We start from the raw sequence: 144,179 nt of genomic DNA, 5'->3' as shown, positions 1-144,179 counted from the left end.
GCCCAGAATCCCTGAGGCATGGGAGGGGGTTGAATCAAACGCTGCATGGATCGATGTGGCCGACAGGGAAGGCCAGGCTGAGGCTGGTGAAGCTAAGGTCACCGGGGACATAAGGGGAGTAGACGAGCCTCTGGGCAATATTGTAGCCGAGGCTGGCACAGGGGAAGCAAGAGTAAATGTTGGCCCCATGGGCGTAGAAGCCGTGGCTTGTGAGACGGGTGGGGCGGGGGCATTTACAAGCGGTATCGCAGGATACACTTGTTGCGGAGCTTAAGGAGACGGGGGACGCACATCCAATAAGCCTTCGATTTCATCCTCTGGCTCAGTCCGAGCCGGGTAACTTTTATCCACCTCTAACCTAAACTGCCTGTCTATACATTCAACGTCTTTCTCAGTTTGTTCCCTATCATAGTGTAATGACCGACTTTTTCGGCCCTCTTTGGAGGGAGGGTGATGGAAGATGACTCCAGCCTATTACCCTTATAGTACAGGGATTAGGACTATAAACAAGACTTATCCATGAGGCACAGTAGTGCATTTTCGTACCCTTTTCTTTAGGTCAGGGCTTATAAACGTAAGTTAAGGGATAGATTTATTAGTATTAGTGATGATCCGTCCTTTTGCAAGAGTGTTAGTATACCTTCTATGGAGTTATGCTTATTTCGGGCCTTGTAGGCCTTAAACGGGACAGACTCCATTTTGCCCTCTGCCCGGTAGCTTGAGAGGCTTTCTAGGTCAAGTGTAATGTTTAAGTTTCGAGGTGTTGTTCGCTTGGAGAGAAGCGGCTCAGGCTGGCCCTTATCGAAAGACTGTATTTTTCTCCACTCCGAAGACACAACTTCAGGCCGGCCGGCTGGGATCGTGTCCTTGGTACGGGGAGGTACAAGAATTTGGTGGGCGGCAGGTTACTGGCCGTAACTTTCCACGAAGGGACAGGCTTCGATATTAGCGAAAGTGTTAGGCAATGAGTCAGTCAGTCCGTAGGCGGCAGCTAGCCGTTAGCATCTATGCCATTAATTATTTCCAGGCAGACAGTCGCCATTTTGAAGTCCGAGGAAGATCATGAAACTGAGACTCTCTGAGAAAGACTGAAGGAGAAGGAGAAGTAGCGCAGAGCGAACAGAGACAGAGAGAGAGAGACAGCAGCTAATAACGAGAGAGGTTCCAGTGACTTGGAGGGAAGCAGAGGAGATCGAGCATAGCGGTGCAGACGTGTACTCGTGACTGCTAAGGTGTGATTCCGAGACGAGCCAAGACACAGACGAGAAGGGAACCTAGATGACTGCCGAGCCCAGACTTCACGTTAACAAGGTGACCTCCGCCCTTTCCCTTATAGAGTGCACATTCTAACCTTTTACTTTTCTTTGCAGAATATATTTTATCATATAGTAGTGTGTTTATAATTATTGTAATAAATATACCCCAGTTCTTAGTGAACCGACATGTGCCTTGTATTCTTGTTCAATCAGGGTAACCTGGTCTTCTAGTCAGACATTGTTTGCATGAACGTATGCGAATCCCGATCAGGTAAGAAATGACTGAGCAATGAAGGAGAGAGGGAACGTTTGATGCCAAGAGCAGAAGGTACATATTTCAATTTGGAAAGCCGTACTAATTTCTATTATCGTAGTTTTATCCTGAGTAGACAATGAGAGATTTCTTCCATAGGTGTTCATAGGAAAGTGATCGTCGTTGGTATGCGGCGTTAATGAGAGCACCGGGGGGATACGGTGTGGAGATCCGCCGGATTGTGGATCGTGTGTAAGTGAATGAGAGCACCGGGGGGATACGGTGTGGAGGTCCGCCGGATTGTGGACCGGATAAGTAAATGAGAGCACTGGGACTGCAGGCCCGTGTGTAGGCACGCTGGATTGCGTGTCGAGTGAGCACTGAGAGAGATCTGTGTGTAAGGGTACATAATCAGATCTGCCCCAGGGTAGATTAGTCTGGGCCTAAGTGGCCGCGAGACTAGCTGGTATGAATAGGATATTGTAGAAAACTTATGCATGTTTATTGCTATTTTCCCCCATCCTTAGGTACGAGATGTACATACCTATATCCATACCCATTGTAAATATGTTCTAAGGAGTGAGGTGATTACGTTCAGATTGGGTTAGAGGGGCTCCTAGGAGCTGATTCCATCTTGTCCGAAAATCCGGTCGGTACATCTGGTGTCACGAACTGTTTACAAAGCCTGTGTGCGCTGTATTGTTTTGATCTTGTTGGTTTGCGCTCGGCTCGTACATATTTTCTTTGTTAATAATTGTGTATATATTTTTTGTGTGTCAAAATGTTTTCGAAAAAATCGAAATCCACTTTCAAATTGCCTGTTGAAATTCTCGGCTGGGAATCAACGCCTTACGAGGCCCTGGCCCGTGAGTGGGCCGATTCTACTGGTTTGAGTGAGAATTGGACTTCTTGTTTGGAGCAGGCGGAGCCCGCTGATGTGGTTTCTTGCTTGCAAAAAGCTCCAGTAGTGAAGTGTGATGAGCTTCCTATTTTAGGACGCAGAGGTTGGATTGTGCTAACTGCATACAGAATGCTTCATGAGAAGTTTGTTAAGTTGCAGAAGCGGTTTGTGAATATGGAAGAAAAGTTTGTTGAAGTGCAGAATGCGCATACTCTTTTGCGATGTCAGAATAAATTGCTTGCCGACAAACTTGAGACTTATCAAACTATAGCCGAAAGGGCTGCAGTGCGCATTGCGAAATATAAATACAGACACCGTCGTGGTCGTGTGTCTACACGGAAAGTGCGTCTGGTCGTGGCGAAAGCCGGACTGGATTGGAACCCCGACGAGTGGTATCTGGGATTCGAATGATTCTGGCTCCTCGGCTGAGGAAGGTGACAAGCGCGAGTCTTCTCGCTCCGGACGTGATTGTAAATCTGCTTCTTGTGACAAAGACCGTTATTATATATGGGGTAACCCGAAAAGAGTCCTAGGACCTGGGTATCGTTTGTTTTCAGGTGTCAAAAAAACACAAAAACTTTTAAAACGTTAAAACAAACCTGTTTGTGTGTGTATATTGGACACCTGTGTATTTTTGGGCTATTGTGTTTTTGTGTTTTTTCACGTTAGGAATTAATTTCGCAGATGAAAAATAACTGAGCTGAATATTTTTGTAGTAATTGTGTGTGGAATTCTATGTCTAGGACCACCATATCTGCAACTCTTGTGACAAAGACGACATTTCTAGCGACCGTGGTCGCTCTTCCCGTTCTGATGACGTATCTCGCCCTGATTGTTCTTCTAAATCTAAGGACCGGGCTTCCTCGGAGGCTCCTCCGGAGGTTTCTGCTCACCCGGTGTTTCGACGCAAATTACAACAGGCTCCTGGTATGCCGAATGGTATTCATTTGGATAGTATTGAAGATTTTACTCAACAGGAGGATAGTGACATTTTACAACGATTTCGACAACGGCCCGGTGAAACTTTGCTTACATGGATGGTGCGCCTTTATGAACTGGGTGCTGCTGGTATCATGCTTGATGCTGGTGATTGTTTGCGATTTTGCTCTTTGAGTTCCGATTCTACTGTACAAGATCATTTTCGTAATTATAATGGTGCTGGCCAAATTAGTTTGCTCCAACTTGCGAATGATGGCTGTAACCATAAATACCCTACTGAGTCTGATTGGCCTGTCAATGATAAGCCGTGGTATACTTTGCGCGATGCGTCACAGCGTTTGAAAGAGGAAGTGATGAAGACTGCGATTTTTCTCAGTACTTCTGACAGATTGTTGGATGGTCTTTTAACATCTTCTGTCCGCAATCACATTATCTGTTCTTCCCCTGTTGCTTATAAGCAGGTTATGATGACTTTGTTGATCAATCAAACTGGCAATCCTTTGTCTATGGTGCTTGAATCTGTTCGTCAGCTTGGCGAGTTGGGGGAATGGTTTAAACCTGAGAGACAATCTCGACCTGAGGGTCGTACCGTTGGGGATTATAAATTCTCTAGACGTGATATGTTTCTTGCACTATTGGCTGATGGTGTGAAAAGGGAGGACATTGACGGCGAACCTAATAATCGCTTATGGGAGATGTTTCGTAAGCGTGGTTTAGATCGGAAGGAGGGTGCCCGTCGTGTGCGTAAGAATGATTGTGACCGTGGTTCCGATGACAGTGGTGATGAGAGGCGTCGTGTGGATGCTGATCGCCGTGATGACCGGCGTTATGAACGTGATGTTTCCCCCCGTCGTGAGAACATAAGGGTGAGAGAGGGGGACAGAGACAGGGGGAGAGATGATCGTGTTTCCAATAGACACAGAGATGAAAGAGGTTATTTCCCTGAGTTGAGGAAAAGGGGGGATCGTCACAAGCTTTCTGATCGCAATTCACAATACTTTGAGAATGACAAAAATCCATTTCGTAATAGAGATGGATACGAGCAGGACATTCTGATTCCCAAAAAAGTTGAGAGCACTTATCCTGATTTATCTTGGTTGACAGACCACGGTAAAAATGACTAGGAAATAGGTCACGCTCCGGTACGCAGGTGGGCTCACAGAGACAACAGACCCTATGTAGATATTGAAATTTTTTGGAAATATCGTAATATCCAAAGGGCCCAAGCATTGGTAGATACTGGAGCGGAGGCCACTTTAATTCATGGTAAATCAAAGAAATTTAAAGGACAATTTTTCACGATTACTGGTTTAGGTGGAAAAGAGACCCCGCAGTGCAAACTACACTTGAGATGAAAATTGGTAGGATTCCCAGTAAAGAATATTCTGTGTTGGTTGTACCGCTTTTGGAGTATATAATTGGAATTGATATTTTGAAAGGAATGACTTTGCATTTGGATGATGGTTGTTATCAATTTGGAACCAAGCATTACATTTCGTCCAGACCCGTACGGGTTGGCCGTTTACGGATGCCCCCCATTAAAATTCCCCAAGCTACGAAAGTGGTTTCTCAGAAACAATACCGTATTCCAGGTGGTCATGAAGAAATTAGTGCCACAATTCAGGATTTGGTTGACGCAGGAGTTATAACTCCTGTTACTTCTGCTTGGAATAATCCCGTTTGGCCTGTGCGCAAGAGTGATAATTCTTGGCGCATGACTGTTGATTATCGAGAGTTGAACAAACACACACCTCGTTTGGCTGTTGCAGTACCAGACATTGTTACTTTAATTCAGAGAATTCAGAAGCATCCAGGTACATGGTATGCGTCCATTGATATTGCTAATGCTTTCTTTTCAATTCCGATTGCCCCCGAGGAACAATTCAGTTTTACATGGAATGGACGTCAAATGACGTTTAGAAGTCTTCCTCAAGGTTATGTACATAGTCCTACGATCTGTCACCGGCTGGTGGCGGAACATTTGTCCGAAGTGACTGTACATCCACAAATCCAGGTGTGTCATTATATTGATGACATTTTGATTCAAGGTGAGACGCAAGATCAGGTCCAATCCCATTTAGATCAGATTCTTGACTGTTTACGTGCAAAAGGTTGGGAAATTAATCCTGAGTTACAAGGTCCATCCCAAAATGTTAAGTTTTTAGGCATTAATTGGCATGAAGGTCACAGAGAAGTGATCCCACAGGTGAAACGGAAAATTTTAGACTTTGCAGTTCCGAGGAATAGAAAAGAAGCTCAGAGTTTCATTGGCTTGGCGTCAACATATTCCCCATTTGAGTCAGATTTTGGCTCCCTTATATCGAGTCACTCGTAAAAAGAATGCGTTTGAATGGGGTGAACCACAACAGAATGCTTTTAATTTGGCGAAAGAAGCGATTCAGTACGCCTTGGATCTGTGGCCTGTGGGCGAGGGTGATGTGGATTTGAATGTGTCTGTGGAAGGTCTGTATGCCAATTGGAGTTTATGGCAAAAGCAGGGCAGACAAAAAGTGCCATTAGGTTTTTGGACTAAAAAGTTACCTGAGGCTGGTGAGTGTTATACACCTTTTGAGAAACAGTTGCTTGCATGTTATTGGGCTCTGGTGGATACTGAGCAATTGACCTTAGGTCATGCTGTGATTTTGAGACCTGAAATTCCTATCATGCAGTGGGTTTTGAGTTCGCCGAAATCCCATCGAATTGGACATGCTCAAGAGGCGAGCGTGATTAAATGGAAATGGTACATTCAGGACAGGGCACGTGTGGGTCCGAAAGGTGTGGCAGTGTTACATGAGCGAGTGGCGCAGGCGCCATCGAATGAGACTGGAAGTGATTGCTCCGTACCTGTAGTGCAGGAATCTCCTGTCAAGTGGGGTAAGCCATTTGATGATTTGTCCGCGGAGGACAAAAAACATGTGTGGTTTACGGATGGTTCAGCGAGGTTCATTGGTGAGAAACGACATTGGAAAGCAGTGTCCTATAACCCGATCACGCAGAAATTACTGAGTACAACTGGTGACGGAAAGAGTAGTCAATATGCTGAATTGTATGCAGTTTACCAAGTTTTGAAACAGGAACTACCTGGCACATGTCATATTTTCACTTATTCCTGGTCCACTGCTAATGGACTAGCGGTATGGTTACCAACTTGGCATTCTCATAATTGGGAATTGCATTCAAAAGAACTGTGGGGAAAAGAACTATGGCAAGAAATTTGGGAAATGCTCCCACAGAGTACTGTGACAATCTTTCATGTGGATGCTCACACCCCGATAGATTCCCTTGACAAATTCTTTCATAACATTGCAGATGAAAAGTCTAAAATTGCTGAGGCAGTGGTGGACATGCAAGATTCTGATTTGGCGGGATTGGCGAAATGGGCCCACCAGAAAGCAGGACATTTTGGAGAGAGAGCCACTAGCAGGTGGGCTGCCGATCGAGGAATTCATATTCCTTTAAATTACATTAAAGATGTCATTCTGCACTGTCCCATCTGTCAGCATTCTAGAAAGAGAAAAGTGCCTCATATTGTTAAAGTCCATTTACATCGAGGAAAATTGCCCGCTCAAATTTGGCAAATTGATTATATTGGCCCGCTCCCTATGAGCAAAAATTGTCAGTATGTTTGTACAGCTGTTGATACCTATAGTGGCCTATTGGTTGCTTTCCCTTGCAAACAAGCTACCCAAATCAATACCATTAAAACATTGAAATTACTCATATTATATTATGGTGTTCCATTTCAAATTCAATCTGATAATGCATCCCATTTCCGTGGAAGATTGGTGCAGGAATTCTGTGTGGAGAATAACATTGAATGGGTGTTTCACATTCCATATTATCCGCAGGCCTCGGGCCTCATTGAAAGAATGAATGGTTTGCTATAGGAACAACTACGAAAGTTAACTGACGAACACTATAAGAACTGGAGGGACTTTTTACTCCAAGCATTGCTGATTCTGAATAATCGTCCCTTGTTGCATGCTGAATCTCCTTTGATGCGTTTATTTCCTCCAAATGTTGATGCAAAGCCCAACACCATTGCTAATACTGTTATGTATTGGGAAATTACCCCCGGAGCTTTGGCTCCATGCAGAGCAACCCCAGGTTCCGCAGGCTTGGACCTGCATGCTATGAATGATGCTGTCCTAAAAGGCAGAGACCGAATAATTGTTGAAACAGGCGTTGGTGTCTGTATACCAGCTGGAAGTTTTGGACTGATTGCCCCTAGATCGGGCCTTGCCTTAAAAGGTGTTCAAGTACTCGGAGGAGTGATTGACAGTGATTATCAGAGAGAGATTAAGGTTCTCCTGCTGAATAGCAGTGAGATTGATTTATCGATTCAGAAATCTGACCGTGTTGCTCAGTTGCTAATTATGCCTGTTTTCAGTGGTGAGATTAAGAAAGGCGTTGCCCCGACTTTGCTAACAATACGAGGCCAAAAAGGCTTCGGGTCTTCCGATAATCCGGGAGCAAAAATATGGGTGCAATCGCCTAAACATCCCCCTGAACAAGCTGAAGTCATTGCGACCGGTCATGATAATACCATTTTGGTAATGAGACCAGGGAAAGATAGCTGGGAAGCTGTCCCGGCTGACAAATGTTATTTACGAGAATGATTAATGCATGTGTTTGATTTTCTTTCAGATCATTCTCTGGACTGCTGCTGCAGGATGTGCCGGCGTTGGACTCCTTTTGGTCTGCTACGCCGGGAGAGGAGAGAACCCACAGACTTCGGTTTATTGGAGAACCCGAGTTCCGCGTTCCTTCGCTGCGTGGGATTCCTCATCGAACTTTTGAATCACTCTTGCTAAGAGGGTTACTAACTCTCCGCACTTTTGCCTTACTCCCATGCGTTCTATGACTGACATCTTAGCGACCTGCTTGGTTGCCGTCCCTGCCTCCACTGAAACGTTGCGGCACATGTTCAATATATCGAGTGCCCGACCCAATATTATTGTGGGCGATTTCGCAGCCCATGAATTTTGCCCTTTGTGTACTATTCTTTCAGACTCCATTCCCCCGATTCATTCCCAAATTACTACCTACAATATCACGCAGGGTGATTTATGCTTTATTTTGACCTGTGATCCCAAAGCAATTACTGAATGTGTCAAACTGAAGTTAAATGCTGCCACTTCTTTTTCAGCTCATCAACGTTTGCTGTGCTTACAAAGACTTCCGAAATCATGTGTTTCTGTTAAAAATAATATGACATGCAAACGTATATTAGTTGCTCCTAGCCATTACCGTGCAATGTTGCTGCCCTCTGGTTGGTTACTTTCCTGTGGGAATTCCTCCTGGCCCTATATTCCTGCAAATATTTCTGGAGGTCCGTGTGCCATCACCAGACTGAGCTTATTAATGTTTTCTTCACATCCCAATTCCCATTCCCACGTGGTCCGTAATTCTATGACGTTACATGAGGACTGTGATTCTTCCCTTCATCTTTATTCTAAATCTGAATATCTCAGTTTAGCGTTTTCTATTATTGGTGTCCCGGCGTTGGCAGTTTACAACACCAAATCGATTGGAAAAATGGCCTGCTGGATGGTCAAATCGATTAACCAAACGTCTACCGTTTTATCTGACATGTTATTAGATGCCCAGGGTGAACGTAGAGCAATTCTGCAAAATCGCGCAGCAATCGACTACCTCCTGTTAAAACATGGACATGACTGTTCTGACTTTGAAGGTCTTTGCTGCTTCAACCTGTCTGACCACTCTAAATCGATCCAAGCCCATATTGACAAACTTCACGACTTGACTGCAGAAGTTAGACAACATATTGATCAGGGCTGGTTTGACTGGCTCTTTAATTGGTTACCTGACTTACATTCTCTACAACAGATTTTAGGGGGTATTATGATTTCTATTTGTATTTTAGTAGCCATTTGCTGCTTTATTCAGTGCATTCCTTCTCTGCTCCAATACTGTAGATTTGGCAAGAGAAATAGATCAGTTAATTTTGTTTCTTATTATTATTCTTCCACTGATGTTAGTTCCATATAGAACATGGTTAATAGACTGGAGTCAAGGGTGAAGTGTAATGACCGACTTTTTCGGCCCTCTTTGGAGGGAGGGTGATGGAAGATGACTCCAGTCTATTACCCTTATAGTACAGGGATTAGGACTATAAACAAGACTTATCCATGAGGCACAGTAGTGCATTTTTGTACCCTTTTCTTTAGGTCAGGGCTTATAAACTTAAGTTAGGGGATAGATTTATTAGTATTAGTGATGATCCGTCCTTTTGCAAGAGTGTTAGTATACCTTCTATGGAGTTATGCTTATTTCGGGCCTTGTAGGCCTTAAACGGGACAGACTCCATTTTGCCCTCTGCCCGGTAGCTTGAGAGGCTTTCTAGGTCAAGTGTAATGTTTTAGTTTCGAGGTGTTGTTCGCTTGGAGAGAACCGGCTCAGGCTGGCCCTTATCGAAAGACTGTATTTTTCTCCACTCCGAAGACACAACTTCAGGCCGGCCGGCTAGGAACGTGTCCTTGGTACGGGGAGGTACTAGAATTTGGTGGGCGGCAGGTTACTGGCCGTAACTTTCCACGAAGGGACAGGCTTCGATATTAGCGAAAGTGTTAGGCAATGAGTCAGTCAGTCCGTAGGCGGCAGCTAGCCGTTAGCATCTATGCCATTAATTATTTCCAGGCAGACAGTCGCCATTTTAAAGTCCGAGGAAGATCATGAAACTGAGACTCTCTGAGAAAGACTGAAGGAGAAGGAGAAGTAGCGCAGAGCGAACAGAGACAGAGAGAGAGAGACAGCAGCTAATAACGAGAGAGGTTCCAGTGACTTGGAGGGAAGCAGAGGAGATTGAGCATAGCGGTGCAGACGTGTACTCGTGACTGCTAAGGTGTGATTCCGAGACGAGCCAAGACACAGACGAGAAGGGAACCTAGATGACTGCCGAGCCCCGACTTCACGTTAACAAGGTGACCTCCGCCATTTCCCTTATAGAGTGCACATTCTAACCTTTTACTTTTCTTTGCAGAATATATTTTATCGTATAGTAGTGTGTTTATAATTATTGTAATAAAAATACCCCAGTTCTTAGTGAACCGACATGTGCCTTGTATTCTTGTTCAATCAGGGTAACCTGGTCTTCTAGTCAGACATTGTTTGCATGAACGGATGCAAATCCCGATCAGGTAAGAAATGACTGAGCAATGAGGGAGAGAGGGAACGTTTGATGCCAAGAGCAGAAGGTACATATTTCAATTTGGAAAGCCGTACTAATTTCTATTATCGTAGTTTTATCCTGAGTAGACAATGAGAGATTTCTTCCATAGGTGTTCATAGGAAAGTGATCGTCGTTGATATGCGGCGTTAATGAGAGCACCGGGGGGATACGGTGTGGAGATCCGCCGGATTGTGGATCGTGTGTAAGTGAATGAGAGCACCGGGGGGATACGGTGTGGAGGTCCGCCGGATTGTGGACCGGATAAGTAAATGAGAGCACTGGGACTGCAGGCCCGTGTGTAGGCACGCCGGATTGCGTGTCGAGTGAGCACTGAGAGAGATCAGTGTGTAAGGGTACATAATCAGATCTTCCCCAGGGTGGATTAGTCTGGGCCAAAGTGACCGCGAGACTAGCTGGTATGAATAGGATATTGTAGAAAACTTATGCATGTTTATTGCTATTTTCCCCCATCCTTAGGTACGAGATGTACATACCTATATCCATACCCATTGTAAATATGTTCTAAGGAGGGAGGTGATTACGTTCCGATTGGGTTAGAGGGGCTCCTAGGAGCTGATTCCATCTTGTCCGAAAATCCGGTCGGTACACATAGGCTACAGCCTTCTGGGTTATGGTCTGACCATTTTTCACTTTAAGTAATTTTTCCTCCCTTATGCGACAACGCTTTGCATCTTTCTGCACAGCTTTAAAGAATCGAACATTGCCTGCCGGCTTTTTTTGGCAAATAATCGATCCTGTAAATACTGAATCTTTTTCTCATCGAATGATCCGGGTATCGGCCATTCCAATTCCACATTGTCCTTTGTATACTTGTGCCATAAATTACTAAACAGAATAGGCATAAGGCCATGTTTTACATACATATCAAAATTTGGGCTGCCCTCTGGCGGGGCAAGCTGGCTTTCGTCTAACCGTCCGCTCTTCCGGCGGCAACAACATCCATAGCACATTTTACTAAAACACGACATTTTGTTTGTCGACAATACACCCTTCTCACACACTTCCAAACATGGCCATGTTCAGTCAAATTCAATCTCTCCTCTGACAGGATTTGTCCCTCAACGAAAAACACGCGAACAGAACATACAATATTTTTTATAGCGACATGTCTTTTCTAAAACCATAGAACGGAGCCCGTCGACTCCCGTTCGTGGAGAACTTGTATATTTCCGACTACCAGACCAACAGGTACCAAAACAGACAGTGCTAAGACTGTTAGAATAGATGACAAATTGTCTATGGAGGAGCAGGTCAAGACAGTGGCCGGTGCCTGTTTCAGCACAATGAGGATGCTTAGGAAGGTCTTCCCATGGGCCCCTCTGTCAGCAAGAACAACCCTTACCCAGTCACTCCTGGTGAGCCGGTTGAATTTTGGCAACTTGTTGCAGGTGGAGGTAAGGGAGGATCTTCTATCAAGGCTCCAGGTGGTGCAGAATACAGCAGCCCGTCTAGCCCTCAACAAACCGGCACAGACCCCTTCTGCCCCCTTGTTGAACCAGTTACACTGGCTCCTGATTAACAAGCAAGCCATCTTTAAGATGCTCTGTGTGGTCTTTAGATCACTAGAAGGGAGTTGGCCTGCTTACTTCATAAATAAACTCAGCTGGTATCAGCTTGCTCGACAATTAAGATCTGGCAATGCTAACTTGCTGTGTACCGAGAGAATACACACGGTTAGGATGGGTGGTAGGGCCTTTTCCTATCTGGCAGCCAGCCACTGGAACAAACTGCCACAGAACATTAGAGCTTGTAATGAGTTAACCACTTTCAAGAAACTTCTAAAGACATGGCTATTTTAGATGCACTTGCTCATTAAGTATAGTTTCCTCGAAGCGCCGAAAGATCCCTATGGGGATGATTCACTTGTGCTCTACAAATCCACAAGTAAAGTAAAGTACCAAGAGGCCATCAGACAGGAATTAACTACAGACCGGCCTAGAGACCATCCCATAGTCTCCCTGGATCACCCTCAGGCTTTTCTGACTAAGCCCGCTGCCTTAGTGCCGCTTTAGATATCTCCAGAAGGCTACCCATTGCAACCTTGGCCTTTCTTCGAGAACAGTCCGGCCAGGTGCTCACCACCCGTGCCACACCAAGGCGTCTGATTGAAAACCTCTGTTATTCACCAAACAAGTCCGTAGAGCATCTGCCCGTTTAGCCTCAATGCCACTCAGTCAGACCTCCAAAGTTCTCCGTGGCACACCGACCACCAACCAAATACAGTTAACTGTTTCAAAAACGCCGCTCAACAGCGCAATCCAAAGACAACAAGTTAATACACTCATTTTTCCTTTAAACACCAAGGACGCTGTGGTTGAATTTCAAAATACTATGTCCCACATTTTAAACTGGATGAACTGCAGTCATCTGAAACTTAACCCTGGCAAGACCGAATTGGTCTTGCCGGGATGGAGTGCGCTTAGTTGGAACCCCAGCTTTTGGCCTTCCAGTATGGGAGCCCCTCCACTCAAGTCTTCCTCGGTCAAGAGTCTGGGTATACACATCAGCGAGGACCTTTCTCTCAAAAAACAAGTAGGAGCAGTTGTTTCAGCTAGTTTTTTCCAGCTGAAGAAAATCAAGAAAATCGCCAGCTTCTTTTCCCCAGCTGCCCTCACTCAGATTGTCATCTCCCTGGTTCTGTCCAGACTAGATTTTTCCAACAGTCTTTATTTTGGCATTCAAGCTGGAGAGCTAAAACGCCTTCAGCTGGTTCAGAATCAGGCTGCTAGACTCCTCCTGAACCTCTCTAAGAGGCAGTCTGTTAGATCCGGCCTGAAACAGCTACACTGGCTGCCCGTGGAGCAGCGTGTGGCTTTTAAAACAGGGTGTATTTTATTTAAATCTCTGCATGACTCTGGCCCCCTTTTCATTAGAGACATGTTTAAGCAATACATTCCCTCCCGCAACCTCCGCTCTACCCACAAATCCCTTCTGACTGTCCCACCTTATAAGAGGAAACGTCTTGGAGGCAGCTGTTTTGACCATCTTGCAGCTGGTTTTTGGAATTCCCTTCCCCTTCATCTGAAACTGAATGACAACATCCTCAGTTTTAGACACTCCCTGAAAACCTGGCTTTTCACTCAGGCGCATTGCTGAGCTGCTCCCCCTTTTCTGTGACCTTTGCGTTCGTTCCTTTCTACAGCGCCATGAAGCCCCCGGGCGTACGAGCGCTTACAAATACTAACTAACATTAACATTAACATTAACATAACATTAACCTGGTGCACACAGGTATGATTGCATATTCTCCACTGCCCACTCCTGACGACCAACTCAGTCAGCTCCTGGGTTTCGCCCGTAGGACTCCGGCGAGGGGTCACTAGCAGCTGGGGCTCACTGATCGCGAAAGAGGACTTCAGCCAGAATCATTAGTCAGTCCACCCCCATCGACCAGAGTACCCCTTCGTGAGTCCTTTCTCATCCGTATTACGGGACGGACGACCCCAAACGCAGAGCCGCACCAGAGTCGCCAACTGATGTATTACAAAATAATCTATGGAGATATACCTACCAATAGCCCCTCGCTATCATCTTACCAATAATCAGCTGGTAGTTAAGAAAAGTCAATCGTTTATTAACACAAAATACTCTATAAAGGAGCCCCTCCAACGTCACCCAGCCAATGTGTGGAGAAGACTGCCGATTCACACTCAATACAGGGCATATATACTTTCACGTTACATGAGATCACCGTACATGGAAAATCACTGGTAGGCACAGTAGGTAAAAGGAAAGACCTTATATGGCACACAAAGCTCATTTGGAAGTCTGCTTCTGCTACTATTGGGGAGGGTCAGGAGGGGTGACTCCCTTTCGTCTCGGTGCCTGGGAGCACAGGTACGGCGCCTCTAGGAATGCGCTTATCACCTCTGAGACCAGATGCGACCTTGGGTCCCAGAACAAGAAAGGATAATATGCATTCAGCTGTCTGGGTAACTCAACTACCAGGGTTTACTCGGTTGCTGGAAGGGTTGCACGTGACCACCGTTCGAGTCTAATGTGTATGTAGACAAAATGGAGTCTGTTTGGTTCATAGTCTGCATATAAAAGGAATACAACATAAGAGACGAGCAAAGGTAGTTCCTGCATTGACATAACTAATTAGGATATTTTCTGATAAACATGAGAATATAGATACATCGTGCTAACACAGAAAGTAAATATAAATGCATGAAATCAATTTTATCCCTCAAGAGCTCACATTGACCCATGTGTTAACTGATCTCCCCTAAGTCAGCGTTCATGGCTTGTAAGAGTGACCTCCTCCAAAGGCAATGAGGTTGTTGCCCCCTAGGTGTATCTTTAAGAAATTGACGGGAACTCCCCCTAGGGACAATCTCTGTTCGAATCTGTTCATGTGGCTGCTCCATCTCATTCCGGGGAAACCCATCCAAACAAACTGCGTTTGTGAAAATCCCTGCATCCAATTCCGGCGGGCAGCCCACTGTGCCACCCTAGTGACGAATAAGTGCCCGATCACCCATACTTGGTATCCTGGTGAAATAAAGGACACCATTTTTACAGTCTACTTTTTAATGTTCATTGTATTCACGCATGATTTGTCATTAGTGCACTCAAGTCAATGCGCACCATATTTACTATATACAAAATTCCCTTCAAGGGTGGATGTAACACTTGTAGCAACAAGACTCCCAACGTCCCACCTTTTTTATACACTCTGGTTCCATGCCTGCCTTAAACGCAGCTGTGGCCTCCCTGATCCTCATGGAGTGACTGAAGTATTTATTGTCAGGATAGGCAAGACCCAACCGTGCCAGGCAAACCCTCATTATGCATTCTATCTGAAATGTGGTCTGGGGTCCCTGGTCAGTGTTAAATTCAAGAAGCAGCCAGGGATGTTGGGGCGCAGCACCATATACTTGGGCACCTGGGCAGTATCTCTGATCGCCTAGCTGCCTTAGTACCACAATGGCCCCCTGCCCTGTCTGATCCGTTTTGGACTTTCTGATATGAATCAGCAAGGTACCATCCAAGATGACATCATGTCTGCTTAAGGAGTCGCCAGACCTATCTGTCTTGGACCTGGCCACCAGCTCGCATATTCGGAAAGCCCCAAAGAACGCCAGACAGAATGCTGTCGAGAAGAGTCTGGCCTCAAACTGCGAATAGGTGACCTGCTCAATTACATCCAACATGCCCTGGAGTGTGAGGAGGTCAATGGGCGACCTGCTGTCTGGAACCCGGACCTCCTCCCTGGACCAACCTTTGAGGGCTGCCTGATGAGAAAAGTCTTGGTAGGGTCCAAACCTCCCGTTAGTTAGGCATCAAGGTTTATTGCTGCCAAATAACCGCACACCCAGGAATGGCTCCTCCCCTGTTCCTTTTCCCACACTACAAATGCCTGCAATCAGTGTCCCAAATGAAGGCGCAACATGGCCCTGATACTATGAAACTTTCAAAAAAGTGGTCAAGTGGGCTCTGTATTTCTTCATAGTTCCTGGTGCCAGAGAGCGTTCTACCATTATTCTCAATTGCTGCTCCATTGCAGAATGCACCAGAGGTGTGCCGGGAAGTGGGTCATCTCTACTCTCGCTCGCGGCCAGGCCTCTCTGAAACGGAGCCACGGAAAACGAGAGAGAGCGCCAGCGGCCACAATCTTGACCCCCTCATTATGCCTCGCCCTAAACTCGACATTGCAGTGCAAGCAGGCCCTGACTAACTCTCTTAGCAAGCCCAGCACCAATGGGCACCTGGCTGTCTCCCCATTGATTGCGTGCACTACTGCCATGTTATCAGACCAGAAAAGGACCTTTCGGGCCTATAGCGCTTCGGGCCATAAATGCAGCACAATTACAATGTGGAAAAGTTCTTGGACAGTGATGAATGCCGTGATGTTACACTTGCGCCAGGCATTGGGCCTTTTCTGTGCACACCATTCAGTACCCATTATTGCGCCAAAGCCCTCTCTGCCTGATGGGTCTGTTAAGAGGTAGAGCTCTGCACTGTCCGCCCAGGGTGCCCACCAGAAGACAGTGCCATTGAATAGCACAAGGAACTTATGCGCAATTGCCAAATCCTATTTCAAACCTTTCCCCTTCCAGACTAGGTGATGCTTCTTGCTTACCTTTGCTGTTGCCCTTGCTAGCCTTCTGGTGAACACCCTACCTGCAGGGATCACTCTAGCTGCAAAGTTCAGCTTTCCTAATAGGCACACTTGCTGCAGCTGTGGGCAAACTTACAAGCTTTGCCCCAACAACAGGACCCAGTGTTGTACAACCTACACATTCCTGAGATTAATCTTTTTCCCCCTTGCTTTTGTCCACCTCACTGACCTCCTCAAAAGGGCTGCTTAAAAGGGGCTTGCCCTGTCTGCTTCTGTCCCTTAAAATTGTCCTGCCCCTTCTGGCTCTTGCTCACCCCTTCTTTTTGCTCAGGGGTGACCTTCCCCATGTTCTCAACACAGAGCTGAATTTCCTTCTGGGCCCATATAAGCCCAGACATCCTCTTCCAAAAATCCTGGTCGTAATTGTACCAACCGATCCCACCGGTCTTCTCCGCCTCATTGGTTATGATGCAAGAGTACTGGAGTAGCACCTCCCCTGCTCTGGGTATTGTCCATGATTACAGCTGCTAAGATGGAGAATGCCTCCCCTCAATTTCCAATGTTTTTTTTCCAGCCATGACATGTATTTCACCTTCTTATTGTCCTCCTTACCCTCCATTTTCCTGGTATCGACCCCGTCTACCCCATGTATCAATAGTGTGAATATATCTATGAACTCCCATTTCCAAATCCCCTCCTTTGCCTCTAACGGCACCTACGAAGCAAAGGAGCACTGTCCAGACCATGGATGCCACTGTGATAAGTGGCAGGGGCACTGCTGCCACCGCTTTATCTGTTTTTGCCGGTTCAATAGGGGTTGTGGGAGTGCTGACCTCCTGAGGGGCAGCTGGAGAGGACTCAACTCTGGGGGGACCACAGGGCCGGGCGCCGGTGCAGGAGAATTATGAGGTGCGGAAGGCACAGGCTGCTGTCCCTTGGAACCTGGGGGGGTGCTACATGACGCTGCGCCGCTGAGGACCAGTGCGACTGTTGCCCCTGCCCCAGACCCTGGCTAGACCCTGTGCTCCCAGCATTGGCAGCTATCTCCGGAGCACTCTGTGCACTCTCGCCGCTGGCCTGATCTCCCCAAGCTTGGACAAAGGATGGCGGTCCAGCTCGAACCAGCATGGGGAGCCTGGGCGGGGGTCCAACATGGCTATCTAAACGAGCTTGATAGTTCGCCATCAGGCTCAATATAGTGTCCAGAACCTTAACCCACATCTCAATGTTCGCACCACCAACAGCCGGAGTACCCGGTGTGCTCGCCGCTGCTGCCACGGGTCCTGTTTCTTCAATATTGGTCATTGCCCTGACCTTCGGTGCAGCAGGGTCTGCAGGGATTTCCTTATGAGTGTGTCAGTGAACCCTTTTGGGCCTGCCTGGTCCTACTTCCACTCGGCCTGCATGGAATCCACTTGGTAAGTCTGCCACCACCCCAGAATCCTCCTGCCCTCGGGAGTTGAGTATTTCTTTAGCCCAATCGACTTCTTTGGCTTTTGCCAACACCATAAAGTTCGCCCACACCGCCTCCTGCGACGTGATGGGTTGGGACTCATCCACACAGCTGATTTGAGAAAACAGGAGACTCCAGACTGTCTAGCCGAATGGCCTCTACGGCGGTCCTAAAGGAAGGGGAGGATAAAAAATCATAAGTAGAAGCTCCCCCCATTTCCAGCTTATGCTGCCCCTTGCTCTGTCGCACAGTCCTGTGTCCCTCTGCCCTGGTGCGTGTCCAGCCCGAGTTCGCCCCTGTACTTACTTTGTTCTGCTTGTATCTTGACCCCCTGTCCTAGTGAACGATCTCCAAGGGGGGAAAAGGAGGTGGTTCTAGACTTATTTCTGGTGGGTGTGTGCAAACCAGGTTCTCCGTTTGCCGTCCTACTCGTCTTCGCTTTCTGTAATTAAAATTCACTTATTAGCAAATCACGGGAACACCTGGATTTGACATGTAACCTTTAGGTTGAGTGTCAGGTAACTGAACCATTATGCCACAGATTCCCAGATACTTTGTTCCTTCCATGTTTCCCCATCCTTGAGGCGCCTCACCCAGTGCCGTACCATGCCACCGTAATGCTTTCCCTGCCTCACCTGATAAACCCAATCCTGTGGTCCAAACCTGGTTCCCCGCTCAAAGGCTGCACAAGGTCAGCAGCCCTGGCCGAACAACCATAGCCCCTTACCTTTCAACCTTAGGATTGCTTGCTGGCCCTAGAGAATATGTCCGATCGATTCAAGAGACCCAATTGCTGAACTTGTCACGAGTCCAAAAAAGGTGGCCTGTAAGAATATACATATGTTAGCTCATGAGCTTCACGTTCTACAAGTCATGCCTTTATGGCAACCCTGCCGAAGCCTCATCCCCCGTGACCCCTGATCTGTAGGACAAGGGGAACCGGCACAACGCCCCTAATAGCCAGCTGACCGCTGACCCATATCTCCACGTGCGAGGTGGCCGCCATTTTGTCCCCTGTGCTTCACCTGCACCTATTTGCCAAATAATGCATATCCGTGACAGTCGGCCTTTGGATCACGGTTGCCTATGTGAGTCCCACGCTGCCACTTAACCACATCGATGCTTAAGAGTTTCCCCTGCTGTGCTGGACAGCAACGAAAACGGGTGTGGTCATGACGAGCTCAGCTCGTCATGAGCACAGGAGCACTGTGCTGCATGACAAGCTCAGCTCGTCATGAGCATGGAAGGGGTTAACCATCAAATGCTTGCCACGTGGGAGGCAGCCTCCATTTGTCTTGTGGCCGTCTGCAGACTGCACCCCTTAGTAAGGTAGTTATTTGTGGCGCCCAACTATCACCCTTTAAGCACGCTACCCTCCCCCCCTCAGCGAGTACTCATCCAAACTGTGGACAGCCAGTTCTGCGCTATTTCCCACAGTTGTAAGCCGATATATCCACCGGAAACACTGCCCGTTCTGCACCTCATGCACACTCGCCATAAGTACCCCGGTTCGAATCCACACTCTCATAACTGATCATCGTATAATCCTTTCGTACCCACAACGATGAATCATTTAAAATCCCGGTGGCAGGAGATAACGCGTTAACATATCCGAGTGCTCCAAACCTTGAAGTAAACCGTAGTATAAACTCACGAGGTGTGTTCAGCCTTGAGGGAGAGCCGTCCTGTCCCGGGAATGCTCGAACTTGCCCCGCTGCTCTTCTCACTGGCCACACCGTAAATGCTTAAACTACATCTTACATGTGAAATGAAACACACATGCTAATTAGTCATCAGCATGTGTTACAAGTCTGAACACCATGTACCAAAACACTGTAAAAACGATTCAGTTTGGAGGGAGTGCCAAAACACTTCAAATATACCTTTGCAAAACACCTTTCCCAAGGTGTTACAATCAGCTAACTCTGGAAGTAAGTCAAATTAATAGTTAATATCCTGTGTTTCTCCAGAGGAGAGGTATTTGGAAAAACAGCCTCTAGTCACCCACATTTTTCAGCAAGCCAATAAGGTAACACCCTTATTTTGTGGACGCTTGCCCATCACTAAATTAACCATAAGAAGACTGATAGTTACATCACCAGTTCCAGCAGGTTGCACAGCACTGCCAGGTGGTCCCACCTGGAAGTTGCACGAGATGAACTGTATACCAGCTTTATATACGCGTATCAAAGACGTATGTAATACACGAAGGTCTGCAATTGCAACATTCAAATAACGTGGGTGTGGGGTGTACCAAAACGAGCCATGTGGCCCCCATCTACCGATAGTGGACCTAAGTGGACTGGCGTTATTGGGTGAGGAAGGGCGCCATTAAACCAAATCTGGTGTTGCCAAGCGGTTAGCGGAGCTTCAAGCGCCCTATATTGCTGATAAGCCTGAGGAAGGGTGTGGCAGTATATTCATGAAACAAATCATCTGTTCCATCCACCGCCGGAAAGGTGACCCAAGAATAAAACACCTCGAAGTGGTAAGCTGGATTTTCCTCTACAACCAATATAAGCTCGGCACCTGCGTCAGGCTCTCTGTTTTGAGCCAAATATGCCTTGAGTGGGGCATGACTATGATGCAGAACATCAACCACAACAATAAAAAACAAAAAACAACAACCTAAAGTGTGGCAGTGCAATGACGGGTCATAAATAGAAAAAAACATTTAAAACTTCAAACTTCAAAGAACCTAAAAAAACATCAACATAGGAGGTTACACCGTCACAGCTGTCTCTGGAAACAGAAGTGAGGGTTTTGTGGACAAGCACAAGCACTATTTAAGCGTCTTGCAGATAACAGCCAGACCAAACGTTGATGGCGCCATGTTGCAGGGATTCTTTACATACACAGAACTATGCGCAGGAAAACAGGACCTCAGTGTATAGGGGTGTACCAACCTACCACATTAGTACCCAAATTCCCAAAACCGACTAGCCGGGGGGCTTTTGCTAAATCACTTGGGGGGGCGTGCTTACCTCCATTAAACTGCTGTCGGGACCCCTGCTGGCTGCCCTGTTGCCGCAAAACCTGTTTGTTGCCCTGTTCTCCCTCCCGCCGCCGCAGCATACCATCTAGCGGCCGCCGGGTGGAGGGAGAAGACTACACTGCCCATGATCCTTTGCGGCCGCTGCTGCTTATCCTGCGCCCGGAGGCGCATTAAAGAACCGTGAGCCCTGGTGGAGCGGGGGCTTTTGCTAAATAACTTGGGGGGTGTGTTTACCTCCATTAAACTGCTGTCGGGACCCCTGCTGGCTGCCCTGTTGCCGCGAAACCTGTTTGTTTCCCTTTTCTCCCTCCCGCCGCCACAGCATACCATCTAGCGGCCGCTGGGTGGAGGGAGAAGACTACACTGCCCGAGATCCTTTGCGGCCGCTGCCGCTAATCCTGTGCCCGGAGGCGCATTAAAGAACCATGAGCCCCCGCATCGCGGGTAGCCGCGGGCTATGCCCGGGCAAAAGGCGGGCCCTCTACGGCCCTCAGAGGCCGGAGGAGGACGGGACGGGCCAACTCCCTTGACCCTTCTACTTCACTGAGGTAATGAGTCTCTGACCCCTTCCTACACACTTGTTCCGAAAACTTTCAAGTATCCACAATTGTCTTGTTGTCCTGCAATATTCTAACATTAGTAAACCCCATCATGACTCGTAAGGGGATTACCAAGAAACCTATCAGCCAAAGAGGCTCACGTCCTGGATCACAAGATCATGGTAGGTCTCCTCCGCCCACCGCTAACACGAATGAATCTTGCCAGATTACAGATAGCACACCCACCAAGCAATCTCCCGAACTAACGAATGGCACAGCACAAAACCTCTCGCTATTGGACGAGTTAAATTCTTTTTGCAAAACTAGGTATGCCACTGTAGAAGTTAGAAATGAAATCATAAGTCCCCCACCTCGCCCCGCAAAAAGAGCCAGTATATCAACTCCAATCGCTAGCCCACTGGAATACCCTTCATTACTCAAAAAAGCAAATACCCAAAATATAGTACTTCCCCAGCTCTCATCCAGTAAAAGGAAGTGGGATGGGGTTAATCCCATAGGGAATCAACCCAAGCTACAAAAACTGTGCTCTAGCCCTCCATTGACTGTAATTAATCCCCCCCTACATTCGGAGGAAAAATTAGACCAACCAGTACCTCCTTTCAACTTGATTTTCCTGTCTCAGATTGAACAACTGGTTAGATCAATCATTTCTCCGCTGATTGAAAAAATTACCACTCTAGAGGATAGGCTGCTGGGAATAGAGAAAATTATCAAGGCCAAATTACCTCCCATTGAAAACATCGTAACACCTAACTGTTCCCACCCATTTGGTACAACCGAAGTGCAAATGCCACCTGCAAAAAACAGTAATGATCAAACTCATCCTCCAGTTTCTAACTCATCATCCCCTATTGCCCCTAAAGTCCACTCCAAACCTGGTCTATCACAATACACTACTACTAGAGTGGCGCCTATAAAACAACTCTTATACAGCTACCCCCGAAGGCTGCACCTTTCGTATGTGTCCTTGCGGGAGTTCCAGCACTCAAACACGGGACATCTGGGACCTACACAACTTTTATCCAAGCACGGCATTCATCCATCGACTAAGACCAAAGGCAGAGACAATTTACTCGAGGGGTAGAAGCTTCTGCGCATTGAGTGGCAGTGGCCTTTCCGCCTTCAATCACCCCGTAACAATGCATATTGGCCACAAGTATGGAATACTAAGAATTGGCACAAGGACCTAAGGAACTTACTCCCATAGTTTGGACAAATGTTTTTATTTTTCTTATTTTTTATTTTGTAGATACCCTGTGTTTCTGTATGTAAGTTTTTATGATTGTTTTTAACTGTACGCTTTCATGATTTCTCACGGAACCTCCTGAGGCACAGCCGGGGGCAGACTGAATTTAGCGCAACTCTTGTTTTTAAAATTGTAATTTGGTGTTTTTAAACTGCACTCACCTTCCTTTCCTGACACACGAGTACAGTGTGCAGGCACCTCTCACATAGCGAAACGAGCGCTAAAAAAGGGCGAAATCGCCGACACACTTCTCCCCCCATTATCCTCGTTGGGACAGGGACACGCCCACTTTGAGGCCACGCCCACTGTATCCGCCCCCTCACTATATACATGTGTATTTACCGGAAGCGCAGCGGACGAGCGCAGCGGGCGCGAGGAAAGCGCGCCAAAGGCGCGCTTTAGGCAAGCTCGTCTGCGTTCGTCCGCGATCATGACGCGACCGGGCCGGTTCCCCTGCCCGACTCACCAGCACTACCCCCACAATCTGTTCTCGCACCATGCTGCTCTCCTTGAGACCCCCTCCCTGCCCAACCTGCCTCTGGTCTATCCCTGGCGCCCTGAGCCACGTTTACGTATGTAAACCTTGCCAGTTCTCCTTACCTTCTCTGGACTCTACACTTAGTCCTGCCCACGCTCGGAGCTCTGTCTCCACTCATGGTGCCTGCCCTTCTTTCACCCTCAGAGCTGCACTCATTAACTGCAGGTCTCTGAACAAACATGCTATCGACATCTGGCAGTCCCTCCGGGACAACAACTGGGATCTGCTGTTTTTAACCGAAACCTGGTTCAATGAGACCACGAACCCCATCATTAAACCTTACCTTACCGGATGGCTACAGTATCGCTTGCGCCAATAGACCAAACGGTAAACAGGGGGGTGGCGTTGCCTTAATCCATAAATCCAAATGGACGGCTTCCTTCCCTCCATATGACCCTATCGACTGCATAGAGGGTCTGCCTATTAGTATTCAAATTTCCCCTTCCACTTCCTGCTCTGGAATACTTATTTACCGCCCTCCCCATTCCAACCTCTCTTACCTGCCGGCTTTGACGGATTACATCATCCAGCTTAGCACTCGCTATGCCAACTTTACTGCTTTAGGAGATTTCAACCTTCATGTAAACGATGAATCATGCCCGCACAGCAATAATTTCATTTTTACGCTGGCGACCTGCAATTTAGAGCAAAAAATAGCTTCTCCCACACATAAAGCGGGACATACCCTAGACCTGATTTGTTCCAACCTATCCAGTATTCTGGCAGCCTCTCCCATCCCGGTTATCTGGTCAGATCACTTTCTCATCCCTTTTGAGATCGGTATCTTCCGTTCTATCAGACCCACTATCGCCCCCAAAGCATTAGGCAGAAACTGGAGTCGCATCACCCTCGAAACGCTCCAGGAATACCAAAATAACTTTCAACCTTCCCCGTCATCTGATCCTGATAGTGGTATTGACCATTTTGATGCCTGGATTGGCCAAGCCCTAGAGGCCATGGCCCCTCTCAAACCCATCAAAACCTACAGGGCCACACCATCAGCACCCTGGTACTCCGATGAGCTTCGCCAGAAAAAGGCCTCTTGTAAATCTCTTGAACGTTCCTGGAGGCAGAACTACTCCCTCGACAGTAAAATCACCTGTAAGACAGCCCTCAAAGAATACCGCAGAATGATTGAGGATCATAAAAGGGACTTCCTGGCTTCTAAAATTAAACATACCAGTAATGGCGCCAGGGAGATTTTCAACATAGTCAGATCCTTCACAGGACCCCAGCGCACTGACTCGAGCTCAACCTGCCTCTCAGTCTCTGTGCGATAAACTTTCACAATTCTTTGAGGATAAAATTAAGGCTATTTACTCCTCCTTTCCCATCACCACCAGTGAAGGGTTGGTAGAGGAATCTACTACTTACCCGCCTCAGTCACCCACATTGTTAGAATTCGTAGACATCTCTGAGGCCGACACAATGGTAGAATTACTCAACTGTAAATCAGGGTCCCCTAAGGACCTGTTGCCTGCCAAACAATATAAAAAACTGGCACCCCTGCTTAACCCATACCTCAACCAAATCTGGAACGAATCCTTGAGAACAGGCAGTTTTCCTGCTAAATGGAAGCATGCTTCCCTGGTCCCCATCCTTAAGAAACCTGATCTTGACCCGGATAACCCCAGAAACTACAGGCCTATCTCTCTCCTGCCTGCCCCAGCTAAGATCCTGGAAAAACGGGTGCACTCCCAGCTTGCCAATTACATCGAAACCCATGGGCTCCTGCATGACTCTCAGCACGGCTTTCGGTCGGGCCACAGCACGGAGTCGGCCCTTGTCGAAATGGCTGACTCGGTGAGATGGACGCTGGACCGAGGGTCGAGGGCGGTGTTAGTGCTGCTGGATCTTTCAGCAGCATTCGACACCGTCTCTCATAAGATCTTGCTGAGAAGGCTGGGAGACCTGGGTATTGGCGGAACTGTGTTGAGATGGCTCTCTTCTTACCTGGGTGACCGTACTCAGCCGGTATACACCCCTCCCTTCGCCTCTACCGCTAGACCACTTGAATGGGGAGTTCCACAGGGCTCATCCCTGAGCCCGCTCTTGTTCAATGTCTACTTTACCCCCTTGGCTAAACTGATTGCGCAAACTGGGATTAAATCCACCTCCTACGCTGACGATATTCAGTTACTCTTTACCGCTGATACCCCCACTGCTTCTGCTTTCGACCCACTGAAATCCTGTCTAAGAGACATCTCCAGCTGGATGGACTCCAACTCCCTCCGACTTAATGCTGGAAAGACAGAGATTCTGTTTTTTAATTCATCATCCCCTCTTGATTCTAATTTATGGTGGCCAGATGATCTAAGCCATGCCCCCACGCCTAAAGACTCGGTGAGAGATCTGGGAGTGCGCTGGGATTCATCTCAGTTTTAACGGCCAGGTTCAGACAGTAGCAGCATCCTGTTTTGCTAAGATCAAGACAATCAAACGGCTCATCAACTACCTGCCGATGGACTGCCGTAAGACTGTGGTACAAGCTCTGATAATATCTCATCTTGATTACGCCAACGCACTTTATCTCGGCATCACAGCAGGCCTATGTCACAAACTACAGACTGTCCAGAATGCTGCTGCTCGGCTGGTGGAGAGAATTCCTGCCAGACATCACATTTCCCCTCACCTCCGTGAACTTCACTGGCTCCCAATTGCCAAGAGATGTTTTTTTAAGGCCATGACCCTGGCTTTTTCGTGCCTCCAAGGGTGAAAGGCTCGGCCCATCTGAAAAGTACTCTAAGACCGTATTATGTCAACTCCAAAACATTACGCTCAAACTCCCTACTTCTGCTGGAAACCCCAAGATTCAAACGTACTCGCGCCGGAGGGAAAACATTCGAGGTCTGCGCCACTCGGTGTTGGAATAACCTCCCGGTCGCTTTACGTGCCTGCCAAACTGAATCAGCATTCCGAAAGTCTTTAAAGACTCATCTTTCCCCACATAATGCCCCCCTGGTTCCTTGCCTCTCAGTTGAGTTATGATTTATCAGTGCCGGGACGCCCCGTTGGGGCAGCTGTTGCGCTTTACAAAACACACAAATAAATAAATAAAATAATAAATGATTTTAAACTCAAATTGAATAAAGCTAAGAATTGAATAATTCACTAGCTATAGTGCCTAATTCGTTCTCCTTCAATATCACAAAGCTACAAATGATAAGACAACCCAGAACACAACACACCCGACTCTCTCGGGTATCACGGGAGGAAGACATACTCTTTCGCTCACTCATTCATACTTGTCCACAATAACAATATGCAGTCACTGAATTAGTTCAAAATGTTTATTTTAACTATTGTGCTCTACAATACAGTATACAAGCCACTACCAGCAACAAAATGCATAAACTCAGCACAGTAATCATTGTTAGAATTCCATAGGATACAAAGGGAGAAGTCATTATATAAAGACGGTGGAAAAAAGGGCAATTAGGCCTAACCACCCTACCCTTGACTAGAAGAAGTTTATTTTATATAAAAGAAGATATCTGGGCTTTAAGCGTAGACCCCATACCTTAAAGCCTCAATGTAAGATTTACATCTAAGGACAGTGGAGCTCTTCTCCGTGGAACGGCTTTCTCCAAGTGTGTTAAAACAACATGCAGCCCAGTAATATCAAAGCATGAGTCTTCAGTATTGCAGCTGTGTAAAGCAGGTTATGTCTAGGTACTAGGGACTGACCAGAACAGAATAACTAGGGGCACTGTTAATCAACCTTGCACATCATGTTCAGACTAAACTCCAGGAAAGGCAGAGAACACGAAAAGGCAACCCGTTCTCATGTGAAGGGCACAAACACAGTCTTGCAAAAACAAACTCATTTAGTAACGTGCGCAAAGGCAGCATCAGGGCAGCAAAGCTCATGCTAAATCTGCAATGTCGACAATGTCCCTAAGGGTTCCATTATATCTATTGCAGAAGACACAATGTTGCCCAGTGAATACATTCTAGTTGATAGTGTGGCCTTACCATCGTCAACCACTGTCAACGCCTTTTCTAGGTTAACTCTATCAATCTCAAGCAGTCTCTCAGCAGCCTCCTGTTGAGTGATTTTCCATAGCTCATTATAAATAGCATACAAGAAGTGCTTGTGACGTAGCTTCTAGGGAACTGACAAATCATCCCTAAGATCCATGTCATCTGAGAGAAGAGATAAGTGTTGTTTCTTTCGGGACAGTATTGAGGTCTTTACCCACTCTAGGCATAACTTCCAAACAATGTAAAATGTCACCACCCATGTGTTCTGATTATACATTAATATTATATATCTTCATTCAATTTCATTATAAAATCATAAAAGCACATCATTTACAGTACATATAATAAATACATTTTCAATTAGTAATGAGGAAAAGGAAGAGAAGTGACAAATTCCACATCTAATGCTCTCTGGAGTTATACTATTAAGTACATTTTGTTTAGCACCTTCCCTTGTCGTTCTATTTACTAATATGAATGCTCTATTAATTGATAAAGTGACATGTACTTTAAATGGCTATGAGCCAGACATAGTAGGTTAAAAATAAACAATAATAACAATTTATTTCTATTGTCATAAGTACACGAAGTATCAGTTTAACCCTAAAAGTAACACATGATTGGTTACGTAGTAACTTTCTAAAATCATTTCATAAACTTTAAACTTTTGCGCGTGGGTTAATTTAACCCCTCCCATGCTCATGACGAGCTCAGCTACGTCTCATGAGCTACGGTTGCCGGGTGCTCATGAGAAGCTGAGCTCGTCATAACGGCTCCAACGCTCGCACGCGGGACTAATTCCCCCGCTGTGCTGAGCGTTCTAAAGGAACGGGTGTGGCCGTGACGAGCTCAGCTCGTCATGAGCACACAGCCATCGTGGCTCATGACGAACTCAGCTCGTCATTAGCTCCGGGGTGCTGTGCGCGCCCGCCCCCCAGCACAGCGGGGGAATTACCCCTGCGGCTAAGGGGTTAAAAGGACATTAAAAAAATCATAAAATACCCGGGTGTGATCCTTTTGTGTTTCACAGTGCCATCCCATTCAAATCCCATGAGCCTATTTGTGTTTGTTTGATATTCTTAAATGCTCTTCAACGTGTTACCCATGCGTGGACCAAGTACCTGGACAGGCTAAACACAAAGCAATCTGTACTGTCACTTTTCATAATTCTGACAATTTCATTTAAATGATTGGCTGCCAAAACGTTGGCAAATTAGGATTAACCAGGTCTTTCTTATTAGTTTGTACATCGGTCAAACAAGAAGTGAACTTCTGATTCAAGGGCATCATCACACCCTAGGCAACTGGGTGCGATATCAACACCCTTCCAGCTGCTAACAAAACTGTTAACCAGGAGGATGCCATACCTAAATTTCAGGTAGAGTGATCTTGCTAGCGGTGGCTTTGTTCCGTTCAAGTAATCTTCTTGCCGAAATTCATCCTTGGAATTTAGGAATAGAGATGTTAATGCCCCAGTGTTGCTCTGACTTAACCAGTTGTCCTCTGCTTGTCTCCAATAATTATTTTTCAAAAGCTTAACTGAGCTTGGGGATAGCCATAGGTCAGTCATGCCAAGTTTAAACAGCAATTGCTTAATATGGTTGAGCCATTAAACATTGCCTTTCATATCCAACACTAATGTTTCTTGTAATGATTCTTTCATTGGCAGTGGTGACTCATTTACCCATATGAGTAGCCAGAAGACCAGGAGATGTAGGTCAATTGCATGGGCGACATTCCTCATGCCCAAATCTGGACGCATTGGCAATATTGGGGCGTTTCGGGGCAGTTCCATCACAGATCTAATAAAATTCTTTTCTGTTTTTTAGAGGATGCATTAATGTGTCCCCAGAGTTCTGCGCCATAGAGTGCAGCTCCTATGCCCTTTGCTTGGTATACTTGGATTGCAGGGGTAAGTGGTCTATAAACTGACTTCCTTAATTTTTTGGTTAAAGCCATCCCCACATGTTGCAATGACAACTGACTTTTTCGTAATTGTGGTGACCATGAAAGTGTATTCGAAAGTCGCAATCCTAAGTAGTCAAATCAAATCAAGGTTTATTTGATTTTTGTAGTACAAAAAGTCATAAAAGCATACATGGTGCTGCATATATAAATAAGACATATTGACACAATATTAAAATAATTCATTCAACAGTCATAGTTACGTATAAAGCTAAGAGTAAGTGGTATTAGGTCCGGTCATTTGACTTTAACACATTCAAAAAAGTGTCCTACTCCTGATTATACTTTTTAAAAATGAGACTATTTCTGCAGTGCAATAAAAGCTGGGAGACATTGCTTCAGAACCCATAATTTTAAAATGGGAATGATCCATCTCCTTCTGTTTGCAATGTAGAATTTATAGAATATTTCTACATGCAAAGTAGTTTGCTGGGAAACCTCATCACACCAGCAGGGGCACAGAATTTTAGACCAATCGTTTATTGAAGGAAAGCTTACCAATCGATGGAAGATGTCAAGTCTGAAACGAGTCAGAACTAACCTATCATAGCCGTTTGACGTATCGGTTAAATAAGGCTGAATGCCATAGGTACTTAACAGTATTTGATTTTGAAGTACCATCGGTCGTGAGGCTTCTCCAGCAAATCGGATTGCCTCCAGGTGAGCTATACAAGACTTTTTAAAAGCTTTTCTTTTACCCATAGACATGGGGTCATCAAAATAGTTTGCATGCCCCATATCGTTCGTGTAATCTTTAATGTATTTCAACCAGCGTATTCAAATACATGATCCAGTTTGAGGCTGTGTCTTAGGATTTCACGGTTAAATTCTGTATAATTTGTGGACCAAATGCGATGCCAAAAGAGGACCGGTTGTACTTTTATTATATCTGTTATGTACGGCACTCCCAATTCTGAGTGACAAATATAGATCGAAGTGCTGCATGGGACTGCCAGCAGGAACCTTAAAAAGGCGTTCTCTGTCTTTTGAATAGAATTTACATTGCAATAGCCCCATATTCCAGCACCATATATGGTGTGCAAACACATTTCATGCTGTAAATGTGAAGCAGTTCCACTGGAGGTTTCTTCCCTAACTTGTTGGAGAAATTTGCCAGAGCTGACATTGCTCGCATAAAATGCAAGTTTCTAGTTTTAATGGCTTGGGTCCAAGTTCATTGGAATCAAATAAAATTCCTAAATAGGGATATGTTGTGGTCTTAGCTACCTTTTTATTGTAGATATAAATGGCTCTGCTCTTCGCATTTCCTTACCCACAGCTCATAATAAAAGTTTTGGATGTATTTACTCTCAGGCCCAGACTTTTCATAAAATCATTGTAAGTGTCAAGGGCCCATTGTAGGGCCAATGGAGTACAGGCTATTATCACAATGTCATCAGCATAGAGATGGGCAGGCAGGGGGCAGCTGGCAATTTGTGGTAGATCGCGACATTTCCTGAGCATTGTCTGCTCTAATCCATTAGTGTATAGTATACATAGAAAAAGGGCCAAAACGCAACCCTGCCTGACCCCCCCTCTCCACGCTGAATCAATCAATCATAGCATTTGTAAAGTGCACCACTCACCCGTGAGGGTCTCAAGGCGCTGGGTGTGGGGGGTGCTGCTACTGCTCAAAGAGCCAGGTCTTGAGGAGTCTCCTGAAGGTCAGCAGGTCTTGGGGCTGCTGTAGGTGGGTGGGGAGGGTGTTCCAGGTCTTGGCGGCGAGGTGCAAGAAAGATCTGCCACCGGAGAACGCTCTTTGGATGCGGGGGACTGCGGCGAGGGCGAGGCCGGTGGAGCTGAGCTGGCGGGTAAGGGTGTAGAAGCTGAGTCGTCTGTTGAGGTACGCTGGTCCGGTGTTGTGGAGTGCTTTGTGTGCGTGGGTGAGGAGTTTGAAGGTTATCTTCTTGTTGACGGGGAGCCAGGGCAGGTCTCTCAGGTGGGGTGTGATGTGGCTGTGGCGGGGGATGTCGAGGATCAGACGTGCAGAGGCGTTCTGGATGCGTTGCAGCCGTCTCAGGAGTTTGGCCGAGGCTCCAGCATAGAGTGCGTTTCCGTAGTCCAACCTGCTGCTGACGAGGGCCTGGGTGACCGTTCTTCTTGTTGTGGGGGGGAATCCACTTGTAGATCCTGCGGAGCATGCAGAGGGTGTTGAACAGGAGGAGGAGACGGCATTGACCTGCTTAGTCATGGAGAGGGTGAAGTCAAGGATTACTTCTAGGTTGCGTGCATGGTCGGTGGCTGTGGGGGCTGTTCCCCGTGTGGTCGGCCACCAGGAGTCGTCCTGGGACGAAGGGGTTGATCCGAGGATGAGGACCTCCGTCTTGTCTGAATTCAGCTTCATTCCTTTGTGTAGGTTGGTTTTGGCGGATCAGCTGGGTGTCATCGGCGTAGGAGATGATGTTGAGGTCGTCGTGGGCGACGTGGGCGAGCGGTGCCATGTAGATGTTAAACAGAGTTGGGCTGAGGGATGAGCCCTGGGGTACACCGCAGATGATCTCAGTGGCTTCGGAGCGGAAGGTGAAAAGGCGGACGCTCTGTGTTCTGCCAGAGAGGAAGAAGGTGATCCAATCCAGGGCCTTCTCTTGGATCCTGCCTGACCCCCCCTCTCCACGCTGAATCAATCAATCATAGCATTTGTAAAGTGCACCACTCACCCATGAGGGTCTCAAGGCGCTGGGTGTGGGGGGTGCTGCTACTGCTCAAAGAGCCAGGTCTTGAGGAGTCTCCTGAAGGTCAGCAGGTCTTGGGGCTGCTGTAGGTGGGTGGGGAGGGTGTTCCAGGTCTTGGCGGCGAGGTGCGAGAAAGATTTGCCACCGGAGAACGCTCTTTGGATGCGGGGTACTGCGGCGAGGGCGAGGCCGGCGGAGCTGAGCTGGCGGTTGGGGGTGTAGAAGCTGAGTCGTCTGTTGAGGTACGCTGGTCCGGTGTTGTGGAGTGCTTTGTGTGCGTGGGTGAGGAGTTTGAAGGTTATCTTCTTGTTGACGGGGAGCCAGGGCAGGTCTCTCAGGTGGGGTGTGATGTGGCTGTGGCGGGGGATGTCGAGGATCAGACGTGCAGAGGTGTTCTGGATGCTTTGCAGCCGTCTTAGGAGTTTGGCCGCGGCTCCAGCATAGAGTGCGTTTCCGTAGTCCAACCTGCTGCTGACGAGGGCCTGGGTGACCGTTCTTCTTGTTGTGGGGAATCCACTTGTAGATCCTGCGGAGCATGCGGAGGGTGTTGAACAGGAGGAGGAGACGGCATTGACCTGCTTAGTCATGGAGAGGGTGAAGTCAAGGATTACTTCTAGGTTGCGTGCATGGTCGGTGGCTGTGGGGGCTGTTCCCCGTGTGGTCGGCCACCAGGAGTCGTCCTGGGACGAAGGGGTTGATCCGAGGATGAGGAACTCTGTCTTGTCTGAATTCAGCTTCATTCCTTTGTTTAGGTTGGTTTTGGCGGATCAGCTGGGTGTCATCGGTGTAGGAGATGATGTTGAGGTCATCGTGGGCGACGTGGGCGAGCGGTGCCATGTAGATGTTAAACAGAGTTGGGCTGAGGGATGAGTCCTGGGGTACACCGCAGATGATCTCAGTGGCTTCGGAGCGGAAGGTGAAAAGGTGGACGCTCTGTGTTCTGCCAGAGAGGAAGAAGGTGATCCAATCCAGGGCCTTCTCTTGGATCCTGGCGTTGTGGTTGTGTGTGTAGTGTGTGGTGGCAGACCATGTCGAAGGCAGCTGACAGGTGCAGGAGGATGAGGGCTGCCGTTTCTCCGTTGTCCAGCAGGGGCTTGATGTCATCGGTGGCGGCGATGAGGGCAGTCTCAGTACTGTGGTTGCTGCAGAACCCAGACTGGGAAGGGTCCAGGATGTTGTTCTCCTCGAGGTAGCGGGTCAGGTTTTCGTTCATTGTCTTCTCAATGACCTTTGCCGGCAATGGGAGCAGGGAGATGGGCCGGAAGTTCTTGAGGTCCTTGGGGTCCGCCTTGGGTTTCTTGAGTAAGGCGTTGTAACAGCCGGATTCTCGGACCAGATAGGATCAGCTCCTCAGAGCACCTCCAACCCAGCCGGAACGTAACCACCTCCCTCCTCAGGACCCATCTGTCCAGGCACCTGGGTACCTACCTGAGGATGGCGAACTCACAATATACAAGCTGATATCATCAGAAACACCACTAAATCTATAGGGATTACTAGAAATACTTACTGATTACTTAGGACGTCCATGCTGTACACCACACTCATACCTCATAGTCTAGCGACCACATGGGTCCAGACTAATCTACCCTGGGGCAGTTCTGATTATTTACCATTACACACTGGTTACACCCAGTGCTCGCTCAAGATAGGCACTGTATCCCCCCAGTGCTCTCACTATTTCATCCAGGGCCCAAGCCAAAATCCTGTGGGTATACACACTGACCACAATCAGTGCTCTCACTAATGCCACTCTCTCTCTAGCAGCAATCTCACTACACACCGTGTCCCTCCGGTGCTCTCATTAACGAGCCACAATCTGGTGGGTATAACGCCGCATCTCAACGACGATCACTTTCCGATGAATACCTTCAGCTCTCTCTCTCTCTATGTTGGGAAGTTTCTCTCACTATTCACTAAAGGTTCACTACTACAATAATATTATGGAATGGCCGAATTACTTAGTGTATAACTTATTCGCCTAGCTCAAGGGCTCCTCTCTCTCCCTAATTATTCAGAGGCTACTTACGTGATCAGGGCCAGCATTTGTTCTGGCTGTAACACCTGACTAGAAGGAAAGGTTACCTGCGCTTTAAGAACAAAAGACACACACTGTATGCAAAAGTTATTCCCTGATTTAAGCGCTCCTATTTCCTTTTGATCCATCAGTTGCTATATATAGCATCTGGTTAGAAGAAAGGTTAGATCTATCATAAGAACAACACATGCACACTGGTTCACTAAGAACTGGGGTATCTTTATTACAATATCAATAAAATGGGAATAGACACATACACAGATCTGCGGGGTCTCTATTAATATACCACATCCACATGTAACTAACAGGAACTGTAAAGAGACTGCACACCGCTGAAAGAAAAAGGATTAGACATATAGGGACAAGGTTAATATTTAAAGATAAGGAACAATATCATCTAAGGAGTGTGGGGTCTTGCTCTAGCTGTCATCTGGGCTCCTCTCTCGTCTGTGCCTTAGCTCGTCTTAGATCCTCTCCTGCACTCTTGGACATACATCTGCGCTGATCACTCTGCCCTGGGTTCCTCTCCCCCACTAACTCTCTCCACCTTCCAACTTCAGTCTAATTGTTTCTGCTGCTCTGATAACCGTTCGCTCCACTAGCTTCTTCACTCTGTCTGATTGTCTCCGTGCCAATGTCCAATTCACTCCAGCTGCTCCCACTGATTAATCCACGATATAACTTCAGTCTCTTCCAAAAGGTATTACTTCAGACTCCAGCTGTTCACAACTCCTCCTGATAAGTAACTGCTTCTGACTGCTTCCTTCAGTTCCAGCTCACTGACTGTCTGTCTGTCTTCTCTCTGTTCCAAGCATCTTCTGTCTCTTCTCCTCTGCTCCAACTCCTCTCCTTCTGCACTTAACTCTTTCTGCTCCAATCATCCACTGAACTCCTTTCAACTCAAACTCTTTCTGATTCTCCACTCCTTCTGCAACTGCACTCCTCTCCTCTGCTCCAATCCAACTCAACTCCTTCCAGCTCAAACTCTTTCTGCTCCTCCAACTCAACTGACTGACTCCGCCTCTGCACTTCACTAATATAGAATGCTCTTCCCTCATGGAAATTTCCAACAGAGGGCTGCCTCCCACCGAATTCCTGTGCCACCTCCAGGGCCCCTCGCGCAACCGCAGTGCGCATCCGCATGGTACGTCTGGGCCCAGGAGACAAACACATTCTTCCAATAACAACCAGTATCGGCTGGTTTTCCCCTAGCAAACAACAGGCTTAACTATAAACATTACCTTTACCCTGCAAGCATCTCAGTTCTGCAGGGATAGAAAGCAAAATTGAGTCTCTCTAGTTCTGGGCCTTGTAGGCCTGAGAAGGATGAAATAACCCGTAGCTTTGTCAGAGTACCTACACAAACCATACCAATATGTAATATAAAGTCAGGACTACAGGATCCACCCTCTACTATAAGCAGGATGATGAAAGGACACATAATTATGTCAAAGCCAATAGGCAATAGATGGATTAGAGTCAAGAATAAGGGATCTATCATCATATAAAGCAGCTATCCTCTTCTAGGTCTGGAAGAAAGGGCTTAAAAGGGCCAACACAAGGTAAGAATACAGATTATAGATGTTAGCAAGCTTAAAGTCATCATCACTCAGAAATAGAGCCAAAAACCATGTCAGGACATTCCACCATTGACTTTAATTTGCTAACATCTGTAAACAACAAACTAATAAACAAACATCAACATAATCTATCAACAAAACCAGAAAACCAAAAGACTTCCTAAAATAAATGACAACTTAAGGAAGTTCCACCTAAAACTTGATGTAGGTAATACAAATCTAACAACCAACTGAAAACAAATCAAAGCACCCTTGACCTGAATGCTGAAATGTAACTAAGATTGATCTGATAACATCAGAAACTAACCAAATCACCCTTGAGCTAAATGTGCCTCAACTTCTAGTGATAACTGATGAAATCTATTGATGTAGGGACATGTTTGTGGAATGAAAATAACAAAGGGCCTAAATGAGGCCTACCTACTTCGGTCAACTTAAGAACTAAATGTGCCTCAACTTCTAATGATAACTGATGAAATCTATTGGTGTGGGGACATGTTCGTGGAATGAAATCAACAAAGGGCCTAAATGAGGCCTACCTACTTTGGTCAACTTTAAGAAAGGATTTGGTAACATCTGACAAATAAACATGACAAAGGGTCCTCAAGGTCTGGGCAACTATAACTAATAAATGTAGGACATAACCTGACTAAAAGACACACCTCCCAGGACAACTTAAAGTCTAGGGTGACCACCCTTGGAACTATCCCACTGTTCTAATTAAGACTTGATGAATCAAAGTGAAAGTGTAATAACAGGAAAATAAGGATAACCCCATTCCTACAAAATAGCTGGTGTAGCACTATGCATATCAAGCAATAAGTCAAAGAAAATTATCTAAGTGTGGTGTATATATTTTTCTAAAACATCATAGACTTAAATTTGGGAAATTGAGTAATAGTAGATCATGCCAAAGGTAATAGGTAAAGCTCATAAGTCATCTAACTCAGAAAACAGTTTGCACCTAGTCCCTTTGCATCATTCTGTGGAACACATGTGTGCACCATCATTTAAAACATTACTTTCATTCCAGTGACAAGACTGTTTTGCAGAAAACAGGAAAACTATGAAATAGGTGAAAGATGAACAAGTGTATCAATAATGAAATAGCGCAGCATACTAAAAGCAAAATATATATGAATCATTGCATTATTGCATTAATGTGGCACTGCAACTTATAAACTGAAGCATCAAAACCACGAACAGGACTGAGAAAACATTTTTTTTTGTTCAGTGGGGCCTGTATATGGTAACTGCAAAAGTGGCATAATGTCCATCTGAAATAGAAACATGGGAAAAATGCAAGACTCAAGAATGCAGGCCAAGGAATCACATTTCAGGTCAATGAAAATATTTCAAAAATTGAGTATATGGAATTTGAACCTGACTGCTGAGGCAGCCAACTGTCAATTATAATGTAAATTGTCACTATAGGTAGTGCTTTTCTATAGTTGGTCTCTTCATAGAAAGACAGTTTGTTTTTGTAGGCCATGATTCTCCATCTTCATCTGTATCCGGTGCCAAGGACGCACACCCTCCAGTCTGGTCAGCCTGGTACGTCTGCTTCTAATCCTGGATTCAGCCTGGTACGTCTGCTTCTAATCCTGGATTCAGCCTCGGGGTTTTGGGGGTTGGGGGCATTCACTCCGAAAACAAAAAACACATCACTCCAAAATAAGAAAATCACACTCATCCAGGGACCCACACGATAAAGCCATCTGAAACGAGAAACACGCATCATCAATCTTGCAAAAACACATTTACAATTTAAAAAGCACCCCAAGTGCTTTTTATTTTCGAAAGAAACCTCCTAATTCATGAAAAGAATTCTTCTAAATCCAAGGAATGATTGAAACATTCTACCTATACCATATTCTTTAAATTTGTTTGGGCAAAATCTAATTTTGTCATACACAGCCATAAGGGCTGGGGCCTAGCTACTCCTCACTCCTCTGAGAAACAGCCCCTCCCTCCAGAAAGATGTTCGCGCTCAGAGTTTTGAATCAGCTCCAACCATAATAAGCAGGAGCCGGGCTACACTGCGATGTAATTTTGAATCACTGCCAAATGCTGATCTCATTGCAGGAGCAAAGCTCCTTCCAATTATTCTGTTTAAGCATCTCTAATCTCTAGTCAGGGAAGCTTACTGGGCCTACTGTATTTATCTAACTCCAAGGGCCAAGCGTCTGCCAATTATTCTGTATGTGCAAGCATCCCTTATCTGAAGTCAATGAAGCTGTCTGTGCCGACTGTAAGGAAGAGCGACTTGACCCCCCCTTATATAAACATTTCTCCGCGGAAAGAAATTGTAGCATAGCCAAGAATAACAAGCTGGCTCTCTCTGCTCTCAGAAGTCACCCACGGGGCCTCCACCCTTTCTAAACTATGATCCCCGAACAGATGCCTGACTCATATCAGCCAAGGTCAAAGGAAATTCTTACTAACTGAAAACATACAGCCGTTCCCAGGCCAGAAACACTGACCATTAATTCTAACTAACTGAAGCAGATTTAAACGTGGTAAAAAGCATATTTGTCTGTAACATAGTCACATGCTAGCATTTTACAATAATTCTGTCATAATTTACTGCTACTTGCTGCTGAAAAGGAAAAATATTAGAACAACATTGCATGCAGACACATTTCATTTTTTTTTAAATAACATGTGAAACACCATCAAATTAAACAAGGGGCATAACCAAGAATTCATAATTTAGTGTGCAAGCCTTTCTATTCTACCTATTAAAAGGGCCAGATTCATTTTGTCAGATAGCCATTTTTTCTAACTGAGTGGGTTAACTTTCACACGCTGTTCTAAAGGGCAGCTTGCGTCAGGTAAAATAATAATTTATATTTTCTAGAACATTTCTTTTTTAAAAGCACACGGTTGCATTTCACTAATCAAAGCATATTCTACGATGGGTCTGTTTTATATTTTATCCTTCACAACCGTTAAAGCACCGCACCCTCCGTGCAAAGCTGAAAACCTTTATCACATTCCGACTGGTTGATTTATAACTTTCCGACCTCCGAGTCAGACACATAAAATCATGTGTTCAAAGGCAAACCCACACAAATTCGTGGATGCATTTCAAATAGAATGTTAAATGAACACTGCTTTCTGTTCTCCATGCAAGATGTTACCATTCTGTCAGCAAGCTGACAAAGCACATAGGCAGACCCAGCAACCAATGCAAAAGTTAAATCAAACCATCATTCAGCTAAACAGTCACTGACTTTTAGTGTCAGCTCACATAACCATGCATGTTAAACAGCATGTTAAAATAAATACTGCCGTCTCAATCTAAGATATTAACCCTTTGGCAGCTCAAACACAATCATTCCCCAATGTCTGCAGTACATGGGAAATTCAAGAACTTATCACTCCACGTTTTCACATAACACGTACGCACATCTTCAAAACATTTTCTGCAAGCATTTGAAAGAGATCCAGCTCTCTCCTGCCTAACGCAACAATAGCATGCTCTGTACAAGCCATAACCACATGGCGCTATTCACAAGCCATATTTACAAGAAACTCAACAAGTCCAAATAATGACATGATCTTCACAAGGCATATATACAAGGCACAATTCACAAGGAACACAGCAAGTCAAAATGAGAACATGCTCCTCACAAACCATATTTACAAGGAGCTATATACAAGGAACTACACAAGTCATATTACATTGAACACATTTCACATTGCACAGCATAAGCAAATGGAGCAAGCAAGTTAATGGGCAATTTAAAAGCATTTTTCACACACATATGTACAACTGCATCAACACCAAGATGGAATTGGCTCCCTCATGTAATGTCACCCTTCAAGCCTGACAGTTCAAACACCAAGATGAAAAGCATTTCTTCCACCCTGCATAAGTCAAATGCCATCAACTTAAAGTCTAGGGTGACCACCCTTGGAACTAATCCCACTGTTCTAATTAAGAGTTGATGAATCAAAGTGAAAGTGTAATAACAGGAAAATAAGGATAACCCCATTCCTACAAAATAGCTGGTGTAGCACTATGCATATCAAGCAATAAGTCAAAGAAAATTATCTAAGTGTGTTGTATATATTTTTCTAAAAGATCATAGACTTAAATTTGGGAAATTGAGTAAAAGTAGATCATGCCAAAGGCAATAGGTAAAGCTCATAAGTCATCTAACTCAGAAAACAGTTTGCACCTAGTCCCTTTGCATTATTCTGTGGAACACATGTGTGCACCATCATTTAAAACATTACTTTCATTCCAGTGACAAGACTGTTTTGCAGAAAACAGGAAAACTATGAAATAGGTGAAAGATGAACAAGTGTATCAATAATGAAATAGCGCAGCATACTAAAAGCAAAATATATATGAATCATTGCATTATTGCATTAATGTGGCACTGCATCTTATAAACTGAAACATCAAAACCACGAACAGGACTGAGAAAACATTTGTTTTTGTTCAAGTGGGGCTTGTATATGGTAACTGCAAAAGTGGCATAATGTCCATCTGAAATAGAAACATGGGAAAAATGCAAGACTCAAGAATGCAGGCCAAGGAATCACATTTCAGGTCAATGAAAATTTTTCAAAAATTGAGTATATGGGATTTGAACCTGACTGCTGAGGCAGCCAACTGTCAATTATAATTAGGCTGTCCGGAATTCGGTTAAAACCGAATGTAATTGAGATTACCCTACCGACTTCAAATCAGCTGACCCGGTTTAAACCGAGTATCGCTGATTTTTTCAACTGTGATTCACCACTTGGCCACTTGCACCTTTTGGCCACTTGAGGGAGCCATAGCATGACAAATCTGCATCCGACCTTGACATCAGTAATTGCAATTAAACATTTCACCCTCCTTCGGCTGTTCATGGTGGTGTTCGCTCCCTTCCTCCTTCATCCTGCAATCTGTGGCTTTGCGTGCTCGTCCTGCTCTCTTTTCAACGTGATTGATGACATTAGGAAAACTAAACTCTATTATTTCACCTAAACCAAATCGGACCTGCCAGCTGCACACAGATCACTGCAGTAGGCTCCGTGATCCCAATTCATCTCTGCTATCTGGCAGGTTAGAGTGTTTCCAGCTGTGCAGTTGACTCTCCACCTCCCATGCACCCGGTTTCTTTTATGAGAGGCTCCCTTGGCCCACAGGGGGGTCCATTCTCTGCTGGGAGCACAGTCCTCAAATTTAACAATAGAGATGAAAGGTTCAGTTAATCACTCGGGCTCCGTCTATTTACAGAAATCAGGATTCATGTTACACCAACAACAGAGCGAAATTAGAGGAACGCAACATTATGTGCAAGTTAAGGGGCAATCAGGCCTCCTTTTGTCTGAATATCCTGACTGGCGGCGGCCAGGAACCTCACACTTAACAAGCTTTTGCAATGCATTAAGCCTCGCATTTATGCGAGTTTAAGCTATTGGCATTGTAAATGACAATGCCTTTTATTTATGTTTTAATAACAAAAACAAAAATAAAACTCATTGTTAATTGCAATGTCAATAGCTCAAACTCGCATAAATGTGAGAACTATTGCATTGCAAATGCTTGTTTTCACACTATCAAAAAAGTGGTGCTACGTCGCTTACATCATCATTACTGTTGCTCCTGTTCACAGGATAGCGTGATTGTTTTTAGCCTGGGGCCAGCGTGCACGACACAGCCTCCCCCTTTTATCAAGCAGTCCTAGTTAAAAACTGCTTTGCACATTCTAGTTCCATGAATTTGAACCACGTCTAGGAAAATAGCGATCCAAGTGGGATTTATTTTTTTATTTTTCTGTATATCTTTACTTACATTATGCATACATTGACGCATAACCTACCTCATTGTTAAAATGGGTAGTGTATTATGAAATCCCATTGCCGAGTCAATTCGTTCTTCCCTCTGGGCTGAAAATTACCTGCAAGGCTTCAGAGCCAAGATCTCTTGCCATTCGCCTCTCTTTGCACTCGAAAGTAATAGGTTTTGACAGATACTTAAACTAGATGATTGAGGGAAAAATGTGGAGAGATTCATCAATGATCGACAATAATTTAAAGATCTGCAGGAAGTAATTTTCTGAGAGAGAGAGCTCTTTAAATTTAGAAGCAAACAGTAATCTGTGTGCTGCAGCGAGAATGATTGCACTCCTGAGGCGAGTGTACTGTTTATAGGTGGCAGAGAGTGAAAGTGCACTTGTTCGTCGTGTGCTCTGGTGACAGAGAGCAGTGTTGCACACCTTGGGACTGAGTGTGCTGTTTACCGGAGGTATCAGAGCGCTTCACATGAGCGCCAGAGTGCAGGGGGAGAAGACAGACAAGAGAATGGGGTGCCGAGGTGTGAAAGTCAAAGGGCCAGAGCAACACCAGGCCCCCTGCCTGTCTCACGAAGGGGGGGGGGGAAGCTATTGTGTTCTGGCGCATCTAAGTACTTCACAGGTCTGTATACGACCATTTCACTTAACGAGGCTATCTTGCTTGTTTTTCAGCCCTTCTTAGAGTGGGGAGCTTAGTGCCACCGGGCAGAGTCAGGTTAGCACAGTTAAAACGCGCCATGATGTAAATTACAGCGCCACTGCAGGCTCACCTCTTCGTTTTTAAAATGTTTTATTTTATGAGTTCAGCAGAGCCCTGCCGCCCCCGCGAGTCCCCACTGCCAGCTCACCTTCCACAAGAGTTGGTGAGCAGGACCCCCCATACTGCATGCCGCCTTAGACCCAGTAGTGTAGATCAGTGTCATGTGAAATCCGTTGTGCCAGCCCGGAATCTCTTCGCTGCCCAGCACACCTGCCCAAGTCAGGACGAGCAGTCCGCCAGCACCCAGTAGGTGAAAAATGCAGCATTTCTGACAGCGAGTGCCACGCTTGGGTAGTTCGAAGTATCCCCAAACACAACTACACAGGCCTCAGATTACGCATTCTGGGGTGCATTTATAGCGAATCTGTGATTGCCTGCATGTGGAGACTGGTGTGCATTTATTAACGGGACTGTATGATTGCTAGTTGCGGGGATGCTCTAAAGAGGTTTGATTTACTGCTGAACGCTTTCTGTGTCTAACAAATCAGTGACAGATTATTATGCATTTTTAGGGGGAGGGTTTTATATAGCGCACACAAAATCCGGAGGTATCAGAGCGCTTTACATGAGCGCCAGAGTGCAGAGGGAGAAGACAGACAAGAGAATGGGGTGCCGAGGTGTGAAAGGCCAAAGGGCCAGAGCAACACCAGGCCCCCTGCCTGGCTCACGTGGGAGTGTTCTGGCGTCAGAGATTTCCAACCAAAGATACAACTCACAAGTGCTTCCTCTGTCCGAAGCTGCCCTACAGTGGAATGTCGTTTCTGAAGCCTCTCTTAGACCTGTTTCTTCCTGATATTGTTATTGTATTATTCTGTCTGTGAATGGTCTTTGCTGTAGGAAGAGAAGGTCTGTGTGGAATCTAAAACATACATCAGTTTCTGTCTTGCTTTTTAATATTCCTGAGGCAGTGTGTGTGGTCATCTTCTTGTTGAGTTCTCACTACATGGCAAGGTGTTTACCTTCAGTGGGAGTTCTCACTGCATGGCTAGGTGTTGCCCTTCTGTCTGTCCACATGTATTACAGAGATGGATAGAACAACAGACAGAATGAGAGCGAGGGAGGGAAAGGGAGGCAGACAGAGGGAGAGCGAGGGAGGGTGACAGACAGAGGGAGGAGGGAGGCAGACAGAGGGAGGGAGGAGGGTGACAGACAGAGGGAGGGAGGAGGGTGACAGACAGAGGGAGGGAGGAGGGTGACAGGGTGAGGGAGGAGGTAGGGAGAAGGGTGACAGAGGGAGGAGGGTGACAGAGTGAGGAGGGAGACAGAGGGAGAGGGAAGGAGAGAGAGCGAGATGGAGAGAGAGGGAGACAGAGAGGGAGTGAGACAGAGGGAGAAATAGCTGGTGGTTGCCAGTGGGGACACTTACTCTTGGGGAACCCACACTTATTTTTCCACATCATTTATGTACCTATTACACATAGCAGAAAGACGGTGGAAGGCAGCAAAACCGACACAAAATGAAAATTCAGGAACCTCAAGGAGTGAGATAGAGGGGAGTGTCTAGTAGTGGATTAAAGAGGTATGAGGTGGCATTAAAACTACCAGCCTTGGTATTCCTCGCGCCCATGTTTTACTGCACCGGCCGCGGGCTTCTGAGCAGAGTTTCAGGCCCTGACACTCTTTCACAAATGAAGCACTGGTCTACACACATATATTGCTTGCTCTTATGCTTCTTCGAAGGTGCTACTAACTCACAGGTGTTTTGTTTGCAACTGCATGCCTTGCGTAGCGTTTTATCGTGAGTACTGTGAAACTGTTGCACCAGTATTACTTGTGAGTAGGTTGAACTTTTACAGTACCATCCTTAGATTTTTCTAAGGAGTACTCTAACAGCGCCAGCAATATACCTGTATTTCATACTCTTGTGTACATCCCTTGCTTAGCTTTTCCTCATGAGTGGCTCATGGCCACTTACACTACCATACAATATGCTGAAGAAAAATTGAAAGAACAAACATAAAAGCAAAGCGTTAAATAAACACCGGCAAAACACCGTTTCAGTTGTTTTTTATGATGCGAAAATTAGTAAACACTGAAAAGCACTGTTTTTTTGAGGTATGGAAATCACTGGAAAGCACTGAAAAAACACCACCAGAATTTACTAAAAATAGAAACTGAAAACAGGAAAGCCTAATTATAATGTAAATTGTCACTATAGGTAGTGCTTTTCTATAGTTGGTCTCTTCATAGAAAGACAGTTTGTTTTTGTAGGCCATGATTCTCCATCTTCATCTGTATCCGGTGCCAAGGACGCACACCCTCCAGTCTGGTCAGCCTGGTACGTCTGCTTCTAATCCTGGATTCAGCCTGGTACCTCTTCTTCTAATCCTGGATTCAGCCTCGGGGGGTTTGGGGGTTGGGGGCATTCACTCCGAAAACAAAAAACACATCACTCCAAAATAAGAAAATCACACTCATCCAGGGCCCCCACACGATAAAGCCATCTGAAACGAGAAACACGCATCATCAATCTTGCAAAAACACATTTTCCATTTAAAAATCACCCCAAGTGCTTTTTATTTTCAAAAGAAACCTCCTAATTCATGAAAAGAATTCTTCTAAATCCAAGGAATGATTGAAACATTCTACCTATACCATATTCTTTAAATTTGTTTGGGCAAAATCTAATTTTGTCATACACAGCCAGAAGGGCTGGGGCCTAGCTACTCCTCACTCCTCTGAGAAACAGCCCCTCCCTCCAGAAAGATGTTCGTGCTCAGAGTTTTGAATCAGCTCCAACCATAATAAGCAGGAGCCGGACTACACTGCGATGTAATTTTGAATCACTGCCAAATGCTGATCTCATTGCAGGTGTGGTATTGGGTTCTCCAGGCCTACATACTCCGCAGAATACCCTCTACACCATAAGAACTGTTGGCACAGAAACTAGAAAATGCAAAAGACAAGTTTATTAAGACACCATGGGGTGGTGGTACATTCCTACAGCACCCTTCGGTAATGCAAGAAGTATCACACCGAACTTCGGTGTAAATCCTTCATTTATACAGTTTTACAGACATAAAAAAGGTAGGCGGTACACAGTTACAGAGTTTTAGGTACGTATATGGTCATTTTTGGAACACAGCCAACCCGTGGGAGGAGCTATAACACCACTGATCAGTTTGGCGGAACATTCCTAAGTGATGACTGGTCAATCTAAACTGCGCATGTGTGGGCTTGACCATTACTAAAAATAGCCTGTTGCTGGGCAAACTCGAGTGGTCAGTGGTACAGAGGAAGGACAAAAGGGCATACTGACCACGAGGCAACGCATTCTCTAAAATGGCCGCCGATACATACGAAATGGCGTCCGACAACTATAGTCAAGATAAGAGGAAAAGCACGTGTAGCAAAGCTTAACGCTAACCCGATCACTGTCAAATTACGCCAGACGACCCTTTAGCGTTTAGCTGAAGCTACCTCATAGTGGACATAGTCGGGGTACTCATCTTCTATATCAATAGACATAATCTGTGCCACTTCTTTATGAATCATTTGTTCATGTTTAGCAAAAGCTCGTTTGGATGGAATACAAGCAGAAAGGCACATAGAGCATAATACAGGACCACACTGGATACAAAGGCATAAAAAAAATAATATCCCAATTATTACACATAGAATTGTCAGTAACTTCCAACCCCAGGTACTAAGTATTGACCAAAACTACCCCGAAAATGTCCATGTACCATTATCAGGATGTATCTCAGCAGCAATTTTATGTAATTTGGATATGGCATCATACACAGAAGGTGAGTTATCTGGCACTTATACACAGCAACTACTTCCGATAATGCGGCATGCTCCCCCACGATCAGCTAATACTACATCTAATACCATTCTGTTCTGGAGCGTTACAATTCTAGTTATCTGAAGCTCCTCAGTTAAATTTCCTAACGCAAAAGCAGTATCATTGGCAACAGCTTCTACAACATGAGTTAACCTTCGTATTTTTCGACTATTCAGAGCAGCTCCAACAAAAGAAAACAGGCCTAAATTAAAATCGACATATTGTTGCAACGCAGTGTCCGTTTAGTCTATATCATCAAAGACTAATGTTCTCTTTACCCGATTCAATATGAAATTGTGATAAAGAATGTAGTTGTTATGATACATAGGTCAAGTCAAGTCAAGTCATAGAATTTATATAGCGCACTACATACCCAGAGGGTCTCAAGGCGCTTAGGGAGGGGAGGAGGATTACTTGTCAAATAACCACGTTTTAAGTTGTTTTCTGAATGCTAAGTGGTTCTGGGAGAGGCGAAGGTAGTGGGGAGTGAGTTCCATGTTTTAGCTGCCAGGTATGAGAAGGATCTACCTCCCATGGTGGTCTTGTTGATGCGAGGTACAGTGGCGAGGGCTTGGCTGGAGGATCGTAGTTGGCGGGAGGGGGTGTAGAAGGACAGTCGTGAGTTGAGGCATTCTGGTCCGATTTCGTAGAGTGCTTTGTGTGCGTGGGTTAGAAGTCGGAAAGTGATCCTCTTGTTGACGGGTAGCCAGTGGAGGTTTTTCAGGTGATCAGAGATGTGTTCGTTACGTGGGATGTCTAATATGATCCTGGCTGAGGCGTTTTGGATTTGTTGGAGTTTTTTCTGGAGTTTAGCGGTAGTACCTGCGTAGAGGGTGTTTCCGTAGTCCAGTCGGCTCGTGACCAGAGCATGGGTGACTGTTTTTCTGGTTTCGGTGGGGATCCAGCGAAATGTTTTTTTGAGCATGCGGAGAATGTTGAAGCAGGATGAGGAGACGGGCCTGACTTGTCTGATCATTGAAAGTGATGAATCCAAGATAACGCCTAGGTTCCGTGCGTGGTCTGTCGGGATGGGTGCTTTTCCAAGGGCTTCCGGCCACCAAGAGTCGTCCCATGCAGAGGGGGATGTACCTAAGATGAGGACCTCTGTTTTATCTGAGTTCAGTTTCAGACGGCTGTGTTTCATCCATTCGGCAACTTCTTTCATTCCTTCGTGTAGGTTAGTTTTGGCGGTGCTGGGGTCATTGGTGAGTGAGAGGATCAGTTGAGTGTCGTCCGCGTAGGAGATGATGTTGAGGTTGTGTTGGCGGGCGATGGCCGCAAGGGGGCTCATGTATACGTTGAAGAGGGTGGGACTGAGTGAGGATCCTTGTGGTACGCCACAGATGACTTCAGTGGCCTCGGACTTGAATGGAGGAAGGCGGACTCTCTGGGTTCTTCCGGTGAGGAACGAGGTGATCCATTCAAGTGCTTTTCCTTGTATTCCGATGTTTCTGAGGCGTTGTAAAAGGGTGCTGTGGCAGACTGTGTCGAAGGCTGCAGAGAGGTCGAGGAGGATGAGGGCGACTGTGTCTCCGTTGTCCAGTAGAGTTCGGATGTCGTCTGTTGCAGCGATAAGTGCGGTCTCAGTGCTGTGTTTGGCTCGGAATCCGGACTGTGAGGAGTCGAGGGAATTGTTGGCTTCGAGGAAGGCGGCGAGCTGGTTGTTGACAGCTTTCTCGATGACTTTGGCCGGGAAAGGAAGGAGCGAGATGGGGCGGTAATTTTTGAGTTCGGTGGGGTCCGCTGTGGGTTTTTTCAGAAGGGCGGTGAGTTCAGCGTGTTTCCAGCTTTCCGGGAAGGTGGCAGAGTTGAAGGAGCAGTTGATGACGTCTCGGAGGTGCGGTGCTATGACGGAGTCTGCTTTGTTGAAGATGTGGTGAGGACATGGGTCTGTGGGGGATCCTGAGTGGATGGAGTTCATCAGGCGGATGGTGTCTTCAGTGGATATTGGGTTCCAGTCGTTAAGGGTGTTCAAGGGGGGTGGATGTTCAGCATATGGTTGGGTGGGTTGGTCTCTGGGTTGGTTGTCGAAGCTGTTGTGGATGTCTGCAATTTTGTTGTGGAAGAATAAAGCCAGGGAGTCGCAGAGGGCTTGAGAGGGGGAGATGTCATTGGAGTTGGCCGAGGGATTGGTAAATTCCTTGACGATGTTGAAAAGTTCCTTGCTGTTGTGGGCGTTGTTGTCTAGTCGATCCTTGAATGCTGTTTTCTTGGCCTTTCGGATTAGTTGGTGGTGTGTGCGGGTGGCGTTTTTGAAGGCGTCCTTGGTGCTAGTGGTTGGGTCTTTTTTCCAGGCCTTTTCAAGGGAGCGGCAGAGTTTCTTGGACTTCTTAAGATCATCGTTGAACCATGAGGCCTTCTTGCTGCCAGGTTTGCGTTGACGTTTTTTGAGTGGTGCTAGGATGTCGGCGGTGTTGGATAACCATAGGGTGAAGTTGGTGGCGGCTTGGTCTGGGTTAGAAGAGTGGGCTGGGGTGTTTAGAAGGAGCGATGAGGAGATCTGGTCGATGGTGATTTTGTTCCAGTTTCTTTGCAGAGTTGGTTGGGGGTGGTTGATGGGTTTCGGCTTGTTGTAGGTGAAGTGAACGCAGCTGTGGTCAGTCCAGAAGAGATCCGTAGTGTGGCTGAAGGAGACATGATTGCTGGAGGTGAAGATAGGGTCGAGTGTGTGACCTGCGATGTGGGTGGGGGAAGTGACCAGTTGTTTAAGTCCGAGGTTGGCGAGGTTGTCCAAGAGGGTGGTGGTGTTGCGGTCGTTGTTCTTTTCAAGGTGAAAGTTGAGGTCTCCCAGAAGGATGTAATCTTTGGAGGGGAGCGCGTGCGGAGTGATGAAGTCCGTGATGTCTTCACTGAATTTTGCGCGGGGTCCTGGTGGTCTGTAAAGGAGGGTGCCTCTGAGTGTGGTCTTGGGGTCGATGTGGATCTGGAAGTGAAGGTGTTCAGAGTTGGCGAGGTTGACGTCAGAGCTGGTTGAGATGTGGATTGATTTTTTATGGACGATAGCGATTCCTCCTCCTGTGTGGCCGGTACGGTCCTTGCGTGTGATCTTATAATCTTCAGGGATGGCAATGGTGATGTCTGGGGCGGAGGAAGCGTTCATCCATGTTTCTGTTAGGAAGGCGACGTCTCGAGAGATGGTGTCTAGTAGATTCCATAGGTCAATGGCGTGCCTGTGGACCGATCGGGTGTTGAGAAGGATGCATTGTAGGTGGTTGGGGTCGGGAATCTGTGGTGTGGTCGTAGCGGAGATGTTGTCGGTGCCGATGAATTTGCAGGAGTAGCAAGAGAAAGGTCCATGGGTGTGTCCAGGAGCGGCTTGGATGCAGTTGGGGCGCGACCGGGGTTAAGGGCTAGGAGGGTGGCGGCATCGTAGGTAATGCGGGAGGGCTGGGCAGCGCGAGGGGCAGGGGGTCTGGCGCTGGGCGCGGTCCAGGCGCGGACGGGCGTAGACGGGCTTACCTTTGGCTCACCTTCGGCGCGGATTGGGAGCGAACGCTGCGCGTGAACGCTGCACGCGGGAACTACTGTCATATATGGAGAGTGGAGGGGGAGGGGCGAGGGCGGCTCAGCTGGGAGGCGGGTCGGGCACACGAGGACGACAACAACAAACAAAATGGAGGCGGAGGGGGGAGCAGAGCGGAGCGCTATTGGCAAACGCGCAAACAATGTTAGGAAACAGCACAATGAAATAACTAGAGCGCAAATGAGGCAAAGCGGTAAACAAAGCACACAGCAGGCGAAATGAAATGCAGGTTTTTGAAGTGAATCTAAGCAAAGCAGCGCTACGATACCAGGTGTCTGCAGGGGACACTGGGAGCGACCACTCAGTCCGTGAGGAGGAGCGAGTCACAGCGTCTACAGGGCGAGGAGCGCTATTTCAGGTCAGTGGGAGGGCGGCTCAGCTGGGAGGCGGGTCGGGCACACGAGGACGACAACCACAAACAAAATGGAGGCGGAGGGGGGAGCAGAGCGGAGAGCTATTGGCAAACGCGCAAACAATGTTAGGAAACAGCACAATGAAATAACTAGAGCGCAAATGAGGCAAAGCGGTAAACAAAGCACACAGCAGGCGAAATGAAATACAGGTTTTTGAAGTGAATCTAAGCAAAGCAGCGCTACGATACCAGGTGTCTGCAGGGGACACTGGGAGCGACCACTCAGTCCGGTTAATACAAAGGATATATAACATGTTCCTAACCATCGTATAGGGAGACAATGATAGCCTTTATTTCCACATATAAAATACGTATTTCGGGAGGCCACAAATGAAATGCCATTTGGAGTGTCAAAGGTGAGAGTGGTGTTACATTCACTTCTGCCAACTGGGATCGTACCTTTATTACGAACACAGAGATCAGCTTAGGTATCGATAACAGTAATTACATGAGAATTGGACATATTGACACTCCGTTGGTTATTATAAACTCGTGGTGCTGACACATTATCGGGGCGGTACTCCTCCCATTCGAACTTAGTTCCTTCAGCTTGCGGATAGCCGTCTCGATCATTATAACATATCTTATTGAGTTGAAAGAGCAGCCTCCCTTTCGTTGGCCATCGCAAAGTGAATAGGAGGGTGTACCAGGCATTGCAAGAACCATTATGAGAAAACGGGAGTGGGATAAGCGGTGTGCCTCCTTTCTTTTGATGTCCAGGCAACATCCCACATACCCAGCAGTTCGAAGTGTTAGTCATATTGTGAGTGTGGTGCAGAATCTGAATAAAACTATTGTTCAAATAAGTTTGTCGGTGTCGCTCATGATAAGGCAGAGTAAAATGAAAATGTTCAGATGGAATCGGGGTAGTTGGTAACAAATGTTCTCGCACCGGTACCACAAGTTCTACTACCCAGGCTATCACAGCTATCACAACAATTGTCAGTACAAATAATACAGCACCAAGAATTCTTTTGTCTCGCACTGCAGAAGACGCCATAGTTCAAAGTTCAAAATGTCTCAAAAACGCAACTAAAAAATAAAAATATGAGCGCTGAGCTCCGAGGTAGCCGTTGGTTTCTTCTCCGAGATTCAAGACGGGTGTCGCTACACTTGGCAGAACTGATCCCCCCCCCTTGATATTCACGCCTTCCGTTTCACAAACCTGGAGCGGTAACTCAACCAGTCTCGCACCAAAAAAAAAACTGCTTATCGTGGTCGTAAGTTGTATCTTTCTCTTCCAGAAACAGTGTGGTCCGGGAAGGCTCCCTCCGATTCTGCAGACGTTTCAGCTGGGCTCTTCTCCTCGTCCAAGATGTCTCGATAGTCAGACAACACAGTTGGGCTCACCAGATCCGGAGGGACACGGCGGCGGTGAGTAGAGTGCACCCACTGCTTCCTGTTAGTGACTCGGACAGCCGTACGAGTTGCCAGCAATACCTGTTCAGGACCACGCCACCTCGGTTCCAGGCTGCTTGTTCTCTCGAAAGAACGGATCATAACATGATCCCCAGGACGAAGATTGTGAGCCTCTCCAATAGAATTGTCGGGAGCGCTTCTCGAACCTGTTGATGAATGGAAAGTAAATCATTTGTTAATCGTGCCAAATAATCGTTCATCATTATACAACGCACATCATGTAACAATCGAGGCTTAGGAACTCCCCATATATTCATAGGCCTTCCAAACATAACTTCATAAGGTGTGAGGCCAGTTCGGGAATGGGGCACTGATCTGATAGATAGTAATGCCAATGGCAGGGCATCTGGCCATTTCAAAGACGTGGATGCCACAATCTTTGCTAGCTTTAATTTCAGAGTAGCATTATATCGCTCAACAACACCTGCTGACTGAGTATGGAACACAGCATGAAATTTCTGCTGAATTCCCAATCCCTTCATCACGTATTCCACAATTTTCCCAACAAAATGAGGACCATTGTCGCTCCACAAAAATTTACAAACGCCGTATCGAGGGAAGTACTCTTTGAGCAAAACCTTAGCTGTTGTCAACGCTGTATTATCCTTCGTGGGGAAGGCCTCAATCCATTTACTGAAAGCACACACCACCACTAAGACATACTTAAGGTTATTACAACGCTCAAGCTGGATGTAATCCATTTGCAGTACTTCAAACGCTGCAGTAGGTGGAACAAACCCTCCTTTCGGAGTATGGGTCCCTTTTGCAGGATCGTGCTGCAAACATATCAGACAGGTCTGCACTACTCTTTTGGCCGTATTGGCAATCTCAGGATGCTCCCAAACTCGCGTTAGCAATCGAGTAATTGCAAGAGCTCCAACATGTGCCAATCCATGTGTCATTTGGACCATCACTTGCAAGTAAGCTGCAGGCAATTTCCATCTTTCCATATCTTTACTTCGCCAGCAACCCTCATCATCCAACACTCCCTCTGCTGCCCAGGTTGCGAGTTCTGCTTCAGACGCCGATTTCTGAATGTCTAGTATCTACTCTCTAGCATCATGCTATCGCTCAGCCTGTGACTTCACCACATACATTGGTGAGTCATTTCGTGACATAGCCGTTTGTCTTGCTATACTGTCTGCAAAAGCGTTACCTTGTCCCACTTTGTCAGTGACCTTTTTATGTGCACTGCATTTTATTATCGCCACTTTCTTTGGACAAAGCAACGCATTCAAGAGATAACGCACTAGTTCTCCGTGCATGATGTGTACTCCATGCGAAGTCAAAAACCCACGCTCTCTCCAGAGTAGGCCAAAGTCATGCGCTACTCCGAAGGCGTACCGGCTGTCTGTGTAGATGTTCACATGAAGGCCAGCACTCAATTCGCAGGCTCTTGTCAAAGCTATTAGCTCCGCTGCTTGGGCCGATTTCTATGGTATTCGTGCTGTTTCTACTACTGTCTTAAGCGTCTTGATCCCATATGCTGCAGAAGTTGTGCCATCTGGCAGCCTTAAACACGATCCATCAACCCACAGTTCCCCATCCACATCTGGAAGTGGCGTATCCTGTAAGTCGACACGACCCTTTGTTTGTTCTTCAGTCAGGAAAACACAATCATGGTGTTCTTCCTCCTGGCCCTCAGGAACAGGATACGGCAATAAAGTGGCAGGGTTCAGGGTAGCACATCTCTTTAGTGTGATGTGTGGCGGCAAAAGTGTGAGCTCATATCCTGTTAAACGTGCACTCGTGAGATACTGAGTCTTCGTTTGATTTAACAAAGCATCTACCGCATGGGGGACTAACACCAACAATTTGTGTGACAAAACTATTCCCTCACTCTGCCGTATAGCCACTGCTGTTGCTGCAACTGCTCGGAAACACCCAGGTAATCCTCGTGCTACAGGATCAAGTATTGCCGAAAAGTATGCACAGGGCCTCTGCTTATCCCCGTGTGTCTGCACTAACACCGACAATGCACAGCCATCTTTCTCGTGCACATACAACGTGAAAATCTTTGTGTAATCTGGTGTACCTAGCACTGGTGCAGAACAAAGGGCTTGTCTCAATTGTTCGAAAGCATTCTGACATTCAATTGTCCATTCAAGAGGCATTGGTGTAGTTTTGGACAATAATGCTAACAAGGGTTTTATAATGTGTGAAAACCCCATTATCCACTGTTTACAAAAAGACGTTAAACCTATAAAGGCACGCACATCTCTCTGAGTGCGGGGGACTGGTGTATCTAAAATTGCTTGAATTCGATCAGATGTTAATGCACGTCCCTCCTTAGACAAAAGATGACCGAGGTAGGTCACCTTTGGTCTACAATATTGTAACTTTTTCCTAGAAACTTTGTGATTGTTATGAGCAAGAAAGGAGAGCAAAGCAAGAGTACTCTCCTCACACTGCGCATATGTGTCTGCAGCCAGTAAAAGATCATCTACATACTGGATAAGAGCTACTCCAGATTGCAAATCAAAAGAATCAAGCTGTCTTTTTAAAGCCTGGCTATAGATGCTAGGACTTTCTGTATAGCCTTGAGGAACACGACAAAATCTATACGATTTATTATTTAACGTGAAGCCAAATAGATATCTGCTGTCAGGATGGATGGGAATGGAAAAGAAGGCATTTTTAAGGTCAATTACAGAAAACGTGGTGGCAGTGGGGGAGACCAAAGTAAGTAAGGTGGTGATATCAGACACCACCGGGTACTGGGGCGCTACAATTTTGTTTATTTCTCTCAAATCAATAATAAATCAATAGACTTTGTCGTCAGTGTCTTTCTTTAGAATCAGAAGAATCGGGCTGTTACAAACATTGTAGGGAACTTCCTCAACAACTCCTGCAATAATTAAATCCTGAACAATGTGCGTCAGGGCAATTTCACCTTCTCTAGATATCTTATACTGGGGTACACGTGGCAAAGACACTCCCTCCTTAACAGTTATTCAAATAGGCGGAATGAGCATCTGTCCCACATCCGTGTCTGATGTAGCCCATAACGTGTGTGGGAGAGAGGCTAATGCTTCAATTTCCTGCATGGTACATAGTCTTCCTACATCCGGATAATTGTCATTCAAAATAACCCGCACTCCTTCAGGAGCGCAGCGTATTGTTGCTCGAAAATATTTAAGCAAATCTATGCCCATAATATTGTCTGGGGTATGAGGCGACAATAAGAATGGGCACAGACCAAAGAATCTGTCAATGCAAAATGTAAGAGGTTGTGACAGTGGGCTTGGAGAGGGTGTGCCATCGAACCCTATACACGTAATCGTTTCGCCAGACAGGGGAGCCCTTGGAACCAAGTTTTTAGACAGAGCACTGTGAGTAGCTCCTGTGTCAACCAAAAACTGATCAGTAGAACCCAAAACGCCCGCTGATACATATGGACCTCTTTGATCTACTGGCACTTCAACCGATTCCACACCCCATCCTACGCAATCCTATGCATGCACATAATCCTGAGACTCCACATTCTCACCCTCCGATATCTGATACTGATTCCGTCGATCAAAAGTATTACGATCATCCTGACCACGACCTCTCGCCTCAAACCTACCACGATCACTTGCTCCACCTCTCGCCCCCGAATAACTATTCCGTGTCCTTCCACCTCCTCGACCACGCTGACTACGTTGCTCACGAAGCACAGGACAATCTTCAGCCCAATGCCCAAACTCTTTACAGTATGCACATTGGTCCTCAGCAATGTCGGTACGACCATAAGACGTACCATACCCTCCTCGCCTGCCTCTATCATTCCCTCTTGGCTGCGTAGCACGAACCTGAGCCAACATCACCTTCGTCTTTAACTCCTTCGCTTTCTTATCTGTACTTTCTTTAGCCTCTAATTCCTGCCGCTCATAATAATGAGCCATAGTTAACAAATACGCAGGGGTCGCCGTGGTCCAGGAACTTTCACTAGTTTTCAATCGTTTTGCAATCTCCGGCAGGAGATTAGCCAATCAATCAATCAATCATGGCATTTATATCGCGCACTACTCACCCGGAAGGGTCTCAAGGCGCGTGGGCAGGGGGGTCTGCTACTGCTCGAACAGCCAGGTCTTGAGCTGTTTCCTGAAGGCGAGGTGGTCCTGGGTCAGTCGCAGGTGGACTGGCAGGGAGTTCCATGTCTTAGCCGCTAAGTAGGAGAAGGATCTTCTACCGGCGGTGGCTCTCTGGATGCGAGGCACGACGGCGAGGGCGAGGTTCGCCGATCGCAGCTGGTGGGTGGGCGTGTAGAAGGTCAGGCGGTCGTTGAGGTATCTAGGGCCCAGGTCGTGGAGGGATTTGTGTGCGTGGGTGAGGAGTCTGAACGTGATCCTCTTGTTGACAGGGAGCCAGTGTAGGTCTCTCAGGTGGCTCGAGATGTGGCTGCGTCGGGGGACATCCAGGATGTGTCGGGCGGAGGCATTCTGGATGCGCTGGAGTCTCTTCTGAAGCTTGGCTGTTGTTCCGGCGTAGAGGGTGTTTCCATAGTCCAGTCTGCTGGTGATGAGGGCCACATACTTATCGACAAACAAATGCCTACCCGTATCATCCGTTAATAATTGCCCACTGTAATCATGAAATGCTTCTTCGAAACATGAAAAGAAGTCAGATATCGACTCGTCCTGTTTCTGTTTGCAAGAGGTTAACATAGTCCAATCAATCTTTTTAGGGGGAACAAGCGTTTTTAATTTATTCAAAATAGCTGTTGGGAGATCTAGAATTAACTGACAAGGCTTACATGCAGGTTCCCTGTCTAAATCAGCTTGGGCTATAGCTTTCCAATCCGCTCCTAAAATCGCTTGGTCATCAAACTTACGAATTGCTCTCCCCATATCGGGGGGCAGTATTAACCCAAAGAAAAGATCGATATCAACTAGTGTCATAACACAGAAAGAAATAGCCCCCTCCACTCCTTCATAGAAAGCTGCCGGATTTTTACGGGGATCAGGTAAAGCATTTTTCAATGCCATAACATCTGCTCTATTCCAAGGCGTATACACCCAATTATATATAAAATACCCCTTTGCATCCCCGGACGATTTATCATCACTGGTACCTTGCCCTTTGAGGGGAACATACAAAGGTGCGGCTTCACGCATAGGCATAACATGAACTTTAGAACTCTTATCTGCTCCAAAGATAGAACACTCTTTGGATTGCTCCGTCGACCCCGGCGCAGTCACGTCGGATTCTTTTTGTGCTTCCCGCAATCTGGACGCCTCATCTCGTAGCTGGACCAACCGCTGAAAAAACTCATCCGCATCTGAAATAACAAATAAACCTTTACGCATATTGTGACGATGAACTGATATATCCTTAGGCTCTAAAGCAGTCGAATATTTCCTAAATCGATCTACAACTTCATCTCCAAAAACGCTTAAAAAATACAACTGTTCTCGCTCTGAGCACTTATCCCTTTCAGTTTTAATCTCTGACATAGTCATTTTATTCAAATTAAGTTTGCGAGCACAACTGCGCAACTCCGCAGCTTCACCAGCAGTTAACCTCGTACTCTTACTCCCTCAACCATCATCGCCCGAGTCCTCGTCCGGGGCCGTAGGCGAAACATACGGAGGCGGGCACCGATCTAGTAATGAAAAATCATCAACTTCATTAGTAAGGACAGGATAAAGCGGACGCCGAATAGGAAATTGACCGCTCGTTTGGAAATTACGTTCCCGTGCCTCCCTCTCTTTCTTTTCCTGCAACTCCTTCTCCTCCAGCTGTAAAGCCTTATCCCGAGCAGCCTTGCGCTGTTCTTTTTCCACCAAGGCAATCTCACGCTTCATTCGTTCACGCACTGCTTTCTCCCACATTCGTACACAATCAAACATATCTTGTCTAGACCTGCGCTGAAACAAACATTGCTCCACAAACTGAACCTTTCGTAAATCAAACTACCCATGTAGTGGCCATTGCAACTCGGGATCAGATTTGGTGTATTTATTCCATAATTTACTGTACAATATAGGGGGAAGGCCAAATTTAACATACATTTCACGATTAGGTGTCCCCTCTGGGGGAGCCGGCTGAGATTCATTTAATCGATAAGTGGTACCATTTCCAAAACAGCACATTCCTCGGAGTGTTCTTAAAACAGGCATGCTCAAAAAGTATCACGGAAACGTGATACCACAAAAAGACACTTACTATACTTCACACAAAATGTGCCGCTCAAACACAAACAAAGTTAGAGAAACATCTCTACATGCCTGCCTATGTGAAGTGCACTGCACATATAGTTCAAATCACAGAATCGAATGTTAGCTAACTGAAAACATATTCATAGAACCACAGTAAGCGTCCGCAGACTACCTTACCAATCACAAGCTTACCAAAATCTCAGATATCCAGGTTCCAACTGCCAAGGTCTGTGATCAAATCAGCCAAATCGGCACTGTACGACAACTCAGACGAGCAGGATCTCAGTCGGGGACCGGCGCCACCTGGAAGGTCAGATCAGAAGGAAAGGAAGAAAACACCGTGGGTGCCAAGACTCGGGTCACTCAGAGGCAGCGTACGCGTCCATGGCGAGTTTCCAATCCTTAGTCACGACCTCTCCTTCGGGCATCCGAGTCGCCGATGAGTCCCTTCGTGGTCGCCAATTTGTGGTATTGGGTTCTCCAGGCCCACATACTCCGCAGAATACCCTCTACACCATAAGAACTGTTGGCACGGAAACTAGAAAATGCCAAAAGACAAGTTTATTAAGACCCCATGGGGTGGTGGTACATTCCTACAGCACCCTTCGGTAATGCAAGAAGTATCACACCGAACATCGGTGCAAATCCTTCTTTTATACAGTTTTACAGACATAAAAAAAGGTAGTCGGTACACAGTTACAGAGTTTTAGGTACATATATGGTCATTTTTGAAACACAGCCAACTCATGGGAGGAGCTATAACACCACTGGTCAGTTTGGCGGAACATTTCTAAGTGATGACTGGTCAATCTAAACTGCGCATGTGTGGGCTTGACCATTACTAAAAATAGCCTGTTGCTGGGCAAACTCGAGTGGTCAGTGGTACAGAGGAAGGACAAAAGGGCATGCTGACCACGAGGCAACGCATACTCTAAAATGGCCGCCGATACATACAAAATGGCGTCCGACAACTATAGTCAAGAAAAGAGGAAAAGCACGTGTAGCAAAGCCTAACGCTAACCCGATCACTGTCAAATTACGACACAGGAGCAAAGCTCCTGCCAATTATTCTGTTTAAGCATCTCTAATCTCTAGTCAGGGAAGCTTACTGGGCCTACTGTATTTATCTAACTCCAAGGGCCAAGCGTCTGCCAATTATTCTGTATGTGCAAGCATCCCTTATCTGAAGTCAATGAAGCTGTCTGCGCCGACTGAAAGGAAGAGCGACTTGACCCCCCCTTATATAAACATTTCTCCGCGGAAAGAAATTGTAACATAGCCAAGAATAACAATCTGGCTCTCTCTGCTCTCAGAAGTCACCCACGGGGCCTCCACCCTTTCTAAACTATGAGCCGCGAACAGATGCCTGACTCATATCAGCCAAGGTCAAAGGAAATTCTTACTAACTGAAAACATACAGCCGTTCCCAGGCCAGAAACACTGACCATTAATTCTAACTAACTGAAGCAGATTTAAACGTGGTAAAAAGCATATTTGTCTGTAACATAGTCACATGCTAGCATTTTAAAATAATTCTGTCATAATGTACTGCTACTTGCTGCTGAAAAGGAAAAATATTAGAACAACATTGCATGCAGACACATTTCATTTTTTTTTTAAAATAACATGTGAAACACCATCAAATTAAACAAGGGGCATAACCAAGAATTCATAATTTAGTGTGCAAGCTTTTCTAAACTACCTATTAAAAGGGCCAGATTCATTTTGTCAGATAGCCATTTTTTCTAACTGAGTGGGTTAACTTTCACACGCTGTTCTAAAGGGCAGCTTGCGTCAGGTAAAATAATAATTTATATTTTCTAGAACATTTCTTTTTTAAAAGCACACGGTTGCATTTCACTAATCAAAGCATATTCTATGATGGGTCTGTTTTATATTTTATCCTTCACAACCGTTAAAGCACCGCACCCTCCGTGCAAAGCTGAAAACCTTTATCACAATCCGACTGGTTGATTTATAACTTTCCGACCTCTGAGTCAGACACATTAAATCATGTGTTCAAAGGCAAACCCACACAAATTCGTGGATGCATTTCAAATAGAATGTTAAATGAACACTGCTTTCTGTTCTCCATGCAAGATGTTACCATTCTGTCAGCAAGCTGACAAAGCAAATAGGCAGACCCAGCAACCAATGAAAAAGTTAAATCAAACCATCATTCAGCTAAACAGTCACTAACTTTTAGTGTCAGCTCACATAACCATGCATGTTAAACAGCATGTTAAAATAAATACTGCCGTCTCAATCTAAGATATTAACCCTTTGGCAGCTCAAACACAATCATTCCCCAATGTCTGCAATACATGGGAAATTCAAGAACTTATCACTCCACGTTTTCACATAACACGTACGCACATCTGAAAAACATTTTCTCCAAGCATTTGAAAGAGATCCAGCTCTCTCCTGCCTAACGCAACAATAGCATGCTCTGTACAAGCCATAACCACATGGCGCTATTCACAAGCCATATTTACAAGAAACTCAACAAGTCCAAATAATGACATGCTCTTCACAAGGCATATATACAAGGCGCAATTCACAAGGAACACAGCAAGTCAAAATGAGAACATGTTCCTCACAAACCATATTTACAAGGAGCTATATACAAGGAACTCCACAAGTCATATTACATTGAACACATTTCACATTGCACAGCATAAGCAAATGCAGCAAGCAAGTTAATGGGCAATTTAAAAGCATTTTTCACACACATATGTACAACTGCATCAACACCAAGATGGAATTGGCTCCCTCATGTAATGTCACCCTTCAAACCTGACAGTTCAAACACCAAGATGAAAAGCATTTCTTCCACCCTGCATAAGTCAAATGCCATGATGTACTGCAATCTCCTTACACTCCAACTGTTCAAGCCCATAGGTCAGGCACTACACCTCACCATGCAAGTCACAGACTGTTCCCAGATGTCAAATTTAAAGGGGTTTAAGTCCAAATACATGTCTAGGGCTCCCTCCTCTGCGCTTAATTCAAAACTGCCCGACTACGCCAGATGTAACTGGCGATTAGGGCACTCCCCCACAACTTATGGGAAACTATCCAAAGACATGTCCAGGGCTCCCTCCCACGCAAATTGTGCGAAGCTGCCGACTACGCCAGATGTAACTGGCGATTAGGGCACTTCCCCACAAGTTATGCGAAACTATCCAAATACAAGTCCAGGGCTCCCTCCTCTGCGCAACATGTGCGAAGCTGCCGACTACGCCAGATGTAACGGCTGGATTCTCGGACCAGATAGGATCAGCTCCTCAGAGCACCTCCAACCCAGCCGGAACGTAACCACCTCCCTCCTCAGGACCCATCTGTCCAGGCACCTGGGTACCTACCTGAGGATGGAGAACTCGCAATATACAAGCTCATATTATCAGAAACACCACTTAATCTGTAGGGATTACTAGAAATACTCACTGATTACTAAGGACGTCCATGCCCTACACCACACTCATACCTCATAGTCTCGCAACCACATGGGTCCAGACTAATCTACCCTGGGGCAGTTCTGATTATTTACCATTACACACTGGTTACACCCAGTGCTCGCTCAAGATAGGCACTGTATCCCCCCAGTGCTCTCACTATTTCATCCAGGGCCCAAGCCACAATCCTGTGGGTATACACACTGACCACAATCAGTGCTCTCACTAATGCCACTCTCTCTCTCGCAGCAATCTCACTACAGGAGGAGGCATCGCTATCATCCACAAGAACTCCATCCGCATCTCAACCAGCTCAGACATCAACCTTACCAGCGCCGAACACCTTCACTTCCAGATCCACACCGATCCCAAAACCACACTCAGAGGCACCCTACTCTACCGACCTCCAGGGTCCCGCGCACAATTCAGCGACGACATCACCGACTTTATCACCCCACACGCCCTCCCGTCCGAGGAATACATTCTACTTGGAGACCTCAACTTTCACCTGGAAAATAGCAATGACAGCAACGCCACCACCCTTCTGGCCAATCTCGCCAACCTCGGACTCAAACAACTTGTTAATACCCCCACCCACATCGCAGGTCACACACTCGACCTTATCTTTACCTCCAGCAAACATGTCTCCTTCAGTCACACCACAGTTCTCCATTGGACGGACCACAGCTGCGTTCACTTTACCTACAACAAGACCACAAATCACAACCATCCTCAACCTACTCTACGAAGAAACTGGAACAAAATCACCATCGACCAGATCTCCTCATCGCTGCTTCAAAATCCCCTTGTCCACTCCTCAAACCCCGACCAAGCAGCCATTAACCTCACCCAATGGCTATCCAACAGCGCCGGATCTTGCACCGTTGAAAAAACGTCAAACCAAACTAGGCAGCAAAAACGCCTCCTGGTTCAACGATGATCTTAAGAAATCGAAGAAACTCTGTCGCTCCCTCGAGAAGGCATGGAAAAAAGACCCAAACACCAGCACCAGGGACGCCTTCAAAAACGCCACCCGCACTCACCACCAACTGATCCGGACTGCAAAGAAAGCCGCATTCAAAAACCGACTAGATAACAACGCCCACAACAGCAAGGAATTATTCAATATCGTCAAAGAGTTTACCAACCCCTCAGCCAACTCAAACAACATCACCCCCTCTCAAGCCCTTTGCGACTCCCTAGCTTCGTTCTTCCACAACAAAATCGCAGACATCCACAACAGCTTCGACAACCAATCCGGAGACCAACCCACCCAACCCTCTGCAGGACCTTCACCCCCCTTGAACACCCTTAATGACTGAAACCCAATCTCCACTGAAGACACCATCCGCCTGATGAACTCCATCCACTCAGGATCCCCCACAGACCCATGCCCTCACCACATCTTCAACAAAGCTGACTCCATCATAGCACCACACCTCCGAGACGTCATCAACTGCTCCCTCAACTCCGCCACCTTCCCAGAAAGTTGGAAACACGCCGAACTCAGCGCCCTTCTGAAAAAACCCACAGCTGACCCCACCGAACTCAAAAACTACCGACCCATCTCGCTCCTTCCATTCCCAGCCAAAGTCATCGAGAAAGCTGTCAACAACCAACTCGCCGCCTTCCTCGAAACCAACAAATCCCTCGACCCCTCACAGTCCGGCTTCCAAGCCAAACACAGCACGGAGACCACCCTCATCGCCGCAACAGACGACATTCGAACTCTACTGGACAATGGAGACACAGTCGCCCTCATCCTCCTCGACCTTTCCGCAGCCTTCGACACAGTCTGCCATAGCACCCTTCTACAGCGCCTCAGAAACATCGGAATCCAAGGAAAAGCACTGGAATGGATCACCTCGTTCCTCACCGGAAGAACCCAGAGAGTCCGCCTCCCACCATTCAAGTCAGAGGCCACTGAAGTCATCTGCGGCGTACCGCAAGGATCCTCACTCAGCCCCACCCTCTTCAATGTATACATGAGCCCCCTCGCAGCCATCGCACGCCAACACAACCTCAACATCATCTCCTACGCTGATGACACCCAACTGATCCTCTCACTCACCAAAGACCCTAACACCGCCAAAACCAACCTACATGAAGGAATGAAAGAAGTAGCCGAGTGGATGAAGCATAGTTGTCTGAAACTTAACTCAGACAAAACAGAAGTCCTTATCTTAGGAACCTCCCCCTCCGCCTGGGATGACTCCTGGTGGCCAGAGGCCCTTGGAAAAGCACCCATCCCGACGGATCATGCACGGAACCTGGGCGTCATCCTAGACTCCTCACTCTCGATGTCCAGACAGGTCAGCGCCGTCTCATCTTCTTGCTTCAATATTCTTCGCATGCTCAAAAAAACATTTCGCTGGATCCCCACCGAAACCAGAAAAACGGTCACCCATGCACTGGTCACAAGCCGCCTGGACTACAGAAACACCCTATACGCCGGTACCACCGCAAAACTCCAGAAAAAACTCCAACGCATCCAGAACGCATCAGCCAGACTCATACTAGACATTCCGCGTACAGACCACATCTCCAGTCACCTGAAAAAACTCCACTGGCTCCCCGTCAATAAGAGGATTACTTTCCGCCTCCTAACCCACGCACACAAAGCACTTTACGAACTTGGACCAGATTGCCTCAACACACGACTCTCCTTCTACACCCCCTCCCGCCAGCTACGCTCCTCCAACCAAGCCCTTGCTACCGTACCTCTCATCAATAAAACCACCATGGGAGGTAGATCCTTCTCCTACCTGGCTGCTAAAACCTGGAACTCACTCCCCACTCACCTTCGTCTCACTCAGAACCACCCAGCATTCAGAAAGCAACTTAAAACTTGGATATTTGATAAGTAATTCCCCTCCCTTCCTCAAGCGCCTTGAGACCCTCTGGGTATGTAGCGCGCTATATAAATCCTTTGACTTGACTTGACTACACACCGTGTCCCTCCGGTGCTCTCATTAACAAGCCACAATCTGGTGGGTATAACGCCGCATCCCAACGACGATCACTTTCCTATGAATACCTTCAGCTCTCTCTCTCTCTATGTTGGGAAGTTTCTCTCACTATTCACTAAAGGTTCACTACTACAATAATATTATGGAATGGCCGAATTACTTAGTGTATAACTTATTCTCCTAGCTCAAGGGCTCCTCTCTCTCCCTAATTATTCAGTGGCTACTTACCTGATCAGGGGCAGCATTTGTTCTGGCTGTAACACCTGACTAGAAGGAAAGGTTACCTGCGCTTTAAGAACAAGAGACACACTCTGTATGCAAAAGTTATTCCCTGATTTAAGCGCTTCTATTAACTTTTGATCCATCAGTTGCTATATATATAGCATCTGGTTAGAAGAAAGGTTAGCTCTATCATAAGAACAAAACATGCACACTGGTTCACTAAGAACTGGGGTATCTTTATTACAATATTAATAAAATGGGAATAGACACATACACAGATCTGCGTGGTCTCTATTAATATACCACATCCACATGTAACTAACAGGAACTGTAAAGAGACTGCACACCGCTGAAAGAAAAAGGATTATACATATAAGGACAAGGTTAATATTTAAAGATAAGGAAAATATCACCTAAGGAGTGTGGGGTCTTGCTCTAGCTGTCATCTGGGCTCCTCTCTCGTCTGTGCCTTAGCTCGTCTTAGATCCTCTCCTGCACTCTTGGACACACATCTGCGCTGATCACTCTGCACTGGATACCTCTCCCCCACGAACTCTCTCCACCTTCCAACTTCAGTCTAATTGTTTCTGCCGCTCTGATAACCGTTCGCTCCACTAGCTTCTTCACTCTGTCGGATTGTCTCCGTGCCAATGTCCAATTCACTCCAGCTGCTCCCACTGATTAATCCACGATATAACTTCAGTCTCTTCCAAAAGGCATCACTTCAGACTCCAGCTGTTCACAACTCCTCCTGATAAGTAACTGCTTTTGACTGCTTCCTTCAGTTCCAGCTCACTGACTGTCTGTCTGTCTTCTCTCTGTTCCCAGCATCTTCTGTCTCTTCTCCTCTGCTCCAACTCCTCTCCTTCTGCACTTAACTTTTTCTGCTCCAATCATCTACTGAACTCCTTCCAACTCAAACTCTTTCTGATTCTCCACTCCTTCTGCAACTCCACTCCTCTCCTCTGCTCCAATCCAACTCAACTCTGTCTGCAACTGCACTCCTCTCCTCTGCTCCAATGCAACTCAACTCCTTCCAGCTCAAACTCTTTCTGCTCCTCCAACTCAACTGACTGACTCCGCCTCTGCACTTTACTAATATAGAATGCTCTTCCCTCATGGAAATTTCCAACAGAGGGCTGCCTCCCTCCGAGTTCCTGTGCCAGCTCCAGGGCCCCTCGCACAACCGCAGTGTGCATCCGCATGTTACGTCTGGGCCCAGGAGACAAACACATTCTTCCGATAAGAACCAGTCTCGGCTGGTTTTCCCCTAGCAAACAACAGGCTTAACTATAAACATTACCTTTACCCTGCAAGCATCTCAGTTCTGCAGGGATAGAAAGCAAAATGGAGTCTCTCTAGTTCTGGGACTTTTAGGCCTGAGAAGGATGAAATAACCCTTAGCTCTCTCAGAGTACCTACACAAACCATACCAATATGTAATATAAAGTCAGGTCTACAGGATCCACCCTCTACTATAGGCAGGATGATGAAAGGACACATAATGATGTCAAAGCCAATAGGCAATAGATGGATTAGAGTCAAGAATAAGGGATCTATCATCCTATAAAGCAGCTATCCTCTTCTAGGTCTGGAAGAAAGGGCTTAAAAGGGCCAACACAAGGTAAGAATACAGATTATAAATGTTAGCAAGCTTAAAGTCATCATCACTCAGAAATAGAGCCAAAAACCATGTCAGGACATTCCACCCTTGACTTTAATTTGCTAACGTCTATGAAAAACAACAAACTAATAAACAAACATCAACATAATCTATCAACAAAACCAAAAAACCAAAAGACTCCCTAAGATAAATGACAACTTAAGGAAGTTCCACCTAAAACTTGATGTAGGTAATACAAATCTAACAACCAACTGAAAACAAATCAAAGCACCCTTGACCTGAATGCTGAAATGTAACTTAGATTGATCTGATAACAACAGAAACTAACCAAAGCACCCTTGAACTAAATATGCCTCAACTTCTAGTGATAACTGATGAAATCTATTGATGTAGGGACATGTTTGTGGAATGAAAATAACAAAGGGCCTAAATGAGACCTACCTACTTCTGTCAACTTAAGAACTAAATGTGCCTCAACTTCTAATGATAACTGATGAAATCTATTGGTGTAGGGACATGTTCGTGGAATGAAATCAACAAAGGGCCTAAATGAGGCCTACCTACTTTGGTCAACTTTAAGAAAGGATTTGGTAAAATCTGACAAATAAACATGACAAAGGGTCCTCAAGGTCTGGGTAACAATAACTAATAAATGTAGGACATAACCTGACTAAAAGACACACCTCCCAGGACAACCTAAAGTCTAGGGTGACCACCCTTGGAACTAATCCAACTGTTCTAATTAAGAGTTGATGAATCGAAGTGAAAGTGTAATAACAGGAAAATAAGGATAACCCCTTTCCTACAAAATAGCTGGTGTAGCACTATGCATATCAAGCAATAAGTCAAAGAAAATTATCTAAGTGTGGTGTATATATTTTTCTAAAAGATCATAGACTTAAATTTGGGAAATTGAGTAATAGTAGATCATGCCAAAGGCAATAGGTAAAGCTCATAAGTCATCTAACTCAGAAAACAGTTTGCACCTAGTCCCTTTGCATCATTCTGTGGAACACATGTGTGCACCATCATTTAAAACATTACTTTCATTCCAGTGACAAGACTGTTTTGCAGAAAACAGGAAAACTATGAAATAGGTGAAAGATGAACAAGTGTATCAATAATGAAATAGCGCAGCATCCTAAAAGCAAAATATATATGAATCATTGCATTATTGCATTAATGTGGCACAGCATCTTATAAACTGAAACATCAAAACCACGAACAGGACTGAGAAAACATTTTTTTTTGTTCAAGTGGGGCTTGTATATGGTAACTGCAAAAGTGGCATAGTGTCCATCTGAAATAGAAACATGGGAAAAATGCAAGACTCAAGAATGCAGGCCAAGGAATCACATTTCAGGTCAATGAAAATTTTTCAAAAATTGAGTATATGGGATTTGAACCTGACTGCTGAGGCAGCGAACTGTCAATTATAATTTAAATTGTCACTATAGGTAGTGCTTTTCTATAGTTGGTCTCTTCATAGAAAGACAGTTTGTTTTTGTAGGCCATGATTCTCCATCTTCATCTGTATCCGGTGCCAAGGACGCACACCCTCCAGTCTGGTCAGCCTGGTACGTCTGCTTCTAATCCTGGATTCAGCCTGGTACGTCTTCTAATCCTGGATTCAGCCTCGGGGTTTTGGGGTTTGGGGGCATTCACTCCGAAAACAAAAAACACATCACTCCAAAATAAGAACATCACACTCATCCAGGGCCCCCACACGATAAAGCCATCTGAAATGAGAAACACGCATCATCAATCTTGCAAAAACACATTTTCCATTTAAAAAGCACCCCAAGTGCTTTTTATTTTCGAAAGAAACCTCCTAATTCATGAAAAGTATTCTTCTAAATCCAAGGAATGATTGAAACATTCTAAGTATACCATATTCTTTAAATTTGTTTGGGCAAAATCTAATTTTGTCATACACAGCCAGAAGGGCTGGGGCCTAGCTACTCCTCACTCCTCTGAGAAACAGCCCCTCCCTCCAGAAAGATGTTCGCGCTCAGAGTTTTGAATCAGCTCCAACCATAATAAGCAGGAGCCGGGCTACACTGCGATGTAATTTTGAATCACTGCCAAATGCTGATCTCATTGCAGGAGCAAAGCTCCTGCCATTTATTCTGTTTAAGCATCTCTAATCTCTAGTCAGGGAAGCTTACTGGGCCTACTGTATTTATCTAACTCCAAGGGCCAAGCGTCTGTCAATTATTCTGTATGTGCAAGCATCCCTTATCTGAAGTCAATGAAGCTGTCTGCGCCGACTGTAAGGAAGAGCGACTTAACCCCCCCTTATATAAACATTTCTCCGCGGAAAGAAATTGTAACATAGCCAAGAATAACAAGCTGGCTCTCTCTGCTCTCAGAAGTCACCCACGGGGCCTCCACCCTTTCTAAACTATGAGCCGCCAAGAGATGCCTGACTTATATCAGTCAAGGTCAAAGGAAATTCTTACTAACTGAAAACATACAGCCGTTCCCAGGCCAGAAACACTGACCATTAATTCTAACTAACTGAAGCAGATTTAAACGTGGTAAAAAGCATATTTGTCTGTAACATAGTCACATGCTAGCATTTTAAAATAATTCTGTCATAATGTAATGCTACTTGCTGCTGAAAAGGAAAAATATTAGAACATTGCATGCAGACACATTTCATTTTTTTTAAATAACATGTGAAACACCATCAAATTAAACAAGGGGCATAACCAAGAATTCATAATTTAGTGTGCAAGCTTTTCTATTCTACCTATTAAAAGGGCCAGATTCATTTTGTCAGATAGCCATTTTTTCTAACTGAGTGGGTTAACTTTCACACGCTGTTCTAAAGGGCAGCTTGCGTCAGGTAAAATAATTATTTATATTTTCTAGAACATTTCTTTTTTAAAAGCACAGGGTTGCATTTCACTAATCAAAGCATATTCTATGATGGGTCTGTTTCATATTTTATCCTTCACAACCGTTAAAGCACCGCACCCTCCGTGCAAAGCTGAAAACCTTTATCACAATCCGACTGGTTGATTTATAACTTTCCGACCTCCGAGTCAGACACATTAAATCATGTGTTCAAAGGCAAACCCACACAAATTCGTGGATGCATTTCAAATAGAATGTTAAATGAACACTGCTTTCTGTTCTCCATGCAAGATGTTACCATTCTGTCAGCAAGCTGACGAAGCACATAGGCAGACCCAGCAACCAATGAAAAAGTTAAATCAAACCATCATTCAGCTAAACAGTCACTGACTTTTAGTGTCAGCTCACATAACCATGCATGTTAAACAGCATGTTAAAATAAATACTGCCGTCTCAATCTAAGATATTAACCCTTTGGCAGCTCAAACACAATCATTCCCCAATGTCTGCAGTACATGGGAAATTCAAGAACTTATCACTCCACGTTTTCACATAACACATACGCAAATCTTCAAAACATTTTCTCCAAGCATTTGAAAGAGATCCAGCTCTCTCCTGCCTAACGCAACAATAGCATGCTCTGTACAAGCCATAACCACATGGCGCTATTCACAAGCCATATTTACAAGAAACTCAACAAGTCCAAATAATGACATGCTCTTCACAAGGCATATATACAAGGCGCAATTCACAAGGAACACAGCAAGTCAAAATGAGAACATGCTCCTCACAAACCATATTTACAAGGAGCTATATACAAGGAACTCCACAAGTCATATTACATTGAACACATTTCACATTGCACAGCATAAGCAAATGCAGCAAGCAAGTAATGGGCAATTTAAAAGCATTTTTCACACACATATGTACAACTGCATCAACACCAAGATGGAATTGGTTCCCTCATGTAATGTCACTCTTCAAGCCTGACAGTTCAAACACCAAGATGAAAAGCATTTCTTCCACCGGTGGAGTCGGCAGGTGGGCTCTACGTGAGGGTGGTGGTTAGATGGTCTTCAGTGACTTTGCTCCGGCAGCGGCGAGACATCTTTTGGGTGCAGTGGTGCGTGATAAGTTTCTTGAAGGTGAAGTGGATGCAACGATGGTCGGTCCAGTGGAGTTCGGTGGTGTGGTTGAAGGAGACGTGGAGGCTTGTGGAGAAGATTGGGTCAAGTGTGTGACCGGCAGAGTGGGTGGGTGTTGTGACGAGTTGTCTGAGTCCGAGGTTGGCTAGGTTTTTGATCAGGGTGGTGGAGTTGGTGTCGTTGTTGTTCTCGAGGTGGAAGTTCAGGTCCCCGAGGAGGATGTAGTCCGTGGAGGCGAGGGCGTGTGTGCTGATGAAGTTGGCGATGGAGTCGCTGAACTGTGGTTGGGTCCGAGGGGTCTGTAGATGAGGGTTCCTCTGAGGGTGGTATTGGGGTCGATGTGGATCTGGAAGTTCAGGTGTTCGGCAGTGCTGAGGGTGTCGTTGGTGTTGGTCAAGACTCTGAGTGTTACTGTGAATGATGGCGATTCCACCTCCTGCTCCGTTGGTGCAGTCCCTGTACGTGATCTTGTAGCCTTTCGGGACAGCTATGGCTATGTCGGGTGCCGAGGAGGGTTCAGCCAGGTCTACGTCAGGAAGGCGACGTCTGGGGATATTGAGTCGAGTAGGTCCCAGAGTTCAACGGCGTGTATGCAGGCGGAGCGGGAGTTGAGAAGGATGCATCTGAGGTGGTTGGGTTCTTTCATGGTCGGCACCATGGTGGTGCGGATGCTTGTGAAGCTGCAGTTTCGGCAGGTGAAAGCTCTGTGGGTGCGTTTCAGGGTGGCCAGGAAGCAGGTGTGTGATTGTCCGGTGTTGAGTGCGTGGAGGGTTCTGGCATCGTAGCCGAATCTGGGGTTGTGGGGTTCGCGGGGTTCAGTGGTCCTGGCACTGGGCGCGGTCCAGGCATGGACGGGTGCAGATGGGCTTGCCTTAGGTGCGCCTTCGGCACGCCAGCGGCGTACCCGCTGCGCAGCCTCCATATGAGGGGATGTGGAAGGGAGGAGCAGCTGGGAGGCGGGAGCGGGGCAGCGAATGGGATTGCAGGGGGGCGGGGTCGCAGGGACGCAGCGGTGGGAAAAATGAACTGGGCTGCGGGAGAACTTGGCCAAGGAAGGAAAAACAAGCTTAGGCAAGAAAAAAAAAGTACAGGCACAGAGGAATAAAAACAAGTCTGGGCAAGAAGCAAGTAAAGGCACAGGGGAATAAAAACAAGTCTGGGCAAGAAAGCAAGTAAAGGCACAGAGAAAATACACCCACAGGGGAATAAAAACAAGTCTGGGCAAGAAAGCAAGTACAGGCACAGGGGAATAAAAACAAATCTGAGCAAGAAAGCAAGTACAAGCACAGGGGAATAAAAACTAGTCTGGGCAAGAAGGCAAGTATAGGCACAGGGGAATAAAAACAAGTCTGGGCAAGAAGGCAAGTACAGGCACAGGGGGAAAAACAAGTCTGGGCAAGAAAGCAAGTAAGGCACAGGGGAAAAAAACAAGTCTGGGCAAGAAAGCAAGTACAGGCACAGGGAAAAATACAAGATTAGGAAAAAACAATGCAGGCAGAGCCGTGCAGCAGCATGGGGAGTGACCTGCCTGCGAGCAGGGTCAGAGGTCAGTTTTTGTTGTTGCCTTTTTTGGTTGCTGGGACATAGTGATAGTAGCCTTTCTCTCCCCCATTGTGCCCACAGATAACTTAAATCGTAATAGGACAGAATAGACAAAGACAGTTGAATAATGTCTCTAGTTAGTGCCCAAAGACAGGCATGTTATGCTAACAAATTGGTGGATTGCTACCCAATATATAACTGTATATGACTGTTCGTCCGACCTTAAAAACATATAAGTTAAACTTTTCAAGGTTGTGGGCTGGGGTCTAATACAGGCCAGTGCAGAATCAACGTTCTAATCAGATGGCCTCAGATGGGCTAACCAGAATTAAAGTCACAGAAGTCCAGGACCTCCCTTACCTTGTGTAGGGAGATTTTTTAAAGACAGAAAAAAAATATCCCAAAACCTGGAGGGTAGAGCGGCTCCAGGCGCTGATTAATGGCATTGCAGCTCCAACGTGGCAGGCTGGGACAGGTAGTCCCCCTCTGGGTGCAGATAGCGGGCGGTATGGCAGGGCTGTGTGGATGGGGTTTCCTTAAACTCCTTGCTGACGCAGATATGATGGACCCCTCCCTGCACGATGTTGTAGGCGAAGGTACGCCCCCCTAATTTCTGATCCCCTTTGTGGAGACCCGGGACTCACGTGTTATCCAGGAGGGTGCCCGGCGTCTCAGAAGAAAAATAACAGCCCCCCTCAGGCCCGAAACCCGCTTGTGCACAATGTAGTGTTCCATGGTTGAGCACTTTACATTCAGGCTCCTCTGGCCCCTTTGTGCCCCTTTGTGCACCTTTACACTCCCACCAGGCCCTCCGTAGCAACCAATACACTCCTGCCGTCGGCGTGGAAGGGAGGCCCTTCTGCCCGCAGCCCCCTGCTTCTGCTTACAGCTTAGGGTCAGCTACTGGGGCCTCGGACGGCTCTCCCGGCAGTGGCAGGATTTCCGGCCCAGGGGCAACACCGGCTGCAGTTTCCACTCCCGTCTGTGAAGTCCCTGGCGGCGCTGTTCTAAAATGTTGACATCAGATTTCGATTGGGCTTTGTATCTCTGCCTAAGTAGTCAAATTGTTTTACTTCAAGTACTGCTTGATCCAGTTTTATATTACGGTTAAAAGACTTGTGGCAATTAAAAACCATGATTTTACTTTTTGCATGTTGATTTCTAATCCATGGTCAATGCAGGCACTCTCAAACGTGTCTACTATGTTTTGGAGGCCCATATTTTCACGCGAAAGGAGTAGGGTATCGACTGCAAAGAGTAATGCAAGCACCTCTTGTCCTACAAGCTTGGGATGGTCACCCCTGAAGCCTGATAATGTGGAGATCAATCCATTTGTATAAAGACTGAATAGTGTTGGCGCTAAGACGCAACCTTGCCTCACACCCCGACTCACCCCAATCTGTTTTGTAAGCCACCTTCCTTCCCCATCTGATTTGAGCATAGTTGTGTGTAATTTATGATAATTTGTGGGAGAGTCAAGTCAAGTCAAGTCATAACATTTATATAGCGCACTACATACCCAGAGGGTTTCAAGGCGCTTAGGGAGGGGAGGTGGATTATTTGTCAAAAATCCACGTTTTAAGCTGCTTTCTGAACGCTAGGTGATTCTGGGTGAGGCGGAGGTAAGAGGGAAGTGAGTTCCATGTTTTGGCAGCAAGGTATGAGAAGGATCTGCCTCCCATGGTGGACTTGATGATGCGAGGTACAGTGGCTTGGCTTGGCTGGAAGAGCGAAGTTGGCGGGAGGGGGTGTAGAAGGACAGTCGAGAGTTGAGGCAATCTGGTCCGATGTCGTAGAGTGATTTGTGTGCGTGGGTAAGGAGACGGAAGGTGATCCTCTTATTGACGGGTAGCCAGTGGAGGTCTTTAAGGTGGCCAGAGATGTGTTCGTTGCGTGGGATGTCTAATATGAGCCTGGCTGAGGCGTTTTGGATTCGTTGTAGTTTCTTCTGGAGTTTAGCGGTGGTACCTGCGTAGAGGGTGTTTCCGTAGTCCAGTCGGCTCGTGACTAGAGCGTGGGTGACTGTTTTCCTTGTTTCGGAGGGGATCCAGCGAAATGTTTTTCTGAGCATGCGAAGAATGTTGAAGCAGGAAGAGGATACGGCGCTGACTTGTCTGTTCATTGAGAGTGAAGAATCCAGGATGACGCCTAGGTTCCGTGCGTGGTCTGTCGTCCCATGCAGAGGGGGATTTACCTAAGATGAGGACTTCTGTTTTGTCTGAATTCAGTTTCAGACGGCTTTGTTTCATCCATTCGGCGACTTCTTTCATTCCTTCGTGTAGGTTAGTTTTAGCGGTGCTGGGGTCCTTGGTGAGAGATAGGATCAGTTGAGTGTCATCCGCGTAAGAGATGATGTTGAGGTTGTGTTGGCGGGCGATGGTCGCGAGGGGGCTCATGTATACGTTGAAGAGGGTGGGACTGAGTGAGGATCCTTGTGGTACGCCGCAGATGATTTCAGAGGCCTCGGACTTGAATGGTGGGAGGCGGACTCTCTGGGTTCTTACGGTGAGGAACGAGGTGATCCATTCCAGTGCCTTTCCTTGGATTCCGATGTTTCTGAGGCGTTGTAGAAGGGTGCTGTGGCAGACTGTGTCGAAGGCTGCAGAGAGGTCGAGGAGGATGAGGGCGACTGTGTCTCCATTGTCCAGTAGAGTTCGAATGTCGTCTGTTGCTGCGATGAGGGCGGTCTCAGTGCTGTGTTTGGCTCGGAAGCCAGATTGTGAGGGGTCGAGTGATTTGTTGGCTTCGAGGAAGGCGGCGAGCTGTTTGTTGACAGCCTTCTCGATGACTTTGGCCGGGAATGGAAGAAGCGAGATGGGGCGGTAGTTTTTGAGTTCGGTGGGGTCTGCTGTTGGTTTTTTCAGGAGGGCGGTGAGTTCAGCGTGTTTCCAATCTTCTGGGAAGGTAGCGGAGTTGAAGGAGCAGTTGATGACGTCTCGGAGGTGCGGAGCTATGACGGAGTCTGCTTTGTTGAAGATGTGGTGGGGGCATGGGTCTGTGGGGGATCCAGAGTGGATGGAGTTCATCAGGCGGATGGTGTCCTCAGTGGAGATTGGGTTCCAGGCGTTAAGGGTGTTGATGGGGGGAAGATGGTCAGCTGGTGGTAGGGTGGGTTGGCTTCCGGGTTGGTTGTCAAAGCTGTTGTGGATGTCAGCAATCTTGTTGTGGAAAAAAGAGGCTAGGGAATCGCAGAGGGTTTGAGAGGGGGTGATGTCGTTGGAGTTGGTCGAGGGGTTGGAAAATTCCTTGACGATGTTGAAAAGTTCCTTGCTGTTGTGGGCGTTGTCGTCGAGTCGATCTTTGAATGCTGTTTTCTTGGCTTTTCGGATCAGTTGGTGGTGAGTACGGATGGCGCTTTTGAAGGCGTCCTTGTTGCTGGTGGATGGGTCTTTTTTCCAGGCCTTTTCAAGGGAGCGGCACAGTTTCTTGGATTTCTTGAGGTCGTCGTTGAACCATGAAGCTTTTTTGATGCCAAGTTTGTGTTGACGTTTTTTTCAGAGCTGATCAGAGTTTGTCCCTGGGTACGAAATCGGAGGCAGCACGGAGATCTACAAATACCACATATAGGGTGACCTTCCCAATTGTTACATATTTCCAAAGGATCAGAAGGAAGCAAAGCAATTGATCTAATCCTGCTTGCAATGGTGATAATAAATCCGGCTCCCATATCCAATCAATAATTCTTACTAACAAATGGCAACAGAATATTTTTTGTGCAATGTTAATGAGACTTATGGGCCTGTAATGTGCTGGGTCACTTTCATCTCCCTGTTTGTACATGGGGACAACCTAGGCTCCCGACCAGGACTCGTAGCTCTGCCCCTTTTAAAATTGCATTATATGTATAGTTAATAATGACACTCCATATTCAGGGTTCTGATAAGTAGCGGTCTCCCAGTTTTAGATCTAAGCCTGGGGCTTTCTCCTTCTGTATAGCCTTAAATGCTTTCCAGCGTTTCGTCTACAGTGAAGGATAGGAAACCAGTATCTCATCCCATTTTCAAGTCCTACATATAAAATAGAAAAAATGATCTTTCCAAGTCTGTGGGAGACCAGGTGTTTCGTCCCTTTCACTATTAAATGCCAGAATTCTTTACTATTTTTAGTGTGTGCTAAAAAATCTTGCCAAAACTCTAAATACCAGGTCCTATGTGCTTTATTTTGTGCATTTTTGTAGGCCTTCCTTTCCATAGCTATAATGTCGGCATGCCGGTCTCGATTGCTCTCATCAACTCTTGCTGCGCTAATTTACAATTGCCATTAAACACTATTTTGTTTTTTATAGTCTTCCCCTTCCCAGTATGTGCTTTGTGGAAGAACCTGTTTCTATTGCTGACTAACGTTTTGAATGTGTCTACCCTTGCTTGCTCCTCCATATAAGCAGTATAAGGTCTTCAAGGCGTCACTGACTATAGTATATATTTGTGTCAGGGTTTCTTCTCTATTCACAATTTGTGGCCTTTTCATCCTCTTCCTATTGTTACTAGTGGTGATACGATTAAGGGATTAACGTTCCATAAATTGATGGGCTAGACAAGGTACAAATTTTAATTCCAAAGTGATAGCATTACCGTCACTATCTTGTCTTTCTATCATCTGCATATGCACTAAACTTGACCATAGATGGACATCAATCAAGATATAATCTATCCTGGTTTTGCAGTTTGCCCTTTTATATATATGATGTAAATGAAGGTCAGAGGTATTCACGTCCTTCAATGCCCAGTTCAGAGTCTTCTTCTTCAGTGATGCTTTTGTTACTTCAAGAGGCTCGAATGTTACATTAAAATCTCCGGCTACGACTAGGTGAGGGTATCTATCTCAAGGTATTGATCCAAGCATGCAATGGTTGGTGATTCCTGGTGTACGATTTTGGTCCAGATTATTAGTGAACCTGCAGGGCGGCCATTTCTAGATGGGGTAGCTTCTAGGGAAACCTGCTCTATGTATTTTATTTACTGCCCAAGCCTCTTGAAAGAGACAGAGGTCATAGGTATCTATTAGTCTTCACAGGCAATCTTAGGCCTAATCCCTGTTATGTTGTGGAGAGGTGTGGCTCACTGGTTAGAGGCGGCAGACCCGAGTGCAGAGAACGGCCCGGGACCAGGGTTCGATTCCCGACGCGGCAGGGTCTTGGACCAGGATCAGCGGACTGATAATTCTCGCATCGGTGCCCACTCCGACCAGGGAGCACACTCGGCAACTCTGGGCATTAGCTTGCCTCATCTCCACAACGGCCCCACACAAACGCCGGGGATGCCTGGTTTCACCTTGGAGACCCCCAGGAGGGACTATCTCACAGGGAAAGCCAGGACGGGTTCCCCAGCGGTCTATAGCGCTACGAGGCCTCCGGGTAGCAGTGTGCTTTACAAGACACAACAATTTACAATGTTCCAAGACAGCAATCTCCATTTCCTGGCGGGTTCGTGGAATAACAGATGTTTGCCCTCATTGTGAGATGTCATTGTGTTAAGATTGGAGCTGGCGACTGTCCCCTCTCAGCGTTAGATTTATGAACCCCCTGTGGATTATTAAATCAACATTGGTGATTACCTACCTGTCACTGCTAGAGAACAATCCCAGAGCCTGTCACATGGATCTATTTGTGGGCGCTACCTGTTAAATGATATTAGTGATACTATCTGGCGGGCTCAGTTGATTTCTATTGTTATGAAAGGGTATTTTTGGTAGAGTGAACTTCATCTGAATCTGCGATTTAATCGGGGGCAGTGTGCGTTGTTCCAAATTACTAACCACTGTACCAAATCATTTGAGGCCAGTTATAATATAATATAATCTTTATTTTCTGAACAACGCTTCACACTTAATATGTATGATCTTACAATTCAGCAACACTATCTCACCTTTGTTTTTCAGGGCGTCCCTGAATGTCTGGAGGAAGTGAAGACCTGGATGTCCCAATCGTCCTTAAAACTAAATGGGGACAAAACCGAGCTTATGGTCCTAGGCCTCCCAGTCCCCAGCTTCCCCGTCTCCCTGTGGCCGCCTAGTATGGGCCCTCCACCAACCCCCAAAAACAGCATTAAAAGCCTTGGAATCTGGATGGACAGATCCCTGTCCTTCAACATACAAGCCATGAAACTCTCAGCCACCTGCTTTGGCATCATGAGGATGCTTAAGAAAATTTTCCCTCTCCTCCCCATAGAAGCCAAACAAGCAGCTGTACAAGGCCTGATTCAATCCCGCCTTGATTTTAATAATGTACTTTACCTCGGTGCTCCGGAATCTACCTTGAGAAGGCTCCAAATAGTTCAGAACTGTGCTGCACGCATGTTACTCGACCTTCCCCGCAGACAGTCAGTAAGGTCCGGACTGGCAACCCTCCACTGGCTACCGGTGCGCCAGAGAGTTATGTTCAAAGCCATGTGCATAGCTCACCAGTCATTCTGGAACACCGGCCCCAGGATCACACAGGATCTAATCACCCACTACAGGTCCAATAGGAATCTACGATCTAACCAGACCTTTCTTGCAGTGATCCCGAGAGTCAAAAGATCCAGATCTGGAGGTAAGACGTTTTCCTACAATGCTGCTAGGGCCTGGAATGCCCTTCCACTGTATCTATGAGCTAATCCCAACCTTATGGCCTTCCGTAAACAATTGAAAACCTTCCTATTTCACCCAGTTTAACTAACTCCCACTCTCTCCCCTTGAGTTCCTCATGGTCGGATTCACGGTATTCCTAGTGCTTGGACGCCTCCGGGCAGCAATTCGCGCTCTACAAATTCACATCCTATTCCTATTCCTATTCCCCTTGATCTCTTGTTAATTTGGGTAGATTTGTCATGAAACACCCTCGAACACCCCTCATTGAGGCGTCTACTATACACACCCAGGAGTGAACTCCCACCAGATGTATCTTCCCTGTCATTATACCCCTCCCATGCAAGATGTTAGATTATAACCCCTCGGTTGAATATTATTAGAGTGGTTAGTGGTATGGTGGTTAATCATGGCACCATAATGGCCTTCCACTCGTTCTTGTAATGTAATGTAATTTTCTTTTTGTAAAGCGCAACTTACACTCCACGGAGTATCTTGGCGCTGACCGTTCGTGTCTAGGAGGTATATGGCCAGGGAGCTAGTCAGACGCCAGTATGACAGAAATGGCGTTTCTAGGGAATTGGTTTAGACCAGGGCTAAACATGCTGTGTCAATAAGTTTAAAAATCCATGTTTTTAGAGCCTTTCTGGAAAGGTTCTCTGTCGGAATCTGGCGTAGTTGAAGTGGTAGTTTATTCCAGGCCCTAGCGCCCAGCACTCCAAGGGTTTTTCCTCCTTTCGTAGCTAGTCTAAATTTGGGAATAACCAGCAAGTTAAGGTTGGAGGATCTGAGTGAGCGGGAGGGCACATATCTTCCAAACCTTTTTGACAGGTAGGTGGGACCCAGCTGGTAGTAGGCTCTAAAGGTGGTTACCAAGATTTTGAATAGTATTCTTTTGTGAATGGGCAGCCAGTGTAGGGTCTTGAGAGCTGCTGATGCAGACGACTTCCTAGGCCATCTCAACACAAGGCGGGCAGTGGCATTCTGGACCATCTGCAGTCTATGCAGTACTGCTTTGTTGGAGCCTGCATAAAGACTATTACAGTAGTCCAGGCAAGATGTAATTAGAGCCACCGCCATGGTCTTTCTCGCTGTCAGCGGGAGAAGGTCGAAGAATCTTCTGAGGCCTTTGATTATGTTAACGATTTAGAAAGGGGGTGGTGATGAACAGAGTGTCTGAGTTAAACAGACCACTCTTACCCAGTCCAAAGATCAGGGCTTGATCCATCACCGTTATTTATCTCACTGCCCCATCCCAGCTCAGAACCTGGCTATATGCAAATCAGTCTGTCCCTGGCCCAGTGCATCATGGGTACAGGGCAGACTAAACTACCAAGCCAATTCTTCACCAGAAAGGAGACAAGCTACCGGGGACCGGTTTCTGGCATTTCAGCCTTCTTCGGCCCGGCTTGCTTGAATCCTGATGGAGCAGTGAGAAAGGGACTCATGTCCGAGTATACCCTGCCACACCTATAGTGGCCAAAAACGATTTAGAAAGGGGGTGGTGATGAACAGAGTGTCTGAGTTAAACAGACCACTCTTACCCAGTCCAAAGATCAGGGCTTGATCCATCACCGTTATTTATCTCACTGCCCCATCCCAGCTTAGAACCTGGCTATATGCAAATCAGTCTGTCCCTGGCCCAGTGCATCAGCATACAGCCAGGTTCTGAAACTGGGATGGTGCAGTGAGCTAAAAAACGGTGTTGGATCTAGCCCTGATCTCTTGACTGGGTGAGAGCTTTCTGCTTAATTCAGAGACTCTGTCCCTCACCACCCCTTGTTGTAAATATTTTTGATTATGTTAAAGCAGGACCCTGCCACAGCACCTGCTTGTTGCTTAAATGACAAGGCCTCGTCGAACCTAATCCCGAGATTGCAGGCCGTAGTGATGGTGTTGGGGGGACTTCTGCATCTTGTGGCCACCATGATTTGGGGGAAAAAAGGTTTTGTTGACCGAATGGTAGAATTTCGGTCTTGCCCGAATTACATTTAAGGTGGTGTTTTCTCATCCAGTCGAATGTGGCAGCCAGACAATCTCTCAGATTTTCCTCTGCCTTGGTTGTGTTGCTCTCTAACACGAGGATGAGCTGAGTATCACCAGCGTAAGATATAATGCTGATGTGAAACGAGGTGATAAGTTCTATCAGGGGGGTCATGTACAGGTTAAATAGTACTGGGCTTAAACTAGAGCCCTGAGGTACTCCTGTTTTTAGAGCTTTCTCCTCTGAGTGGTATTTCCCTAGTACCGTGACTTGTTTCCTGTGGCTAAGAAAGTTTTTTAGCCATTCAAGAACAACTCCTGATATTCCTGATTCTGCTAGGCGGCCAATTAATACGGAGTGTGAGACCGTATCAAAGGCCGCCGATAGATCGAGCAGTACCAGAACAGCCTTTTTTCCTTGGTCCATAGCTATCTTCAGGGTTTCCACTGTATGTAGTAATGCTGACTCTGTGGAGTGTTTAGCCCTAAAACCCGCCTGGTTAGGATGCAGGATATCATTTTCCTCCAGGTATCTGGTTAGCTGCTTATTCACTGCTGCTTCCGTGAGTTTAAAGAGAATTAGGAGCAGTGAAATAGGACGGAGGTTTGAAAGTGTGATGGGGTCTGCTAGGAGTTTCTTCTGCAGAGGTTTAACAGCGGCCAATTTCTATTCCGATGGAATGGCAGCGGTAGCCAGGGAAGAATTAATGATAGCATTTATGCTCGGATTTACTGTGTCCACCAGAGCATGTAGCAGTAAGGGAGGGCAGAGATCAAATGGGGAACCGGATTTGCTGGATAGAATAGCCTGATGGGTTTCTTCCAGACTAACATGGGTAAATTTGTTAAACTGGGTCTTACCATAGTGAGGTGTTAAGGTTTCTGCGAAGGGGGGTGATGTTGGGTCTGGGAAATCCTGCGCGTTTTGAAAAGGCACATATTTATGAGGCTCGGAAGTCGTATACCGAGGGCGTGGCCTCAGAAAAGGGTCGTGGCCGTTATTCGCGCCAGTAATGGCGGGAATGACTTTTGTTGTTGTCGTTTCCGTGGCAGCGCTATGATCCGCTGCACAGTGATGCAAGCAGCGTGAAATGCGGGTAAGAGAAGACTCTTATTGTTTTAAAATAACACAAGTGATAATGGTGACACTCAATTTTAAAAGCTACAAACAAGCTCCCGGCTTCCGCCTCAGGAGACACACAATCCTAAAGGTCGCTCGTATTCAGCGGCGCTTAAATAGGCAGGGCCGTGGGCGTGGCCTCAGAAAAGGAGCGTTGCCATTATTCGCGCCAGTAATGGCGGGAATGACTTTTATTGTTGTCATTTCCGTGGCAGCGCTATGATCCGCTGCACGGTTATGCGAGGAGCGTGAAATGCGGGTAAGAGAAGACTCTTATTGTTTTAAAATAACATAAGTGATAATGGTGACACTCAATTTTAAAAGCTACAAACAAGCTCCCGGCTTCCGCCTCAGAAGACACACAATCCTAAAGGTCGCTCGTATTCAGCGGCGCCAAAATAGGCAGGGCGGTGGGCGTGGCCTCAGAAAAGGGGCGTGGCCGTGATTCGAGCCAATAATGGTGGGAATGACTTTTATTGTTGTCGTTTCCGTGGCAGCGCTATGATCCGCTGCACGGTGATGCGAGGAGCGTGAAATGCGGGTAAGAGAAGACTCTTATTGTTTTAAAATAACACAAGTGATAATGGTGACACTCAATTTTAAAAGCTACAAACAAGCTCCCGGCTTCCGCCTCAGGAGACACACAATCCTTTCAGTATTCTTCCTGTAGACCCCTCATCGCCCATTGCCTCTCTCAGATCAATTACTCTACCCTGGTAAGGACCCTAATTGGGTGGATTATAGTGCATTAACAGTTGGGAAAATAGATCAGCCTGCATAGTGCAAGCAGATTGATTGGTTTGGAGTAACTGATGCTGTGTATGATTGCTTAACATAGGATGCTGGTGATTCACATCGTTTAAGCCCCCTTTCGGCCTCTCCCCCCCACCTGTCAACCCTTTATTACTTTGGTGGGGCATGTGCATGTAGCCAGGTTCCGACCCGTAACCTACTCCCCGTGTCATATGTGGACAGGCGTTATTCAGCTGGTCTAACAAAGTACATACCATTCTCCTGAGAAGCAAGACTTCTGCAGTCAGATCTTTCCTTCCACATTCGATGCCAACAGCAGTTGGCTCTATAATTAGGCATATTAGGCCTCCTGGAGTTTGACTGCAACCCTCAGCAACAGCACCCTATGTTAAAGCAAGAAGAACAAAGCGGTTAGATCAAATTATATCTGTGACTACTGCTCACTCCATCATCACATTAGAGCAGCCTTGAGTAGGCAGTGGAGCCACTGGATTAAGCGTTAGCTGATTTGTGCTTATTGTATAGCCGGGATGTGCATCACAGGTTACTGTGCTTTTAGGGGTTAGGTCAGCCCCTGGTGCTTTCCTCCTTAATTTACTTGTTTTACTTGGTGCAAATTAGCTGCCACTTTAGGGCCCTCTTTAGGAGGCTTTTTCTGCCCATTTAATAAACTCTCCACTTCCTTAATCAAAGAATCAATGGCGTCTGCCACACAGTTGGCAGATTCACTCCTTGCTGATCTTTTGGCTTGTTTAGGCACACTGTTATGGCTTCCTTTGGCCTTGTCATACTCGCCTTATTTCTTATTACTGTAAACCCACTACAAATAATAGGCAAAAGTACCTTAGTGGTATTGGTGACTTGAGTCCCTTGTGTGACGTTGTAACCAAGGGGGGTGGCCCTGCTCAGCCTCCTCTGGGCTATGACAGGCATGAACGGGCCCGCCCTTGGCCCGGGATTTGCCCGGGCGTGGCCCAGGCACGTCCAGGCACGTCCAGGCACATTCCGTGCTGCGGGAGCCCTCCTCAGCTTTTCAAGCGCCTCCTGGCGCACCGAGGTAATGGCAGCGGTGGCAGACCGGGACTAGTGGTCCCCAGCAGCTGTCAGCAATGGCAAAAACGGGCGCCCTGCCCTGCGGGAGCCCTCTTCAGCTTTTCTAACGCCTCCTGACACACCAAGATGATGCCAGTGGTGGTGGCAAGAAGTCGCAGGGCATACCAGGACTTGTGGTCCCCAGCAGCTGTGAGCAGTGGCAAAAAAGTGTGTTGTACATAGCGCTGATCTGAAAGAAACAGGTTAGTATTAGATTCCTTACCTTAGAATATCCCCAGGCATCAGACTGGATCCGGAAATTTTTGCCTAGCAGTACCCTTGCGCGTCGGTAGGCATCGTCCGCGGCTCCGCGTCCGTCGTCAGCATCGTGGGCACCGTGATGACGTCATTGGAGTATTTAGACGCCGCCCCTCGTCAGGTAAGCACAAGAAGTCGAAGAGACGTCATCGCTCTTCCGACTCCCCCCGATGCTCGTGCGACGCGTCCTGGGGTTCGGGTGACACCACCCATGCTGCTCCGTCGGAGTCACGGGCATCGCTGCCTGCTTCATACCCTCCGATCCATGGGCAGCAAGCAACGCCAGAGGAAATCGAGCGCTTCCTCGTGGCCATGAGGTCCCTCTCTCCTCCGATGGGCTCTGCGGTGCCTTCGGGCCCAGCGGACCCTTCTGGGGTCCCCAGCAAGTCGGGTGCTTGAGCCCCAACGCCGGCGGGTGCTTCGGCCTGGACGCCGCGGCGCCTTCGGGCCCGGCGCTGCAGGGCCCCGCTGGATCAGCTTACGGATCCGGGTCATCGCTGGGTTGACCCGACGACCTCACCGGCGCCGGTCCCTAGGATGCCTCCCTCGATACGGTTCTGGCGTAGGAGCGGTGCCGCTGGGTGCGGCTCCTGATGCCGCTTGGAGAGTTCTACTTCAACAAACCGGCCCCATCCTTTGACAACCCTGATTATCAGGAGATGGCTGATAAGGTGTATTGGGAGGGGTCTGAGGACCCTCTGACATGTGATTGTCAGTCCCAGCAGGACTGGACAGGTGAACTTGGTGAGGCCAGTGGTCTGGACACTTCGCCGGACACTGGTTTTGTCTCACCTCCTACCGCGGCTACGGAGGAGGGGGCAACCTACAGTGTGGTGCTGAGTGACGCAGGCGGCCAGGGCTTTGGGCCTTGAGCTCCCCGTCGCGGCTGTGAGGACTAACCTCCTCACTGAGATCCTTAAACCGCAGTCAAGCTCGGCTGAGCCTCGGCTGCCATTTAATGAGACCTTGACTGACGTTCTTTTGGGCACTTGGTCCAGGCCCGCTACAGGTCCGCCTGTAGATAGGAACGTAGCCAGACGCCACCGCCCGGCACCGGGCGACCCTTGTTTCCTGTCCACCCATCCCACCCCGAGAGCCTGGCCATCCAGGCCTCCAACTCCCAGACCGCATTTCCGACTGCTCCGCCTGATCGGGAATCCAAGAGGTACAAGCAATACGGCAAAAAGGTATTCTCCTCCCTGAGTTTGGGACTGCGGTCTTCCAACACCACGTGCCTCTTGGGCCGCTGCTCTCTGTGGGACGCGGTCGCGAACCTGCTGCCAGAATGCCAGGCGGAGGTCAAGGCTAAACTCGCCCAAACCCTTGCTGATGGTCGAGATGCGGCACGTTATTCCATCCGGTGTGGGCTGGATACCACCGACTCACTGGGCAGGGCGATGACAATGACAGTGGCGATTTGTCGCCATGCCTGGTTGAGGTCCGCCAACTTTTCAGCTGATGTCCAGAATACACTCATGGACATGCCGTTTGATGGCCATCGCCTTTTTGGCGACAAGGCAGACAATGCGCTTGAGCGCTTTAAGGACTCCAGGGCTACGGCCAAGTCCTTGGGCCTCTGGGCCCCGCGCCAGCAAAACGGGTGCCTTTCGCTCCTTTCATGGCCAAGGAATGGGCGCCCCCACACGTGCTGCCAGCCACGCACCGCAGACTAATTTCCAAGCCGTTGGCGGCTGTGGAAACCGCCGTGGCGGCGGTCGGGGACAACGGCGAGGTCAGTCCTCACCTACCCCTGCAGCATCCACCTCAAAACCCTCCTAGTCCGTGCTTTCAGGCCCATGTGATGCCAGTGGGGGGGCAGGGTTCGCCATCACCTCCTCCACTGGCACACTGTCACGTCGGACAGGTGGGTGCTGCAAATCGTCCTAAGGGGCTACTCCCTCCCCTTCGAGGTGACCCCTCCAGCCATGCCACCGCAATACCACTGCGTGTCGGGGGATCACTTGCGACTTCTGCAAGAGGAAGTTACAGCCCTCTTGGCCGAGGGGGCCAACGAGCGCGTTCCTGGGCCAGAAGTAGGGTGTGGTTGCTACTCCCACTACTTTCTGGTACCCAAGAAGGGCAAAGGGGGCCTACGACCTATCTTGGATCTATGGAATGTCAACGGCTTCCTCCGGAAGGAGAAGTTCAAAATGCTGACACTGGCTCAGGTTTTAGCTGCCCTGGACCCAGGAGACTGGATGGTAGTGTTGGACTTGCAGGACGCTTATTTCCACATCCCCGTCCTGACGGCCCACCGGTGCTACATGCGGTTCACGGTAGGCCACGAGCACTTTCAGTTCACCGTGCTCCCCTTCCGCCTTACAAGTGCCCCACGGGTGTTCACGAAAGTGATGGCGGTGGTCGCAGCTCATCTGCGCAGGTTAGGGGTTTCAGTCTTCCCCTACCTCGACGACTGGTTGTTTAAGGCGGGCTCACCCCAGACATTCGTCAGCAATCTCCAGCCGATGGCAGACCTCCTGCACCAGCTGGGGTTCTCCATCAATGTGCCGAAGTCACACCTGTGCCCCTCCCAGAAGCTCCTCTTCATCGGAGCGGTTCTCGACTCGGCGCAGTTTCGGGTTTATCCTCCCGAACAGCGGGTTCAGGATATTCAGGCTCTGATTCCGATCTTTCAGCCTTTATCCCGAGTCTCGGTCAGGTTGACACTGCGGCTTCTGGGGCTGACGGCCTCCTGCATCCTTCTGGTGCATCACGCACGATGGTGGATGCGGGCTCTGCAGTGGGACCTGAAGTTTCAGTGGGCCCAGCATCAGGGCAACCTGTCCGACTATGTCCTGATCTCGGATGGCACTTCGAGACAGCTGCAGTGGTGGCTCACGGACAGCGATTGGGTCTGCGGCAGATCCCTCTCCCTTCCCCAACCGGAGCACGGAGTTGTGACGGACGTGTCCCTCCATTGCTGGGGAGGCCACATGGGAGAGGCGGAGATCAGAGGTCTCTGGTCTCCGGCGGAGTCCCGGCTCCATATCAACCTTTTGGAGCTGCGGGCGATTCGTCTAGCACTGAAGGCATTCCTCCCCTCTGTCCAGGTGAGTGTAGAGCAGGTGTGTACGGACAACACCACTGCCATGTGGTACTGCAACAAACAGGGCGGGGTGGGGTCGTGGACCCTCTGCCAAGAGGCTCTGCGCCTCTGGCAGTGGGTGGAACATCAGGGCGTGACCCTGGTGGTTCAACACCTGGCAGGTTCTCTGAATGCCAGGTCGGACAAACTCAGCCGCCGGTGCATGATGGATCACGAATGGCGTCTGAATTCGGACGTGGCGCAAGGTCTCTTTCTGCAGTGGGGAGAGCCTTGGTTAGATCTATTCGCCACCGAAGAGAACGCGCAATGTAATCAGTTCTGCGCGTTGGAATTTCCAAGGCGGCACTCGCTCGGAGACGCTTTTCGACGTGAGTGGAGTTGCGGTCTGTTGTATGCCTTTTCGCCTATACCACTTCTGCTGAAGAAGATCAAACGCGACCGGACCCAAGTCATCCTTGTGGCTCCGGACTGGGCACGAAGGTACTGGTATCCCGAGCTACTCGGCATGTCAGTCGTTCCCCCGGTTCGTCTGCCTCTTCAGGAGGACCTTCTGTCGCAGCAGCAGGGGACGGTCCTCCACCCGAACCTGTCCAGTCTCCACCTCCATGCTTGGAGATTGAGCGGCGACAGTTGAGGCCATTTGACTTGCCTCCAAAAGTCTCTAATGTTATTCTGGCAGCCAGGCGTCCCTCCACAAAGTCAGTATACGCCTGCAGGTGGAACAGATTTGTGGCATGGTGCACAGCAAAGGCTGTGGATCCTCTCTCTGCCCCTCTTTCTGAGGTTCTTCTCTTCCTTCTTTCTCTTGCCCAGCAGGGCTCTGCTCTGGGCACTATCAAGGGCTACCTTTCTGCCCTTTCAGCCTTTCTAAGGCTGCCTGATCAACCTTATTTGTTCAAGTCCCCTATTGTAACTCGTTTTCTGAAGGGCATCACACACGTTTCCCCCTGTTCCGTTTATGATGCCTCAGTGGGACTTGAACCTTGTTCTTACCTATCTTATGTGCGCTCCCTTTATTTATTTATTTAATTATTTAAAACATTTGTATAGCGCAGCTGTCACCTTACAGGTATCCTGGCGCTGAGATATCTCCTAAGATGGAAGGCACAGGGAGCCAAGCTTTGACCCGTTTCCTAAAAGGGAGAAGTTCCTTAGTTTGGCGGATGTCCAGGGGCAAGCTATTCCAAAGTTTGGCAGCCGCAACTTTAAAAGATCTGCCTCCGGTCCTAACCTTTTTAAATCTTGGTACTTTTACAAGGCAGGCCGTTGTAGATCGAAGGGCTCTGGTTGGAATGTACCAATCAAACATGGTTTGCAGAGAGCTGGGCCCAACTCCCTGCAGAGCTTTAAAAACAAGACACAGGGATTTGAAGGCCACTCGCTGTTTCAATGGGAGCCAGTGAAGCTCGGCCATCGCCGCTGTGGCCGAGGATCTCCTAGACCAACCGAGGGCCAGTTTGGCAGCGGCAGATTGAACTCTTTGGAGTCTGTTTAACACCGTGGATGGAGCCTCGAGTAGCAGCGCATTGCAGTAGTCGAGGCGACTAAGGATGGTACACCTGACTATTATTATTATTATTATTTATTTTTATAGAGCGCGTAGTCACCCGGAGGTATCCCAGCGCTAAAAGATCATATCTCTTCAGGTCAGTGGGACAAGGGGGGAATGGGGATGGGAGGGGGAGGAGGGGGGAACAGAAGATTGGGGTTACGGACAAGCATGATTCATTAGGGCCTGTAAGGGAAGAAGTGGCAAGATCTTACGTAGGGAGCGAATGATGGCCAAGCAGGTGGACACTGTTTTCGCAACCTGGGCTTCCATGCTGAGTTTATTATCCATAATAACACCCAGATTGCGAACAGTGGTGACCGGCTGTGGCTTTTCCAAGGATTCAGGGGGCCAGAACTCCACCGGGAATGGGCAAGGGATCCGACTTCCAGCACAGAACAGGACCTCGGTTTTGGAGGCATTGAACTGTAAAGAATTATTGTGTAGCCAGCCAGCCGTGTCCCGTAGACAGTCATGAAAAGATTCCAAGGGGATCGATTCCTCACCCTCCCAAGAGAGGATGAGTTGAGTGTCGTCAGCGTAGTTGATTGCCTTTAGCCTGTGGGATTTTATCAACGTAATCAGTGGTTTAAGGTAAACGTTAAATAAAATCGGGCTGATGGACGAGCCTTGGGGCACCCCGTAGAGCACCGGGGAGAAGGCCGATTGAAACGGGGAAGGGACACAGCCTGCTTCCTATCCCGCAGGAAAGAGCGAAACCAGAGCAGGGCAATGCCCCCCACCCCGGCCTCCCTCAGTCTCTCCAATAGAGTCTCGTGATTAACCGTATCGAATGCTGCAGACAGGTCCAGCAAAATCAAAGCAACTGCCTGGCCCCTGTCTGCACGCATTCGAAGGTCCTCCATGGCGGTGAGTAGGGCTGTTTCGGTGCCATGGGCTGGACGGAAACCACATTGTATTTCGTCCAGGAAATGATTCTGCTCCAGATGTTTGGAGAGACAGGAACTCACCCAGCGCTCGGCAATTTTTGCCGGGAATGGTAGCAGGGAGATGGGCCGATAATTCTGTAGACACTCAGGGTTTAAGGAGGGTTTTTTCAACAATGGCGTAATAAGAGCTTGCTTCCAGGGAGCAGGGACTAAGCCACTACGCAGAGATTGATTGCAGATCCTGCAGAGAGTGGTGAAGAGTTCTTCTCCTGAGGCCTTCCAGATTTTGTGAGGAATAGGTTCCAGAGGAGATCCCGATGAAATTCCGCAAGCCAGTCTGTCGAAGTCCGCCTCAATAATAGGGGGGAACTCCCGCAGACAGTCCACAGGCTGCCATCCTGGGTTCTCCACGCCACTTCACAACTGTCCTCTCCGCCTTCTTATTCTGAAGACTGCTTTCCTGGTTGCCATCACCTCTGCCAGGAGAGTGAGTGAGCTCCAGGCTCTTTTATCCAAACCTCCTTTCTTTTCTGTCCATCCGGACAAGATTGAGTTGCGGACTAGATCCTCTTTCCTGCCCAAGGTTGTCACAGCCTTGCACATCGGGCAGTCTATCACCTTGCCCACCTTCTTTCCGCCACCGCACCCCTCAAAAGAGGAAGAGCGGCTCCACCGCCTGGACCCAAAACGTGCGCTTTCGTTCTATCTAGAGCGCACACGCCAGTTCCGGGTGGATGACCAACTCTTTGTTGGTTACATGGGCGCTAAGAAGGGATGGGCGGTGCACTAGCAGACTATATCTCGGTGGGTCGTCTTGTGTATTAAGGCTTGTTACTCCTTGGCGAAGAAGGAGCCTCCTGTTGGGCTTAGGGCCCATTCCACTCGGGGACGGTGGCTCCCACTGCCCTGGGCCAGGGAGTCCCCTTGCAGAACATCTGTCAGGCAGCTTTGTGGGCATCGCTGCACACGTTTGCAAGACACTACTGCCTGGACAGCCAAGTCTGGAGGGATGGCTTCTTTGGCCGTTCCGTCCTCCAGGACTTTCTGGTGTGATTATTGGTTTGCAGACCCACCACCGGGGTTGGTATTGCTGGGGTATGTAGTCTAAGGTAAGGAATCTAATACTAATCTGTTTCTTTCAGATGAACAAGTTACTTAACTTCGGTAACGATATATCTGTAAGAAACAGTAGTTAATATTAGATTCCTTTTGTCCCCGTTCTGCGAACCGATATCTAGGGTTAAGGTCATCCCCTTTCAGGGCCCTAGTTTCAATCGCACTAGTGTTGGTTTTTAACATGGCTCTGCGTTTCTGGCATGGAAAAGCTGTGTCTAAGAACTGACGTCAGCGCGCGGAGGCGGCGTCTAAGTACTCCGACGACGTCATCACGGTGCCCATGGCGCCGACGACTGATGCGGAGCCGCGGACGATGCCTACCGACGAGCAAGGGTACTGCTACGCAAAAATTTCCGGATCCAGTCTGATGCCTGGGGATATTCTAAGGTAAGGAATCTAATACTAACTACTGTTTCTTACAGATATATCGTTACCGAAGGTAAGTAACTTGTTCATTAGGGCTATAGATACTAATCCCTTCTGACACCTATTTATGTTGATAGACCAAACCAACCATCCCTACCAATTGGAGTCTGATGAATTTTGAGAACCATTGTGTAGCATGGAATCTAATGTATCCTCACTGTGTTGTGTGTCATGTTGCCAACCCTCAAAGTGCATAAGTGAGGGAATCAGGTGTGTTCAAGTTCTTGAACTTGGCTAGCCTATAAGAGGAAGTGTGCTGCACTGTCATGTTCAGGAAAATCATCTGATGCTGTATAAGACATGCTCTTAATAAGGCCTCAGTTCCCTGAACTTTCCAATCTCTAGTCCCCCAGACAGATTTAGTGTCTATAGTGTCTTTCCAAAAGTCGAGACCATGTACAAACAGCTTGGCAATAAAGGAAGCAGAGTATATAAGCTTAGTGTTAGTGAGCATATTTTTCTTTACAGGTGTAGGTGCAATCTTGCAGTCATTGGAGGTTGGGTCTGAAGTGTGTAACCCAAAAAAATAAGCAAACTTCTATGCAAATGTATTTGAACCACCTTTTGGTTGTGTTGGCCAATGTTCCCATTGATGGTAGGTGAAAATATTAAGTGGGATACTTGCTTTGTGCAAACAATGGTGTCCATAGTGTTGGTCAGAAAACATGGTGTCAATATAAGATATACCATCATACCATTCATCATTTGAAAATGCAGCAGACTGTTCTAAATCAGATAGCATGGTATGCACTGTTTCAATGTCCCAATTATCAGAGAGTACTAGAGGTGATAATATCACTAAGAGAAATTTTTAATAAATGCTGTATTCTTAAAAGTTCAGAGCGACCCTTGACCCCGATTAGGCAGGTTGTTCCCCACGCCGCAACAGCATCACCTGTTGTGCCCCTGCTTCAGCTCGCTGCCACTGCTCTGACAGCGAGTTCAAGGTCCTCCTCTACCAGCAGGCTACCACTTGCGCCTCATCCCTGGTGGCCAGTGGTAGGCCGTAGGTTTTGTCTCTTACTTGTATCTGCACTGTATTCTGTTTTATGGTTTTCAGCTTGCTCAGTTTATTTGCACGGTTTCTGGTAATTTGTTCCTGTGATCGTTCATTCTTTCCTCTTCTTCTTCTGTGCCTTTTTTGCCTTCTGTTTCCCTTCACCTAAGGCAAGCCCGTCCGCGCCTGGACCGGGCCCAACGCCAGAACCCCTGGTCCCTGCGAACACCAGAACGCCTGAACACTCCGCTATGATGCCAGCACCCTCCACGCACTCAACACTGGACGAGACCACACATGCTTCCATGCCGCCCCAAAGCGCACCCATGGACCCTTCTCCTGCCGGAACTGCAGCTTCACCAGAACCGTCAATGCGCCAACCAGGACTGGACTCAACCACCTCCGCTGCATACTCCTGAACACCCGCTCCACAAGCAAACACCCTGTCGAACTCTGGTACCTGCTCGACACGTCCTTCCCGGACGTCGCCTTCCTGACATAGACCTGATTGAATAACTCTTCGGCACCCGACATCACCATAACCATCCCGGATGGCTACAAGATCACCCGCAGAGACTGCACCAATGAAGTTGGAGGAGGAATCCCCATTATCCACAGGAACACTTTCAGAGTCTCGACCAACACCGACGACACCCTCAGCACTGCCGAACACCTGCACTTCCAGATCCACACTGACTCCAACACCACCGTAAGAGGAACCCTTGTCTACAGACTCGTTTACAGACCCCCCGGACCCGACCACAGTTCAGCAACTCCATCGCTGACCTCGTCAGCACACAAGCCCTCGCCTCCATGGACTACATCATCCTCCTCGGGACCTGAATTTCCACCTCAAGAACAACAACGATACCAACTCCACCACCCTGATCGACAACCTAGCCAACCTCGGACTCAGACAACTCGTCACAACACCCACCCACGCCTCCGGCCACACGCTCGACCCCATCTTCTCCGCAAGCCCCCACGTCTCCTTCAACCACACCACCGAACTCCACTGTACCGACCATCGCTGCATCCACTTCACTTTCCGGAAATCCACCATGCACCACCGCACCGAACAGATCACTATACTAATCCAAAGGACTAGGAATAGTAGACTAGTTGCAATCTAGAGCTGTAGCCAGGAAAAACAAGTACGTTTTTCTCAGCCAAAGGTCGAAATCACAAATTTGTTGTCTGTGAGGATCAGGCGGCGGTGGTATCTTGGATTGACTCAGATTCGATGAGATATCGGAAAAATTGATGAAGTAATCAGGCGCAGTTCGATCCATCTTAGGTAGCTCAGTAGGTTTGGTAGAACTGACAGATGCCTCTGTTCAATACATATTCACATAGATATCGGTGTTGGGCTGAATTGAGCTCTGTGGTTCATTTGTAGTTTGATGTTGTTCAATTTCAACAAGTACAATTTGCATTCCATTGTTGTTTACCCCTGAAGGTGAAGGGGAGTCTTCAACAGTTATTAATCTTTCCATCTGAACTTCCTGAATGGTAGCGAAAGGAGAACGGTTGCTGCAGAGGAGCCCACGCGGCCTACTATTGAGTATCAGCCACATAGTGTGGTTTGATCAGATCAATTGAGACAAATCTCTTGTCTTTGCAGCCGGCAAGAGGCAGAAGAAGTACTGTTCTTGTTCCTTTGACTGCCAGGACAGGTACAGGCGCTCTGTAAGATGGCCTAAATTCTTTTTTTGTCCACTAGCTGTTCTCTGACTAGGTCCCCGATCTTCGGGACCCAGGCAGGTCTTGCCAGAACAGCTTTCACTTCTCTAGTGGCAGTGCATTGTACTTCGACGTTGCTTTGTAATGCCCAAATTCATTGAGTTCCTGTAAAACAGCCAAATGATCATTGATGTCGTATGATTTTTCATCCCCCACAGTACTACCACAGTCGAGGTCTGGTACCCACATTCTTATCCAGATAGGACTTCATATGGAGTCCGACCCCATAGGGAACTTCTTAGCATGTTGTTTAGTGCCTTCAGGACCCCATATAGGTGATTGGCCCAACTGCCACCCAAGGATTGCTTCAAGTCCCAGTTCTTCCTTTCCTCAATTGAATTTATCTCTGGATGATACGGGGAAGAGTACCACAATGCTACACCCAAACTTCCCATGGCTTCTTTGTAAGCATAAACGGTGTGAAAGTTGTGATTCCATGCACTGTAGAGCTCCTCCGGGAGGCCCTCAATGCTCCCAGTACCAGTCTTCCAGAAACGGACAGCTGCCAACCAGAGATAAGTTTCTGCCCTCCTGCTGCTGAGCCAAGCTTGTGCAGGGGAAGGCAGAACAGTAGGTATCCTGTCTCAGGGTGGTGTAACTACCTCCCAGACAGGGTTTAGTGCGGTGGTTCCCAAAGTGTGCGCCGCGCCGCCGCCCAGGATGTGTCTCCTTTGTGCTGAACGTGATCCCAGCCCTCGCCCTCTGCATTTAAATGGCTCAATTAAGAGCTCGGTGAGGTTACGTCGGGCGAAATGGCTAAAACTGTAGCTGCCTAAAGGAAGAGATAGATAAGGCGCCGGCCGGGTTTTGCTTAAACTAATGCAAGTGAGTTTTAAACCTCTTCAGGGAAAAACAAAACTGAAATAGAGAGCCCTGGTGCATTTGCAAGAGAAGGTGCTTTATTTATGAAACATATGCCAAAAAAGACAAAGTTCCACTGTGATGCATGTCCCAGCAAACCTGGTCAGTTCCTAATCAGTTTTTACTGACCGCATGGAGAGCAGTGTCATGCTTCTGCTCGAAGTGGAAATTAGATGAAGACGAGCACGCTGGTTAGGATACCGGCATGAGGATGAAAACCCTGAGAGTATATTACTATTTATATAAACACAGAAATGCTATAAGAAAAAATACATGTAGCAATTTTTAAACGGCATGTTAGCCTGAAAATCAAAATGCATCTGATGCTATAACTCACTCCTGGCGCTTCAAAAGAAAACTGCATTACTTACTGGTGTATGTTGCTTGTCTTCATTTTATTTAATTACGCAGTGTATTTAAAACATACTGTATTTTTCAATCAGCAATCTGTAAAATCAGTCCTCTAATTCTATACCAACAACTGCACAACTTTACTGGTCTACCATGTGTTTCTTTCTATCCTTAGTGATCTGCAGGGCAACTTTAGTCCGCTTGTTGTTCAAGTTTATTTTACTTTATGCATAGGTATTTCACTACTTATGAATGTAAGATTGTAAGGATTGGCGGCATTACCTATTTTTCTTTCATCAACAGTTCAGTCGATCAATCAGGTACGTGTATAGCGCACCTACTCACCTGTAAGGATCTCAAGGCGCTGCTGGGGGGAGTGGGAAGTAACAGAGTGTTACTGCTTACAATGTACATTTTCCCAAAAGGAAGAGGGAAAACATCCTTGGCAAAGAAAGTGTAACCATTCTATTCTCAGCAGGAGAGTATAATAATAAAGGCTTCCTCTGCAGTAAACCCTCTTTCTTTGCTGCAGCAGACAAGGTAAGCATCCCTCTTGCCAGCTTTCTAATTTTACTTGCAGACTTTTGTATATGTTCATAATGGTCTTGTTAGTAATGGTGATTAGCAATTAAATTAGCTCTGTGCAACGTTTAGGCCTTTCACTAATATTTAGAGTGCGCTTGGGGAAGCCATTACCGTCTCGACATACCTCCCCATCACAGCCAATACCGCTTGAGATAGATAAGGTGCCGGCCGGGTTAGGAAGGTATGTGTTTTGGGGTGGGGCAAATGGAGAGTTGCACAATTATATTTGGCGTTTCTTTTCTAGACAGTTGTTATATTGCAAGGAGCACTTGGGTTTTCTAATTAATGGAGAAATAATCGTGGCAGAGACAGACTCCTCAACTCTCCGTGTCTCATTTCTGGAGCGTGAGAGGGCGGTTGGTTGGTTGGGGAGTGTCACATTAATTTGAGAGAAGTGAAAGTAAGCAGAGAGGGCAGGTGCTGCTAGCGGAAGGCAATTTAAATACGCGTAAAACAATGTTCCGCTAATAAACTCGAGAGCACGTCTCTCCTTTTTACGCACACCGTGACGTTTTCCACAAAAAAATTGAGATGAGTGCGTCATATCGAAGCTAAGAATCTAAACGTCGATGTCCAGTTAATAAGCACCATGTGTGTCTTATTTACAAGCCCATTGTTTATAAGCCCCTTGCGCCGCCGGTGCGTCACTTTGTGGCGGTGGTTCCCAAAGTGTGCACCGCTGCACCCCGGTGTGCTGGTAAAAAAATGGTGGGGAGACACGGCCAACTGCCAATTAGGTCAAGGGAGCCACGGGTCAAAAAAGTTTGGGAACCACTGGTTTAGTGTATTGAGACAGGGTGGGGGTGCTTGCCACCTCCACGGAAACTGCTTGAGGGGCACATTTGGTGCCCTGCTTGCATACTCCAGTTCAAACCTGTTCAGGGAGCTGTTGTCTCCTGCTCTGATGCAAAACTGGACAAAGGACATGGGAGTATTGTTAGAAACTGTCTCTATATGTGCTATACCAAAAAGAGGTATAGTGTGTATAGAGTCCAAGAGTCCCCAGAGGTAGGCAGAAGTTAAAGTTAGATAGAACCTTACCTTCTAATTGTGGTAGCTTGGTCGAGTAGTAAGTCAGTATCAGAGGACAGTGTTAAGCATTTGATGTACCCACTCAGTGAGCAAATGAATTCACACACTCAATAACTGAACTCTAGGCTAATTATGTTTGTATAAAAATATACAGTTGTTTTATTTTTAGAACCAAGCCAGCCTGGTATAGGCAAGCATAAACATATTTTGCAGTAATAAGTTACTTGATTGAATACAGTTCGGAAATGCAATAGAGATTGTACTTTGTTTGATTTACAGGGGATCAGTACTATGCACCACTTAGCAAATACAGTGCATTGGAATAAATAGGGTTTTTCAATAAATTGCAGGTAAGTTACCTTTACGTTACTTTTTCTACCATGTTCAAAGAAGAAGAAGTGAGAAAAGGTTAGCAGTGCCTCACGGTAGTAAAACCATGGGAGTCTGTAGACTGGTACTCGCTTGAGTCCTCAGGTTCTCATCATTAGCAACTGCCAACCCATAACACAAAATGTGAAAAAGTGAAAGCAAAAAGAAACATGAGAAAATGTGCTAAGTGTGGTGTAAATGCACCGGTTAATTAATCCGGCATACATCAATATCAACCCAATAAGGAGTAGCGCAATCTGAGTTGAAACACCGCCATTCCTAAACTAAAACTGAGCTAGACATCACTGGCTGTCTTACTTTATTCCGTGCTGTGTGTCTGCTCACTTAAAAGAACCGACATGTTTCATTGCCTTTGGGATCTTGCGGCAATTTCATCAGGGCAAGGGTTGATTGACCACACTGCAACTCTAGTTGTCTGTATTTTATATTTTATAAGCCGGTTTGTTGCCCTCCGTTGGCATACATATGACCTATGACCCCCTTTGTTTTGTGTATGTGTCCTAATTTACAATCACATTGGCTGTCACATATACTGCAGAGCGTCAGTCTGTGCAGCGCGAGTGTTCGGCGTAGCACCTCAGATAACGCCGGACACTCGAGCTGAAGGAGAGGTAGGCAGAGGTTAAAGTTAGATAGAACCTTACTCTCGAATTGTGGTAGCTTATTCGAGCATTAAGGGAGTATGAGAGCACAGTGTTAAGCATTTGATGTAGTCAGCAAATTAATTCATACACTCAATAACTGAACGCTAGGCCAATTGCTTTTGTATAAAAAATATACTGTTTTATTTCTAGAACCAAGCAAGCCTGACATAGGTAAGCATACAAATACTTTGCAGTAATAAATTACTTGATTGAATACAATTCGAAAATGCAATAGAGATTGCACTTTGTTTGATTTACAGTGGAGCAGTACTATGCAACACTTAGCAAATACAGTACATTGGAATGAATAGACTTTTTCAATACATTGCCGGTAAGTTACTTTTACGTTACTTTTTCTACCTCAGTGCTGGATGCCTAGATTCAGCCCTGGGACATTTCTTGGAAGAAGGTAAGTAAATGCGCTTTTGTTATTTGTGCGATTTTTAAAGAATAACTTTAGTTTTCATAACTCCACACAAATTGTCAATGTTATCCAATGGAGGAAAAACAGGTTATCGATTTGCAGGTAAGTAAACGACTGTAAGAGTTTAGGGTCTGGGTTTAGACTCAGGGGTCCCCCAGGGTCAGTGATGCACTGTTGTTGTACCCTCAGCGGCACTAGGGCGGCGGGGTGCAAAGCGTTGAGGCCCAATGTTATCCGATGGAGGATAGGGGCTCTCCGGTCGGTGGCTGCAAGCTAGCAGGGCACGGGGCTGTGGGATCAAAGCTCCAAGGGTTTATATCCGGGCAAGTTGGGGACCAAAGTAACACCAAAGGTGCACCCTCAACGGCACTTGGGGGGATGGGTGCAGGGTGGCGTTTTTAGGTCGGGTGACATGTTGTTACTCCAGTATTGGATCTTTCATAGATTCACATGCCTGAATCATTCCCCGTCGTCGAGACGGGAGTGTCCGGTATATAAGAAAGCAGTGCCTAGTAGTATAGCAAACTGAAAAGAGGCCTAGGCCCATTTCCCTTCTGCAAACCATAGCCTTTGTTATGTAAAAAAGGCCCAAACTTTTCCCTGAACCAATCAGAGCTCCTCACCCTCTAGAACACTTCTGAGAGAACCTTCTGCCCCTCAGATTTTTCTACCGCACGTTGTGCTAGGGAGTCTCCTTTGAGCTGTGCTCAAACTCTGTGTTTTTTAACTTCTTTAAAGAACTTTGTTCTTAGGAATTCTTCTGGATTCTGTTCTACTATGGATTATCTTCAAATACATTCTTTAAGGAATGTCTGGAAAGGAGGAGAAAGGATCATTTAGAGCCTGTACAACTTGTTCCAAGAGGTTGCACTACACTGATGAACCTCACACTGACTAAATTTACTGTCTATACCCGCAGGCCGCAGACCGCAAGATATATCGCATTTTCTCAAGTAAGTTCTGAGAGGTCGTGGAGGGCGCCTTTTAATAGGGTGTCAAACGCTAAGGCCAGAAAGGAGGTTTTCCCCAGTGACAGTGATGAGGCGGCGTCCTCAACATCTAGGAGATCTCATAAGAGATAAAAATCTCCCCGCCGCATATACCCCATTCAGGCCTCTTACCTTAAGGTCCCGAAAGTCAGGAGGGCCCTTCGGAGGGCCACAGAGCAGTATTTCATTGAAAACGAACCCACCGCGGCTTCTGCTGAGATTCTTTGGGAGGCCTATAAAACAGTATTGCGGGGACAGGCTTTAGGCTCGATAGCTGCGCATAAGCTATGGTGACTTGTATAGCGCACGGCTGCCTCAGCGAAGGGGCGTCCCGGCGCTGCGGAAGGACAGTGTACAGTGAGGTGGAGACGCTAAGGATGAAACTATTGTTGAAAGAGGTGTGTTTTGACAGCCTTTCTGAAGGCTAGGAGATCTTGTATCCCACGGATAGCTTCAGGAAGACTATTCCATAACTTGGCCGCTAGGAAGCTGAAAGAGCGGCCGCCCACTCTGGCCAGTCTGGTGCGGGGGATGATCGCAAGATGCTGCCCCTCTGACCGGAGCGATCTCCTAGGGATGTACTCTGACAGGAGTGGGCGAAGCATTGGGGGGGAGGAGGTTTTAAGGATTTTGAAAGCGAGGCACAATGCTTTGAACTGGACCCTTTTGCCCACCGGGAGCCAGTGCAGTTTCTTCAAGGTTCCAGATACCGAGGAATGGCGCGGAAGACCAACCAGAGCCCTGGCGGCCGCATTCTGAACTCTTTGCAATCTAGTAATTTCAGCTAGATTAGCCCCCAATAGAAGGGAGCTCGCATAGTCCAGTCTGGAAAGAATGGTCGCCTGGACGATAAGTTGGCGAGTGCGGCAGTCAAAGAACTTCAGAATGGGCCAGATGTTACGCAGGACGCCAAAGCATGTGGCGGCAACTTTTTTTGTGTGGTGCGTGAACTTTAAAGCAGAGTCCACCCAAACTCCCAGGTTTCTGACACATTCCTTAGGCGTAGGGGGTGGGCCTAGCGCATCCGGCCACCAGTTGTCACCCCAGGACGAAGTGTTTTTGCCCAGGAGGAGAATCTCCGTTTTCCTGGCGTTTAATTGAAGAAAATTCGCCGTCATCCAGTTGGTGATGTCAGTGAGTGTCTGTTTGAAGTGTTGTGCCTCCAGACCACTGTTGTCATTAAGTGCCACCACCAACTGGGTATCGTATGCGTAGGATACCAGGGCAAGTCCATTTCTTCTAGCTACCTCTGCCAGGGGGCGGACATATACATTGAACAGGGTAGAGCTCAGGGAAGAGCCTTGCGGCACTCCCTGTCCAATGTTATGTTCCTCAGAGATGTAAGGAGGGGTAGAGACTCTAAGAAGGAACGAACAGCTGAGCATGCTGCTCTCGAGCTCCGACTGCGCAACGCCACAACCGCCCATGAAGCTGACCCCACAGAAGACACGACACACACTCTTACCCTCCACCAGCAGTTATACACTGACCATGCACGCCTCACGGTTCAGGGGCATATCGCTGAGACACAGAATCGGGTGTACGATGTGGGAGACAAGGCTGCGAAGATGCTGGCCTGGCTTGATAAGAGAGGGGGTAGCTCCAGGGGGGTCCAACAGGTGAGGGACGAACATGGCACGATGCTAACTGACCCTGATCAGGTGGTGGAGGCGCTGGCGTCCCACTTCGAAAAGGTGTACACTCCCGAAAGAGAGGTTACCGTAATTGCGGCCCAATGTGCACTGAGCGACATAGATATTCCGTCGCTGCGGCCGGAGGCCGCGGCCGATCTGGAAGCGGCGTTGACTGCCGATGAACTTCGGTTGGCCGTAGGGGCGCTCAAACCCGGTAAGGCACTTGGGCCAAACGGCATTCCGATTGAGTGGTTCCAGGCACGCACTGATGACCTTTGTCCCCACCTACTCAAGATGTACGTGGAATGTCGTGAAAAGGGCCAGCTCCCGCTGGATCAGCGGACGGCCACGGTTGTGGCTATACCAAAGCCTGGCAAGCCCCCAGAAGAGTGTGCGTCATACCGCCCCATCTCGCTGCTGAATGCAGAGAGCAAAATTTTGGCGAAGCTCCTGGCCAACCGCCTATTGCCCCATCTGTCCGACCTTATCCACCCAGATCAATCGGGATTCATGCCTCACAGAAACACCGCACTAAATCTTAGAAGGGTACACGGGGTGCTGGCAAGGGCGTACCAACTTAGCGATAATGCAGTTATACTGGCCCTGGACGCGAAGATGGCTTTTGACCTTGTGGAGTGGACTTACCTCTTTGAAGTCCTGTCCCATATGGGCTTCGGCCCGAACTTTATCTCATGGGTGAGGCTTCTTTATACAGCGCCAGTGGCACATGTGGTGGCAAATGGCCACATATCACGCACGTTCCCGCTTGGCCGTGGCACCCGACAGGGTTGCCCTCTCTCTCCCCTGCTTTTTGCGCTTACCCTGGAGCCTTTGGCTATTCGCATACGACAAACTCCCTTGCTCAAGGGAATTCAATGGAGGGAGGGATGGGAGGACCGCTTGTCCCTCTATGCGGACGACATGCTGGTATGTCTAACGGATCCCGAGCGTGGCGTCCCGGCCCTTTTGCGCCTGTGCAACGAACATGGTGAGGTTTCCGGCTATACTATCAACTGGAGCAAGTCGGAGTTGTATGTGCTGGCAGGGAATACCCCGACACTTGGGCCAGACTGCCCTCTGCGTCTGGCCGGCTCCTCCTTTAAATACTTAGGTATCTATGTCACGAGGGACCCCTCTGAACACAAGCAACTGAACCTCGTGCCACCACTGGAACGTCTCAAACGAGACGCAGACTTCTGGACTGGGTTGCCTTTGACGATGCTAGGGAAAGCTGCTTTGTACAAGATGGAATCACTACCCCGCTTTCTGTACATCCTGGATAACACACCGTTCCCGGTGGCAGCGGGATATTTCAGGAGGGTTGCAGCGGTGGTTTCCGGGCTGTTATGGGGCAATCGCCCTGCACGTGTAGCCCAAGCTAAGCTCTGCAGGGGCTGGTATGAGGGCGGCATTGCACTTCCCAACTTGCACTTATATTATTGGGCAGCACAACTCAGGCCCATCAACCAATGGCTGCATGCTCCACAATCTGACCCGGCGTTCCAAGCAGACAGGGCACAATTAGGCACTGATAACATACTTGCCCCGCTTTACGATCCAAGGAAACGGAGACTGCTCATAGGCCCTACCAGACTCACTGTAGACACCTGGCACGCGGTGACTGCTGCGCTAGGATGGAAAGGTATGATTACTAAGCTCACCCCGCTCTGGGACACACGCGCTTTGGGAAGCTTGAGGAACAGCAAGGGGTTTTCACGCTGGGACTCCATCGGCATCTCCACGGTGGGGGACATGTGGGAACAGGGAGCTGTCATCTCATTTACCCGCCTGAGAGAACTGTATGACCTCGGACCGCACGAGTCATACCGATACGTGCAGATCCGCCATGCCCTGCTCTCCGCCATCCCTGCTGGATCGACTCTCCCTGAGTCCTCTCCGCTGGAGGATGGCCTCCTGACTGACTACATGGTGGAGAGAGCAACGTCCCTGACGTACCGTAAGCTCCTAAATAATTCACCAGATCCTCTAACACCCCTTAAGGACAGATGGGAGCGTGAGGTAGGCGCCCTAGATGAATACGAATGGAATGAGGCTCTAGCCTCTCCCAAAGAAGCGGGCATATCGGCCAGAATGAGGCTGGTTCAGCTAAAAGTCCTTCATAGGGTATACTTCACGAGGACACTGCTACACCACATCCACAGAACTCCACACCCCTTTTGCTTGCGTGGTTGCGGGGATGAGGGTACCTTCTTCCACACCTTCTGGGACTGCCCGCGCATACAAAACTACTGGCGCCAGGTCTTGCGTACCATATCACAGGTGCTGGAGGTCTCGGTCCTTCCGGAGCCACGGCGGTGTCTTCTCAATGTATGGGAACCAACAGACCTATCGCGGCATGGCCGCCTCTGGGTGACGATAGGCATGATGGTGGCGAAGCGGGACATTGCGCAACGTTGGGGGGCGGCAGACCTTCCGACAACATCACAGTGGTGCATGAACATGGATAGAACGATGGTCACTGAAAGGGCGGTGTACTTAAGCCGGGCCTGTCCGGGCAAATGGAACAAGGTCTGGTCCCCGTGGAACGCCTACCGGGGTGACATCTGCGATCCTCTGCCGGAGGACGATCCACTAGACTCAGATGAGGATGAGGAGATGGAATGAGCGAGGTTGATTGCGGGGGGAGGTCCTGCGGGAGGGCTGTGGAGGAGTGGTAGTTTCTTTCCACCCCACTTTGATTCCTGGATAACACGGCACTAAATCCTGTCCTCGGACTGCTTCTGTACCTATCCTGCAATGTACATTGTCAATGATCGCACTGTGATTTCCCGATGTTCTGTTGTTCTTTTTGTTAATTTAAAAAAAAGAAAATGAAACCTCATTTCTTCCGTATGATAATTGTGCTGACGTCCTTCATTCTTCCCTGTGGCATGCCTTCACTACAATGACTTGTTCAATATTTGAACTCTACTTCCACAAGGCTGTCCTTGCAATTTTCCTCGTTTGTTTAGCGGCCGGCCCCTTGGGGTTGTAGGCGGCATGCTGTGTAACAATATGAAGGTACAATAAAGGTTTTAAAAAAAAAAATCTCCTCAAACTCATTCCTCAGGGGAACGTCCTGAGAAGGCCCTCAAAAAGACCACTCATGGGTCTTATGGGCGCAGTCCTTCAAAATCTCCTCACTCTGTGGAAAAGAAAGGACATGCTTTTGGGGTAAGATCATGTTAAAAAGACGACTTCTGAGCCGTCAAAATCACTTCCTCTGGTCAAAGAACCCTTCATGAAGCAGTCTTTTATACCTCTGAGGTAAAGACTAAGGCAGCCTCTCCGTCAACGGCGGCATCGTCTACGACGGTGGTCGTCTACGATAGTCGTCGTCGACGACGGTGGTCATCGACGACAGTGGTCGTCTACGATGGCTGTCTACGATGGCTGTCTACGATGGCCGTCGACGACGGCCGTCTACGATGGCCGTCGACGACGGCCGTCGACGACGGTGGTCGTCTACGACGGTGTCGTCTACAATGGCCGTCGACGACGGTGGTCGTCTACGATGGCCGTCGACGACGGTGGTCATCTACGATGGTCGTCGACGACGGTGGTCGTCTACGATGGCTGTCTATGATGGCCATGGACGACGTGGTCGTCGACGACGGTGGTCGTCTACGATGGTCGACGACGGTGGTCGTCTACGATGGGCGTCTACGATGGCCGTCGACGACGGTGGTCGTCTACGATGGCCGTCTACGATGGCCGTCGACGACGGTGGTCGTCTACGATGGCCGTCGACGATGGCCGTCGACGACGGTGGTCGTCTACGATGGCCGTCGACGCCGGTGGTCGTCTACGATGGCTGTCTACGATGGCCGTCGACGACGGTGGTCGTCTACGATGGCTGTCTACGATGGCCGTCGACGACGGTGGTCGTCTACGATGGCTGTCTACGATGGCCGTCGACGACGGTGGTCGTCTACGACGGTGGTCGTCTACGATGGCCGTCTACAATGGCCGTCGACGACGGTGGTCGTCTACGAGACAGCAGCGACGACGACTATGTCGAGGACGAGGTCACCAGCAACGGTGACAATGTCGTCGACGACGGATAGCTCTTTATACCTGGTGTCGACGATGACAATCTCCTCAACGGGCTCGTCGAGGAAAATTCCAAGATTAGAAATCATCAGCAACTGCTTTAAGAGCAGGATTCATAGGAAAAGAACCTTTTGGGATACGCTATTAGTCCCTCACAATTACATGTGAAGTATGAGAAGGACTGTGAGGAGTGATATGGGGAGTACCACAGCAACAGCACTATCGCCATGAGTGCCAGGAAGGAATGGTTGGAATGCCATGCTTCATGATGATAGATCTGCAGTTTATGCTGGCAGACTATGGAAAGAGGTTTCCGCCGGCACCAGCTGCTCAGGAAATCCCATCCCTACAACTCCAGTTAGAAACAGGGAGCCACAACAAGAAGGTAGGCTGGCAACTCCTCGAATAATACACCACCAGAATCCGGTCACCACAGATGAGGATGACCAGGAAGAGGGAGAAATAACAGATCCCAACAAAAAATGGGATGATTGCTTGAATCCATCTCCAGCATCTCCCTCACCAGGACGGGTGGATTCTCCGCAGATTCCATAATATAATGGAAACAGCTGCGAGAGATTCTAGCTTCCTATGTCGACAATACGAACGGATTGCATCTTATACGATTTCATGTAGCCATTCAAAACAATCCAAAATCTCATTTCGTGTATTAGCAAGTGGCGCAACAGGAATCTAAGAATCCCTCTGCACCTATATCAACACCTCCAAACAGGGAGGGGAGGTGCTTGGACAACGCAAGACAGAGATTCTCATCCATGTCTGTTCTCTTAGGCAAAGCAGATAATGCCCTTGCTATTCTGGGCAGTTAATACAAGCATATATGGTGCAATATGGCGCCTAACCTGGATCTCTTCCTAGAGAACATTAGACATGAGGCGCGCGACGGTGCTAACGAGTCAGACGTGGTTAAGGTCGACTGCCTCAAGACCAGAAGTCCAAAATTAGGATCCTGAATCTCCTTTTCGATGGAGAAGATTTATTGGGAAACAAGTGGATGAGGCATTTCAAGGTATCAAAGGGAATACAAATACCCTGGGTACACTATGATACCGTTGGGTGCCTTTCCGAGGCGACTGGAAAGGAGGCCAATCATCCTACAAAGGGAGTTATCAACAAGGGACGATAACCCCTGTTATTCCTCATCATCACAACCATATTGTCAACAATAGGAGTTACAACAAACAAGGAACTATACAAAGTCTGCTCCTAGAGGACTTGGAGTTCGTCAGGGAAAAAAAAACAAAAAAACATTGGTTAAAGACGATGCCAACCGCCGGGATCTGGCTGCATGTTGCTTTTCCTCTCCACGAGTTCCATGGATGGGAGAGTTGCTTCCCATCTACATTGTGGACAGAAGAAAGCAGACAGATGGGCTTCAATATACTAAAATTCACACACACTTCAGTTTTCTTCAATTCCCTCCTTCCAACACTGCAGACAAGTCAAGAGACTAAAAACATCTAACTCAGGTGCGTTTGGAGATTCGGACAATGCTCCGAAAGGGAGCAATAGAACCGGTGCCGATCTTCCAAAAACAAAAAGGTTTTTTACTCCTGTGTTTCTTCCCAGTTCGGAAGAATGCCCTGCAATAGCGCCCTATTCTAGGCCTGAGAGTTCTGAATACTTACCATAAGAAGCAATTTTTTCTAAATGCTGTCCCTAGACATTCGGCTACTCTTAAACCCAAGGGATCATATTACCACTCTAGACTTACAGGATGCTTATTTTTCACATCCCCTTCATCCTTCCTTTAAACTGTATCTTCCATTGGCAGTAGCCGGAGGACCATTAATCTTTATATAGTGTCTGACTCCAGCGACATTTCTGGGGGCAATATTGGACACGGAATGCAACAAAGCGTTTCCCTCCGAGGAAAGACAACTGAGGATTGTGTCCCTCTTCCAAGAGTTGGTAAAAAGAAAGTCTCTTTCAGTCCGCCGGTACAAATCCTTGCTGGGCACGATGTCCTCTTGTATTCCCCTGGTACCTTGCTACAGGCTAAGGATGAGACCATGGCAGGAACAGATCGATCTTCAATGGCATCAGGCGGAGGGATCCTTGGACGATGCAATACGGGTGGCACCAGTGATGATACAGGCAGCAAAGTGGTGGACACAAAAAGCTAATGTGTCTCAAGGACTGACGTTTCTGGCAAGAGCGGCTCCGCTAGTGGTAACGACGGATGCGTCGTTAGAAGGATGGGGAGTTTTCCTTCAGGACCTTCAAGTCAGAGGTCGTTGAAGGCACAGGAGCAGCAGTTACACATAAATCTGCTGGAGCTCAGAGTGATCCGCTTGGCCTTACTGGCTTTTCTGCCAAGGATAAGAGGTTCGCCGGTGTTGGTAAGAACAGACAACACTACGGCAATACATTATGTGAACAAGCAAGGGGGAACGAGATCTCTCTCCCGGTCTCAGGAAGCCCAGGAGATATGGGAATGGGCTCTTCAGCAAGGAATATCATTGGCAGCAGACCACCTCCCAGGGGATCAAAACGTCAAGGTGGATACTCTCAGCAGGCTAACATTGTCCTGCCACGAATGGGAGCTAGACCAGGGGATCCTGGACAGCGTCTTTCGAAGATGGGGAACACCGATAGTAGACCTCTTCACTACAAGGGAAAACAGAAAATGCCAGTACTTCGCAAGCTGGCTTACCCAGAAGGGATCTTGAGGGACTGCGTTCTCCATGGCATGGTCCGGCATCTTGGCCTATGGTTTTCCTCCAATTCCTCTTCGCACCCGCGTACTGGTGAAGATCAAGAAAGAACCGTGCAGGCTGATCCTAGTAGCCCCGTGGTGGCCCGGACAACACTGGTTCACGGAACTGCTGCTGTCAGAGGACCGTCCAATTCGGTTGCGCCTTATTCCATCGCTTCTAACAAGGTCCAAGGGGTAAGTGCTCCATCCGGACCCGAAATCCTTGCGATTAGCAGCCTTTCTCCTGAACACTATGAGTTTAGCCATCTGAACATCTCACACGAATGTAGGGAGATCCTGTCCAAGGCCAGAGCGGAGAGTACGAACAAAACCTACAGGATGATATGGAAGAGGTTTTGTCAGTGGTGTAAGAGACATGATGTTCATCCTCTTACTGCTGCACCTCATCAAATTATACCTTACATTCTACTGTTAGCAAAGTCACGATTAGCACACGCCTCCATCAAGGGGCATTTGGCTGCGTTATCCCGCTACAGGAGGTCATCGTCAGGCCCATCTTTATGGTCCTCAAGGACTATCAAACAATTTATGAAGGGGATATTTAGAGTCTTTCCTTCAGTAAAGCCTCCCCACCACCATTATGGAATCTGAGTGTTATACTTTCTCAATTGATGAAACCACCGTTTGAACCGATACACAGGGCAGACCTGAAGTTCTTGTCCTGGAAAGTTGCTCTTATCAGTGCATTGACTTCAGTGAGAAGAGTAGGTGAACTACAAGCGCTCACGGTTCAGGAGCCTTTCTTACAGTTTCAGGAGGATAGAATGATTATCAGGACAAACCCGAAGTTCATTCCGAAGGTGCCAACTGTTTTTCATTTGAACGAACCATTGGTGTTGAAACGTTTCTTTCCTCATCCATCGACAGTGGCAGAACGAGTATTGCACTCGCTGGATGTTTAGAGATGTATGAAATTTAACTTGAAAGAAACTAAGGCGTTCCGCAAGTCTTCCCAGTTATTCGTCGCCTTCAGCGCACCCAGGAAAGGTTTCCCTCTGTCAAAGAGGGGAATTGCCAGATGGATTTCCAGTGAGATTGTCTACTGTCATCAAGATGCTGGAAAGCCTTTAAATGTACGAGTCCGTGCCCATTCCACGAGGGCGGTGGCCACATCCACTGCACTGTTTGGAGGAGTGCCAATCCAGGATATCTGCAGAGCAGCAACCTGGGCATCTACGCACACCTTCACCAGGCGCTACTGCACGGAGGCAGCCGCAGAATCGGATGCGGCGGTGGGAGAGGCGGTACTGCGAAATATCATCCAGTAACGGTGAGCCTTTCTTACATCCCTTCATCCATAATCTCTTGTTTACAAAGTCACATTTTATATAAGTATGTATATGTGTATATGAGATTATGCTTCATTTTCTAATGGTATTGCATGATTATGTAATGTATCAGGAAAATGTGCTTTGTTTTTTCACTGCTCGCTATTCTGATTTAGGCATGTGAATCTATGAAAGATCCAATACTGGAGTAAGAAACCAAGTTACTTACCTGTAACTTAAGTTCTCCAGTATTGGTATCTTTCATAGATTCACATGCACCCACCCTCCTCCCCTGAGAGGCTCACCTCGGATTTAGCACAAGAAGTGTGTTATATGCACAAGTGCGCGAAAAATCTGAGGGGCAGAAGGTTCTCTCAGGAGTGTTCTAGAGGGTGAGGAGCTCTGATTGGTTCAGGGAAAAGTTTGGGCCTTTTTTACATAACAAAGGCTATGGGTTGCACAAGGGAAATGGGCCTAGGCCTCTTTTCAGTTTGCTATACTACTAGGCACTGCTTTTTTATATACCGGAGACTCCCGCCTCGACGACGGGGAATGATTCAGGCATGTGAATCTATGAAAGATACCAATACTGGAGAACTAAAGTTACAGGTAAGTAACTTGTTTTCTTCCCAATGGAGAACCTCCAGGACAAAAAAACACTGCAGGCTGAGGATGAGGATCTCCAAGGAGCGGCCACCACTTCGAGGGGTAAGTTGGAATGTCGTGGGTTGGCTAGGCACCGTTGGTTGGGGCACACAAGGCTGTGGGGAATCGAGTGCAGGGGTGCCTTGGGACCTAGGATTTTCTTACCCTCTCTGGTCGCGGTAGGGGGGTCATCTGGGTTGGGGCTACAGATGTCGTCTGGAGGCTTGAGGCAGGTCCAGGGGTGCCGGATCTCAGTTCAGGATCACCAGGTGGACCGCCTCGTGGTGTTTTTCCACTCTAGCTCGGGCCGGGTTCGGCTGGTGCAGAGTGGGCTGGATTTGCGGTCTCTGGCTGCCACCAAAAGATGCAGTTCGAACAAGTCCGGTGTTCACAGGAGATTTCAATCTTTGAAGTAAAGGCAGGAAGGTCCTCCGGGGCTTTTGAGGTGCTGGCTGCAGGATATGCCGGGGTTTTGCAGGAGCAGGTTTGAGGGGAGACAGGCCTGTAGGGCTCAGGCCAAGTCAGAAGGCATTGTCCTCTTAATAGCTCTGCACGGCTCTTTGGTCCTTCGTCTTATCTTCTTCTCTTGTTGTTGCTAGACCTGAGGAAGTAAGGTTCAGGGTGACCCCTAAATACTAGATTTAGGGGCGTTATTTGTAGGTAAGGGAAGGGACCAATGGGCCCTTCCCTGGGGTGGGTACACCCCTTATTCTGCCACTCTCCAGTGGGAGGGGGCAGGAGTCTGTCCCTGGTTGGCTGGGTCCCCCATCCGCAAAATGGCTAGGACTCAAGGTTGTGCTTCACCTCGTCTCCCCCACCTGAGGGGGGGGGGGGGGAGTTGGCAGAGGTGGGCACACCTGTCTTCCTCACTTGTTTTTCCTGCCGGTTCTCCCGCTCAAGGTAGGGGTAGAACCAGTGGGGACAGGTTGCTGAAAGCAGCAAATGGTCTTTGGAGGCTCACAAAGGTGGCATCCCTTTGAAGCTTCGCCTTTGTGAACCCTGCCAATCATGGGTGAGGAGGCTTGGCACCTCGTCCCAGGATGTGCATTGTTTCAGGCCCACGAGGGGAGCAGCTTTCGACCCAGGAGTCCAGAAACCTGTCTGTTGGTGTCAGCCTGAGCAGCCATTCAGTGTGGTCACTAGAAGTTGGTTGAGTTTCAGGGGGCAACTCTAAGATGCCATTTATCAACAACAACGACCGCAACACCACCACCCTGCTGGACAACCTCGCCAACCTCGGACTCAAGCAGCTGGTCAACACCCCCACCCACTACGCCGGCCACACGCTCTATCCTATCTTCTCCTCCAGCAAGCACGTCTCCTTCAGTCACTCCACCGGACTCAACTGGACCAACCACAGCTGCGTCCATTTCAGCTTCGCAAAGAACACGGTCCACCACCACCCGAAGCAGGTTCCCCACAGGAACTGGAGCAAGACCACCGCCGACCAGCTCGCCACCTCCCTCAGCCAGAACCCACCCGTCAGGACAACGGACCCTAGCACAGCAGCCTGCAACCTCACGCAGTGGCTGACCACAAGTGCTGACGACCTCGCCCCACTGAAGGACCCACTCACCAGGCCCAGAAGCAAGAAGGATCCCTGGTTCACCGACGAACTCAAGGACTCCAAGAAGGCCTGCCGCACCCTCGAGAAGACCTGGCTCCTCGAGAAGACCACCGACAACATGACCGCCCTCAAACTCGCCACCTGCAGACATCACCAGCTCATCCGCACCACAAAGAAGAAATCTCTGAAGGAACGACTGGACAAGAACGCCCATGACAGCAAGGAGCTCTTCAACATCGTCAAGGAATTCTCCAACCCCAGCACCGGCAACAACGACATCACCCCCTCACAGGACCTCTGCGACTCCCTCGCCTCGTACTTCCACCGCAAGATCTCCGACATCCACAACAGTTTCGGCGCTCAACCCCCGCACCCATTTATCGAACCTACGCACCCAGCCGCCATCCTCCAGACATGGACCGAGGTGACCCCCGAAGACACGACAAGCATGATGAACACCATCCACTCCGGATCGCCGACCGACCCGTGCCCCCAACACATCTTCAACAAAGCGGCACCCACCATCGCACCCCATCTCCGAGACATCATCAACACCTCCTTCAACACAGCCACCTTCCCTGAGAGCTGGAAGCACGCCGAGCTCAGCGCACTACTGAAGAAACCAACAGCGGACCGGACCGACCTCAAGAACTTCCGCCCCATCTCGCTCCTTCCCTTCCCGGCCAAAGTCATCGAAAAGGTCGTCAACAAGCAACTGGGCGCCTTCCTCGAGACGAACGGATCCCTCGACCCATTGCAGTCCGGATTCAGAGCCAATCACAGCAACGAGGCCGCCCTCATTGCAGCCACTGACGACATCCGAGCCCTGCTCGACAACGGTGAAACAGAGGTACTCATCCTCCTAGACCTCTCCGCTGCATTCGATACTGTTTGCCACCGCACCCTAGTCCAACGACTCAACGACACCGGCATCCAAGGGAAGGCCCTGGACTGGATCACCTCATACCTCTCCGGAAGGACACAGAGAGTACGCCTCCCGCCGTTCCGCTCGGAGGCCACCGAAGTCATCTGTGGCGTCCCGCAAGGATCATCGCTCAGCCCCACTTTCTTCAACATCTACATGAAACCACTAGCTGCCATCGCTCGCAATCACAACCTGAACATCATTTCCTACGCCGATGACACCCAGCTGATCCTCTCCCTCACCAAGACCCCAACACCGCCAAAGCGAGCCTCCACGAAGGGATGAAAGACGTCGCCGAATGGATGAACAACAGCCACCTAAAGTTGAACACGGACAAGACAGAAGTCCTCATCCTGGGACCATCGCCCTCCGCATGGGACGACTCCTGGTGTCCCCCAGCCCTAGGCCAACAGACCACGCACGCAACTTGGGCATCATCCTGGACTCCTCCCTATCGATGACCAGACAAGTCAACGCCGTCTACTCATCTTGCTTCCACACACTCCGCATGCTCCACAAGATCTTCCAATGGTTTCCGACCGAGACAAGGAAGACGGTCACCCAGGCCCTCTTCACCAGCAGACTGGACTATGGAAACACACTCTACGCCGGAACAACAGCCAAGCTTCAGAAGAGACTCCAGCGCATCCAGAACGCCTCCGCCCGACTCATCCTGAACGTCCCCCGACGCAGCCACATCTCGAGCCACCTAAGAGACCTACACTGGCTCCCTGTCAACAAGAGGATCACATTCATACTCCTCACCCACGCACACAAATCCCTCCACGACCTGGGCCCTAGGTACCTCAACGACCGCCTGACCTTCTACACGCCCACCCGCAAGCTGCGATCGGCGAAGCTCGCCCTCGCCGTCGTGCCTCGCATCCAGAGAGCCACCGCCGGAGGATGATCCTTCTTTTACCTAGCGGCTAAGACATGGAACTCCCTGCCCGTCCACCTGCGGCTGACCCAGGACCACCTCACGCTCTAGGTACAAGAAAAGGCAGTCCAAATCAAGATAAAGCAAAAATAAACTGGGCTTATCTACTTGTTTGGAATCCCTATCAATATCTTATCCTTAGCTAAATATTCTGACACCCAGTATCTAGCTAAGCTCAGCCACAGGTACTAGAACTGCCTAATCTCGGTAAATAACTATCTTTAGTGATATAAACTAGGGCTCCCAGATTAACTCGGCCCCATATCACAGAGGTTACACTCACCTCTCCGTCGTTGCCCCGAGCTAAGTCTGAGGTTGGGGGCGGCAACGTGTGGGAGTAGTAATGCTACATTTATAGGCACATCTTTTGTAGTGTGCTCCTATCGCCGCGCGCTGTAAGGACCCGCCTCTGTCAGTAATAGCCACTAAAAACGCGCCCAAACTAGCCCGTTTCATGGTCTCCTTTTACTAAACACTCACGTTTTCAAAAAGCCGCTTCGTTGGTGTCTCGCGGCCGATAACAGAGGTTTGTTTTGATTTACGCGGCGTGTCAAGGATCCTCGACGCGTATTAGCGCGAGATTTAGATTGAACTACAGGACTTGAATCCCTTGTCCTCGCGCGGACTTTACCTTGGACTACAACTGCCTTCACTTGTAGTTCTATGTCCCATGGTCGCGCGCGTCTTTTACTTGAACTACAATTCCCATCTTTTGTAGTTCAATCTAAATCTCGCGCTTAATGTTCGTACTCCTTTTAAATGCGAGCAAGTGAGGGGCTAGTGGTTCTTTACCAATATTCAAAATTTTCCAATGTTTCAAGATATTTTTTTTTATTTTATTTGAGTAACTGCAGAAAGTGTTGACGAATGCCAACCTGGTAAGCTCCTCATTGGGGCCAGCCACCTCAATCAAGGCATCTCTGTTGTTATTCACAACCTTTTTCCAAGATCTGTGGATAATATTGAGTGGATAGTTCCTCTCTTTAAGGTGAGTACTTAATGTCTTGGCATGTTCCTTGTATTTTTCAAGGGTGGACCAAGTTCTCCTACTTCTGAGAAACTGCCCAAAGGGCAAGTTTTCACACAGTGCCTTTGGATGATAGCTATCATAGGATAGTAACGAGTTTCGGGCCCTGGGTTTCTTGTAGAGTTCTTTGCCAAGGCCTTCTCCTTCTGGAAAGATGCGAATGTCCAGGAATGGTAGGCTTGTTTTTGAGTTTTCCAAAGTGAATCTCAAGAAGTCGTTTTTGGTGTTCAACCATTAGTGAAAGGATTTGATGGTGTCTGGAGTGCCTCTCCATATGACAAACACATCATCAATGTAACGCTTCCAGTTTAGTATGTGTCTTCCAGATCATGATGGTCTGCTCGAAGTGATGCACGTAGAGGTTCGCCAAACTAGGGGTGAAATGCTGCTCATAAATTTTATGGACGTCTGTAGATATATGTCGTCCTCAAATTTAAAGAAATTTTCTTTCATGGCTAAACGTGCGCACGTCATTATGAAGTGCACTGGAGATGTACTTTCAGTGGGATTGGACTACAGTAATGACTCTTTTTTTCCCTTTTTATTGAAAAATACTTGGTACAGTCACACAATAAATATGCTTTACACTACATTACATTATTATTCCAAAAACTCTGATATAGACAGATTTAAAACAGATACAGTGAAACATTTTGTAGACTGAATTAGGGCTATCTAAAAAACAAACAGTTACAAACAAACAGAGGTACTTAATACATTCATCTCTCTTTGCAAGGGTAGTGCCTTTAAAACCCAATAAGAAGTGGGACCCCTTTCCAAAAATCATGTCGCTGGTCGGGCCAAGTTTATTAACGAGAGTCCCTCCACCTCTAGCTAGGGGCCCAGATATTCAGCCCGAGTTCCTTTACTTTCCTGCCCCTATGCACATATAAGGAGGATTCGATATTATGTATCAGCAAAAGTCTGGCAAGCCACATCTGGAAGAATGGTACTACAGTGTCCTTCAAACCCGCCGTGAGGAGAATCCGAAGGACCGCCACGGATATAAAAACAAAAACCTCCTCTTCCTTATTCAGCCCCGAATTACTATAAAGCTCCTATTATCCTTAAGGTAGGGGATAGGTTGATTTTGCGACCTAGCAGCCCCTACCAAAACTTCTCAATTTCCCCACGGATTGTGCTAAGTTTCTCACTTTCATGGAACATATGTAGTAAGGTAGCAGGCCCTTCCAGACACCTCGGACATCTGTCATCCTCCCTTTTGCCCCAGTCAAATAATTTGGCAGGTGTACAATATAAGCTAAAAAGGGTCTTATAATGCTTTGCTCTCAAATTTGTGGATCGAAAGAATTTCCCGTTTAATTGCAGTGCTTTATCTACATCAACTTCCGGATCTCCAAGTTTCATTGCCTAGGCAACTTCAAAATTTTCCAGATCGTCTTGAACCCCTGATAGTAAGGACCTATATACCATATTAATCTTAGTGCCCCCACTTAACAGGTGGTCCATCATAATAATTTTACCCCCTGGGGAGATTCGTGGTCTAATACAAGTGAGAGTTTCATGAATCTACAGAAATTTAAACCCTTGGTTGGCCGGAATTCCAAACTTATGTTGAATGCTTTCGAACCTCATCAGGCTTCCACCATCAAAAATATCATCAACTTTTTAAATTCCATGCTGCTCCCAGAGACTCCCTATTCTGACATTGCTGAATTGGGGAAAAAAGCTAGAGTTCCATAGTGGTAAATAAAAATACATTTTCGGTATTGCCAATGATGTTTGCACTTTCTTCCAGACCTCCCATGCGCCATCTAAAACCTTATATCGTTTTTTCCTACAATAACGCCGATCAGTTTTCCGGAGCAGAAGCCCCAGGGCTTCTCTGCCCAACAGCAATTCACAAATAGATGGAGGAATCAGATTGCCAAATGGGGAGTCAAACTTATTTGTGGCAGGGTCAAATAATATCGCCATCTGCGTTAACAGACAAGCCACTGGTAAAATCAAATATTGGGAATTGCTAGCCCACCTTTTTCCTGTGGAAAAGACGGGTATTTTATCGAGCGTCTAATTTTACCATATTGCCAGATAAAATTCATGAAAGCTGCCTCTATTAATTTGATCAGACTCTCCTCTATCAGAAATGAGATAGAGCGAAAGAGATAAAGTATCTTGGGGAGAATGGTCATTTTCAATACATTAGCCCTCCCTATTGGCGACAGATGTAGGGCATCTATTCTTTTATTGTCAGCCATCATCGATTTTAAAAGAGGAGTAAAATTATCTTTTACGATTGAATCTGTCGCTGAACAAACCCTGACTCCCAGATACACCGCTGAGTCAGAGTATCTTACATCATACCTTCTGATATTCTTTGTGCAGATTATCTGAGTTTTACTTTCTTTCAAAAGATAACACGAGCATCGGCCGAATTCTCCAGCTATCCTTGAAAGAACTACCATAGCCGGATGTATGACATTACAACGCATGCTTTTACCACGCATGCTGTTACAACGCAGTTTTTACAACGCATGCTGCTACAACGCATAGCGCTTTGGGGTGCTGGATAGCGAATAGTTTAATTTACTATTCCAACTCCAGGCCCCGTGTGTGAGAAGTTGGCCCGCTATGCAGTGTTCACTATTCTAGTGACCACTATGCATCGGTCCAAACGACCCTTATGGTGATTGGTTGTAAGTCAACCTTAGACCAGCTATCCTAGTAGCGTGGATACGCACAGTCTTCGGACTAAACTCTAGAGGGCGTGTTAAGCCAGCTGTTATACCATCACATACCCCTTGAACACCAAGTGAAAGGACACCACACAAGTGTTATGAAAATAAACAGTGTATTTATTAGAATCACAACAGCCCTGGACTCGTTATGAGGACAGGGTACTAAGCACAGAACAAAACTCTTAGGAAAATACTTCAAGTGCACAATTAATACACGTGCCCGAGGGCACGGAAAGTTTAGTGGTCTTGGGCGGACCCGATAAGGCAAGTCGGAAGCGAGGGACTCGGACCCTTAAGTAAGGAGGCTATGCGGGCACCGAAATGCCGAAGTTACCTAGCCACAAGGGCTGCGGCTGCACAAGTCTTACAGGCGTCGGGGGTCTTCGCTGACGAGCCAGGAGCCGGAAGGAAGGAGTTGCTGGCCGGCGACCAGTGGAGAATAGTTCGTAGAGATCCAAGCCTGGATCAGAGATAGATGACACCTGAAAGCAGAGGGGACCAAGTTCGTACTACTAGCCAGTAGTCAGAGGGTGCCAGGAGGGCACCAGATGATCGTCACCTCGACTAGGTGAGTGTGTGACGCTAGGCTCGGCAGACTCACGGACCAGGAGGCGTTGTCGGCGACCAGGATGCAGGTGCGAGCTGTCCCACGAAGGTTGATGCTGTCGGCGTCGCTGGGCCCAGGATTGGGGCAACAAGCCTTGGCAGATTTCAGGGTCACGTGGTGGGCCTAAAATGGCGTCTTGAGTGGACTAGGAGGGCCCGGGGTGCTCCTCTCGTAAAAAGGAGCAAAAGGCTAGTCTGGAGCAACCAGACCAGCAACGTTGATTGTTGTTTGTCGTCAAAGAGTCACAAGCCAGCGGCTAGTGATCGGACAACGTGCTGAACAGCAAAGCAGAAGGGCCCCACGCAGATCGTGGAGATGCTGGGAGACTGCACTTCGGTGCTGGAGCTGCTCAGGGTCGGGGCTTCTCGGACCCCAGAGCACTCACCAGAGGATTCCTTCGGTGGTCGTGCTGGTTTAAGAAAGCGTACAGGTTTTGATGATGGCCGGTCCCTCGAGGTCTCGTCGCACCCACAGATCTCAGCTGAGCTGACGATGTGGGTAGAGGTCAGAGGTGCCAGGGAAGCCGGTTCTCGTCGAGCTGGGCAGTCGGATTCCTGAGGAAGGACTTGCAGCAAACCGCAGAGTTCTTAGATGGTGCCTGCGGATGCAGGGTGACTACTCCTTAGCCACAAGGGAGAAATCTTGAGAAGAGTCTCGAATGTCCTTTCGTAGAAAGTAGTTCTTGATTCAAAGATGATCTAATTTGGAAGAGTCCCCACTCCGGCCTTTATCCTAAAGAAAGGGGTGGGTTCATGACTAGGTCCTGCCCTAGGGGTGGGTCCAGGAAGGGGGGTAGTTACACCCCTCTCCCCTGCCGGACTTTCCCCAGGTCAGGGCTGCGCGCCCCTGGAACTGGTTCTAGCCGGCAGATGCGTAGTGAGCACCGGGGTGCCACTCCGCAGTCACCTTCCTGTAAAGCCCTGCCTACCCAGGATACACAAAATCCTGTCTGGGATGGTGCGAACACCGCCCGGACAAGAAACCCTTTGTCCAAGCTCTCCTTGCTGGAAGGACTCCCAGCAGCAGGAGGTCAGACTCGTGTCTGTGGTGGCAGCGTCCATTTTGTGGAGCTGAGGCTTCAGTTAACTTTAACCGGGGTTCACAGTTACGTACATGTCGTGTCCCTCTAGAAGGGCGGAATGCTAACCTCGTCGCCAGTATTGGTGAGGGGGCAGCATCCCGATTCGTATGACACCTTACTCGACATGTCTTGATAACGCGATACCAAAGTTACCGATATGGTACGCGTTATCATGGAACAGCCATTGGGTCTTGGTTCCGCAAGCTGCAACCGGGCTCGGCTCGTGCCAGAGCCCAATTCACACGATTCCACGCACTCTGCCTTCAGGGTTGTCAAGGCCTGCCATAGGAGTGGCTGATAGGAACTCGGGTGTCCATTTTAGGGTTAGGTATAGGGATACTATACCTACAGCAACGGGCGAGTACGCCACGTTGCCCCAGCTGTCGTGCAGCCAGTTGTGTCAGATTTAGATGGCCATCCAGAGGTGGCATAATACATGCTTCAGCCCCTGGTAGGCCCTGGGTACACCGATGCCCTGAGTTACAGGGTCCGACAGGGTGGCCCAGTTCCAATTGGGTAATGCACCTAAGGTACACACATCAATTTAGTGAGAGAACAGCTAGGCTGTGGGTCTGATTAGCAGGCCCACAGCCCGAGAAAGTCGTAAACCAGTGAAACAATAGCAAAAAGTCTGGGTGATCATAGGATTGCAGACCCTACTCTCCTACACCGTGGATAGTAGGGAAGGTGTTGGATAGTAAATTAAAACTATTCCCTATCCTAGAGCGCCCCCCCAGTGCAATGCGTTGTAATGGTTTTCGTTGTAAAACGTGCGTTATAAAAGCACTGTGCTGTAAAAGTTTTGTTGTAAAGGATGTTTCCCACCATAGCCCTATCTGGTTCTGGGGTGATTATGGCCAGATCGTCGGCATCGGCCAGCAGTTTAGTCTCAAATCTATTAACAACTACTGGTTTAATGTTGTCACTGCCTAAGATCTTCTGTACCAGCGGATCTATATACAGGGGAAAAAGAATAGGTGAGCAGGGACACCCCTGACACGTACCCTTAGAGATATAAACTTTTTCTGAGCCTTCTCCCATTAATTGGATTCTAGCCTTAGGCTCACTATACATGGATAGATCTCATGATTTTAGGGCCAAAGCCCCTTCTCTCCAACATCCCCCACAAATACGACCACGGGACATGGTCAAAGGCCTGTTCCATGTCTAGAAGGATCATGGCCAATCCGTCCCCCCGCCATGGCAGCCTGCACATCAAAAAGAGTGATGGTTCACCTAATATGATCAGTTGTCCACGACCTGGGATAAACCCATGCAGCCACAGGGAAACCAGACCACCATTGACCCCTCCCAGCCTTTAGCCAAACCCTTAGCGTAGATCTTAGTGTCCGTATTAATGAGGGATATTGGCCGATATGAGTCGGGGTTCTCTTAGGTTTCCCTTTTTGTGGAACACAATATTTGTTTCTTTCCATGAATCTGGAGTTTGACCTGTACACATTATCCCACTAAATAAGTCCAGTAATATTGGGGCGATCTCATTTGGGATACTTTTATAGACTCCTAGCGGGATGCTGTCGGGCCCTGCAGCCTTTCCTGCTGCTAGCTCCTGTATCGCTCCCAGCACCTCGCCTATTACCAGGTCTTTATCCAGCACTTCTTTATTCGAGTTATTCAACTGGGGGCCTATATCCTCGAACTCAGGGCTAACAACATCTGGATCAATCTCCTCTTTATACAGTTCTTGATAGAAGTTTTTAAAACCTTCAGAATATCACTTGGCTTTGAATAGTCCTGATAAACCGAATGTTTGGGATTATGTTCTTGCTGATTCCTTGCCTAATCTGCAGTGCCAATACTTTGCCCGCCTTCTCTCCGGTCTCATGAAGCTTACCTCTATAGGTCTGGCAGTCACCGGCAGCTTTGTGAGCTATCCATTTATGTAACTCTGCTTTAATTGTGATGATTCTCTGCTGGCTCTCCTCTACCTTGCCTGATCTCCCTCATATGTTGCTCTTCTGCTGCTGCTTATTGGGCCATCAGTCTCTCATTTTCTAGCCTTGCCTCTTTTCTAAGACTGGCAGAGAAGCTGATTGTCTCACCTCTCAGAGCTGCTTTAAATGCATCCCGGACGCGATTCCTGGATGCACTAAAGTGGTTCATATCATAATAATCTTGCACCCATTTCCTTAAGTGTCCTACGTATCTGGTATCTGCATATAGCTTCCTCTCTACAGTCAATTTTTACTGTTTTTATTAACAGCTTCTAGCTCATATTGCAGAAATAATGGACTATGATCAGATATCATTTTCGGAAGCTTATTAATGCAGACTCTCTTCAGTTTCGTTGAAGATACCAAAAAGTAGTCCAGATTGGTATATTTCTGAAATGGACATGAAAAATAGGTGAACCCAGGGTCATTAGGTTCTTCAATCACCCAAATGTTCACTAGCCCGTGAGACTTAATTAAAGAGCTCAATGCTCGGAATACACTTGGGTTTCGCCCTGCATACGGAGGGTTACTATAATAGGACTGGGCCAGTTTACTAATTCAACTTCTAAAAAGTCAAATACCTCCCGATCATCCTGGTTAGAGCCATAAATCACACATATTGTACACCCAACATCAAGCTCAACCAGTGCCCACCTCCCGAGAGTATCTGCACAATGTCTCTTTACTCCACCAAGTGTGGATTTAGCTAATACTGCCACCCTTCTAACGGTCGACGTCTGTGTGGAGCAGGCTAGCAGATCAACGCCGCTAATACTAAGCAGATGTTTCTTCTCCTATGGTAAATGGGTTTCCTGTAAACACAATATATCTATATAATTTGTGCTAACGAAGTGCTCCAGCCTTTGCCTTTTCTTCAAATCATTTAGACCCCCGATATTATCTGAGCTTATATTAAGTTTCCCCATTTGTCCCCTTCGTATAGTGACCTCCCTTATGAATCCAACCAATCAAATGATTAAATGTGAATAGCCCCAGACCGTAGAACACACCATCATGCCAGGTATTTTTTCTTTTTCTAGATTTTACCCCCCTACCCTCACACCCCCTGTCCTCCCTTAACCCCCCTCCGCCCTCACCCCTTCCCCTCCCCTTCCACCCCTGCTCCAACCACCCTCAGAAAGCGCTCTGTGCATGATTAGCAGTAGCGACCTGGATCATTTCTAATCAGTCTCAAGGAAAAAACAGTTTCCCCCATCCAAACCAATCAAAACACACACCAAAAGAAAAGCAGCAAACCATAGTTCATATAGCTACTTAACACCCCCTCATCGCCATACACCCAACCAGAGCTAGAACCATAGATCCTCGAAGTCCAGTAATAAAGATAGTCCTCTTTAAGTGCCTACAGCATCCAGGAACTCTTTTGCCCATATCTCAGATGATAAATAGTGGGTATGTCCCTCATGTATCACCTTCAGTTGTGCCGGATTAATAAGGTAGAACTGGATATTTTTCTCTTGAAATAGTTTAATTAACTGTCTCATCTTCCAACGCCTCTCTACTGTTGCGTGGCAGAAATCGGGGCGGACTAAAAATTAGACCCCCCCCACTTGATCTTTTAGCTTCTGGTCTGGCCTTCTCCAAGATTGCCCGTCACAGGAGAAAGTTCCCTAAGAATACCAAAATCGCCCGGAGTTTTTCCCCCTCCTTAGTTAAAGCTTGTATCTTAAACGGGGTGCAGTGCGCCCTTTAACTTTCAGTTGACCAGTTCCAATCGGACAGCTCTGGAAAGGCAGAACTAAACAGTTCAATTATATACGTACTTGTATCTAACTGTTGGGATTCAGGGGCAGCGGGTGCCTTCTGTATAGTTTCCCGTCCTCAGGTCTTTCCCTGTGTACCAAGTGCATGCATGAATTTATGGACGCTCCCTTGGGGTTGCTTTAAAAGGGCCTGCCTCCAGGAAACCGGTGCTTGGTTTCTTTGATGGTCCCTTGCCTTGGGATTTCCTGTTCCTGTTTTCTTCCCTTGCTCTTTCCTGAGAGAGGACTACGGCTGTTGTCATCTGGAGGGCTGTTTGCCGATTCCCCTTTTTGCCCTCCTTCCCTTATCTGTTTCTTATCCTACCCCTTATTGTTTGCTTTTCGTGAAGTCAGTTGGGACCTTTTGTTAACTAGAGACGCCAGCGATCACGCGGCTGTGTGTTCCATCAAACGCTAAGCGTTTCTTTTACTTCCTGGGTTTTTGTAGTCAACCGCCTCGTTGTGCTCCATTTGGGTGGTTTCACGAAGGGGCTGAATAACGGCCGTTTTTTGTGCCACCTTCGTGTTTTTAAATCCAAGGTTTTTTTTTGGGTGTCCTTCTAGTCTCGTGGGCACCTTTTTTCCCCCTTTCTGGCCCCTACTTTGCCCTTATCCTGTTTACACCACTTCCCCTTTTTACTACTCTCAATATTCTGCCTAGAGGGTGTGGCTGGTCTGGGTTACCGGGCGGAGCATTGATACCGGTAAACGTCTTCCCCCGGTGTTTGTTAAAGCTACTCCCGAGCAGTGACCAGGGTAAGCGGGGAAGTTGGTGGGTTCGTGTGCGTGCTTGGTACACAGTAGGTGGGTTCGGTGTGTGTAATCTTGTTCCCCTTTTTGTCTTTAATGTCCCGGCTGGGGTCGAGTGGTCTGCTGCTGGGGGATCTGAGGAGACACGCCGCGTTACCCAAGACCTTGAGTTTCCCTGTGTTGTTTACCCACCCTCTCCCTGCATCGTGGCTTTCCATCACCTGGAGTTATACTTGTGGGTGAGGGAGAGCTACAGTGGGGGTAGGGAATTGGGACATTCTGTAGTAGGGGATCTCTGTGTATAGTCATAATCTAGTGAATAGTTCCGCCCATGTGCGTGGACCCCGGCAATCAAAAATAATCTCTTAAGTTGTCAAAATCATGCAGAAACTGCAAAGACACTTAAGAGAGAATTTAAAGACAAATAATGCAGCCTATATCCATAGGCTACACTGTCCAGTACTTCAACTAGAAATTCCACGAAATAACACCACACATAATACAGCCAGCCCAGTTTCTACCAAGAGAAACTTGCCTCCACCGTTCAAAAAGACTCTGGAATGATAGAGAGGAAGGCATGGACAGACGAGCCCCATAGGCTGCCATTATGTGGCTTAAATAGGATACTGTGCCTTTAAGAGAGCCTTCTAGAACTTTCTCCCAGTATCCCAGAATGCACAGCAGGTCCCTCTACTTTCAGTTCTTTTTTCCGGCTCCTGCTTACAGGACCCTGGCATTGAGCTCTCCCTTGTTTCAAGGGTTTATTGGATATTTTGGCACTTTTGTGTTTTAAAAGTGTTTCAGTTTACTTTCTTGGTGTTCTCTTTCTCTTCTGTGTGCTGATTCAGGCGTTTTAGGGCTCTAAAACTCCTGGCCTTTTTGATAAGTGTCCAGCATGTGGGAGGAAGAAGGCCAAGAGTGATCCCCATGATGTCTGCATCGTCTGCCTCCCTGAAGATCATGTCCCTGAGGACTGTGTCATCTGCCAGCAGTTTACTGCTCGGACTCTGAGGGACAGGATGAAGATCAGGCTTTCTGGCCTTGAGGAGAGGCGTCTGCAGGCTGCAGGTGGGTCTGGGCAGGCTGGGAAGGTTCCCTCTGCCTCTGCTGAGGCCTCCGGGGGGCTCCCCAGAGGCAGGAAGTCCAGCAAACGGTCCCGGTCTCCGTCGACGTTGATTGCATCGACGACGACGTCGAGGGGGATGACGGCGGTGTGCTCCCCTTCTCCCCGGGGCTCCGGGTCGAGATGGCGTGACGGCTCGACGTCGAAGGGCCTGGAGAGGTCGCCGTCGAAGCCACCGTCAACGTCATCGTCATTGTCGACGTCAAGGTCTTCCTATCGACGTCGGAGATGAAGTGACAAGCATCGGCGCTCGCCGTCGAGGCGATACCGCCGGTCGCCGTCGATGCACCGGTCGACTTCGAGGGGCTCCTCGACGTCGAGAGCGTCAAGACGGAGGAATCGACGCTCGTCGTCGAGGAAGGAACGTTCGACGTCGCGGAGGCGGCGTACGACGTCACGGAGGAAGAGGTCGACGTCGAGAGGTCGGCGCTCGACGTCGAGGAAGAGGAGGTCGACGTCGCGGAGGCGGCGTTCGACGCCGGAGTCGCGGAGGCGACGTTCGACGCCAGAAAAACAACGCTCAGCGTCGAGAAGAAAGAGGTCGGCGTCTAGGAGTCGTTCTGCCTCTCCAAAACGGCGCAAGAGGGATTCTGGTCCCAGAAGTCAGACTGCTTCTAGTGGAGGGCGCAAGGGGAAGTGATCACCTGCTGAAGGGGCTGGATCTCAGCCCCCTTCGCCTAAGGGGTCATCGGGCTCGGTGTACTCAGAGGTGTACACGCCATCTCGGCCTCAGTCGCCATCTCCACCTGTTCCTAAAGAGGACCCTCCGCCCAACCCTCCACTTCCATCGGGCGACCCACCGCCACCAGTTCCTCCGCATGGGCCCGCCCCGCAGCCAAAGGTTCCTCCGCCGAGGTCAACTTCGCTGCCGTCTTTGCCTGTACCTCCTAAGGGGACCCCAAAACCTAAACCCCGAGAGGATCCAAGGAAGACCCTACCACGGAAACCGGTGGAGCGGCCACGGGTTGGCAGGTCTCGCTCTCGCTCTGGAAGAAGGGAGAGATCGCGACACAGATCGTCCACGAGGTTGAGACACCGCCATATGAGGCGCGAATCTCGCTCCCACACAAGGTCCTCTGGTACCAGGGACTATTCTCCTACCTTGTCGGAGTCACCGGACACGAGGGTGTCCCCGATTGATGACCTGGTGGCGTTCCATGATGTCCTTTTAAGGGGCGCTGCGAAGTTGGGCATATCCTTGACGGTGCCTACTCCTAAAACTTCAGTCATTTTAGAGACATTGCATCAAAAACACCTGTCTCGTCCTCTCCTGCCTCTGGTGCCGGGCCTGGAGGAACCGGCTATGGCCCTTTTTCAAACCCCTGCGGTGACGAAGGCGGCTCCATCGAGGTTGCTGAAAAAGTACCGGGCTCCCGATTCGGATCCGGCCTTTCTGAGAGCAGAACCCCCTCCGGACTCCGTCATTGTGACGGCGGCCCGCAAACAACATGCCACCACCCCGTCATTCACGGTTCCCCCGGATAAGGAGTCCAGATGGATGGATTCGGCAGGGAGGAAAGTCTGTGGAACATCCGCTACCTCCATGAAAGCTGCGAGTGCCACGGCGCTGTTGGGCCGATACGACCACGCCCTCTGGGACTCCCTCGAGCGTTTTGCGGAGCACTTACCTCGCGAGAAGCGTGAGGTCTTCCAGGAAGTGCTGAATGAAGGGATGCTGGTGGCAAACCAGATTATCAGCGCTGCAGCGGACTCTTCCCTGTTGGCTGCTCATGGGTTTTGCCATGGAGTCAACCAACGACGTCACGCCTGGCTCCGTCTTACGTCCCTGAAACCGGACGCACAGCAGAGGGTAGCCAACCTACCATTCTCCGGCGAGACCCTCTTCGGGAAGCATGCGGACGATGAGATGGCCCGCATGAAGGCGGAGGCCGAGACGCTCACGGCTGTGGGCCTTGAGAAGCCTAAAGAGACGAAGAAGTACCGCCCTTTCCAACGGCGGTTCGGTGGGCAAGGCCGAGGACGTGACCACTCCGGTAGGGGGAAGCATTCAATTTTTTCTGGCAGAGTGGAGAAAAATACTCAGGACAAGTGGGTGCTGAATATTGTTTGCAATGGATACAGTCTTCGGTTCACAAGCCCGCCTCCAGCAATCCCTCCGGTCAGCTCGCAGTTTCAGCTGTGTGAGCTTCAGGCGGAAGCGGATATCTTGTTAAGGAAAAGGGCGATAGAAAACGTACCTCTGTCCCAGAGAGGAAGAGGTCTGTACTCCGGGTTCTTCCTGGTTCGCAAGAAGGACAAGAGCGAGTTCAGGCCCATTCTGGACTTGCGACAGGCAAACAAGTGGATTCGCAGGGAAATGTTTTGCATGCTGTCGTTGCATCAGATTTATCCTCAGTTGCAACAGGGAGACTGGCTATGTGCTATAGACCTACAGGATGCTTACTTCCATGTGCCCATTGCACACAAACACAGGAAGTTCCTGCGGTTCCAAGTCGGCGCCAATCATTATCAATACACAGTACTCCCATTCGGACTGAAGTCTGCGCCGAGAACATTCTCGAAGTGCATGGCGGTGGTAGCAGCACACCTGAGGAAGAACAAGGTGTTTGTCTACCCGTACCTGGACGATTGGTTGATCAAGGCATCCTCCTTCTCAGAAGCGCGAGCACACTTCCAGAAGACGTGCGTTCTCTTGAACAAGCTGGGGTTGCACATCAATATGGCCAAGTCTGTCCCGACTCCGGTCTAATGCATACAGTACTTGGGAGCCTCCATCAATACGCTGTCAGCAAGCGTGTCTCCTTCGGAAGAGCGACGATTATCTCTCCTTCGGAAGGCTCAGGCTCTTATGACGACTCCATCTACAACAGTGAGGATGGTGTCTTCTCTACTGGGATCGATGGCCTCTTGTATCTTCCTGACGCCACACGCACGACTGCACATGAGACCGCTGCAGGAGTGCTTGGAAGACCAGTGGGATCAGAGGAAAGGATCATGGGACGACAGGATAAGACTGTCTCTGTATGCTCTTCAGTCTCTGAAGTGGTGGTGTTCGGCGGAGAATCTCCTGAGAGGGGTTCCCTTCCACAAGGACATTCCCTCGCAGACTGTTGTGACGGATGCGTCTCTCCTGGGATGGGGAGCGCATTCCGGGAACCTACAGATTCAAGGAACGTGGTCGCCGATGGAGGCCACGCATCACATCAACTTCCTGGAACTCAGAGCTGTTCACTTGGCACTGAAGGCCTTTCTTCAGTCCTTCCAGACCAACTCCCTGCTTGTACAGACGGACAATACTACCACAATGTACTACCTCAACAAGCAGGGGGGCTCGAGATCTCGCACTCTGTCACAGGAGGCGCAGGCGATCTGGCACTGGCTCCTAGCCAGAGGACTGACGATAACGGCTACCCATCTGCCAGGTGTGCAGAATGTTCAGGCAGACGCACTGAGCAGGCTGGTTCAGGAAAACCACGAATGGGTCATAAATGATGAAGTACTAGGAGAATTCTTCGCAAGGTGGGGAACTCCAGACGTAGATTTGTTCGCCACCGCCGAAAACAGCAAGTGCAGAGACTTCGCCTCCAGGTACTACCAGCAGGGGACGCTGGGAAATACGCTATGGATCAACTGGACGAACAGTTTTCTGTACGCCTTTCCTCCCATTCCCCTGATTCCGGCGGTACTCATCAAGCTGGCCCGGTCCAGGGCTCGGATGATACTCATTGCCCCGGAGTGGCCCAGGCAGTGGTGGTTCACGGACCTGCTTTACCGGTCTCTCCTTCCTCACATTCGGCTGCCGTGCAGGCCGGACCTTCTCACGAAGTTCGGGGGACGGATGTTACACCCCAACCTCTCCTCTTTGAGTTTGGCGGCATGGCTCCTGAGATAGTGCAATATGGCCATCTGAATCTGCCCGAAGATTGCATGGACATACTGAAGGAGTCTAAGAGGCCTTCCTCTAGGACTTCATATGCTTACAAGTGGAAGAGGTTTTGTATCTGGTGCCAGTCTAAGAACCATGACCCTACGACCTGCAAGGAAGATGTCATCCTTCCTTACCTTTTACATTTGGCGCAGTCTGGCCTTAATGTTCATTCCATTAAGGTTCATCTTGCTGCATTGACTGCCTAAAGGAACTGCCCTTCACAGACTTCCTTTTTCCAGATCCCTGTGATCAAAGATTTTCTGGAAGGATTGAAGAAAGTATTCCCTCCTGTCAGGCTTCCCTCGCCTTCATGGGAATTGAATGTGGTGCTGTCCAGATTGATGAAGGAGCCTTTTGAACCCATTCACAAGGCTTCGTTGCAGGACCTGTCCTGGAGGCGGCGTTCCTCGTGGCCATTACATTGGCCCGCAGGGTGAGTGAAATTCAGGCGTTGTGTTGTACTGAACCTTATACTGTCTTTCATGCTGCTAAGGTTGTTATGCGTACTCACCCTAAATTTCTTCCCAAGGTTTCTGATTTTCATATCAACCACACCATAACTTTGCCTACGTTTTTTCAGAATCCTTCGTCTCCAGCGGAAAGGTCTCTCCATTCCCTGGATGTTAGGAGGGTGTTGAAATTTTATCTGGATAAAACCAGATATTCGTAGGTCGGACCAATTGTTTGTTAATTATGGATCAGTCAGGACGGGTCTTGCTACCTCTAAGCAGTCCATCTCTAGGTGGATTGTGTCCTGCATACAATTGTGTTACTAAAAGGCTAATAAGACCTTAGGAGGTAAGCCTAAGGCTCATTCCACCAGGGGCAAAGCTGCCACGACGGCCTTGCTCCGTAACTTGCCGATTGCTGAAATCTGCAAGGCAGCCACTTGGAAGTCGGTCCATACCTTTGCTAAGTATTACTGTCTGGACACTGATGCCAGAGCAGATGCTCAGGTGGGGCAGGCTTCGCTGCGGAACTTGTTCGCACAGTAGTGGCGTTATTTTCTTTCTCCACCGCTGCTTTGGTGTGGGGATGGGCTTGCCATTCTATTCACTAGATTATGACTATACACAGAGATCCCCTACTACAGAAGGAGTAGTTTCTGTCCTGTAACTCCAGTTCTGTAGTAGGGGTATCTCTGTTATAGTCATAAGCGCCCGCCCTCCTCCCCGGTGGAGATATGTATTCATGTACGGAATGCTACAGGTCTGGCGTGCTACGCCTGTCAAAAAGAACTGAAAGTAGAGGGACCTGCTGTGCATTCTGGGATACTGGGAGAAAGTTCTAGAAGGCTCTCTTAAAGGCACAGTATCCTATTTAAGCCACATAATGGCAGCCTATTGGGCTTGTCTGTCCATGCCTTCCTCTCTATCATTCCAGAGTCTTTTTGAATGGTGGAGGCAAGTTCCTCTTGGTAGAAACTGGGCTGGCTGTATTATGTGTGGTGTTATTTGGTGGAATTTCTAGTTGAAGTACTGGACAGTGTAGCCTGTGGATATAGGCTGCATTATTTGTCTTTAAATTCTCTCTTAAGTGTCTTTGCAGTTTCTGCATGATTTTGACAACTTAAGAGATTATTTTTGATTGCCGGGGTCCACGCACATGGGCGGAACTATTCACTAGATTATGACTATAACAGAGATACCCCTACTACAGAACTGGAGTAACAGGACAGAAACTACTCCTTCTTCACTCCTGCAGTGTCGGGCTGGTTGGCTGGTGGAACACTAACCCTCTGCCCCTTCTGGGATCCCTAGCACCCTAAGATTATTCCTCCTCTGTCTGTTTTAAAATTCTTCCAGCTTCCACTGGATGTCCTTAATTTGAGCGCTTTGAGCCTCTACTTGGGTGAAAGCACTGGCTGCTTCTGCTTCAGTTGCAACTATTCATTCCTTGAGGTTTGTCACCCTCGCTCCTACATTTGTACAGGCTTTGGAGAGTTTCCTTACGACCCCTTTCATTTTTCTCATAGCAGCCTGAGCCTTGCGGCTAACTTGACGCGTTTCTTCCCTACGGGAGAAGATGGCCTGATGTATAATTTCCAGCGTAGAGGGGAGCGTGGTAGATTCTGGTGGGGGTTTCCCAGAGAGTGGGGTAGCAGATGAATAGTCCCATTTCAAGTCCTTTCTACCACAGGCTTGTGCAGCTAACTGGGGGTTAGATTTCTTGGTTGCAATGGGGGGATCTGGATCACTATCCTCCAGGGCTGAGTCCAGATTGCGGTCCCCTGGCGATGAGCTCGGATCGTCAGACCACTCAGCGCCTTCGGAAACAGAAAAGAAACAGTCACTGGGCTCCTTCTCTTTATCTTTATCCGGGTCCAAACTGTCCTTATCACCAGCTGAGGGGTCTAGAGCCACCATCACATCACCAGTCTCCACAACGGCTGCCAAGTGGAGAACTCCCCTTTCATCTCCTGCCCCTCCAGGTGTAAAAGCCTTTTCTAAAATGTCTACATTTTGGCCATTACTCTCACCATTTTGAATCCACCGGGGGTGCCATTGTCTCTCCAGATGTATTAAGTACAATAGACTCCCCCACATTACCTATCTCCAAACCATTACCCTCTTTACCAATGTTAGTGTTGGGAGGAGGGGGGTCTGTTATGCCACGATCAAGTTCAGTACCTTGTGAGGGCTCTTGCTGTTTATCTGGACACCACTCAGCATTTTGTTTCCCTCTTGGGTCCTTCGCCGCCTTGGGCGCCGCCTCTGCTGCCCCTGCTGCCTCACTCAGCGGCTCCTTGTCGCGCATTAGCATATCACCCACCAAGGGGCCGGCTGGCCGTTTTTTTCCTTTAAATCCGCCTCTCCCCTCCTCGGCGGGTCCAGCACAGGTGTCCGCTGCAATTCACCCGGTGCCTGCTCTGCCAAACTCTGCTCCGTGACAGCCTCTCCTCGTAGTTTCCATGCTGCCGCGGCCGCTTTGGATCCCCCACTCGACGCAAGCTTCAGGGCCATTCCTCCTCTGCTATGCAGGGTCACCAGGTGAGGTAAATGTTTCCTAACACCACGCACAGCAATCCGCAGTCCAATTTTCACGAAGACTGCCCAGAGTCTGTAGTAAAATCTCCGAGACCCCAACATAAAGGCATGGGGTGATTTTTTCCTTTTCTCAATTCTTTAAATTGTTAGCTGCATCCGATGGTCCTGTAGGGGTCTTTTACAATCAAAGCCTGATCCAGCTCTCCAGTGCTACTGTCAAACTCCTATGTGGTCGCCATCTTGCTTGTGCACTGGACTCTAGTAATGACTCTATGGTAGAGAGAGTCTCATCCTGTAGTATCGAGGTATATCAAGACTCAACGTCAAAAGGAGACTAAGTAGTCCTGCTCCTCGTCGAATCTGGTCTCACTTAAAAGACGCAACAAGTCCTTTGTATCTTGAAGGTAAATGGGTGTGAGAAGGTGGCCTGATATGCAGTGCTCACTATTCTAGTGAACACTATGTATCAGTCCAGCAACCCTTATTGATGATTGGTTGTAAGTCAACCTTATAGACCAGCTATCCTAGTAGCGTGGATACGAGCAGTCTAAGGCTAAAGACTTGAGAGGGCGTGTTAAGCCAGCTGTTTACCACACATATACCCCTTGAACACCAAGTGAAAGGACACCACACAAGTGTTATGAAAATAAACAGTTATTTATTAAGAATCACAACAGCCCTGTACTCTTTATGAGGACAGGGTACTAAGCACAAACCAAAACTCTTGCAAAAATACTTAAGTTAGCACAGTATATACAAATGCCCGAGGGGCACGGTTACCATATACTAGAAAAGTGGAATGCGAAATTACTAGCAGGTAAGTACAGTACTAATAGCCTTTGGAATCGCTAGGACTTGACTATAGAATCGTTAGATTACTTCTAGGAGACCCAGGGGACTCGGGTGCAGTGTGTGCACTCTCACGCGAGATGCGGGACAAAGTCTATGGTAGCTAGGAATTGCAAAGTTAGTGTTCTCGGGCGAACCCGACCTGGTAGGAGGAAAACGAAAGTAGATTCTGACCCTTGGATAGTGAGGCTATGCTGGGGCACCGAAATGCCGAAGTTACCTAGCCCAGGGGCTGCAGCTGCATAGTGTGAGAAGGTGGCCTGATATGCAGTGCTCACTATTCTAGTGAACACTATGTATCAGTCCAGCAACCCTTATTGATGATTGGTTGTAAGTCAACCTTATAGACCAGCTATCCTAGTAGCGTGGATACGAGCAGTCTAAGGCTAAAGACTCGAGAGGGCGTGTTAAGCCAGCTGTTATACCACATATACCATTTGAACACCAAGTGAAAGGACACCACACAAGTGTTATGAAAATAAACAGTTATTTATTAAGAATCACAACAGCCCTGTACTCTTTATGAGGACAGGGTACTAAGCACAAACCAAATCTCTTACAAAAATACTTAAGTTAGCACAGTATATACAAATGCCCGAGGGGCACGGAAAACCATATACTAGAAAAGTGGAATGCGAAATTACTAGCAGGTAAGTACAGTACTAATAGGCTTTGGAATCGCTAGGACTTGACTATAGAATCGTTAGATTACTTCTAGGAGACCCAGGGGACTCGGGTCCAGTGTGTGCACTCTCACGCGAGATGCGGGACAAAGTCTATGGTAGCTAGAATTTGCAAAGTTAGTGTTCTCGGGCGAACCCGACCTGGTAGGGAGAAAACGAAAGTAGATTCTGACCCTTGGATAGTGAGGCTATGCTGGGGCACCGAAATGCCGAAGTTACCTAGCCCAGGGGCTGCAGCTGCATAGGACTCAAAAGACGTCGGGAATCCTCGTTGACGGACCAGGAGCCTGGAAGAAAGAAGTTGCTGGCAGGCGACCAGTGAAGAAAGTTCGGTGGATCCAAGCCTGGATTGATGGAAGATGACACCTGAAAGCAGAGGGGACCAAGTTCGAGACTACTAGCCAGTAGTCAGTGGGCACCAGGAGGGCACCGGATGGTAGCCACCTCGACAAGGCGTGTGGGTGACGCTGGGCTCAGAGATCTCACGGACCAGGAGGCGTTGTCGGCAACCAGGAAGGAGGATCGAGCTGTCCCACGAAGATAGAAGCTGTCGGCGTCGCTGGACCCAGGATTGGGCAACAAAGCCTTGGCAAATTCAAGCCCACGTGGTGGACCTAAAATGGCGTCTGGAGTGGACCAGGAGGGTCCGGGGTGCCTCTCTTCAAGAAGGAAGCAAGGGCCAGTCTGGAGCAACCAGACCAGCAGCAGTGATGTCGTCGGGCGTCGTTCAGAAGGCCACAAGCCAGCCGGCTAGTAGCCAAACAACGCGGTGCACAGCAAACAGCAGAAGGGCCCCACGCAGATCGTGGAGATGCAGGGAGGCTGATCTTGGGTGCTGGAGCTGCGCAGGGTCGGGGCTTCTCGGACCCCAAAGCACTCACCCGTGGAGGACACGGTGGGCTTGCAGTAAAGATGTTGTGCAGTCTTGGCGATCGTCGGTCCCTCGAGGTCTCGTCGCACTCACGGTTCTCAGCTTGGCTGTAGAGGTGAGTAGAGGTCAGAGGTGCCAGGGAAGCCGGGTCTCGTTGAGCTGGGTCGTCGGATTCGTGATGAAGGACTTGCAGCAGACCGCAGTGTTCTTTAGGATGGTGCCTGCGGATGCAGGGTGACTACTCCTTAGCCACAAGGGAGAATCTTGATGAAGAAATCGTGAAGTCCTTTCGCAGAAAGTCATGTCTTGATTCCAAAGATGATCTAATTTGAACAGGGGGCCCGCTCCCAACTTTATACTAAAAAAGGGGGCTGACCCGGTGACTAGGTCCTGCCTATGGGTGGGACTAGGTGGGGGGTGGTTACACCCCTCAGCCATGTCGGACTTCCCCAGGCCAGGGGCTGGTGTGCCCCTGGAACTGGTTCAGACCGGCCTATGCGTAGTGAGCGCCGGGGTGCCACTCAGCAGTCACCTTTCTGTAAAGCCCTGCCTACCCAGGATACACAAAACCATGTCTGGGACGGTGCTAGCACCGCCCCTGACAGGAAACCCTTTGTCCAGGCTCCCCTCGCTGGAAGGACTCCCAGCTGCAGGGGGTCAGACTCGTGTCTGTGGTGGCAGCATCCATTTTGTGGAGCTGAGGCTTCAGTTAACTTTAACCGGGGTTCACAGTTACATACATGTCGTGTCCCTCTAGAAGGGTGGAATGCTAACCCCGTCGCCAGAATTGGCGAGGGGTTAGTATTCCAATTCGTATGACACCTTACTCGACATGTTTTGATAAAGCAATACAAAAGTTAGCATTTAACCGCGAGGATTATAATGCACTTAAGAGTATATGGTATGCGATATCATGGAACAGCTATTAGGACTTGGTTCCGCAAGCTGCAGACAGGCTCAGCTCATGCCAGAGCACCATCTCACACGATTCCAAGCACTCTGCCTTCAGGATTGTCAAGGCCTGCCATAGGAGTGACTGATAGGAATCTGTGTGTCCATTTTAGGGTTAGGTATAGGTATACTACACCTACAGCAAAGCGTGTTTACACGACTTTGCCCCAGCTGTCATGCAGCCAGTTGTGTCAAATTTAAGAGGCCAGCCAGGGGTGGCATAATACATGCTGCAGCCCCTGGCAGCCCTGGGTACACCTAGGCCCTGAGTTACAGGGTCTGATAAGGTGGCCCAGTACCAATTGGTAAATGCACCTAGGGTACATGTCGTAATTTAGAAAGAGAACAGCCAGGCTGTGGGTCTGATTGGCAGGCCCACAGCCAGAGAAAGTCGTAAACCAGTGAAACAAAAGCAAAAAATCTGGGTGATCATAGGATTGCAGACCCTACTCTCCTACATGACCCCCCCCCCAAACTTTGGGACAATAAGCTAACCTTGACCAGGTGAGTCTTCTTGTTCTAAGTGGAAATATCTGGAGAGCCCATCGGCATTGCCATGATCAGTACCAGGTCTATGTTCCACTGTAAAGTCCATCCCCTGTAGGGAAATGGACCACCTAAGCAGTTTGGGGTTTTCACCCTTCATCTGATTTAGCCACAAGAGGGGCTTATGGTCGGTCTGAATCTTGAAGTGAGTGCCAAACAAGTATGGCCTCAGCTTCTTCAGGGCCCAAACCACAGCAAAGGCCTCCCTCTCAATAGCTGACCAATTCTTCTCTCTGGGGGTCAGCCTTCTGCTTATAAAAGCAATGGGCTGGTCTTGACCATCAAAATTCAGTTGAGAAAGAACAGCTCCCACACCCAACTCAGAAGCATCGGTTTGGACAATGAATGGTTTGGAGTAGTCTGGACTCTTAAGGATAGGTGCTGTGCACATGGCCTGCTTTAGGTCATCGAATGCTTTTTGACAGCCTGCTGTCCACTGAACCTTTTTGGGCATTTTCTTACTTGTCAGTTCATTTAATGGTGTCACAATTGAACCATAGTTCCTGACAAACTTCCTATAGTAACCAGTCAGGCCCAAGAAAGCTCGAACCTGAGTCTGGGTGGTTGGAGGAGCCCAGTCCCTGATTGACTGTATTTTGCTCTCCAATGGCTGAACCTGGCCTCCACCTACAAGGTGGCCCAGGTATACAACCTGTGTCTGCCCTATCTGGCACTTGGTGGCCTTGATAGTGAGGCCTGCTGCTTGCAGAGCCTCTAACACTTTCCTCAGGTGGACCAGGTGATCCTCCCAGGTGGAGCTAAAGACAGCAATATCATCTAGATATGCTGCACAGAAGTCATCCAGCCCAGTAAGGACTTGATTCACCAACCTTTGGAAGGTGGCAGGTGCATTTTTCAGACCAAAGGGCATTACCACAAATTGATAATGCCCACCAGGGGTTGAAAATGCTGTCTTGGGCTTGGCATCCTCAGCTAACCTGATTTGCCAATACCCAGCTGTTAAGTCAAATGTGCTTAAGTAGTTGGCAGAAGCCAATCTATCTATCAGCTCATCTGCCCTTGGTATTGGGTGGGCATCAGTCTTAGTGACTGCATTGAGACCCCTGTAGTCTACGCAAAACCTCATCTCTCTCTTACCACCCTGGGTGTGAGGCTTTGGCACTAGAACTACTGGACTAGCCCAAGGGCTATCTGAGGGTTCAATGACTCCCAACTCCAACATTTTCTGCACTTCAGTTTTTATGCAGTCTCTAACATGATCAGGCTGCCTGTAGATTTTACTCTTAACTGGCAGACTGTCACCAGTGTCAACCTCATGGGTACACCAATTGGTCTGACTGGGTGTCAGAGAAAACATATGTCTGAAAGACTGAAGAACCTGTTTACAGTCTTTCTGTTGATGCTCAGAGAGGCTGCCACAAAAGACAACACCATCTACTGACCCATCATCAGGATTCTGAGTGAGCAGGTCTGGGAGAGGGTCACTCTCTTCCTCCTGTCCCTCATCTATGGCCATGAGCAAACTCATGTCCTTCCTGTCGACATATGCTTTGAGCCTGTTGACATGGAGCACCCTGTGGGGGCTCCTGGGAGTTCCAAGGTCCACCAGGTAGGTGACCTCTCCCTTTTGCTCAAGAATTGTGTGGGGCCCAGACCATTTGTCTTTGAGTGCTGCTGGGGCCACTGGCTCCAACACCCACACCTTCTGTCCAGGCTGATAAACAGTCAGGACAGTCTTTTGGTCATGCCAAGCTTTTTGAAGTTCTTGACTGGCCTTAAGGTTTTCTGATGCCTTCTCCATATACTCAGCCATCCTGGAGCGGAGACCAAGTACATAGTCCACTATGCTGGTTGCAGGCTTTTTGAGAGGTCTCTCCCATCCTTCCTTCACCAAACACAGGGGGCCTCTCACAGGATGCCCATACAAAAGTTCAAAAGGGCTGTAGCCAACCCCCTTTTGTGGGACCTCTCTGTAAGCAAACAGAAGGCAGGGAATCAGGACATCCCATCTACGCCTGAGCTTTTCAGGTAGTCCATGAATCATCCCTTTTAGGGTCCTGTTGAACCTTTCAACAAGCCCATTGCATTGTGGATGATAGGGTGTAGTGAATTTGTAATTGACACCACATTCCTTCCACATAGCAGTTAAGTAGCTTGACATGAAGTTTGCACCTCTGTCAGAGACAACCTCCTTAGGGAAGCCCACTCTGGAGAACACCCCAACTAGGGCCCTTGCCACTACAGGTGCTGTAGTGGTCCTAAGTGGAATAGCTTCAGGATACCTGGTGGCATGATCCACTACCACCAGTATAAACTTGTGCCCTGATGCTGTCTGGGGTTCCATTGGACCAACAATGTCAATCCCCACTCTTTCAAAGGGCACCCCCACTACAGGCATTGGTATAAGGGGGGCCTTTGTTGTGCCACCTGACTTACCACTGGCTTGGCAAGTGACACAGGAGCGACAAAACTCCTTGGTATCCTCATTCATGTGAGGCCAGTGAAAGTGTGAGACAAGTCTGTCCCAAGTCTTTGTCTGGCCTAAGTGACCTGCTAAGGGAATCTCATGGGCCAAGGTAAGTAGGAAACCTCTCTGAGACAAGGGTACAACCAGCCTCCTGGTCATGCCAGGCTTGGGGTCTCTTGACTCAGTGTACAGGAGTCCATCTTCCCAGTATACCTTGTGGGTACCTGTGGCGTTCCCAGCAGCCTCAGCAGCAGCCTGCTGTCTGAGGGGTTCAAGAGAAGGGCAGCTTAACTGGTCCTTCCCCAGGTCTTCCCTTGAGGGTCCCCCTGAACCCAAGAATTCAACTTGATCAAGTTCAAACTCTCTGGGCTCAGTTTCCCTCAATTCCTGTAGGTCAGCCTCCTCTGAGACTTGATCCTCAACCTGGGGCAAGGGGGAAGGCACAGCCTTAACCCTGCTGCTCTTTTTCTTGGAAGGTGTCTGGTCCATTGTTCCAGGATCCAGCACCTGTTCAGTGGGGCATTTCCTGACCTGTGACCTGGTCACAGCAAACACATGTGCTGGCAAGCCTAACATTTCCATGTGAGTCCTCTGCTCCACTTCTGACCATTGTGATGACTCCAAATCATTGCCCAACAAACAATCCACTGGGAGGTCTGAACTAACTACAACCTTCTTTTGGCCAGTTACCCCTCCCCAGGAGAAAGCTACAAATACTGTGACTGGTAGTGACATTGCTTGCATTGGTCACCAGGAAATCTGTACCTGGCATGATCTGTCCAGGGTCCACAAAGTTAGGTGTCACCATGGTGACACTGGCACAAGTGTCCCTATAGGCCTGAGCCATTTTTCCATTTATGAAAGGTGTCTGTCTGTATTTGCCTAAACTATTGGGACTTATGTCAGGGGACATATCCATATCCCCTGTACTGACAAGGACAGCCTGAGTGAGTGTACCAACTAAGTTATCACACCCCTCAGAACCCAGGGTTAACCCTACTAAACCCTTGGGAGGTGCACTACCACTGCTGGCTGTACTAGGGGGCACAGGTGCCTTAGGGGCTGCAGTGGCAGGAGTCTGCCCTCCTCCTTTCTTGGTGCACTCACTAAACCAGTGAGATTTACTTTTACAGTATTGGCACCACCTTTTAGATTGGCCTTCTTTCTTCTTTTGGGGAGCCTGACCCCCACCCTCTTTGGGTTGTTGGGGACCTGTCGAAGACTTCTGGTCATTTTGTTCCCCCTAGAATCTTTACCCTTCTGGTCTGCTTTCTTCTGACCACCTTGATTCTGGCCCTGGTTCTGTTTAACTCTTGTTCTAACCCATCTGTCTGCCTTCTTTCCCAATTCTTGGGAAGAGGTCAGATCTGAGTCAACAAGATGCTGATGCAACAACTGGTTCTGGCAATTGTTTAAAATTTGTTCTCTCATGATCAAATTGTACAATCCTGTGTAATCAGTAACCTTACTGCCCAGCAACCAGCCCTCCAAAGCCTTAGTGGCACAATCTACAAAGTCAGCCCAATCTTGAGACTGAGTTTTCTGGGTATCCCTGAACAGCACCCTGTACTGCTCAGTGGTTAGGCCAAACCCTTCAACCAGTGTATTCTTCAAGACTTGGTAGTTGTTAGCATCCTCTACCCTTGTGGTGAGGAGCTTGTCTCTTCCTTTACCTTCAAAGGAGAGCCACAAGATAGCTGCCCACTGACTCTGGGGAACACCTTGCACAGTGCAGGCCCTCTCCAAAGCAGTAATCCATTTGTGGATGTCATCCCCTTGTTTAAAGGGGGGCACTATCTTCCCAAGGTGTTTTGTATCAAAACTCCTTTCCCTATTGCTAGGTACAATGCTGCCACCAGTGGGGACTACCCCACTTAACTGTTGCTCTCTAGCAAAGGCAAGCCTCTCTTTGGCCAGGGCAAGTTCTTCCCTTTCTATCCTCAGATTGGCTGCCCTTTCTTTAGCTTCATACACTCTCCTCTGAGGGGATGTCATCCCTCTTTGAGAAGAGTTGTGAGAGCCATTGGTTTGAAGGGATCTGCCAGAGTCTCTTGATAGAGATCTGGCTCGTCCATTCCCAATGTTAAGCTGACCTGATAGTGGCCCCAGGGGTCCCCCAGTACCACTGTCATGTTTGCTTAAGTTGGACCTGCTTAGTCTAACGACTTCTACCTGTCCCTTATTTGCCTCTGAAGGACTGGGTTCTTTAAGACCCAGCGGTGCCAGGGCACAACACCTAAAACCTTCGTGGGTAACCTGCTCCGGCGTACGAATGACAGAGACACGGGACACTTCCTTCGGTGTCAAAGATTCAAGGTTTATTTGCTGCAGGGAACACAGAAATCACAGGAAGTACATCGAGTGTAGTTCGGGGAGACTGCTTCAAATTGGTTCTGTTAATCGCTCCTTTTATACAGTTTTTACCCATAGGACAATATGGCACACAAAAGTTTACAACCCGGTTCCCACCATTATCCCCCAGAGGGGTTGCTTTGGTCACTTTGATACACATGAGGTCCGGAACATAAGTGCGGAAACATTTGGTGGTTCCCAACTGTAAAAACCCATCTTCCCATCATTAACGAATTCCAATCAGCAGTAAAACAGATCGAAATAGGAACAAGGACAGGTGCAGAGGAAGACGGAGACAGTGGGGAGATCGGAAAGGGTGTAAAAGGGGAGGTATCGGGAAACACGAGATACAGGCATCAAAGTGACGTGCCTAATGAGATGCACGGCTGAGACAATAAGTCCGTGCGGCAAGATGAGCCTCGAGCGGCGCCATCTGCTTTACAGTAGCATCCCCCTCGTCATAAAGACACTTACAAAGGACATGTGTCTTCCGAAAATATCTTGGGAGTCCCAGGGTCGCGAAGCGGACAACGTCCGTTCGCTGGCTACTTGAGAGCAAGAGACAAAATGGATGCCGTATCTAAGATGGAACCTGTGGGTACAGACGAAAAACCCACATAACAAACGAACGGTTTAAGTTAGCACAGCGAAACTGCGCACACTTACTAAACTCGTCATTTGCGGTTCATAGATACCAGACTCGACCATATTCGTGCGAGTCAAAAACACCACTTACAATTGTCACGGAACCTCAGACGCTCCTTTTGCCCTCATGTAGGCAAGCACTAGTCGGAATCATATTCGATATTCATCAGACCATCTAGATGTTGCTGTAGCATAGCTCTGTCCAACCGAGTCCCCTTGGTAACAGGTGGTTGTCTCATACACGTTGTAGCACAGAGGCCACATAAGGCAGGACCACACTGCACACAAAGGCAACACGTGAACAGGAACACTACAACGGCTCCGATGATCATCAGAATCTTCCAACCCCAAGTCGACATCAGGCCCCAAAACCACCCAAGTAGCGTCCAATCCCCTACATCCACGTGTATGGATTCGGAGATCTTATGCAACCTCGAGATGGCTTGATAGACAGTAGGAGCGTTATCTGGAATGAAAATGCAGCAGCTCGAATGGATCACCTTACATACCCCACCTCGATCTGCTAAGATGACATCTAAAACCATACGGTTTTGTAACGTCATAAGTCTATCCGCCTGAAGTTCAGTGGTGATATTACCAAGGGCACTGGCAGTAATATTAGCTGTCGATTCTACCACTCGAGTCAACTGTCTCAGGTTCCTACTATTAACCATAGGTCCCCAAAACGGGAGGAAACCCTTGAAAAAGTCTCCTGCCTCTTGACCGGCAGTATCCCTTTCGCTAATTACGCCTCGCACAACTCTAGTCTTATGATAATCGGCATCTACAGTGAACGTCGGAGGCAACAAATTTGCAATGAAGCATGAGCCCATGAAGTCAGCGGGCAACCATGCATATGCACGATCATAGCAGATAAAGTATGTACGCTTGGCAGCCAGAAACACAGGGGACGAGACCATCGGCAGTATGTAATTTTCAGTGCAAGCACTTGCTCCAAGTCGGGCTTGCGATCTTCGACCACGACCCATGAGACAAAAATTACCAGTGTGGGGTACGACCCATATCGGAGGCGAGCTTTTAAGCTGCTTTTCGCTAGTGAATGCACTATATTCACCTCTACTTAGGACCCTATAGGCCTGTACCTCTTCTTCGGGAATAAGCGAAGGATCATAGATATCGGTATCTAAATCCTCAATTGCTATCGACAAAGGTTTTTGATACGAGGTAGGACCAGAGTAGGGGGAACGTGGTTCTCGAATGGGGTGGAAACCCAGTGCGCTTCGAAACATTGTTTGAAATGCTCGAGCTGACCCTTGGGAACTATACGGTAAAACCAGATATGGAATTCCCTTATCCGTAGTATGTGGCATCAACCCACACACCCAACAGTTAGTAGTGTTAACCACTAACTGATGCTGATGAAGAAGCTGAATAAAGGAATTGTTGCGGAATTCTACACGTCTAGCCTGTTCGTGTTCCGGTAACATATGAAAGGAATGAGGAGAAACAGTGGAGGTAAGTTTAGGGTCAGGAGTAGGAGTAGGTGCAGCAGAAAGTAAAAAGTAAGACATCGTATAATACACCCCACCCGCCAATAATGCAGAAGCAGTCAAAAACAATACAAACAGTTGGAATATAAAACATTTGGTACGACTGAGTTGCTGCAACTTGAATCTATGAGCCTGAGCTCCTTCCAAATCATTCAGCTTCGAGAATGCCATTCCCTACGACCGTCCGCAACGTTTCTTGACGCACTTCGTTCTGTGTAGCAATAGTCAATCCCTAGGAGTTCCCAGGAACCGACGGCCTTTAACCTAACGTCAAGACCTACTATCCAGAAGGAAGTACGCGCGCGGCCCTACGGCCTTTAATGCACAATATGTATATATGCAAAAACAAAGTCTCTCAGCTGTGAAAGCAAAAAGTATAAGGAATGAAACTCAATATATATGTACAAAATAATTACAGTGGTACGAATGTTCAAACTGATCATGGAAAACGGGATAATGCAGTTGTCAATACAGAAAAGCAGGATCTTTTATTAGTCTTTAGTGCTAGATCGTAGAAAGTATCGAGTCTTCCCAGGACGTGTCTGATCGTCAAACAAAGGATCCGTTGAGGAGACAGCGTCCCGCTGATCAGTTGAGTGTTCTGGTCTTGAGTCTTTTGATGATAATTGTTCAACAGTGTCTTTCTGCTGCGCTGAGGATTCTCCAACAGGCTGCGCGTCGCTGAAAGGTAGAAACGCCGGCAATCCTTCGGTTTCAGTTGATGCAATGCCTCTCCTTACCCACGGGTCTGTCGGCAAAGGAATAGGGACCTTTTTGGTATGGGTGGCATGCACCCAATTCTTGCGTCCCTCGAGACGAACAGCAGTCCTCGTGGCAAGGAGAACCTGATAGGGTCCAGTAAACCTCGGGTCCAGGTTATTCTTGCGTGAAAAATTTCTCGTCACCACCCAATCTCCGGGCTGGAGATGGTGGCCTGGACCCTCCGTCTGCGTCGGCAATGCGTCGTAAACCTGTTGGTGAATTAACCTCAGTTTAGCAGTCAAGTCATGAAGGTAATCGATCAACATTGGGTACTCAAGATCACAGAACATTCCTGGCCTAGGAACCCCCCACACATTCGCAGGACGGCCGAACACTATTTCATAGGGACTCAGCCCTACTCGGGAGTGTACAGTCGCCCTAGTTGATAGTAATGCTAAAGGTAAAGCGTCAGGCCACGAAAGACCAGTCGTAGCCTGAATCTTCGCTAGCTTTAGTTTAAGGGTGCCGTTATACCCTTCAACCAATCCAGCTGACTGAGGATGATTGGCGCTGTGGAATTTCTGATTAATTCCAAGGCCCTTACACACACTCTTCATCACACTACCCACAAACTCACTTCCGTTATCTGACCACACGACTCTAGGCATTCCATACCGAGGAAAATATTCCTTCAGCAGGATTTTCGCAGTAGACAAAGCAGTATTGTCTTTGAGAGGATAGGCCTCGATCCATCGGGAGAATGCGCAAACCACAACTAAAACGTATTTCAGGTTATTGCATCGCTCCATATGGATGAAGTCCAATTGAATCACCTCAAAGGGGCATGAAGGGGGAGCAAAACTGCCAGGAGGAGTTGGGGTTCCTTTGCCAGGATTGTACATCATGCACACCATACAATTCTTCACCAGACGTTCAGCACATTTCGTGATACCATCATTCTTCCACACAGGAGACAACAATTTACAAATACCTTTCGCGCTAATATGTGCTAACCCATGCGCCATTGTCACAACGGCCAGCACATACGCATCCGGTAACATCCATCTTTTCTGATCAGACAAATCAATCCAACAACCATTCGCATCCAACTTTCCCGTACTTTCTTTCCACTTCGCCTTTTCAGTCTCGGTGGCCTCATTCTGAATTTCTTTCACACTTTCGATAGTGTCTTCACACATGCTCGATTCTGTAGGCCACCTAACCGAACTCGTCACATACATTCGAGTGCTAAGGTTCCGGGCAGTCTCCTTAGCAATCTCGTCCGCAAACGCATTACCACGACCAACATCATCCTTCACCTTACGATGCGCACTACATTTAACAATTGCAACTTGCTTAGGCAGCGTCAGTGCATCCAAAAGATCATTCACAAGCTGGCCATGCTGAATCTTCGTACCATGCGACGTCAAGAAACCTCTCTCTCTCCACAATCGTCCAAAACTATGTGCGACGCCAAATGCGTATTGGCTGTCGGTAAACACATTCACACGTTTCCCTTTCGCTAACACACACGCTCTAGTAAGAGCAATCAGCTCTGCAGCTTGGGCAGAATTCTGATTCAACCTGGCAGTCTCAACAACAGTATTCAACGTTACAACAGCATAAGCAGTAGTCACATCACCATTCGGCAACTTAAAACATGACCCATCCACATACAGTGTACCGTCCGGATCTTCCAATGGGGTGTTTTTAAGGTCCACTCGACCTTTTGTTTCCTCCTCTGTCCTCAAGTAGCAATCATGTTCTGCTACTTCATCTGAGTCTGTGCTAATTGGTAACAAAGTTGCCGGGTTCAGAACATTACAACGTTTTATTTGAATGTGGCTTGCCAACAGCGTCAACTCGTACCCAGACAACCTCGCACTCGTCAAGTGCTGGGTTTTCGTACGATTCAAAAGAGTATCGACTGCATGCGGAACCATCACCGTAAGCATATTATCCATGACCAATCCTGCTGATTGTCGGATGGAGACCGCAGCTGCCGCAGTTGCTCTCAAACAACTCGGCAATGCTCTAGCTACTGGGTCCAAGGTCGAGGAAAAATATGCACATGGACGTTGCTTACCGCCAAAAGGTTGCGTTAAGACACTCAAAGCACAACCTTCCCTCTCGTGAACATATAACGTAAACGGCTTACTGTAGTCAGGAGTACCTAACACAGGAGCCGAACACAATGAATCACGCAATTCAGAAAAACTTTTCTGACATTCTTCCGTCCATGGTAAAGGAGTTGAAACATCCTTGCACGTAAGAGCCACCAATGGTTTCGCTAGCAATGAAAAATTAGGAATCCATTGCCTGCAGTACGACGTGATACCTAGAAAGGCACGCACATCTCTTTGGGTTGTTGGCACAGCCATTCGCGCAATTGCTGCAATTCTCTCTGGGGTCAACCTCCTTCCCTCCTTTGACAATTAGTGACCTAGATAGGTTACTTCTTGACAACAATATTGGAGTTTAGAAGGGGACACCTTATGATTCAACTCACAGAGATGTTGCAGCAACGACACCGTAGCAAGTTTGCAAATGTCCTGAGTATCTGCAGCTACCAATAGGTCATCGACGTATTGGATTAAGGCCGCACCAGCCGGCAACCTAAACGCATCCAGTTGACCCTTCAAGGCTTGACTGTAAATCGACGGACTTTCACAGTAGCCCTGAGGAGCGCGTTTGAACCGGAAGCTGCGTCCACCAAGAGAGAAACCGAAAAGGTCTCTACTCTCCTCGGCAATCGGGATGCTGAAAAACGCATTTTTCAAGTCAATCACCGGAAACCATGATGCAGAAGCTGGAATCAGAGTCAGTAGCGCCGTGATGTCGGGCACAACAGGGAATT

This window comes from Lissotriton vulgaris, chromosome 7 (assembly GCF_964263255.1).
Source record: "Lissotriton vulgaris chromosome 7, aLisVul1.2, whole genome shotgun sequence".
Classification (NCBI taxonomy): Eukaryota; Metazoa; Chordata; class Amphibia; order Caudata; family Salamandridae; genus Lissotriton; species Lissotriton vulgaris.
This window is presented reverse-complemented; position numbering follows the sequence as displayed.